General features: G+C 34.0%; 1 protein-coding gene across 7 annotated transcripts; it reads right to left on the bottom strand.

Moving 5' to 3' along the window:
- Positions 1-19,442: 19,442 nt before the first annotated feature.
- Pfrx (6-phosphofructo-2-kinase/fructose-2,6-biphosphatase) lies at positions 19,443-119,256 on the bottom strand. Of its 7 annotated transcripts, none has more exons than XM_076513590.1 (14): positions 119,159-119,256; positions 61,338-61,463; positions 60,442-60,538; positions 59,408-59,471; positions 54,282-54,416; positions 53,475-53,658; positions 49,765-49,838; positions 49,311-49,382; positions 48,716-48,862; positions 41,984-42,088; positions 40,188-40,229; positions 33,579-33,666; positions 30,429-30,556; positions 19,443-20,718 (listed from the first exon to the last, which is right to left on the bottom strand). In XM_076513590.1, the coding sequence occupies exons 1-14, from the start codon at positions 119,205-119,207 to the stop codon at positions 20,665-20,667; spliced, it is 1,365 nt and encodes a 454-aa protein (XP_076369705.1). In that variant the 5' UTR covers positions 119,208-119,256; the 3' UTR covers positions 19,443-20,664. The 7 variants fall into 7 exon arrangements, with proteins under 7 accessions (XP_076369705.1, XP_076369704.1, XP_076369707.1 ...); XM_076513589.1 differs by lacking the exon at positions 119,159-119,256 and adding an exon at positions 118,628-118,923; XM_076513592.1 differs by lacking the exon at positions 119,159-119,256 and adding an exon at positions 96,982-97,154.
- Positions 119,257-124,023: the final 4,767 nt, after the last annotated feature.

Below are 124,023 nucleotides of genomic sequence, written 5' to 3'. Positions count from 1 at the left end.
TACAAGTGGGTTTTCTCGTTATCACGAAAACAACAAAAAGGTTAAATATAAAAGTTTGTTTCAAATAACAAGAAAGTTTACAATAGAGAATGTCAAACATAACACTCTTTTCTCCACACAGGGTTATGCCATACAGGTTATGTTAGGTTAGGTCAGAACAGGATAAGTTGTTTCAAAACAAGTTTAAGTTAGGTGAGGTCACAACATGACAAGTTACGTCAGATCAGAACAGGTTATGTTACGTTAGATCAAAATGGGTTAAGTTAGGTTAGGATAAAACAATATAAGTTGCATTAGGTCAGAACAGGTTGCATTAGGTTAAGTCAGGACAGTTTACGTTGGACTTTATCAGGACATGTTACGTTAAGGATGGTCAGAAAAGGTTAAGTTAGGTCAGGAGGGGTTAAAGTTAGGTTAATATAGGACAGATTAGTTCAGTTTTTGTTTATTGTTATGTTTCAAAGGTTCACTGACCTCATTCTACTGACGACACTTCCCTCTATCTTTCCTCACAAACATATTTTACTCTGCAGTGACTTAGCGGTAAGAGTTAATAACGCTAAATACTGGGTTTTAATACCTCTGATTATTGTATAGCTTTGTGCTTAACAATGAAACAAACAAAATACAAATATATTCACCAGTGGAGAAGCGGTAAACTCAGGGATTTTTGACGTTAAAATCCAGAATCGATTTTCTGTGGTGAGCAGATATATTTCGTACATTTTCGCTAAAACAAACAGACGTATCAATATATATCAAACTAGCGCATAGCTAATCAAAAAAAGCAGAGCAAACAGTACTTACAGCGGTAAGTCTACGGACATACAACTCTAAAATCAGAGATTTGATTCCCCTCGATGGACTCAGCAGATAGCCCACTGTGGCTTTACTATAAGAAAAAAAAACACACACACGCAAGTAGTACCACCCCCACTCCATACTGTACTTTAACCTCAAATTTCATAAAATAAATTTTATGAAATCAAGATTGGCCAATAGAAAGGCAGAAAAGTACTGTTCAGAGAGTTAAACATTGGTATATTTTTTATGAGCAAATCAAAATTAAGATCATTCATGAAGTGACGTCATGGCGTATTCACAGAATAATTATTTGTTGATTTCTTAATTTACAGTCTCTATTAGTTTAAGAGGTTTGTTTTTTATTAACAAAGATGTAACATAAAATGTCTTAATTCAGAATTTATTTAAGTTTAAAACTAAATCAATATTTTTACTTTCATGATAAGTTTTATGAACTTACTTTAGGCTAGGTGACCTCACACTTTGACTTTAGGCTTAGTACACTAACGCTCATAACATTTATAAGGTTTCACGGAATCTCTATCTATTGCGAGAACTCAAGCTTGGCGTTACAAGACACACACTCGCTTTTTATATAGGTTAGATTTTTTCTTATATAGAAACAATAACTTTCTTATATGAAATGCGCCCAACTTTAGTAAAATGTAAAGGTCTCTGATACTCACAAAAGAAATGTTACAAATGTGTGTTAATCATATGAATCATATTTATACAAGTTATTTAATACAAAAACGATTCCTTCGTGAACGCCGTTTTTATTAATATAAAGTATGGTTATAATTAATTATATTTGTCATTAAAACATTAGTACTTGGACTTGAACGCCCATATCTGGTCTTATTTCTTTATTAGTATATTCCAAATGCTATTCTATTTCACCAAATATTTTACCAAACTAAAGTATATTTCGCTTTTCGGTCCGGCATGGCCAGATGGTTAGGGTACTCGACGCGTAATATGAGGGGCGGGAGCTCGAGTCCCCCTCACACCAAACATGCTCGCCCTTTTAGCCGTGGAAGCTTTATAATATGTTTCTTTGTTTTTTTAATTTCGTGCAAAGCTACACGAGGGCTATCTGCGCTAGTCATCCCTAATTCAGCAGTGTGAAGGCAGCTAGTCATCAACACCCACTGCCAACTCTTGAGCTACTCTTTTACCAATGAATAGTGTGGTTGACCGTCACATTATAACGCCCCCGGGCCTGAAATGGTGAACATGTTTGGTTAGATGGAGATTTGAACTCGCGGCGTTATAATATTACGGTCAATCCTCTTAGTATAGATTTTGTACTGTTCTGTATCACACTCAGTAAGCGTTCTTTCTGAAACCGGTTTTTCTCCGTATATTCTTATTCTTGTAAAAGACTGTGTACTGTTATCAGTAATGCTGCTACAGTTTGTTTAGTGACTCTTTTTATGGCTCAAGATAATTAGTTACTATGAATTCTACTGCCTTGTTTGTCTTCTCGTTACCAAAAAGTTTTCACTCATCTTAGAGACAAATCTAATAACACCCACTGTAATGAGTGTGTGTTACAACTTAACTATCCTACAGGAAAATAATGTGTTTATTTTTGTTAAATGTTCAACAGATGGCGGACACATTTTAAAATATTGGAGTACGTTCGAAACCCATAGATATGCCCTTGATAATAAGGCCTATCTGCAATATCTGTCTCTAAATTTGAGCTAATAGACTAGAGAGGAGGGAGGCATTCTCTCGCCAACTACCGGAGTGCTGTAATCGGAATGAGTTATGACTGTCACTTCTATAACGCATCCACGGAACAACAGTGTGGAGCGAGATTGTGCGAACGTAGGACTCGAATCTTAAACTCTCCGATTACAAGCCTATCACGACAACGAATAGGCAGCCTCCACGTCTTATTTGTTAATGTGTTGACGTGCCTCTTACTTGTTTGGTTTTTTGTCAACAAAGTAGGTTATTTTAAGATGTACGATTAACAGTAAAACTCCCTCCAACACCTATTGGGTAAGGTTCAGTCATTTTTATGTAATCTAAATATCAACCCCACCATTTATGTATGTCAAAATTCTGGATGTATGATAACATAAGATTTGTTACACATTGTCTCCACAATCTCACAACAACACTCTTAGTGGTGTTTATGACAGATTATTTGTACATTACGTCTGTTTTTCGCCTCCACAATTTCACCACAACACTGTTAGTGGGGTTTATGACAGATTATTTGTACGTTACGTCTGTTTTTTGTCTCCACAATCTCACCACAACACTGTTAGTGGGGTTTCTGACAGATTATTTGTACATTACGTCTGTTTTTCGTCTCCACAATCTCACCACAACACTGTTAGTGAGGTTTATGACAGATTATTTGTACATTACATCTGTTTTTCATCTCCACAATCTCACCACAACACTGTTAGTGAGGTTTATAACAGATTATTTGTACATTACGTCTGTTTTTCGTCTCCACAATCTCACCACAACATGGTTAGTGGGGTTTATGAGAGGTTATTTGTACGTTACGTCTGTTTTTTGTCTCCACAATCTCACCACAACACTGTTAGTGGGGTTTATGACAAATTATTTGTACATTACGTCTGTTTTTCGTCTCCGCAATCTCACAACAACACTGTTAGTGAGGTTTATGACAGATTATTTGTACATTACGTCTGTTTTTCGTCACCACAATCTCACCACAACACTGTTAGTGAGGTTTATGACAGATTATTTGTACATTACATCTGTTTTTCATCTCCACAATCTCACCACAACACTGTTAGTGAGGTTTATAACAGATTATTTGTACATTACGTCTCTTTTTCATCTCCACAATCTCACCACAACACTGTTAGTGAGGTTTATAACAGATTATTTGTACATTACATCTGTTTTTCATCTCCACAATCTCACCACAACACTGTTAGTGAGGTTTATAACAGATTATTTGTACATTACGTCTGTTTTTCGTCTCCACAATCTCACCACAACATGGTTAGTGGGGTTTATGAGAGGTTATTTGTACGTTACGTCTGTTTTTTGTCTCCACAATCTCACCACAACACTGTTAGTGGGGTTTATGACAAATTATTTGTACATTACGTCTGTTTTTCGTCTCCGCAATCTCACCACAACACTGTTAGTGAGGTTTATGACAAATTATTTGTACGTTACGTCTGTCTTTTGTCTCTACTATCTGACCACCAGATCAGAATTGTTAAGAACACTGCCACCCACCTCCTGGGTTGAACATGGTTCAGACCATTGTGATAATTTTTGTAACAGCCAATGATTTTTGTCTATGATGGGGTGATAGTTCCTCTATTCACATAAGAAATTAATTATATTTGATGGTTAGCTTAGAAAAAAATATAGATATGCTATCTATCCTATCTCAGCAGTTTCAATTGATGCTACAGCAGACAGAGGATGCAAGAGACAGAACGTAAATGTTATAATATCACCAATGAGGAGGAGAGATGAAAAAGAAAAAGAAAGTTTACCTAAACAGTAACGAAGTAACAAGTTATAAAACAAATATCTCATTAAACACAGCCAGCAGTCAATATTTACTGTAGGTGGTATGAAACTACTGGTTTATTGACGGTTTTGAATACAGCATGGTTACGTGATGATTGTATTAAGTAACTAAACTGTATTCATTGTAAGCAATGAATGGTGGTTCTATGTAGTATTATAGTGCTTTAACCAAACACGTATTTCTCCTATCAGACTATATGTACTTTATGTGCATAAATAAAGGCTGTGAAATAAAACTCTCGGACATATTTTTGTTTCATTTTCATTCTATATGTCGTTTTCCTAGTGACAATACCTTAACAGCGTTACTAATTGCTTTTAGCAATGAGCATGTGTAAAGTGTTCTATATGTATTATGTTTTCTCCAAAGCTGTCTTCCTGCTGACAGAAATAACATGGATCTGCACTTCAGCAGCTGTTATAAAATACAGTGCCTTTATGCACTGTAACATTTTTGCAGGACTGCACAAAATGTGTATCTTTTCCATTTTATGTTGTTTGTGTGGGGAATCTAAAAAATTAAATATATTCAATAATATTTCGAATGTTTAGTCTAAACTTTTTATATTATTAAAAATTAGTAAAATCGGTAATTACGACATAACAAAATAATATTTAAAGACTTTCAATATCACAATTTTGTTCAATGATACTTTTAGGCCTTTTCTTAGAAATTTTATTCAACTTCAAATAATAATAATAATTATTCACAATTTCATTGTCTAGAAGATGGTTTTTTTTCAGATTCAATTACCATAATTCATTAAATTAGACAGTTTTTACACTCGCTACTTACGGCTGTTATTGTTGTATTCCCTGTGTTTACAATTAAATATTATTTTCAGTGATATTTTAAACATGATTCCACTTGTGCTACGAAAATAACTGTGAGATGAATTAGATTAGTAAAACTATTACCATGAAAATATAGCTTTTAAATCGTAACTACTATTTGGTGTTTTCTATAACATTCTTAAATTGGAAATAAGTACATAAGAAATGTAAATCCTTTTAATTTACTAACAAACTAAAGAAGTTACTCTTCAGCAAGTCACAAGTCCTGTATTATCATAAGATTGCACACTTTAAGTAACGTAGTGCCATCTATAATTGAAAACCTACGCCTGAAAAAACAGTTTTACTTTTATAATTATTGTACTCTTATTTCATTTCATTACAATTCATTGTTGCGTACATTTTTCATAATTAATGAATTTACTTTATTATTGCTAACTGACATATTTTTATTTCATTTGGTTTGATTATTGTGTATATTTTCCTATAATTATTAATTACTGTTAATTATTGTACGCATTTGTTATTTCACTACAATTAATTATCGTGTACACTTTTTCTATCTCATTAAAATTGTGTTTTTACTTCATTACTATTAATTATTGCGTACAGTTTTTATTTTGTTATAATTACTGTGTATATTGTATATCACATATATTAATGATTTATTAGTAACATTAAATATTCCTTATATTATTATTATTAATTACTGTACATATTTTTTATTTCATTACTGTAATTTATTGTGTACGTTAGTTATTTTATTAAAATTAACTATTGAATTTATTACTTATTAATATTTTTTTATTTCATTATTAATAATTCTGTACATCTTTACACTTAATTATTGTGTATTTTATTTCGTTACTATTAATCGTGGGCTTTTTATTTTATTATTTATTTGGGTCCAACATGGCCAGAGGAGTAAGGTGCTTAACTCGAAGGTTTGAATTACTTTCTCACAATGACAATACCACTATTCGTTTGTAAAAGAGTAGCCCAAGAGTTGGCGGTGGGTTGTGATGACTAGTTGCCTTCCATCTACTTTCACTATTAAATTAGGAACAGTTGGCACAGAAAGCTCTCGTGTAGCTTTGCGCAAAATTCAAAACTAATTAATTATCTGTGTATTTTTATATCATTGTTCGTCATTTTGTACATTTTTATTTTATTATAATTATCCTGTATATTTGTCTTTATTATTATTGTCATATATTTTATTACTATTAACTATTGTACGTTTTTTCTTTTATTATTGATCATTTTTGTCTATTATTACTAATTATCGAATTTATTTTTATTACTATTAGTCATTATATTTTTACTTCATCGCTGTTCATTACTGTGTACGTTTTTTATTACGTGTGATGTTTCTGTTAAACACAACAGGTTACCTGTGTTCTGCCAACCACGGGTATTGAAACCTTGTTTCTTGCGGTATAAATCTGCAAACATACCGCACTTCCACCTGGAGCCTTTTTTGTTTCTATTAATTGCAGTATATATATTTTTATTTTATGCTTACTAGTTACGATCCAATATTTTTTATTTTATAATTAGTATATTTTTAAAACCAAGTAACAATGTAAACGAAATTACTTTAATACCAATAATTCTTTCTCGTCTATGTCGTGAAACCAACTTTCTTAAACTTGAGTTATGTTGTTTTTCTAGAGAGACATACACTACGTTAGCTAAAGTATGTGGACACTCGACCATCACGCCCACATGTGCTTGTTGAACATCTCATTACAAAATCATGGGTATTAATATGGAGTTAGTCTCCCCCCCCCCTTTGTTGCTATAACAGCCTCCACTCTTCTGGGAAGTCTTTTCACTAGATTTTGGAACTTGGCTAAGGAGATTCGCTTCTATTCAGCCACAAGAGCATCAGTGAGGTCGGGCACTGATGTCGAGCGAGAAGGCCTGGTTTGCAATTGGTGTTTCAATTCATCTCAAACGTGTTCGATGGGGTTAAGGTCAGAGCTCTGTGCAGGTCAGTCAAGTTTTTCCACATCAACATCGGCAAACCGTGTTTTTATGGACCTCGTTTTGTCCACGCTGAAACAAAAAAGGGCCTTCCCTAAGCTGTTGCAACGAAGTTGGAAGCACACAGCATTAAGATTTACCTTCAATGGAACTAAATGACTTAATTCAAACCATGAGAAATAGCCCCAGACCATTATTACTCCTCCACAAAACCTTACAGTTGGCTTTATGCATTCGGGCAGGTAGTGTTCTCTTGGCATCCACCAAACTCAGATTCGTCCGTCAGACTGACAGATAATGAAACGTGATTCATTACTCCAGAGAATGCGTTTCCACTGCTGCAGAATCCAATGGTGGTGTGCTTTACACCACTAAAGCCAAAGCTTGGCACTGTGCACGGTGATCTTAGGCTTGTGTGCAACTGTTCGGCCATGGAAACCCATTTCATAAAGCTCCCGACGAATAGTTCTTGTGCTGACGTTGCTTCCAGAGGTAGTTTGGAACTCGGTGGTGAGTGTTGCAACTGTGAACAGACGATTTCTACGCGCTTCAGCTTTCGGCAGTCCCGTTCTGTGAGCTCGTGTGGCCTACCGCTTCGTGGCTGAGCTGTTGTTGCTCCTAGATGTTTCCACTTTACAATAACAGCACTTACAGCTGACCGGGGCAGCACTAGCAAGGCAGAAATTTGATAAACTAACTTGTTGGATATGTGGCATCCTATGACAGTGTCACGTTGAAAATCACTAAACTTTTCAGTACGACCCATTCTACTGCCAATGTTTGTCTATGGAGACTGCATGGTTGTATGGTTGATTTTATGCACTTGTTAGCAATGGGTGTGGCTAAAATAGCCGAAACCCCTAATTAGAAGGGGTGTTTACATACTTTTGGCCATGTAATGTACAATTACCTGGATATGTGGGCAGATTTTGTTCATAAACCTATTTCTTCGTAGATTTTAGCTTTCACAAAACGCCGTACGTTGCTTACTACGACTTCTTGCAAGTCTAAATTGTGCTGGGGTCCAAATTTGATCTGCATTATTTTCCAATGCCAATAAGTACTACAGATATTCCTGATCAGAACACGTCGTTTAAAACTATGATTCTGGGCTGTATCAACTGCGTTCTAAATTCTCAAAATTATCAGTGAACCACTCGAGAACATTATTTGTTTGTTACATACTCTTCCCAAGTGACCACTTTTTGCTGGCATAACCCATAATTACGTAAGGTTAAATAAAATCAAATTTTACTTCTGGTACATGTTATTCCATCACGACTGTATGTCAGCTATGATTGTTTTGTGACTTGTTAGTTCGCAGTCATAAAATTATTTTTATATAATGTTCTTAACCATCTCTGTAATAAAATAAATTAACAATAACATATAACACAATTATTTTATAGTGAGTAAATAATAACAGTATATAACCAAACGATCTTACAGTCAGTTAACAACATGCATCAGAATTAATTTAGAATGAGTTAAACACATCTCGAAGTTCAATTGTTCCGAGTATTCAATAAACGTGACTACCATGGATAAACTGCTCCCCCAAAATGTGCGTTACCCTCTGCACCCGAGAATACGTAATGATAAAGCATGTTCATTTCTTAAATACCTAGGTACGAGTACCGGTAAGATGTAGACTGTAATCCTCTCACTTTCTTTTCTAGCCCCACCAGGTGCCGCTCCTGACGAAAATTTTAACCTCTTATCTGCATACTTTTGTCAACAACTGTTTAAGCCATCTATTCTCACAGAAGTGTCTGTAACTTTCACTCTTTAAATGTCACTTTGCTTCTCTCGTGTCTCCGTTTTGAAGTCAAGTACGTGATAGTAATTACTAATAGATAGAGCTTGGATTGCTAAGAACTATTACAGGTTAACGTTCGTGAAAACGTGTAATTAGTTTATCTACTCATTCAAAAACAACTGAAGCTGTTGACTGAAATAAAATATAGTTTATGTACCACTTCTATTTTTCAGTTTGGTTCTATTAAAGTTTGGATGTATTCGACGAATGATAGCTCTAGGTATAGAACGTTGTAACAGTTATCTTTCCTTAATTAACTGATAATTCAAGTGTGGGTTATATCATTCAAGTAAGGGTTATATCAAATACCCAAGTTCTACTAACCTGACACTTTTCTAACTTAAGTTTCATTCTTCCCACAATGCCTTTTGTGTGTGAGTGGTTAAGCTGTCTCTATTTTATTAAGGTTATAAAGAGGGGATATCAGTCGTTGTAATGGTGGATATCCTACATAATTATTTATATCTAATCATTGTTCACTAACATGTACTTTTTATTACTAATAAATATTAAGATTGTAAACATGTTGTTCTGTTGGCAACAGTTTCTAGACAGTAGTAAGTTTACGAGTATACAAAGCCAAAAGCAGGGGTTCGATTTCCTCGGTGGACACTTAAGATAACCTGATGTGGCTTTGAAGACTCACTCGCTCACTGTTGGCAACAAATTGACCAGTACACCAAACCATGTCTACAAACTTGACATTCAGAGAACTAAATCCTCAACTTACAACTTCAACACAATAAGTGAAAATCAGAACAAAATGTGCAAGAAAATGTTGATATTTTCAGGGTTAAGGTTAACTAGTGAAGAAGGTTATATACAACTAAAGACAGAAACATGAACAGTGTTAAAGGGAACTTCTACCAATTTGTTTCCAACAACACCCAACCCTTCAAAGCAAACTTTAATACTATATATATTTGGCTGGGAAAAAACCTGAAACACAATACTTTAATCGTGATGGTAGACATGAAACACTAATCATAATGCTTTAATTATAATGGTAGACATGAAACACTAATCATAATGCTTTAATTATAATGGTAGACATGAAACACTAATCACAATAGTTTGATCGTGATGGTAGACACGAAATAGTAATCACAATAGTTTGATCGTGATGGTAGACACGAAATAGCAATCACAATACTTTAATCGTAATGACAGACATGAAACGCTAATCACAATACTTTAATCGTAATGGTAAACATGAAACAGTAATCACAATACCTTTATCGATGGTAGACATGAAACACTAATCACAATACTTTAATCGTAATGACAGACATGAAACGCTAATCACAATACTTTAATCGTAATGACAGACATGAAACGCTAATCACAATACTTTAATCGTAATGGTAGACATGAAACAGTAATCACAATACCTTTATCGTGATGGTAGACATGAAACACTAATCACAATACTTTAATCGTAATGGTAGACATGAAACAGTAATCACAATAGTTTAATCGTGATGGTAGACATGAAACACTAATCACAATACTTTAATCCTAATGGTAGACATGAAACAGTAATCACAATACTTTAATCATAATGGTAGACATGAAACACTAATCACAATATTTTAATCGTAATGGTAGACATGAAACACTAATCACAATACTTTAATCCTCATGGTAGACATGAAACACTAATCACAATACTTTAATCATGATGGTAGACATGAAACACTAATCACAATACTTTAATCGTGATGGTAGACATGAAACACTAATCACAATACTTTAATCGTGATGGTAGACATGAAACACTAATCACAATACTTTAATCGTGATGGTAGACATAAAACACCAACCACAATACTTTAATCGTAATGACAGACATGAAACACTAATCACAATATTTTAATCGTAATGGTAGACATGAAACACTAATCACAATATTTTAATCGTAATGGTAGACATGAAACACTAATCACAATACTTTAATCCTAATGACAGACATGAAACACTAATCACAATACTGTATTATGCTTCCAGCCTGCTATAAAAGAAGCCACAACGGAAGATGCTATCAATGTCAACATCATGAAAGCCTCCAAAAACATCAGAGTGAATAGCTTTGTTAAAACAGCAGTACAGAAGTATTAACAACATGACTAAATGGTGTATAAAAAGCAGTACAGAAGTATTAACAGGATGACTAAATGATGTGTAAAAAGCAGTACAGAAGTATTAACAGGGTGACTAAATGGTGTATAAAAAGACTAAATGGTGTATAAAAAGCAGTACAGAAGTATTAACAGGATGACTAAATGGTGTATAAAAAGCAGTACAGAAGTATTAACAGGGTGACTAAATTGTGTATAAAAAGCAGTACAGAAGTATTAACAGGGTGACTAAATGGTGTATAAAAAGCAGTACAGAAGTATTAACAGGGTGACTAAATGGTGTATAAAAAGCAGTACAGAAGTATTAACAGGATGACTAAATGGTGTATAAAAAGTAGTACATAAATATTAACAGGACTTGTGTTCAGTATTTCTACAGATACAACCTAAAATCCTATTTGCCCAACTACTAGCAACAGCATGCTGCTTGGATGGCTTCAAGAGACTGATCAACTATTATACCAAGAACATTTCCTTCATGAGGTTATTCCTCCCAAATTATACTTAAATATTTTTGGCTTTAAACAGAGATCATAAATAAAGTGTCTGCTTAAAATGAACTGATATGAAAAAGTACAGAAAACTTAAAAACAAAACATAATTCAGACTTTGTGTGTTTTGTTCAAAACATTTACATGTTAAGAAAAAAATTACAGATTTTATTACTTGTTTTCTTTCTAGGCTCAAAATAAAAACTTACATCAGAATTAAATGTTTTAAATAATGTCTTAGAACAAGAAAGATCTCAAAATGCAAAGAAATTAACGTCACTTGTTTTACAATTATTCAACTGTTTAATGTCACTTGTTTTACAATTATTCAGCTGTTTAATGTCACTTGTTTTACAGTTATTCAGCTGTTTAATGTCACTTGTTTTACAGTTACTCAATTGTTTAATGTCACTTGTTTTACAGTTATTCATCTGTTTAATGTCACTTGTTTTACAGTTATTCAGCTGTTTAATGTCACTTGTTTTACAGTTATTCAGCTGTTTAATGTGGCATGTCTTACAGTTACTTAGCTGTTTAATGTTGCTTGCTTTACAGTCACTCAGCTATTTAATGCTGATTGTTTTAGTTATTCAGCTGTTTAATGTCACTTGTTTTACAGTTACTCAGTTGTTTAATGTTACTTGTTTTACAGTTATTCAGCTGTTTAATATCACTTGTTTTACAGTTATTCAGCTGTTTAATGTCACTTGTTTTACAGTTACTCACTTGTTTAATGTTACTTGTTTTACAGTTACTCAGTTGTTTAATGTCACTTGTTTTACAGTTACTCAGTTGTTTAATGTCACTTGTTTTACAGTTACTCAGTTGTTTAATGTCACTTGTTTTACAGTTACTCAGCTGTTTAATGTCACTTGTTTTACAATTATTCAACTGTTTAATGTGGCATGTCTTACAGTTACTTAGCTGTTTAATGTGGCATGTCTTACAGTTACTTAGCTGTTTAATGTTGCTTGCTTTACAGTTACTCAGCTGTTTAATGTCACTTGTTTTACAGTTAGTCAGCTGTTTAATGTTACTTGTTTTACAGTTAGTCAGCTGTTTAATGTCACTTGTTTTACAGTTACTCAGCTGTTTAATGTCACTTGTTTTACAGTTAGTCAGTTGTTTTATGTCACTTGTTTTACAGTTATTCAGCTGTTTAATGTCACTTGTTTCACAGTTATTCAGCTGTTTAATGTCACTTGTTTTACAATTATTCAGCTGTTTAATGTCACTTGTTTTACAGTTACTCAGCTGTTTAATGTCACTTGTTTTACAGTTATTCAGCTGTATAACGTCCCTGAGGTTAAATACTTCAAAGAATCTAATTTTACAAATCTTTGCTACTGACAATTCTCAACTCTTTATTAAAAATTAGCTGTATGAATGTGATGTCTGCTGGTAAAACACTAAGAAACACACTTCTTTCAAGGAAGAGTTGTCTCCACAATAAACATTACAACCTAAATGTACTGATTATATAACTACAACTATCAAATGTTAGGCTAATGAACATTAACTAATTAACTATACAGTTCATAAACACATCTAGTGTTTCTTTTATTAAGTTTTGTTTCCTCTCATTAATGTTGAACAAACTTTCAATTTGTTTTCTAAACTATTTCTAAATATATTTCATATCATTATTTACTCTTGAAATCTGATGTTTTGTTGTTACTATTTTTATTCTAAGCTCCATTTCTAAGTATACTTTGTATAACTATTTATTCTTAACATTTAGTTTTATTGTTGTTTTTTGTCTAATTAATTTTACAGAAAGATCTTTTCATTAACAACCAATGTACAAATTTTGTTAAAATCTAAAACAGAAAATTCAACATGTTCATTGGTATGAGTGAGTACTTATTACAGTTTGTTTTCTCAGAGAAAACACCTATTAATTTATGTAATAACATGAGGTTCATTCCCTCACAAAAAACAATGCACGTTTTCTTATCACAATAAATCCTTTATTCTACACAGATATCACTGTATATATGTATTAAATTTAATTTCTCAAAACTGTCTTTCTCTGGTATATATTTTTCATCTATGGTTCAAAATGTTACTAAACATTTTATTACATACATCACTAATATAGAGTCCAAGAAAATGTCACTCCCACGTCTAATTCTATAATTCTTTTCTTTAGTAGAAATACTAAGTACAATAACTTCACTTCTTACTTAAAATAACACATACATCTGTATTGTTGGTTAATTTTAAATACAAAACATAAAACTGTAAACCATCATTCACCAGCTATTAAACAAAATCTTTGATGATTAAAAACTATCAACATTATACTGACGGAGATAAAAATGTTGGCAGTTCATTCAAGATTAATAAATACTTTAGAAAGACTCTGCTAATGATTTAATCTACAGAAAATTCATGTTCATTTAAAGCTTTACCTACATTATTTAGAGCTCAAAATCTTAAAAACCTACAAGCATCTTTTATAATTGATCAGTCGGTAGAGTCTACTGGTATATTATCTTACAACTAACAACACACTATTGTTAAAAGACCTATTCACACATGTTAACAAGCATTAGATTGATTTTGAATGTTAACAAACATTCAGAAACATGTTAGATATAGGATAATCAGAGCATTAGATACAGGACAATCAAAACATCAGACTGATGTTGGATGTCAACAAACATGTTAGATACAGAACAATCACAACATTAGATATTGGACAATCAGAACATTAGACTGATGTTGGATATTAACAAACATTCAGAAACATGTTAGATATAGGAAAATCAGAACATTAGACTGATGTTGGATGTTAACAAACATTCAAAAACGTGTTAGATACAGGTCAACCAGAACATTAGACTGATGTTGGATGTTAACAAACATTCAGAAACATGTTAGATATAGGATAATCAGAGCATTAGATACAGGACAATCAAAACATCAGACTGATGTTGGATGTTAACAAACATGTTAGATACAGAACAATCACAACATTAAATATTGGACAATCAGAACATTAGATTGATGCTGGATGTTAAATGTTCAGAAATTTGTTAGATATAGGACAATCAGAGCATTAGATACAAGACAATCAGAACATTAGATTGATTTTAAATGTTAACAAACATTCAGAAACATGTTAGATACAGGACAGTCAGAATATTAGATTGATGCTGGATGTTAAATGTTCAGAAATTTGTTAGACACAGGACAATCAAAAGCTCACTAAACAGAATTCTATATTTTCAACAGCATATCTGATCCTTGCCAAACCAGTTGTAAAGTAACTCTGTAATATAAATTTTGAACCAACAAATAACAATCTTGCTAGTAAAGCTTGAATAAACCCTGTTTTAAAATCCAGAGGAGGGAACTTAACCAGAAAAAATGAAACCAATCTTGCTGCCAATCATGACTGTTCACAATCATCATGAGAAAACCCTTTAACAGCAATCATAACTCCCTATATCAACCATGGAAGGTTGCAAGGGTAACCATGATGATTTGCACAGACAACCAAGACACATTACACAGTCCTATTGGCAAATGATTAAAATATTCTTTCAAATTAACTGAGAAAACCCACAAGAGTGACTGTGTAGGATTAAAATCAGCTTTTACGTCATCTGAGAAAGACTAGAACAGCAACCATAAATTATAAGAATGGCCCATGTCTGAGAAAGACTAGAACAGCAACCATAAATGATAAGAATGACCCATGTTGGGCAAAAAATAAAAAGTACTAGTTTTGTTCCACTTTCAGAAAGAAGTCATTTTATATTACCAGTTTCATATATTAAGAGCAATGATTTATCAACTAATAAAACTTAATATAGTTCTTGTTCTATCAACTCAGGAAAATAATTTTATAATATTAACCACAACCAATTAAAATCTGCCTTATTCTGTCAACCATGATAAAATGTAAAGTTTTGTTTATTTTTAATAAGAAAGCTCAAGAACACTATTTGTTTACTGTTTCTTTAATCTTTTAACTGTGGCAATTCAGTCCAGATGACTGACAGCACACACACAGCTGCTTTACAAACCAATTTCATTTGTCAGTTGCAGCTTAATTAACAACATAACACTTACATCTAATGCAGGATCTAAATTCTACTTCTTACTAAAATAAACCCAGGTTATATATTTAAATAAATTTCAAAAATGATCACAAGTATTATTATCTCTAAATAGAGTTTACGTATTCATTCAAATATCACAGAGTCAGTAACTAATATTATAAATGTGATGTCTAACCAGCTTCAAGTCCAAGATCACAGTCAGTAACTAATATTATAGATGTGATGTCTGACTAGCTTCAAGTCAAAGATCACAGTCAGTAATTAATATTATGGATGTGATGTCTGACTAGCTTCAAGTCAAAGATCACAGTCAGTAATTAATATTATGGATGTGATGTCTGACTAGCTTCAAGTCAAAGTTTATAGAGTCAATAACTAATATTACACATATGATTTCTGTCCATTGTTTCCTAGAGCAATTACTTTTAAAACAAAAAAAGTTATTTATTTGGAAAAGAGAAATGCAAAAATCAAGTAGACTAATTCTTGTAAGAAACACACAGCAGTGGAACATCCAAACCACCTCAGTGTGTTAATGATTTGTAAGCAGATTATAAGATGGGATTATTCTTAAAAAGGCATATATACAACAGTTCATTCATTTTGTCAACATACAAAACAAGTCTGCCTAAACTTTACAATATATCCATACACATAGTTCTCAACTTAAAAAATGACAACCAACTTTGTCACAACTATGAGAAACAAAACAAATATAACAAGGTATTATCATGTCACTGAATGTCAAGCAGTTTACATTAAATATAACAAGGTGTTATCATGTTACTGAATGTCAAGCAGTTTACATTAAATATAACAAGGTGTTATCATGTCACTGAATGTCAAGCAGTTTACATTAAATATAACAATGTATTATCATGTCACTGAATGTCAAGCAGTTTACATTAAATATAACAAGGTATTATCATGTCACTGAATGTCAAGCAGTTTACATTAAATATAACAAGGTGTTATCATGTCACTGAATGTCAAGCAGTTTGCATTAAATATAACAAGGTATTATCATGTCACTGAATGTCAAGCAGTTTGCATTGACTCATATTTGAATTTAAAAAGAAAACATCATTTTAAATATAAACACAAAATGTTACCACTTCAACTAAAATACATTTTAACAGTTAAATACATTATATAAAAGAATCAATGTTGAACACAGGTCTGTACCCGACAGTCATTCCTCTGAAAACAACATGGGAATGTAGAGATTTAAAAATATGTAACATTTAACATACATCACAGAATTCAGACTAAACATTGTACTGAAAAACATTTAACATACATCATAGAATTCAGACTAAACATTGTACTGAAAAACATTTAACATACATCATAGAATTCAGACTAAACATTGTACTGAAAAAACATTTAACATACATTATAGAATTCAGGCTAAACATTGTACTGAAAAAACATTTAACATACATCATAGAATTCAGACTAAACATTGTACTGAAAAACATTTAACATACATCATAGAATTCAGACTAAACATTGTACTGAAAAACATTTAACATACATCATAGAATTCAGACTAAACATTGTACTGAAAAAACATTTAACATACATTATAGAATTCAGGCTAAACATTGTACTGAAAAACATTTAACATACATCATAGAATTCAGACTAAACATTGTACTGAAAAACATTTAACATACATCATAGAATTCAGACTAAACATTGTACTGAAAAAACATTTAACATACATCATAGAATTCAGACTAAACATTGTACTGAAAAACATTTAACATACATCATAGAATTCAGACTAAACATTGTACTGAAAAAACATTTAACATACATCATAGAATTCAGACTAAACATTGTACTGAAAAACATTTAACATACATCATAGAATTCAGGCTAAACATTGTACTGAAAAAACATTTAACATACATCATAGAATTCAGGCTAAACATTGTACTGAAAAAACATTTAACATACATCACAGAATTAAGACTAAACATTGTACTGAAAAACATTTAACATACATCATAGAATTCAGGCTAAACATTGTACTGAAAAACATTTAACATACATTATAGAATTCAGGCTAAACATTGTACTGAAAAAACATTTAACATACATCACAGAATTAAGACTAAACATTGTACTGAAAAAACATTTAACATACATTATAGAATTCAGGCTAAACATTGTTCTGAAAAAACATTTAACATACATTATAGAATTCAGGCTAAACATTGTACTGAAAAAACATTTAACATACATCATAGAATTGAGGCTAAACATTGTACTGAAAAAACATTTAACATACATCACAGAATTCAGGCTAAACATTGTACTGAAAAAACATTTAACATACATTATAGAATTCAGGCTAAACATTGTACTGAAAAAACATTTAACATACATCATAGAATTCAGGCTAAACATTGTACTGAAAAAACATCTAACATACACTATAGAATTGAGGCTAAACATTGTACTGAAAAAACATTTAACATGCATCACAGAATTCAGGCTAAACATTGTACTGAAAAAACATTTAACATACATTATAGAATTCAGGCTAAACATTGTACTGAAAAAACATTTAACATACATCATAGAACTCAGGCTAAACATTGTACTGAAAAAACATCTAACATACACTATAGAATTGAGGCTAAACATTGTACTGAAAAAACATTTAACATGCATCACAGAATTCAGGCTAAACATTGTACTGAAAAAACATTTAACATACATCATAGAATTCAGGCTAAACATTGTACTGAAAAAACATTTAACATACATTATAGAATTCAGGCTAAACATTGTACTGAAAAAACATTTAACATACACTATAGAATTCAGGCTATTGAAAAAACATTTAACATACACTATAGAATTCAGGCTAAAGATTGTACTGAAAAAACATCTAACATACACTATAGAATTCAGACTAAACATTGTACTGAAAAAACATCTAACATACACTATAGAATTCAGACTAAACATTGTACTGAAAAAACATTTAACATACATCATAGAATTCAGACTAAACATTGTACTGAAAAAACATTTAACATACATCATAGAATTCAGACTAAACATTGTACTGAAAAACATTTAACATACATCATAGAATTCAGGCTAAACATTGTACTGAAAAAACATTTAACATACATCACAGAATTAAGACTAAACATTGTACTGAAAAACATTTAACATACATCATAGAATTCAGGCTAAACATTGTACTGAAAAAACATTTAACATACATCATAGAATTCAGGCTAAACATTGTACTGAAAAAACATCTAACATACACTATAGAATTCAGGCTAAACATTGTACTGAAAAAACATCTAATATACATCATAGAATTCAGGCTAAACATTGCACTGAAAAAACACCTAATATACATCATAGAATTCAGGCTAAACATTGTACTGGCTCAAAAACTAAAAACATTTCTGATAAACCTGCATACATAAAGCTAGTTGGATTTAAGAAATATCCAGGCATTTGTGTCTATACTGTCCACAGAAGTTTGTTCCTAACAAATCAACAGCATTCTGCAACAAGGTCATGGAATAATTAATAATAAGACCTTAATTGTTCTAGTTCCTTTGGAACCTTACAAATGATGATGTATCAACCAATAACTGTCTGATGATTATTTAATATATTACAAACCCCAATGAAGTATTATTCTAACACAAGCAACTACTAAGTGAGAAACTAAGTTTCATCAAAATTTAGGCTTAACCACAATTATTTTATCCAACTAATAAAAAAGTTCAATGCCAAATTTTCCATTTCAAATAGTTTTATTACATTCTTAAGTAAAGAATTACATAAATATGTAAAGCCTTTATTACCTATTTAATCAGACAAAATATTAAAAATCACCCTTTTGAGATATGTGTGGGTCTTTACATGACATCAATGTTACCCACCAGTTGATTTTATTCTCCTATAGAGAACTACAAGTGGAATACAACTTGCAACAAAGTCTTTATTGTGGCAATGATTACTTGTAAGGTTTTGAAGACTTGTTAATAAATATCCTTGCCTCAGAGAAATGCACATCTATACCAACTCAAAACCAAATACATTCACAACCCTGAAATAAAACAGAAATGTCTTATACACATTTAGTATCAAACTTATAGCTAAACCAAAACAAAACTAAATGCATTCACAACCATGGGATAAAACAGAAACATCTTACACGTGTTTCAGACTCATAACTGAAACAAAAAAAGCTACTACATTCAAAAATTAAAACAGTAGTCTTAAAGATAAATTAAATGGTATCACTACAATGATTAACTACACATTTCAATGTTCTTTAAGCATCATATGCATTCAATATTTTGTGAGAATAATAATCAGTCTCTATGATCCTAAAAATATCAGAAAAAACATAAAGAACGTACTTTTGTGAACAAACTGAACAACAAGCACATCTTCTTGGTTTGTTTTCAATCAAAATAAATAATTTGTTCTCACAACATATGAATGTTCATCTCTGGCAATTCTAAACTTTAAAAATTCTTGCTGAAACTCTAAACAAGTACAAACTAAATGTTTCCTCAGTAAGGTTTTTATAACAATGTAAAATTCTGACTGCCAGAACTAACAAAATATGTCGATAATAAGAAATTTTCATAAACTGCAGTTTATCGTTCCTACCTGTTTATGAATCCGTAGGGATAAATTTCTGAAAAACTAATGAAACAAAAAGTTTGATAATGCCCAATCTTTCTTAAGCAATGACTGAAGTTCTGTGAACTCCACACAAACTAAAGATCTCATCTCTTAATCAACAAAATCATCCAACTATTTAAGGATAATAAATTTGTCAAAAGATTATTAACTCTCTGTTCTTAATGGGGAGTAACAAACATGTGCATATACGATCAAATAAATTCATAATGTGCAAAAAAATCTACAATTTCTGAAAGGAATAGTACAGAACAAAATTTAAAATATTCTATGTGGCCATGTACATAAATCTGCATCACATTGCCTCTTCATTGTATTAAGAGATTACCACCCTTCCACTTCTTGTCTAATGTTCCAGGAATCTGTGAATTGAAGAAGAAATATAAAGAAATCGTGAGATCTTCTGTCCTTGGTTCGAAAAGTTCTTCTTTTTAATCAGGTCTAACATCGTCTATTACTAACAGTCACTCATTGAAAAACTAGCACAGATAACATCTGAATGTGGTCATTTTACTCTCATGGACAAAGCTTATTTGTTCTGTCCAACCCACACCAAGTGCTTCAAGAATGTGTACATTTATAAACGTGGAATGCAATTCTTACTAAAACATGGGAAATCCTTAACACTTATACTAGGGAAAATTGTTGCTCTCAAATTATTAAAAGCCCACAGCATAAATCTATTAGACTGGAATGAATAGACTGAGAATCATTTTCAACTTGTGTTTATTACTGGAAAAAAATATTTCATTAACAAATTTTTTATCCTGACCACAAAGTTATGATAACAAAACAGAACATAGAAAATTTCATGAACACTTTTTATTATTAAAATTACCAAAACTGAGAAATATTACTCGTGTCGTGAATGTACCTTTTATAAACATGTTTTCAGGAAAGGGGTCATCTTCTCTATATTCGTATACTTTCAAATTAATCTCAGATTTAAATACTTCATGTGAAACAAAGTAATAATGACTGAATTATCACCAGTCGTGGTTTGTTCCATAAATATTTATTTCAGAGGAATGATTTTTTCAACCACAAATCCAATCCAAATATTCCATAGGAATAATCAGTACAATTATTTTAACAAATTAAAAGTCTGCATTTGTGTGTCTGTATATAACTAGAAAACTATTGGATTAATTTCCATAAAACCTGGCATCCAGAAGAGTGATATACAGGGTGTTGCTGTTTAAATCTAGCTGTACATCATCAAACCCCCATGCATTGAGCAGATACATCAGCTAGTACATCAATAAATACAAATGTCTGAAGCTAAAAACCAGTTTGTTTCATTTAAAATAAACAGTGAATACAATGAATACAACACATGCTCTACTGTTATCCAATACAATTTAAGAATGAAAATATATCATCATGTACAAAAAAAAAAAATTCCAACTATGAATCTGAAATGCATACACACAGACACTATCTCACACAAACACAACTCTGAAATAACAGTTTCACAGAGAAACATCCAACTACGGTTGGCTGTTGTTTAACCAACAGAACTTCATGCTTTGAAAAATCTGAAAACCACACAGTTTGACTGGCTCTACAGGTTGACAGAACAAAACTATTTTTTGTCATAAATACATAGAGAAAAAGTTATTGTACAATGACATTAAATAATTAAAAAAGAAATGAGAAAAACCAAGTACTCCTACTACAATATACCACCTTCTAATACCTTCCAAAATCAGATAGCTCACATGATTCAAGTACTCCTACTGCATTATACCACCTTCTAATACCTTCCAAAATCAGATAGCTCACAAGATTCAACTACTCCTACTACAATATACCACCTTCTAATACCTTCCAAAATCAGATAGCTCACATGATTCAAGTACTCCTACTGCAATATACCACCTTCTAACACCTTCCAAAATCAGATAGCTCACATGATTCAAGTACTCCTACTGCATTATACCACCTTCTAATACCTTCCAAAATCAGATAGCTCACAAGATTCAACTACTCCTACTACAATATACCACCTTCTAATACCTTCCAAAATCAGATAACTCACATGATTCAAGTACTCCTACTGCAATATACCACCTTCTAATACCTTCCAAAATCAGATAGCTCACATGATTCAAGTACTCCTACTGCAATATACCACCTTCTAACACCTTCCAAAATCAGATAGCTCACATGATTCAAGTACTCCTACTGCAATATACCACCTTCTAATACCTTCCAAAATCAGATAGCTCACATGACTCAAGTACTCCTACTACAATATACCACCTTCTAATACCTTCCAAAATCAGATAGCTCACATGATTCAAGTACTCCTACTACAATATACCACCTTCTAATACCTTCCAAAATCAGATAGCTCACATGATTCAAGTACTCCTACTACAATATACCACATTCTAATACCTTCCAAAATCAGATAGCTCACATGATTCAAGTACTCCTACTGCAATTTACCACCTTCTAATACCTTCCAAAATCAGATAGCTCACATGACTCAAGTACTCTTACTACAATACACCACCTTCTAATACCTTCCAAAATCAGATAGCTCACATGATTCAAGTACTTCTACTACAATATACCACCTTCTAATACCTTCCAAAATCAGATAGCTCACATGATTCAAGTACTCTTACTACAATATACCACCTTCTAATACCTTCCAAAATCAGATAACTCACATGATTCAAGTACTCCTACTGCAATATACCACCTTCTAATACCTTCCAAAATCAGATAGCTCACATGATTCAAGTACTTCTACTACAATATACCACCTTCTAATACCTTCCAAAATCAGATAACTCACATGATTCAAGTACTCCTACTACAATATACCACCTTCTAATACCTTCCAAAATCAGATAGCTCACATGATTCAAGTACTCCTACTGCAATATACCACCTTCTAATACCTTCCAAAATCAGATAGCTCACATGATTCAAGTACTCCTACTACAATATACCACCTTCTAATACCTTCCAAAATCAGATAGCTCACATGATTCAAGTACTCCTACTACAATATACCACCTTCTAATACCTTCCCAAATCAGATAGCTCACATGATTCAAGTACTCCTACTACAATATACCACCTTCTAATACCTTCCAAAATCAGATAGCTCACATGATTCAACTACTCCTACTACAATATACCACCTTCTAATACCTTCCAAAATCAGATAGCTCACATGATTCAAGTACTTCTACTACAATATACCACCTTCTAATACCTTCCAAAATCAGATAGCTCACATGATTCAAGTACTCCTACTACAATATACCACCTTCTAATACCTTCCAAAATCAGATAACTCACATGATTCAAGTACTCCTACTGCAATATACCACCTTCTAATACCTTCCAAAATCAGATAGCTCACAAGATTCAACTACTCCTACTACAATATACCACCTTCTAATACCTTCCAAAATCAGATAGCTCACATGATTCAAGTACTTCTACTACAATATACCACCTTCTAATACCTTCCCAAATCAGATAGCTCACATGATTCAAGTACTCTTACTACAATATACCACCTTCTAATACCTTCCAAAATCAGATAGCTCACATGATTCAAGTACTCTTACTACAATATACCACCTTCTAATACCTTCCAAAATCAGATAACTCACATGATTCAAGTACTCCTACTACAATATACCACCTTCTAATACCTTCCAAAATCAGATAACTCACATGATTCAAGTACTCCTACTACAATATACCACCTTCTAATACCTTCCAAAATCAGATAGCTCACATGATTCAAGTACTCTTACTACAATATATCACCTTCTAATACCTTCCAAAATCAGATAGCTAACATCATTCAAGTACTTCTACTGCAATATACCACCTTCTAATACCTTCCAAAATCAGATAACTCACATGATTCAAGTACTCCTACTACAATATACCACCTTCTAATACCTTCCAAAATCAGATAACTCACATGATTCAAGTACTCCTACTACAATATACCACCTTCTAATACCTTCCAAAATCAGATAGCTCACATGATTTAAGTACTCCTACTGCAATATACCACCTTCTAATACCTTTCAAAATCAGATAGCTCACATGATTCAAGTACTTCTACTACAATATACCACCTTCTAATACCTTTCAAAATCAGATAGCTCACATGATTCAAGTACTTCTACTACAATATACCACCTTCTAATACCTTCCAAAATCAGATAACTCACATGATTCAAGTACTTCTACTACAATATACCACCTTCTAATACCTTCCAAAATCAGATAACTCACATGATTCAAGTACTCCTACTACAATATACCACCTTCTAATACCTTCCAAAATCAGATAGCTCACATGATTCAAGTACTCCTACCACCTTCTAATATATACCACCTTCTAATACCTTCCAAAATCAGATAGCTCACATGATTCAAGTACTCCTACTACAATATACCACCTTCTAATACCTTCCAAAATCAGATAGCTCACATGATTCAAGTACTCCTACTGCAATATACCACCTTCTAATACCTTCCAAAATCAGATAGCTCACATGATTCAAGTACTCCTACTGCAATATACCACCTTCTAATACCTTCCAAAATCAGATAGCTCACATGATTCAAGTACTCCTACTACAATATACCACCTTCTAATACCTTCCAAAATCAGATAGCTCACATGATTCAAGTACTCCTACTACAATATACCACCTTCTAATACCTTCCAAAATCAGATAGCTCACATGATTCAAGTACTCTTACTACAATATACCACCTTCTAATACCTTCCAAAATCAGATAGCTCACATGATTCAAGTACTCCTACTACAATATACCACCTTCTAATACCTTCCAAAATCAGATAGCTCACATGATTCAAGTACTCCTACTGCAATATACCACCTTCTAATACCTTCCAAAATCAGATAGCTCACATGATTCAAGTACTCCTACTGCAATATACCACCTTCTAATACCTTCCAAAATCAGATAGCTCACATGATTCAAGTACTCCTACTACAATATACCACCTTCTAATACCTTCCAAAATCAGATAGCTCACATGATTCAAGTACTCCTACTACAATATACCACCTTCTAATACCTTCCAAAATCAGATAGCTCACATGATTCAAGTACTCCTACTACAATATACCACCTTCTAATACCTTCCAAAATCAGATAGCTCACATGATTCAAGTACTCCTACTACAATATACCACCTTCTAATACCTTCCAAAATCAGATAGCTCACATGATTCAAGTACTCCTACTACAATATACCACCTTCTAATACCTTCCAAAATCAGATAGCTCACATGATTCAAGTACTCCTACTACAATATACCACCTTCTAATACCTTCCAAAATCAGATAGCTCACATGATTCAAGTACTCCTACTACAATATACCACCTTCTAATACCTTCCAAAATCAGATAGCTCACATGATTCAAGTACTCCTACTACAATATACCACCTTCTAATACCTTCCAAAATCAGATAGCTCACATGATTCAAGTACTCCTACTACAATATACCACCTTCTAATACCTTCCAAAATCAGATAGCTCACATGATTCAAGTACTCCTACTACAATATACCACCTTCTAATACCTTCCAAAATCAGATAGCTCACATGATTCAAGTACTCCTACTGCAATATACCACCTTCTAATACCTTCCAAAATCAGATAGCTCACATGATTCAAGTACTCCTACTGCAATATACCACCTTCTAATACCTTCCAAAATCAGATAGCTCACATGATTCAAGTACTCTTACTACAATATACCACCTTCTAATACCTTCCAAAATCAGATAGCTCACATGATTCAAGTACTCTTACTACAATATACCACCTTCTAATACCTTCCAAAATCAGATAGCTCACATGATTCAAGTACTTCTACTGCTAATACAAAATCAGATATACCACCTTCTAATACCTTCCAAAATCAGATAGCTCACATGATTCAAGTACTCCTACTACAATATACCACCTTCTAATACCTTCCAAAATCAGATAACTCACATGATTCAAGTACTCCTACTACAATATACCACCTTCTAATACCTTCCAAAATCAGATAGCTCACATGATTCAAGTACTCTTACTACAATATACCACCTTCTAATACCTTCCAAAATCAGATAGCTCACATGATTCAAGTACTTCTACTGCAATATACCACCTTCTAATACCTTCCAAAATCAGATAGCTCACATGATTCAAGTACTCTTACTACAATATACCACCTTCTAATACCTTCCAAAATCAGATAGCTCACATGATTCAAGTATCAATTTAATCTAATTTCAGTTGCCTGAAATTTCTTAACGGGTTTATTTTACATTTCAAAAACTGCAAAGCATCACAGAGAGACAGTAGCAAGCAAAATAATTGAATCAATTTGTATAATGGTTCCATTATTATAACTCTGCAAATGTAGGTAATTATATTACAAATCAAGTTAACTTTATTACAACTCACTCCAAGTATGTATACAAAACAGTCTTTCAAAATGTACTACATTTCTTTGAAAACTTTCAGTTGTAAATTACTAAGATTGTTGTGTAAAATAAACTAAACCAATAAATAGCCTAAAAACATTTGACCCCATTTTTTCTTTTCTATAAAAATTGCCTATTTTGATATGGCAGGATTCAAACCCTCTAACTTCCTAAATCACTAAACCTGAAAGTCTCAGTTTCTCTTCTTTGTTACTATGGTCATAATGTCACTGAACCCTTGAGCTATTCTATTAACCCAAACACAAATGATCCCCCAAAAAGTAATGAAGGGGTGTTATGTTCACATATCAGTTTCACTTCTCCAGGAAAATTCTAAACACATAAAACAATGTGTAACAAACAACATTTCTATTATTAAATAAATACTTTTTACAGTATCACTTGTCAGGAAATATAAAAGGTGTGTTACAACAGTGTTCTACATTTTAAAAATATACCAAAATGTCCCTATGAACACAAATATTTAACAAATTAGATAAAAAAAAAAGTTTTATTCAATCAATTATTAAGTGCCTACTGTAAAGAAAGGAAACAATGGTAAGTTTATGGCAACTACTGTTCTGGTTAGCAGCCCTAAATAACCATACAATTAATTCTGTTTTAAATTACTAGATATTACATTTATTTTTGTATTTCTGTACGTTTCACTTCGTACTGCCGTACTGTTGTCAAATGTGTTTTTACTTTCAAGAAATGGTATTTAATTTGCCATTCAACAGGAACCAGCCCATCTCTACTTAACAATGAGTATACTTCAAATACTGATGATGTGGCAACACCTTACTCACTGCCCACGTGGGAAATGAAAAAAAATAAGTCCACTGGTGAATAGTCCAACACATAGACTTAGTGGAAATTGGGGATGTAGCATTCCTTTCAGTTACCACATGGAAAATGAACAAAAGTAAGTCCACTGGTGAATAGTCCAACACATAGACTTAGCAGAAATCGAGGATGTAGCATTTCTCTCAGTTACCACATTGAAAATGAACAAAAGTAAGTCCACTGGTGAATAGTCCAACACACAAGACTTAGTGGAAATCGAGGATGTAGCATTCGTTTCAGTTACCACATGGAAAATAAACAAAAGTAAGTCCACTGGCGAATAGTCCAACACATAGACTTAGTGGAAATTGGGGATGTAGCATTCCTTTCAGTTACCACATGGAAAATGGGCAAAAGTAAGTCCACTGGTGAATAGTCCAACACATAGACTTAGTGAAAATCGACAATGTTGCATTTCTTTCAGTTACAACATGGAAAATGAACAAAAGTAAGTCCACTGGTGAATAGTCCAACACATAGACTTAGCTGAAATTGAGAATGTAGCAATTGTTTCAGTTACCACATGGACAATGAACAAAATTAAGTCCACTGGTAAATAGTCCAACACACAGACTTAGCAGAAATTGAGAATGTAGCAATTGTTTCAGTTACCACATGGACAATGAACAAAATTAAGTCCACTGGTAAATAGTCCAACACACAGACTTAGCAGAAATCGAGGATGTAGCATTCCTTTCAGTTACCACATGGAAAATGGACAAAAGTAAGTCCACTGGTGAATAGTCCAACACACAGATTTAGCAGAAATCGAGGATGTAGCATTCCTTTCAGCTACTAACCTAGAGTGCAATAACAACCAGTGCATGCTACTTTATATAATTTATATGCTCTCCAATCTTTATTTGCCATCTTAGTTCATTTGTCACTAGTATGTATTAGTAATGCCCATGTAAGTTTATATTCATTACTAAATCTGTTCAAGTTGTGTCTATAACCTCAAATACTCCACATTTAAACCTATTCAGGTTACATCTACAACCTTGAATACTCTACATTTAAACCTATTCAGGTTACATCTACAACCTTGAATACTCTACATTTAAACCTATTCAGGTTACATATATAACCTTCAATACTCCACTTTTTTATTGTTTCAGTTTATTTTTCAACTTTTTAATTTCTTTTTCTTCAAATTTTACTTGAAATATATATTTTATATATTTTTCATATAATTTTCTGTGCTCTACAGTTTCTTTATTTTGGTGATATTGTAACCTTGAGCTTGTGAGAGAACACTGTTCACAATTTTATACCAATACATTTTTTAGTTTCTGAAAGCAGTTTTAAAAAAGTCCAATTTAATTTTTAATTTTGAAACTACCAAATGTTTTATATAACATTTATATAAAATATTATTTTACCAGAATATCTTTGTGTACTTATTACTTAATGAGCTGAAGTTGGGCTTGGATTGAGCCGCAAGAACCCTCCACAAACAAGAACCCTCCGCTTATTATTGAAAAACACAAACTTTGAATTTTATTAGTCTGTTATGATATTAGAACTTATGATGAAGTTATTCAGTAATCAGTTAATAATTTTATAAGTTTCCTGACTGATAGCTTTAGAGTAAAATAAGTTGTTTCCTTTCGTTTACATAAAAAATACATTCAAGTGTCATATTTTATGATACATATAAGAAACATTCAAGAGAAAAAAACATGTTCAAGTTTTTACTTTGCCTTTATTGTTATCCACTGTGTGTTAAGAAAGATTCTGCTATTGGTCAATAATAAGAAACACAGTGTCCAACAATACTAGAGCCATACAGCAAATCTCCAACACACATCCTAGAAATTCATGTAGCAACAAGAATACCTGCATGATATGCAGGTATTAATGTTTGAACAAAGTCAAACTATTTAATATTTTTAACATAGTAGGTTCTAAAATGAGAGATTACAAAACTTTAAGTTAGAACAAATGACTGTGAAATGCAAAAACTTTTGTTATGCACTTTCTAAATTATTTAAAACACACAATAATAAATCAAGAAAAACCTCAGGATTCTAAAAAGCAAAACAAAAATAACTTCTTTATTTCTCAGCTATATAAGTTTCTGTAAGTTTATCTCTTAATTGAATGATCACATGTACGAAAGTAACAAATGTAATAATACGTGAACTACGACAAATCTGCTATGTCAACTCAGTCTTTGATCTATTACTCGGGTTCATCAGACTGGCTGGGGTATGACAGAAATAGTAATGGTTGAGACACTGTTTACATCAACAATCAGTTGAACAGCAAAAAGTCCTCTCAGTTAAACTTTGACTAAAATCCTAAATACAGAATGTAGCTATAATTATACAAATGGTCTGCCTTAGTGGTGAGCTATGCCTATTTTATGAGACCAACACTGCAGAACTAAAACTCATGGTTGACAGAACTGTGGCAAAACCGTACTTTTACAATGAAGAATTAATTATATTTATTTTTAATCTGGATCAAAAACTAACTTAAGTAAACAGAGTTTAGAGAGTTTGTTTCTTGTACAGAAATTTATTATAAAGTTAACTGTAACCTGGAATTTTAACAAAACAAAGTTTTGGCTTGATTAGCATGCAAAAACCAGGCACGTTCTCCCCTGTCCACAGAAAGTGGACATTTTCAGATAACCAGGCAACAACTTGGAATTGGTAAAAACACACGACCAGTAAAAATGAGAAAAAAAAAAAAAGACAACCTTCAACTCACCAGTGGTTTGTCACGATGAGTGTCAACAGCATCTACTGGCAGCTTATAAAGGTTCATTTCACAACCGTAAGCCACGGGGGTTAGCTTCAGAACAGTATGCAAGGGTACTCGAAGGTAAGGGAGATCCTCTACAGGGGAATAAGTGACACAATTTAACATTTTTCACATCAGGTGGATGTATTCACCAACTAAGAACTACACAGATGAGTCCTCTGTCTTTTGGATGGAGAAGTCGGGGTCATCACAAGTAAGCAAAGATTAAACTGACATTTAACATACATATAAAACAATTGAATACGTCAAACAAATTACACAATATTCATAAGCCTAACATTATATTAATATCACATAATTAACTCAAAGGTACAATATTTACATTAAAACATTACGACTTAGAGAAAAGTGATACATTAAACAATTATTCTATAAGAAATGTGTGTGTATGAAACTTACTACACTGTTGAACTATTTCTACAGTGCTCTGGCTTCCAAAACAAGTACATTAAAACCAGGTTTAGTTCTACTGTTATGAAATTTACTTTCAATTTGCTACATGTAATACATTATTATTCATAATCTTAACATCTAGCCAACTGTGTACATCACATGACAACAGTATTAAAAGAGGTTTAGAATTTTACTAAATATAAAAGAATGAACTTGATAAAAATCATGTAAAGCTTCATAAACACTAAAAGTTTAACTAATGGGTTTCAAAACTCGAATTTTGTGAGAAATTTGTACTCCTTGAATGGACTATGATGTATATACACTCAAACCACAGAATTACTTCAGGAAATCAGAGATTATATAATTTCACAGTAAGTTCATTGGCACAGCTTTTCATTATTTTAACCTGTATATAGCAAAAACTTTGAACAGTTTACAGTTCTAATAATAAGTTAGTCTAATGTCTCATAATTCCTGTTCACATACAGGTCATCAGGTGTAAAACTCCCTGTGACATTCAAGGGTTCAGTTTAGATCATTAGCAAGCTGAAACAGGAATTTCTAAATTTGAAAGATAGTTGAGTAGTAATTAGACTGACTGGTTGCCAGAGAGAAAATTAAAACACTTGAAATGTATTGTATCACGTGAATATAAAAACAACAAACTAATATAAACATACACTAATATTTGTTAGATTCACCACTTCACACACACAAACATACTGAAGCTTTAAAGCAACCAACATAAATTTGTGATAGTTGTTTACTAGAGCAAAAAATATGGATTAAATCACAAGCATTATTTTTGTCCTGCACTTTAACATTTTCTAACCAAATTTCAATTTGCACCTGATCATAAGAAATAGCTATGGAGAACTCAGTAAATTATACATATCTAGTTCTACATATTACTAAATTGTAATAAAGATAGAGAAACAAATTAACAATTTATTACCTTAAAGAAAAAGAGTCGAAATATAAAACAATTTAACAGAATGTAAAGATTCAGTCATACAAATAAGATACACTTTAAACATTTCACTAAGAACAAGTAAAATTCTAACATTAGTTAGGACTATGATATTTCAAATATATTTTATGATTACCACTGAAATATTAAAGACAAACCAATTACTTTCTCACATCATCTAACTGTAAATATGTCACCAAATTAACATTCATGTTTTCAGTCTCACAATAAAACTCTGGAAATTTAACAAAACTAAACAAAGACAGCAACACCAAAACGATTACATAACTTATTACACAGAAACTATTTAATAAGTTAGTACTAACTTCACTTCATTACTCCCACAGAGAGAAAAGACCAAATCAGATGTAATCAGTGACAGTAGGGAAAGAACATAAAAATAAACCTAAATATTTCACCTAAGAGGGAAAAATCCATTAATACTATAATAACTAAACAGTAAAACCATAAAAAGACATACAAAACTCAATGACTGTTCTGAACAAAGGAAATTAAAGTTTTTCTATGGACTTGCAAGAAATATTTGGACAGTAAATATTATCAGATAATTTTATCCGCAGGAGTTATTGTGGCCTTGACAGACACAAATTATTTCCCAAGACGATGATTGTGCTTTCATTAAAACTTCCATTTGTTGTTTCAAGAAAAGAAACAAGAAAACTGTAGGAAAACCAACTACATTCACTTAAATATTAACGTAACACTTCTAAAGCTTGGCTAACAGACCAGAGTGATCCGTTATCTAAAAGGTCACTAACTACTAGCTCTTCTTACATAATTAATAATTTTACTTTTCCTACCTATGCAGTTTTCTACTATTAATTTTTCCTTAAAAATAAACTTCGATTTTCTAATATTAAAGTAACAAAGTTTATTAAAACAAGTGTATTACCACGACGTGACACATGATTTGAACAAGAAAGTGAGTTTTACTCCTTCCATGGTTTTAATATGGGGTGTACAAAACACCTATGTAATCTTTAAACTCCAAGTTTTTACTCTGTATCCTTGACAGTTAAACCTGCATTTATGAACTTAGATTCATTTCATAATTTTTTAGATACTTTGTACATTACAGGAACTTGCCACAATCAATATTTTACACCAATGGCATTTGACCTTCTAAACATAGGCCTAACTGAATGAAGGGCACTTGACTAGTCACCTCCTAGACAAATATGAAATTACAATATTAGGTGATCGTCTACGGCTTCTATGGGTACTAGAGTCTCTTCAACTTCACACCCAGAAGCAGTGAACGTTAACTTGATGATGTAGTGAAGAGGCACCTTGATGTACGGGATTTCTTTCACTTGGATCAAACACAAACACCATAAATTTTATTGGAATTAAGAAAAAACATTAATAAATCCTTTAAAGTGAAATCAAGCACATAAATGAATACAATATAACAAAATATGTTTTTACATATATATTTCTCTACAAGTGGGTTTTCTTGACATCACTAATTAAAATATGTTTTATGTTCCTCACCAAAAAACACTGTATATGTATTAAACATCAGAAACATTTAAATTTTAAAAAAACTTATGTTTCAAAATATGTTTTCTGATTGAATGTTTCTTACAATAGTTTGTCTTTAAAACAACTACCTTTCATTTTATAAGTGCTTGATACACAGTCTGTGATTAACAGTCCTCATAAATAATTCTGATACATCAAAATAAAAATGGAAACACCAATCCTACCTGAATTTTTATCCATGAAATATGCCAAAAGACACCGCAACACAGCTTGGTGAGCTACAACGAGAACATTCTCCTGTCGTTCAAGTTCCTAAAACACAAGAAAATAAAGTGCTAATATATTTAAAGATTTATTTAAAACCAGAGTTTGAAAAACATAAAAATTAACAACTTTTCAAAAATATAATATCATACAATAATGATCACTCATAGTGCATTAATTTAAAACATTTTTATATTGTACTAACATACTATTCAAAATAATTAGAGAATAACTGGCATATATAACATTTTGGGTTCAACAAAGTAAAAACCAACTTGTATATTATGCAGTGTCAGGCACATCTTACTTCTTCTAATGACTATGTTTTACACAGAATGGAGTGAATTATATCAAAATGATTTTGACATAAAAACATGAGCAACATTTCAGGGGTAGTGTGAAACTATTAAAACCTTATGACTTTTATGAAGTGTACCTCAGCACTTTCCTGCATAATATTCAAGCACTGAGATCATAAAAATGTCTTCATACTAAAGATGTTAATATTTTCCTTACTGAAAATGTACTTCAAATAGGAATTTACCCCCTTTCACAAAATTAACTATTATAATTCAGTGCTGCCCCCTATATCCAATTTTTTTGCCATAAGCTTTATTTATACTCCTCCAAATCTTCTTCACAGTAATTTCTGACCAACATCTAAGTGACCACCTAAGGACAAGAAAAGTAATTACCATTATTGTATTTGTTTAACATTACCAATTCTCTTATAAAATATCTTTTTGCAAGTTTTGTCTAACCAATGAATACGTGTGGGGCTGAAGAGAAACAACAGTTCCTGATTGCCCTGGTTTGCCTCATAGGTTTTTTTTCCCTCGAGGTTTAAAAGCCAAAACTACTACCATGTTAATTTGGTGAATATATACTCCTCCATTCTGAAATTGAAAGATTCCAATGTGTCTCTCGTACAAATCACCATGTGTTCTTTCTCATAGAACAGAAACATGACATGCTCACATAACACAATTGACTCCCTCTATAATCCTGTATTAAACCATCACTTTTAAATTTAGCAAAAGAAGTAAGCAACAGATTAAAGGTGAGAAGGAAGTGTGAGAAATACCTATCAGAAATGCATTTTTATTATAAATAAATTCTAACTTCCAATACAGTACATACCACCTGTCACAAAATTAGCTATAATCCAACATTGAAATGAGAGGGTCAGATCTAGTGATGGGAACCGTACAGCTTCTGAACCAGGTATACTCTTTGCTACACTATGAAATGTAGAGAAAAGATATGTAATAAAAGGAGAGAAGATATCAAAGTGGGAGAGAACAGAGTCAAGATTGTTTTACAAACCATATAAAATAAACATTGCTCAATCACATAAATACAAAAGTGGTTAAAACAACAGATGTGCTTCTCAGATGTAGAGTATAACGGATCATATTTCATAAGCCAAGTACAACCAAAATCCATTTCACTGGATACTAACAACCACCAGAGGAAGGATGCTAACTATGCTATCTTTGCCTCCAACCCAAGACAATGGGGGTTGAAGATCATTCCATCTTCCAGGTATTATCACTGAAATATCTCCTTCTGCTTTACACATGTAGTCTGTGGGTCTGGGACATGCATAGTTATGAAGGAAAATGTTCCACGGTTATTTTCCTACAAGTTTTATTGTGGAACATCTCATCTCAGTGGTGAGAACTGCAAAGCCATGAAATATACACCACAATACCTGGTCAGACAACACTCACCACAGAGCAGGATCTATGCAATGATGAGTGAAGAGAAGGCCAATGAATATAAGTTGAAGTACAAAGAGAAACCTACAGGTCAGTGTCACACCAAAGTGTGAAGTATGGCCACAGGTAAAAGACAAAAATCTGATGAAGATGTTGGTTGGTTGATTTGGTGTTTTATGGCACAAATTAGCTAGGCCTATCTGCACCAAACATCTGGTAAAAAGTTAAAATTAAAGTAAATTTAGTAAAATTCATAAGAAGAAATTAAGGTAAAACAAAACAAAGTTTTAAAAATATAAATAGCATAAAACCAATGTTTACATCTAGTCTACAGCAGTAAGAGAAAACTACAGTAATACAAGTTGTAAAGAACTTTCTGTAGCATAATTGTAATTATCATAACTCGCCAGGAATACTAACAGGTAAGTACAAAAACCACTATCAGTCACCTGAAGTTGGCCTTTCCAGTCCTGGTTCTGAGTTATTAGATGTTATGGCCATTTTCAAAAAGTAAAATAACAAAAGTTTTCAAAGACTTATAGCAAAATTTTAATATCTCATCAAAATGACTAACAGGTAGTTCAAACAGCAGCATTAGTCACCTGAAGTTGGCCTTTCCAGTCCTGATTTCAAGTTATTTGATGTTACGGCCATTTTCTAATTTCAAATTGAACTAGATAGACTTTGATTCTTAAAAGAGAATCACATTAAAAAAAAGTCTAATGTATAAATTAAAAAAAACTTAAATAGCATTAAAAATATTAATGGTCATTAAACAACTAAAAACATTTCCAAGGTGGACACAGTGTCACCATCATCAGTAACACTGAGATCTTGGGACACCGTCATTGAGAGTCATAATGATGGCAATAAAGTAAAATGTGGCTTATTGTAACCTGAGTGTTACACAGATTACACACTGGTGCATCAGTTCCAGATACAAGAATATGGTGTGTTAAAAAAACTGTGACCAATGTATAGTCTAGTTAAAACAACTTCCTCTTTATGATCCTTACAGAAGCAAGATGACCAAAGTCCAAAAAAGGTTTTATTTGGAAAAGTTTGTTTTCACGTTGCTCACTCCAAGCTGACTACCAGCTGACACGGAGCCAAGCCTTGAATAAAGGACCATAGTTCATGTATGGGACAGGCACAGCAGTGATAGTGCCAGAGTAGATAGACTTAGCTGTAGTGTCGGTGAGCTGGTTCCCATGAATACCAATGTGGCCCGTTATCCAGAAAAACTGGATAGAAGTAGATGTTAAAGACAAATGGGGCAGTTGGTTTCGAATATTGGCAAGAACAGAGTGTGAACCAATGTGAAGCGATTCCAGGGCCAGTAGAGAACCAGTAGCGAGTCAGTATAAATAGTGCAGTTCGAGTATTGCTTAGCTTCTATGTGATCCAGGGCAAGAGAAATGGCGTACAGTTCAGCAGTGAACATAGAAGCTGTAGAGGGGATTCTGCGCGCAACCACCGAACCACAACAAACCATGGCAGAGCCTACACAGTCACCTGATTTCAAACCATCTGTATAAACAGGAATGGAAGGATGGTTTGAAAGGTGTTCAGCAAATAATAGACAGTATTACCATTTGGGAGTGTCTGGTTTTCTCAGATGACTTATAGATAGGTCACAATTAGGGACTGTAATAAGCCATGGAGGGATGAGTTGACCAGTGGATACAACAATGTTATCCAAGGACAGAACTAATTCATCCAACTGTGCCTGAATACAAAGGCCAAAAAGAGCAATGGCAGATCATCTGTTCTGAAAAAGTATGGCCCACACAGGAAGGAAAACACAAAACAGAGAGAGGGAGTTGTTCAGTTGAGGGACTCCAAGTTCCTGTAGAAAAGAACGGAAAAGAGTCTAACCCATATGAACTTGGAATCTCCTGTCCATTAAATTTTTTTTAATAAATATGGGCAAATGGCCACATAACTCATGTATATAGAGGTCTCAAAAAATGCCCCACCTCCATGTTCCATCATAAGCCTTCTCAATGTCAAAGAATAATGATACAAGATGTTGTCATTTGAGAAAGGAATCTCTGACTGATGTTTCAAGTCGAATCAGGTGGTCCACAGTGAAGCACTCTCTTCAGAACCCACACTGGGTGGGCCAGAGGAACTTGTTTGATCAAAGGAACCAAACAAGACAAGCATTAACCATCCTCTCTAAGGTCTTACAGACTGATGTACTGCCAGACAGATGAAGGGCCAGTTTGAGTTCTACTACTGTAAAGGGATGATTATAGTCATAGAGACAATCAGCTCAAAAGAAAAGAGGTGATTGCTGTGCCCGAGTCTTGATGGCTAAGAAGATGGAGGAAGAAGCACAAGTGCTAGATATCTGGCAAAAGCTTTCACCTAGAGTATCAGCAATGCTCCAGATATCAGCTACTTCCTGACCATCAAAGAGCAAGATCGAAAGGGGGGCAGAATTATTTTGCCCACTGACCTTTCAAATCTTGTCCCACATGACTTTGGAACTAGTGGTAGAAGATATGCTGGTTGTGAACTTAATCCAAGGTTCCATCTGGGTTTGATGTTTTACCCACCAAGCATATGCATGGGTCTGCTGGAAAGCAATGCAGTGCGAGAGTGTGGGATACCTACAAAAAGTATCCCAAGCTCATTTTTGAGCCTTTTGTCCCATGTGGCAAGAAGGATTCCACCAGGGATGAGGATATCATGGAAAATGTGTTGAAGTTTTAGGAATACACTGACCAGCTGCTTGAATAATACAGTAAGCTACAGCTGCCACACAGTCGTCTATTGATTGCTTACAGACGATAGCAGGATCAAGTTCTGTGAGAGCAGTGAAAGAGAGCCAGTTTGTGTGATCCAGCTTCCACCGGGGTACATGGGTCAGGTGACAGTGACAACGGCCAGTCTCTTTCAAAATTATAGGAAAATGACTACTGCCTCGCGGATTACTGTCAACCTTCCATGAAAAATTGGAGAATAATGAAAGGGAGCAAACTGAGAGATCAATAGCAGTAAAGGACTGACTAGGTGCGTGAAAATAAGAAAAAGAACCGGTACTGAAAAGAGAAAGGTTGTGATCAGTGAGCATAAGCTCTATGAAGAGATCCCTCCCCATCAATATCAGCACTTCCCCAGAGGGGATGATGTCCATTAAAGTCCCCAAGGATTAAAATGGGAGAGAGCAATTGTTCAATGAGAGCATCAAGGTCTGATTGATCATATGTCTCTCTAGGCAACAGGTAAAGAACCAAAAGTGATGGTACGACCCAAGGAAACAAGAATGGCTACAGCTTCCAAGGGTGTGTTGAATGGCAAAGACAGGGTGGGCATATGCTGATCAACCAACAATGCTACCCCTCAATGCACTCGTCCATCACACAGCCCGTCACTTCTGTTTAAAGAAAACTGCCAAAAGGTGACTGTGTTGGCAGGTTTCAGAAATGTTTCCTGTGGGGAAAGACAAACAAGATGGTAGGAAGCAATCACTGCTTTGATGTCACCCAGATTAGAAAGTAAACCTCAACAGTTCCATTGTATCAGGGTAGCCCTTTTTATTTATGTGTAGGCGAATTGGATGGAGAACCCTTCTGTTTACGACCACCTTATTCGGAGGAGGTCTACTGACCTCCATGGATCCTGCCCTGAGTCGATTGGGCAGGTCTTTGTTGTTGGAAGGGGATTCCAGTAACTGAGGATGCAAACGAATGATTGTTTTGCATCTTGGGATAGGAGAAAAAGATGTATCTGAAGAAATGCCTGTATTTGGAAACAAAGGATGTGGATCTTGGGGTTTGTTGGAATGTATGGGAAGAACAGAGATGGGTGTAGAAGTTGATTCATCAACTTTTTTAACCATGGAGGTCATAAGGCTTTTCATTTGTTTAGAAAACGATTCTCTTGGAGGCACAGAGAGATCTGTCTGCACTCCCACTGTACAAATTTTGTAAAAACTGTTTAAAATTTAAATCAATATAAATCTACAAAAACAGAATGAGATCAAGTTCATAATTATAAATGGTTTTTTAGTTTTTGTAGACACGAATGTATAATACTAATTAAAATAAATGTTGAACTTGTACACCTTACAGGGTGTATAAAGTAACTGTGCTGATTTTGGTGCACTTGCAATATCAGCACCTTTCTAACCCCCCTAACCCCATTAGTATATTTTCAAACAAAAATTTTTCAATAACAAATCTGTTTTTTGTTAGAGGAAATTCTTATATCATTGTTAAAAATCTAAAATATACAAATTTATGTCATGAGATACATTCAGTTACACTATGTAACACAAATTTTGTTCCTGGATAGTATGTGTTATTTTTTTAATTACTTATGTTGTAAACATACAGAAAATGGCCATTATTCCCTTCAAACTTTGCTTTTGTGGCCTGGATAAAGAAATCAACCTATTTTCTATGTAAAAACAGGCAAATCTGCACATTTCCACTTACACAAGGTCTCAATAAAACAACATATGAATCAAGATTTACATGTATTTATACTAAAGTTATACAAAAATGTTTAGAAGTGAGTGTTTTTTTGAGATTTGTAAATGTAATGTAAATCACTTTCATGTATCAGTCCCCAAATATAGTCTCCCATCATGTTTTCGTTATACACTCCCAGGTCACAAAAGCAAAGTTTGATGAGAAAAATAGGTCTCTTCCATTTACTTTAAGCATAAGCAATTGGGAAATAACACTTTCTGCCCACGAACAAGAAAAAGTAAATTTTGTTACATAGTTTTATTTATGTCATGAGATACAATCAATAATTTCAATAAATCACAACACATAAGCTGTTAATTCAGATACCTGTTGAGGATTTCAGAAGTTTCAAAAGAAAGCTTACCATAATAACTGGCTCAAGTCTGGCGACCAAATCTTCATACGACTGTGAGAAAATAAATTTGTAATGATCAAACCTTTTCAGAGTAACACAAACTAAATGTGTCCATTGTAAAATGTAGGTTTATATCTTTAATACATAAAAACAAACACTTATTGTCACAGTAAACTGGAAAGATACAATGAAAATGAAATTGTAGTTATTCAACATATTGAATTAAAGGATAATAAATCATGTAGGAGTCAACACATTGAACTAAAGGATAATAACTCATGTAGCAGTCAACATATTGAACTAAAGGATAATAATAAATGTAGCAGTCAACATATTGAACTAAATGATAATAACTCATGTAGCAGTCAACACATTGAACTGAAGGATAATAACTCATGTAGCAGTCAACATATTGAACTAAATGATAATAACTCATGTAGCAGTCAACACATTGAACTGAAGGATAATAACTCATGTAGCAGTCAACACATTGAACTGAAGGATAATAACTCATGTAGCAGTCAACACATTGAACTGAAGGATAATAACTCATGTAGCAGTCAACACATTCAACTAGAGGATAATAACTCATGTAGGAGTCAACATATTGAATTAAAGGATAATAACTCATTTTGCAGACAAGATATTGAACTGAAGGATAATAACTCATGTTGGAGTCAACATATTGAACTAAAGGATAATAACTCGTGTCGGAGTCAACATATTGAACTAAAGGATAATAACAAATGTAGCAGTCGACATATTGAACTAAAGGATAATAACAAATGTAGTAGTCGACATATTGAACTAAAGGATAATAACAAATGTAGCAGTCGACATATTGAACTAAAGGATAATAACTCATGTGGCAGTCAACACATTGAATTAAAGGATAATAACTCATGTAGGAGTCAACACATTGAATTAAAGGATAATAACTCATGTAGGAGTCAACATATTGAATTAAAGGATAATAACTCATGCAGGAGTCAACACATTGAACTAAAGGATAATAACTCTCATTTTGCAGACAACATATTGAACTGAAGGATAATAACTCATGTTGGAGTCAACATATTGAACTAAAGGATAATAACTCATGTAGCAGTCAACATATTGAACTAAAGGATAACTCATGTAGGAGTCAACATATTGAACTAAAGGATAATAACTCTCATTTTGCAGGCAATATATTGAACTGAAGGATAATAACAAATGTAGCAGTCAACATATTGAACTAAAGGATAATAACTCATGTAGCAAAGTACATACATTACAAAGCATGTACTTTATACAAACAAAATTAGAATTCAGTAACTTGTAACCATTAATTCAAATACACTGTACTTCTGAACTAAAAACCTGTGACATGGTGCAAATATTTGCACATACAATGATATAACAAAGAGTATATCACCAGCATTATGTCTAAATCGACTTAAGTCCTTTTTTTTTTTTACTGACTTTGGTGTTACACAGAAATGTCCTAGGAATTTATGGCTCCACAAGCTATCAAAATTATGTATCTCTTAACCATAAATGGGAATCTCTCATGTTTTCTAAACTTTGTACTTCACATAGTCTACTTTTCATAGTTTCAAAACCATGCACCTTGGAACATGTAAAAATAGACATTAGAACATATACAATTTTGATACAGAGAGGGATGAAATATCAACTGAACATAATGCATATAATTCTAGTAATAAACTTAAGGATACTTCAGGATACTTAATGATACTTTAGGACAATACTTAAGGAAACTTAGTGATACTTACTTGAGGATGATACTACAGAATACTTACTTCACCTCTGGGATAACGATAATTAAACTTGTTCTGGTCACGTGCAGCAAATTCTTCAGGAAATTTCTCTTGAATTTCCTCGTAAGTCATTTCTTCACAGATTCCCTTCAAAATTATTAAACACATAGCAGTTTTACAACCTAGATTTACAAAATATATATGTTTGTACTTTTGTATTGAAAAATCTAAAATAAAGCTTTACTCATACACAAAAACGAATAAGTGATTTTTTTTCTTTAAGTTCAATCAATTGCATGAATTTTTTAAGCTGTAAAAATATCCAACAAAATTTCAGTAAATAATAATATTAATACTAATATTAGCTATTTATCAATTTCTCACTTTAAATTTTCACAAAATGTTTTTATTTCTAAATGCCTAATGGAAATAATTGACTCTTGACTTTATCATAACTCACCTGTAGATGTAACTCAGAAGACACCTAACCTGTACAGATCAAAATATACAAAATGGATATTTGTGAATCCACCTCTAGCAAAACGAGGAAAATCAAGGGAAAATGAAACAATCTCGATGAATAAAAAGTCAAAACAATCACCACAAAGTCAGTCACACAACACTTCCAGACCTGAGAAGCCTAAACAAATTATGAGACTACAATCAATTGCAGAGGTGAGTAACAGATGGCAAAAGAATTGTAAAGATGGATGTATCTCCTTCCCCAGTTGCCAGAGACTTAGAAAAAAATGATCTATCAGGATATAGCAGGAGTGAAGGAGAAAGAGAAAGTCCTACAAACATGCCAACAATACCAACTTATGACATCAACATGTCAGCAGCCAAAAAATATAATTCCACCAGAAGGAAGAAAACCAAGGCAAACAAACATGCAAGGAGAATATATGACCTACCTATTCCATCAAGTAATAAAACAATAAATCTTACAGCCTGAACCAGAAAATCAGGAAGAATACATGGCTTACCTATCCCATCAAGTAATAAAACAATAAATCTTAAAGCCTGAACCAGAAAATCAGGAAGAATACATGACCTACCTATCCCATCAAGTAATAAAACAATAAATCTTACAGCCTGAACCAGGAAATCAGGAAGAATACATGACCTACCTATCCCATCAAGTAATAAAACAATAAATCTTACAGCCTGAACCAGAACATCAGGAAGAATACATGACCTACCTATACCATCAAGTAATAAAACAATAAATCTTACAGCCTGAACCAGAAAATCTGGAAGAATACATGACCTACCTATCCCATCAAGTAATAAAACAATAAATCTTACAGACTGAACCAGAAAATCTGGAAGAATACATGACCTACCTATCCCATCAAGTAATAAAACAATAAATCTTACAGACTGAACCAGAAAATCTGGAAGAATACATGACCTACCTATCCCATCAAGTAATAAAACAATAAATCTTACAGCCTGAAACAGAAAATCAGGAAGAATACATGACCTACCTATCCCATCAAGTAATAAAACAATAAAACTTACAGCCTAAACCAGGAAATCAGGAAGAATACACGACCTACCTATCCCATCAAGTAATAAAACAACAAATCTTACAGCCTGAACCAGGAAATCAGGAAGAATACATGACCTACCTATCCCATCAAGTACTAAAACAATAAATCTTACAGCCTGAACCAGAACATCAGGAAGAATACATGACCTACCTATCCCATCAAGTAATAAAACAATAAATCTTACAGCCTGAACCAGAAAATCTGGAAGAATACATGACCTACCTATCCCATCAAGTAATAAAACAATAAATCTTAAAGCCTGAACCAGAAAATCTGGAAGGAGAAACTGAATGATCCCCCCACTAACAACAAGGTAGGAGTAGATTCAAAGGGGACAAGGAAAAGCTCCACAAGCTCACAAATCCAAATGATTATTAGAAGACAAGAAACCAAATTAGACTTGTGAGTAAAGAAAAGTGTCAGAAAATATCCCCAGGATCAACAACAAAAAATAAAAAATTCTAAAGCCCTAAATGAACACATGTGAATGTTTCCATCTCTCAGCAGATAAAAACATTGACAACAGCAACTGAAATACTCCCTAGATTGTAGAGAGACACTAGATAACAAAGGAAGAGTACGAGAGGTCATATTAACTGCCTTGCTGACAACAGTAATATGGGAATCTATATCCAAAAGTATTGCACAACAGTTATATGGGAATCTATATCCAAAAGTATTGCACAACAGTAATGTGGGAATCTATACTAAAAATATTGCACAACAGTAATGTGGGAATCTATACTAAAAATATTGCACAACAGTAATGTGGGAATCTATACTAAAAATATTGCACAACAGTAATGTGGGAATCTATACTAAAAATATTGCACAACAGTAATGTGGGAATCTATACTAAAAATATTGCACAACAGTAATGTGGGAATCTATACTAAAATATTGCACAACAGTAATGTGGGAATCTATACTAAAAATATTGCACAACAGTAATGTGGGAATCTATACTAAAAATATTGCACAACAGTAATGTGGGAATCTATACTAAAAATATTGCACAACAGTAATGTGGGAATCTATACTAAAAATATTGCACAACAGTAATGTAATGTAATGTGGGAATCTATACTAAAAATATTGCACAACAGTAATGTGGGAATCTATATTAAAAATATTGCACAACAGTAATGTGGGAATCTATATTAAAAATATTGCACAACAGTATTGTGGGAATCTATACTCAAAAATATTGCACAACAGTAATGTGGGAATCTATACTAAAAATATTGCACAACAGTAATGTGGGAATCTATACTAAAAATATTGCACAACAGTAATGTGGGAATCTATACTAAAAATATTGCACAACAGTAATGTGGTAATCTATACTAAAAATATTGCACAACAGTAATGTGGGAATCTATACTAAAAATATTGCACAACAGTAATGTGGGAATCTATACTAAAAATATTGCACAACAGTAATGTGGGAATCTATACTAAAAATATTGCACAACAGTAATGTGGGAATCTATACTACAAATATTGCACAACAGTAATGTGGGAATCTATACTACAAATATTGCACAACAGTAATGTGGGAATCTATACTAAAAATATTGCACAACAGTAATGTGGGAATCTATACTAAAAATATTGCACAACAGTAATGTGGGAATCTATACTAAAAATATTGCACAACAGTAATGTGGGAATCTATACTAAAAATATTGCACAACAGTAATGTGGGAATCTATACTAAAAATATTGCACAACAGTAATGTGGGAATCTATACTAAAAATATTGCACAACAGTAATGTGGGAATCTATACTAAAAATATTGCACAACAGTAATGTGGGAATCTATACTAAAAATATTGCACAACAGTAATGTGGGAATCTATACTAAAAATATTGCACAACAGTAATGTGGGAATCTATACTAAAAATATTGCACAACAGTAATGTGGGAATCTATACTAAAAATATTGCACAACAGTAATGTGGGAATCTATACTAAAAATATTGCACAACAGTAATGTGGGAATCTATACTAAAAATATTGCACAACAGTAATGTGGGAATCTATACTAAAAATATTGCACAACAGTAATGTGGGAATCTATACTAAAAATATTGCACAACAGTAATGTGGGAATCTATACTAAAAATATTGCACAACAGTAATGTGGGAATCTATACTAAAAATATTGCACAACAGTAATGTGGGAATCTATACTAAAAATATTGCACAACAGTAATGTGGGAATCTATACTAAAAATATTGCACAACAGTAATGTGGGAATCTATACTAAAAATATTGCACAACAGTAATGTGGGAATCTATACTAAAAATATTGCACAACAGTAATGTGGGAATCTATACTAAAAATATTGCACAACAGTAATGTGGGAATCTATACTAAAAATATTGCACAACAGTAATGTGGGAATCTATACTAAAAATATTGCACAACAGTAATGTGGGAATCTATACTAAAAATATTGCACAACAGTAATGTGGGAATCTATACTAAAAATATTGCACAACAGTAATGTGGGAATCTATACTAAAAATATTGCACAACAGTAATGTGGGAATCTATACTAAAAATATTGCACAACAGTAATGTGGGAATCTATACTAAAAATATTGCACAACAGTAATGTGGGAATCTATACTAAAAATATTGCACAACAGTAATGTGGGAATCTATACTAAAAATATTGCACAACAGTAATGTGGGAATCTATACTAAAAATATTGCACAACAGTAATGTGGGAATCTATACTAAAAATATTGCACAACAGTAATGTGGGAATCTATACTAAAAATATTGCACAACAGTAATGTGGGAATCTATACTAAAAATATTGCACAACAGTAATGTGGGAATCTATACTAAAAATATTGCACAACAGTAATGTGGGAATCTATACTAAAAATATTGCACAACAGTAATGTGGGAATCTATACTAAAAATATTGCACAACAGTAATGTGGGAATCTATACTAAAAATATTGCACAACAGTAATGTGGGAATCTATACTAAAAATATTGCACAACAGTAATGTGGGAATCTATACTAAAAATATTGCACAACAGTAATGTGGGAATCTATACTAAAAATATTGCACAACAGTAATGTGGGAATCTATACTAAAAATATTGCACAACAGTAATGTGGGAATCTATACTAAAAATATTGCACAACAGTAATGTGGGAATCTATACTAAAATATTGCACAACAGTAATGTGGGAATCTATACTAAAAATATTGCACAACAGTAATGTGGGAATCTATACTAAAAATATTGCACAACAGTAATGTGGGAATCTATACTAAAAATATTGCACAACAGTAATGTGGGAATCTATACTAAAAATATTGCACAACAGTAATGTGGGAATCTATACTAAAAATATTGCACAACAGTAATGTGGGAATCTATACTAAAAATATTGCACAACAGTAATGTGGGAATCTATACTAAAAATATTGCACAACAGTAATGTGGGAATCTATACTAAAAATATTGCACAACAGTAATGTGGGAATCTATACTAAAAATATTGCACAACAGTAATGTGGGAATCTATACTAAAAATATTGCACAACAGTAATGTGGGAATCTATACTAAAAATATTGCACAACAGTAATGTGGGAATCTATACTAAAAATATTGCACAACAGTAATGTGGGAATCTATACTAAAAATATTGCACAACAGTAATGTGGGAATCTATACCCAAAAATATTGCACAACAGTAATGTGGGAATCTATACCCAAAAATATTGCACAACAGTAATGTGGGAATCTATACCCAAAAATATTGCACAACAGTAATGTGGGAATCTATACCCAAAAATATTGCACAACAGTAATGTGGGAATCTATACTAAAAATATTGCACAACAGTAATGTGGGAATCTATACTAAAAATATTGCACAAGAGTAATATGGGAATCTATACTAAAAATATTGCACAACAGTAATGTGGGAATCTATACTAAAAATATTGCACAACAGTAATGTGGGAATCTATACTAAAATATTGCACAACAGTAATGTGGGAATCTATACTAAAAATATTGCACAACAGTAATGTGGGAATCTATACTAAAAATATTGCACAACAGTAATGTGGGAATCTATACTAAAAATATTGCACAACAGTAATATGGGAATCTATACTAAAAATATTGCACAACAGTAATGTGGGAATCTATACTAAAAATATTGCACAACAGTAATGTGGGAATCTATACTACAAATATTGCACAACAGTAATATGGGAATCTATACTAAAAATATTGCACAACAGTAATATGGGAATCTATACTAAAAATATTGCACAACAGTAATGTGGGAATCTATACTAAAAATATTGCACAACAGTAATGTGGGAATCTATACTACAAATATTGCACAACAGTAATATGGGAATCTATACTAAAAATATTGCACAACAGTAATGTGGGAATCTGTACTAAAAATATTGCACAACAGTAATATGGGAATCTATACTACAAATATTGCACAACAGTAATATGGGAATCTATACTAAAAATATTGCACAACAGTAATGTGGGAATCTATACTACAAATATTGCACAACAGTAATATAGGAATCTATACTACAAATATTGCACAACAGTAATGTGGGAACAGAATGTGTAGTATAGGAATCTATACTACAAATATTGCTTCTGTTTTGTTTGTTTTTTAAATTGTATCATACTGAAGTCCACAATGTGATGCAAAAATCACAACTCACAATGAGGTGACATAACATTTCATCTTTGTCAAGAAAAGTGATTTCATTATTTCAGTGAAGTGCTTATAAAACAGTAGCAGGATAGAGGGAGCAGTGAAGAGGGTGAAGAAATTTGCAAATTAGATATTGATAAAGACATTTAAGTGGTGTATAAAAGACTGGAGAATGCAACACAAAGGCTTAGAGAGGCAAGCCCAATGTCAAAGAATAGCTATATTGTCAGAGAATGGTCTGCTTTGGTACTACCTCAATCATAAAGTTTATGGGAACACTACCTTAACTTCACTTTCCAAAGTTTTAGAATTAGTGATTAGTTTAAAGCTTATAAAAATGTAACTGTATTCCTTAACCTGTGAAGAACTATATTCATCAATTTCCTTCTTCAGTATAAAATAACACAGTTCCATGCGAGTGAACTAAAGAAATAAAACCTTCAAATAAAACTTATATATTAAATAGGCCACAGCAACTTACAGCATCTATTTCATTCAGTGCCTTCCAGCGTTCTTGTGGAGCTTCTATTCCTGAGGCTGTTTGAATTGTTCTACGAAGCTGGCTCGTCCACACTCGGAAACGTGGAATTTTCTGTTCTGCTATAAATTTGGCAAGTGCTCGTGAATACTGTGGGAAATTTGATTTAAAAAATATGAATTAGTGAATTATATCTTGTAGTTACCTATAATACCTGTATCCATTTTAATCTTTAGTAAACTCTACCTGTTCTAACATCAGTATAATGTAAAATAATGCTATAACAACAAGTAATACCAAGACTTAAAGCGTGATACTACTATTTTTTGGAGGGCTACCATAATGGTAATAAAATAATTTTCAGTAATATACACTACATAAGGCAAGCATATTACATTCATTACATTTCACATGAGATAACAATAGTATTAATCCTTCATTTTCACAAAATATAATAAATAAACAAATGTTCATTTCTCAATAATTCATAACTTATATATAGAATGTAGAATTGGAAACACTACGGCATTTTTTAAAAACCAATTTAATGTGTCAGTCTCAACCAATGATACGTTTTTGTCACATTTAAAATCATTACCTCCCATCCTCTTTCAGACAGTTCAGCATCACCACCAATACGACCTTGAAGGTTGAATTTACTTTCTCCATGCTAAGGGGTAAAGATAAAAAAAAAAAGGTTTTACCTTAATCTTGCTTAAACGTATTGAATAATTAAAATAAAAAATATATAAAACCAGCTTTTTATTTTGTTGTTTCACAAAATTTTGATAAGTAACCATGAAACATTTCAAAATAGTACTAATATAATTTCATTACAAGTTTATCCTAGTGTTACAGTTACCCTTGAAAGTTACTATATAAAGATTGATTCCAGCCTTATTATTAAGCCTTACTAATAACTATTTATTAATAGCAACCAATCTAATACTGCACGTTTTTAAACTAAAAAATATAAACGACTAAGGACAACTTAAACACAACTTTTTATCACACTACTCTATTACAACACTGACATCCCACACAAAACTTACTCTGGTTAGGTAGATTGAACGGGGGGTGATGTGAATATTCATCAGATAATATACTATTCTGCTCTGTATGTGTCCTGGAGCAAAAAAAGGCACAAAAAAACAGTAAGTAAACTAATGAACATTACTATCACTTGTAAATGTAATTATTCAACTTCCATCCTTGAAGACACAAGATTTTTAATAACAAACAACAATATAACTGAACATAGCATCTCTCCAACATACCTCCTATAAGTTTAACAATAAATATTTCATACCCTTTCCTTTTCTATCATCCAGACACAGTTGTACAACAAATGGGATGATTATTAATCCATTACTAATTTGTTAATTTTATTGAATAATCATCTTATGAACACCAGACGATAAACATGATTTTAACAAATGAATACCAAATGATAAACATGATTTTAACAAATGAATACCAAATGATAAACATGATTTTAACAAATGAATACCAGATGATAAACATGATTTTAACAAATGAATACCAGATGATAAACATGATTTTAAAAAATGAATACCAAATGATAAACGTGATTTTAACAAATGAATACCAAATGATAAATGTGATTTTAACAAATGAATACCAAATGATAAACATGATTTTAACAAATGGATATTGTAGCAGATCTGAATTTCATTTCAATATGTAAAAACCTGCTGTTATGATACTGGATAGAGTCCAAACCACTCACCAGCTACTACACAGGATGTCATTATTGGTCAACTTAAAAAATTGGAGGAATTTGCTACATCATTGGTGATGTGATACAAATAACCAAAAATGTGTTGTCTAATCATTAGCTGTACAGTTATATTAATGACATTTCACGAACTTAACATAGAAGATTCTTACAAAGAAAACCAGAAACTGCCATAAGGGAACACTGTTTCATGGGCTATGCTTTTCATAAACACACCTTTAATTACGTGTTTAAAAAGCATTTAAAAGATATGGTTTGAATATCCACATCATACAGAACTGCAGTAAAAAAAAAATGAAGGATGTAGCCTTCAATAATAATCCATGTAAATAAAAAAGTGTAGTTTGCTAAGATAAATCATGCATACATAACACTATCTATTAAATGAAATACAGTGTTATGTCACACACATGGGGGAATCAAGTCATCCAATACATGATTGTTTTAAACAACACGTTCCTGAAATTGCCAGCTGTGATAACAAAGAAGGAACTGCTGAACATAACTTTAGTGACATACAGAATGAACGACTCGTCTAAAACTATTATTATACTGACACAAGTTACTTTATTTTCATTCTATCCATTACATTTGATTTTGTGACCAGTGACTATAAATTATTTAACAATAATTTTCATACACTTCACAATGCACTGTTATATTGTATTGTAATAACCTTATCTTCCCTTAGTTGCTATAACTCAAAATCACTTTATAATCAATGCTCAGAGACCTTGAAACAATGAAAGTCAAAACGTTTGATACTTAGTTTTACCTTTATGTCTGTGAACCAGAACTATAAGTAGTGCGTGTGTGTTTGATACTTAGTTTTACCTTTATGTCTGTGAACCAGAACTACCTGTGTAGTGTGTGTGTGTTTGATACTTAGTTTTACCTTCATGTCTATGTAGTGTGCGTGTGTGTGTTTAATACTTAGTTTTACTTTCATGTCTATGTAGAGAGCGTGTGTGTTTGATACTTAGTTTTACCTTCATGTCTGTGAACCAGAACTACGTGTCTTTGATACTTAGTTTTCATGTCTTCAGAACTACGTGTCTATGTTTTATCTTCATGTCTAGAACTACCTGTGTGGTATGTGTGTGTTTGATACTTAGTTTTACCTTCATGTCTATGTAGTGTGCGTGTGTGTGTGTTTGATACTTAGTTTTACCTTTATGTCTGCGAATCAAAACTACCTGTGTAGTGTGTGTGTTTGATACTTAGTTTTACCTGTGTAGTGTGTGTGTTTGATACTGTGAACCAGAACTACCTGTGTAGTGTGTTGTTTGATACTTAGTTTTACCTTTATGTCTGTGAACCAAACTACTTAGTTTTACTTTCATGTCTATGTAGTGAGCGTGTGTGTTTGATACTTAGTTTTACCTTTATGTCTGTGAACCAGAACTACCTGTGTCGTGTGTGTGTTTGATACTTAGTTTTACCTTCATGTCTGTGAACCAGAACTACGTGTCTTTGATACTTAGTTTTATCTTCATGTCTATGAACTAGAACTACCTGTGTAGTATGTGTGTGTTTGATACTTAGTTTTACCTTCATGTCTATGTAGTGTGCGTGTGTGTGTGTGTACTTAGTTTTACCTTTATGTCTGCGAATTAGTTTTACCTTTATGTTAACTTTATGTCTGCAAACCAAAACTACCTGTGTAGTGTGTATGTGTTTGATACTTAGTTTTACTTTCATGTCTATGTAGTGTGCATGTGTGTTTGATACTTAGTTTTACCTTGATGTCTCTGTAGTGTGCATGCGTGTGTTTGATACTTAGTTTTACCTTCATGTCTGTGAACCAGAACTACGTGTGTCTTTGATACTTAGTTTTACCTTCATGTCTGTGAACCAGAACTATCTTCATGTCTATGAACTAGAACTACCTGTGTAGTGTGTGTGTGTTTTGATACTTAGTTTTAACTTTATGTCTGCAAACCAGAACTACCTGTGTAGAACTGTGTATGTGTGTGTTTGATACTTAGTTTTACCTTCATGTCTATGAACCAGAACATGTGTGTTTGATACTTAGTTTTACTTTCATGTCTATGTAGTGTGCATGTGTGTTTGATACTTAGTTTTACCTTGATGTCTCTGTAGTGTGCATGTGTGTGTTTGATACTTAGTTTTACCTTCATGTCTATGAACTAGAACTACCTGTGTAGTGTGTGTGTGTGTTTGATACTTAGTTTTACTCAAACTATGTCTAGTGTGTGTGTTTGACACTTAGTTTTAACTTTATGTCTGCAAACCAGAACTACCTGTGTGTGTTTGATACTTAGTTTTACCTTTATGTCTGTGAACCAGAACTACCTGTGTAGTGTGTGTGTTTGATACTTAGTTTTACCTTCATGTCTGTGAACCAGAACTACGTGTCTTTGATACTTAGTTTTATCTTCATGTCTATGAACTAGAACTACCTGTGTAGTATGTGTGTGTTTGATACTTAGTTTTACCTTCATGTCTATGTAGTGTGCGTGTGTGTGTGTTTGATACTTAGTTTTACCTTTATGTCTGCGAATCAAATCTACCTGTGTAGTGTGTGTGTTTAATACTTAGTTTTACCTTTATGTCTATGAACCAGAACTACCTATGTAGTGTGTGTGTTTGATACTTAGTTTTACCTTTATGTCTGTGAACCAGAACTACCTGTGTAGTGTGTGTGTTTGATACTTAGTTTTACCTTTATGCCTGCAAACCAGAACTACCTGTGTAGTGTGCATATGTGTGTTTGATACTTAGTTTTACTTTCATGTCTATGTAGTGTGCATGTGTGTTTGATACTTAGTTTTACCTTCATGTCTGTGAACCAGAACTACATGTGTCTTTGATACTTAGTTTTATCTTCATGTCTATGAACTAGAACTACCTGTGTAGTATGTGTGTGTTTGATACTTAGTTTTACACCTTCATGTCTATGTAGTGTGCGTGTGTGTGTTTGATACTTATTTTACCTTCATGTCTATGTAGTGTGCGTGTGTGTTTGATACTTAGTTTTACCTTCATGTCTGTGAACCAGAACCTTGGCCCCAGTATTGAATATCTTCATGAAAGATAAGTGTTGTTCTTCGATTTCATCCAAACTTTCATAGGTCTCCTTGTAATGTTCAATTCTCTTCATGAAATCCTTCAGTGCTTCATCTTTGTTCATACCTGTATAATCTGGACTGTGAACTTTGACCTCCTGTATCAGCAGTAAAAGAACAAACTCTCATTTTCTCAATTTATTACTAACAAGAAGCTCAGTAATACAAAATTATAAAAAAAGGAAATAAAAGTTCATTGTGAGGTATACATCTTTAAGTAACACACACTAAACCTAACTCACCTCACTTCAACCTTACAAACACTTCTTGGTCAATAGTATCCAAGTCATACAATACACTTTTACCTAAAGATTGAAATTATAATAATTTATATAGCATCAAAACAGGGTTCTTCAGAAAAATATTCCTTCAAGAGATATTAGATACACAATAAACCAGTTAAGTTTGTTACATGTACTGTTATTTGAAACATCCCATTGTCATTATTTTGTGTCTCATTGTAAAAAATAATATTTACAAGTCACAAAACTTATTTAGACAATTTATTACAAGGTCCACTTGAACTAAGTTTAGTAGTAAGAAATGCTGCATAAAGCTTTTCTTCCAATCAGTCTTCAAGTTAACAGTTTAAGGTACACAAGTTTTATGTTTTAATAAAGTGAATGTGATAGGAATAGGAAAGCCTACACTGCTTAAAAATAAACATTTTAATGCAAGCTGATTAGTTCTCACTTCACATGTAAATTCTTCAAATGCTTACCATAACATTAGCTTCAACAATACTTGGATCATCACATATAGATTCAACAAAAAACAACTTGAAGCCAAACTTCTCACAAACAATATGTTGTATAAGTCGTCGTCGTTCGAATGACGTATTAGTGGCATCATACACCTAACAAGCACAAATGTATAAAACAAACTCATAAATGTAAGTTTAAATAGACTTTAAAAAATCATAATCTTACTATTACATTACCGAGTAAGATATAAAAAAAAACAGTAATCACATACCAGTAAATTATTTGTATCTCACATCCATATTAAACACTCTTGTCTGTTAGTAATATAAGGACTCTTCATAAAGAGTTGTCATTTATAGAATTCATTGCCCTAATTCAGTTCATATGAAAATCAAATAAAAGTATTATTATTGGTCAAAGAGTTCACTGTTCAGATACAAACTACATCTACACAGAGACAACAGTTTTATTACAGATCAAATAATTCACTGTCCTGATACAGCTTATGTCAACACAGAGAGATAACAGTTTTATTACTGGTAAACACATTCACTGTCCTGATACAGACTATGTTAGCACAGAGACAGTGGTTTTATTACTGGTCAACACATTCACTTTCCTGATACAAACTATGTTAGCACAGATACAGTGGTTTTATTATTGGTTAACACATTCACTGTCCTGATACAGACTACATCAACACAGAGACAGTGGTTTTATTATTGGTCAACACATTCACTGTCCTGATACAGACTACATCAACACAGAAACAGTTGTTTTATCATTGGTCAACACATTCACTGTCCTGATACAGACTACATCAACACAGAAACAGTTGTTTTATTATTGGTCAACACATTCACTGTCCTGATACAGACTACATCAACACAGAAACAGTTGTTTTATTATTGGCCAACACATTCACTGTCCTGATACAGACTACATCAACACAGAAACAGTTGTTTTATCATTGGTCAACACATTCACTGTCCTGATACAGACTACATCAACACAGAAACAGTTGTTTTATTATTGGTCAACACATTCACTGTCCTGATACAGACTACATCAACACAGAAACATTTGTTTTATTATTGGTCAACACATTCACTGTCCTGATACAGACTACATCAACACAAACAGTTGTTTTATTATTGGTCAACACATTCACTGTCCTGATACAGACTACATCAACACAGAAACAGTTGTTTTATTATTGGCCAACACATTCACTGTCCTGATACAGACTACATCAACACAGAAACAGTTGTTTTATCATTGGTCAACACATTCACTGTCCTGATACAGACTACATCAACACAGAAACAGTTGTTTTATTATTGGTCAACACATTCACTGTCCTGATACAGACTACATCAACACAGAAACATTTGTTTTATTATTGGTCAACACATTCACTGTCCTGATACAGACTACATCAACACAAACAGTTGTTTTATTATTGGTCAACACATTCACTGTCCTGATACAGACTACATCAACACAGAAACAGTGATTTTATTATTGGTCAACACATTCACTTTCCTGATACAATGTTAGCACAGAAACAGTTGTTTTATCATTGGTCAACACAGAAACAGTTGATTTTATTATTGATCAACACATTTTTGTCCTGATACAGACTTTGTTTTATTATTGGTTGTTTTATTATTGGTCACACATTCACTGTCCTGATACAGACTACATCAACACAGAAACAGTTGTTTTATTATTGGTCAACACATTCACTGTCCTGATACAGACTACATCAACACAGAAACATTTGTTTTATTATTGGTCAACACATTCACTGTCCTGATACAGACTACATCAACACAGAAACATTTGTTTTATTATTGGTCAACACATTCACTGTCCTGATACAGACTACATCAACACAGAAACAGTTGTTTTATTATTGGTCAACACATTCACTGTCCTGATACAGACTACATCAACACAGAAACATTTGTTTTATTATTGGTCAACACATTCACTGTCCTGATACAGACTACATCAACACAGAAACAGTTGTTTTATTATTGGCCAACACATTCACTGTCCTGATACAGACTACATCAACACAGAAACAGTTGTTTTATTATTGGCCAACACATTCACTGTCCTGATACAGACTACATCAACACAGAAACAGTTGTTTTATCATTGGTCAACACATTCACTGTCCTGATACAGACTACATCAACACAGAAACAGTTGTTTTATTATTGGTCAACACATTCACTGTCCTGATACAGACTACATCAACACAGAAACATTTGTTTTATTATTGGTCAACACATTCACTGTCCTGATACAGACTACATCAACACAAACAGTTGTTTTATTATTGGTCAACACATTCACTGTCCTGATACAGACTACATCAACACAGAAACAGTTGTTTTATTATTGGCCAACACATTCACTGTCCTGATACAGACTACATCAACACAGAAACAGTTGTTTTATCATTGGTCAACACATTCACTGTCCTGATACAGACTACATCAACACAAACAGTTGTTTTATTATTGGTCAACACATTCACTGTCCTGATACAGACTACATCAACACAGAAACAGTGATTTTATTATTGGTCAACACATTCACTTTCCTGATACAATGTTAGCACAGAAACAGTTGTTTTATCATTGGTCAACACAGAAACAGTGATTTTATTATTGATCAACACATTCACTTTCCTGATACAATGTTAGCACAGAAACAGTTGTTTTATCATTGGTCAACACATTCACTGTCCTGATACAGACTACATCAACACAGAAACATTTGTTTTATTATTGGTCAACACATTCACTGTCCTGATACAGACTACATCAACACAGAAACAGTTGTTTTATTATTGGTCAACACATTCACTGTCCTGATACAGACTACATCAACACAGAAACAGTTGTTTTATTATTGGTCAACACATTCACTGTCCTGATACAGACTACATCAACACAGAAACATTTGTTTTATTATTGGTCAACACATTCACTGTCCTGATACAGACTACATCAACACAGAAACAGTTGTTTTATTATTGGCCAACACATTCACTGTCCTGATACAGACTACATCAACACAAACAGTTGTTTTATTATTGGTCAACACATTCACTGTCCTGATACAGACTACATCAACACAGAAACAGTGATTTTATTATTGGTCAACACATTCACTTTCCTGATACAATGTTAGCACAGAAACAGTTGTTTTATCATTGGTCAACACAGAAACAGTGATTTTATTATTGGTCAACACATTCACTTTCCTGATACAATGTTAGCACAGAAACAGTTGTTTTATCATTGGTCAACACATTCACTGTCCTGATACAGACTACATCAACACAGAAACAGTTGTTTTATTATTGGTCAACACATTCACTGTCCTGATACAGACTACATCAACACAGAAACAGTTGTTTTATTATTGGCCAACACATTCACTGTCCTGATACAGACTACATCAACACAGAAACAGTGATTTTATTATTGGTCAACACATTCACTGTCCTGATACAGACTACATCAACACAGAAACATTTGTTTTATTATTGATCAACACATTCACTGTCCTGATACAGACTACATCAACACAAACAGTTGTTTTATTATTGGTCAACACATTCACTGTCCTGATACAGACTACATCAACACAGAAACAGTGATTTTATTATTGGGCAACACATTCGCTGTCCTGATAGAGACTATGTTAGCACAGATACAGTGGTTTTATTATTGGTTAACACATTCACTGTCCTGATACAGACTACATCAACACAGAGACAGTGGTTTTATTATTAGTCAACACATTCACTGTCCCGATACAGACTACATCAACACAGAAACAGTTGTTTTATCATTGGTCAACACATTCACTGTCCTGATACAGACTACATCAACACAGAAACAGTTGTTTTATTATTGGTCAACAGATTCACTGTCCTGATACAGACTACATCAACACAGAAACAGTTGTTTTATTATTGGCCAACACATTCACTGTCCTGATACAGACTACATCAACACAGAAACAGTTGTTTTATTATTGGTCAACACATTCACTGTCCTGATACAGACTACATCATCACAGAAACATTTGTTTTATTATTGGTCAACACATTCACTGTCCTGATACAGACTACATCAACACAAACAGTTGTTTTATTATTGGTCAACACATTCACTGTCCTGATACAGACTACATCAACACAGAAACAGTGATTTTATTATTGGTCAACACATTCACTTTCCTGATACAATGTTAGCACAGAAACAGTTGCTTTATCATTGGTCAACACATTCACTGTCCTGATACAGACTACATCAACACAGAAACAGTTGTTTTATTATTGGTCAACACATTCACTGTCCTGATACAGACTACATCAACACAGAAACAGTTGTTTTATTATTGGCCAACACATTCACTGTCCTGATACAGACTACATCAACACAGAAACAGTGATTTTATTATTGGTTAACACATTCACTGTCCTGATACAGACTACATCAACACAGAAACATTTGTTTTATTATTGATAAACACATTCACTGTCCTGATACAGACTACATCAACACAAACAGTTGTTTTATTATTGGTCAACACATTCACTGTCCTGATACAGACTACATCAACACAGAAACAGTGATTTTATTATTGGTCAACACATTCACTGTCCTGATACAGACTACATCAACACAGAAACATTTGTTTTATTATTGGTCAACACATTTACTGTCCTGATACAGACTACATCAACACAAACAGTTGTTTTATTATTGGTCAACACATTCACTGTCCTGATACAAACTACATCAACACAGAAACAGTGATTTTATTATTGGTCAACACATTCACTGTCCTGTTACAATATACATTGTAGACCATTTGTGTAAAATACAGAATTAGGAAATATTACATAAGTATTTTCTGACTGTCTATACAAACAAATTATTCCTCTGTATGTTATGTTTCTACAGTTACCATCCATTCAACCAAATTATATTGATTACATGAGCAATTGCAACCCTTTGAGGGATATGAGAATCTCTAGTGAAAAATAAAATATTTTAAAAGGTGAAAACATCGACAGTACGATGAGATGTAGAATATAACTTGTACTTACTGCTACTTCACCGTTATCTTCTAACCATTTACACATGTCTTCAAGAGCATCCATTGCACATTTACTAAGGAGTAAAGATGTAATTCAACATTAGAGTCCACAACAGGCACAAGTCAAGATGCTAGTGTTCTATAAGGTACATTATTATCTTAAAGTAAATGTTAATAATACTTTATAATATTTATAAAGAGTTCTAGTGCAGGTCCTTTAGTTGAAATAATTATGACTAAACACATTTTCACAGGAAAAGTATCATAAGCAAATCTGTTATAATAACTAGTTTTTGTCTGCCCTTAAATTAAGCATGCAACTTACTACCTAATGAACTCACTATTCATTTCAACTGATGTAAACAACATTATTAGACATTTCATATAACATATTAAAAACTCAAAGTTTCTTTTAAAATGGTATAAAGTTGTAGAAAAGCATTATATGACAGTTTTATGTACACTACAGATAAGTATTAACTAAAGTAAAAATTGTGCACAAACTATAGTGTTATCTCTTCTATCAAATATAACTTGTACTTAATAAAGACTTCACTAATGTTAGGCCTAAGACAAGTTTAAACTTGTAGATTCTGGTGTCTGTAATAAGAATTGTTTTTCTATTATTCAAGAAATCCTGTATTTAAAGAAGTACTGTTACAATAAGATACTAATATAACCAAAAATGTTTTCCTGGTCACTGCTGCTTATTAATTATTACTACTGAAAACTCAAAAAAAAATTTTAAAGGTGAATTTCTATCTCTTTAACTCAGTGTATGCATAAGAAGAGATGTATCTTTGTTTCAGTAGAAGCAGACTGTATTACGGCTCTAAAAACTTTAGTAGTAGATCTTCTGTAACAAAACTACATATTTATAATATCAGTTTTTAGGTGGATTTCACTGTTATCTTTCTTCACTCCTACAACTCAAAATCATATGGATGGCCTTATAACAATAAGGAAACTTGTCTGAAATTAATTATTAAAAATTACAGGCAGGCTAAAAACATTAATTGTGTTTCTTAATAATTTCTTACTTACTTGCGTATAGCCATGGCTTCTTTATTATCAGGTCGAAAAAAATCATGGTTTCTGTAAGCCTCTGTAGCTTGTCTTCGATACTCTCCAACATTAAACACTAAAATATGTCAATCAAGTTATTAAACTTAACTTCTTGTCAGACCAAACTACCTTCCTATAATGAAACTAAATACCAGTCTAACAATGAACATAACTAATAAGATATATTTTCATAATTTTAATGTTTAAAATGCAATGTTTCATCATTTGGGTGCCCTCGTCATTAACAATACTCCTTACCCTAAATCCAGCGATATCTCATGAAGTCCTATCAGTTTAGAAGCAACATTAAACACTCAAGAAGAAACTAGATCAAGCTATACAATCTGATTTATTTTTGCTAGAATAAACAAATCAGAAATTGAGAAGTTTTGCATTATCACTTTACTCACACTTCAGTTTTGTATATATAGCAGTAAACTCACAACTAACTTTTACTTCTAAACACAAAACCTTATGGTAAATATTTGACAGGTTTGAAGCTTTAAAGAGAAATAAAATATGACATTCTGTAGGACTGTAAGTTACTGTGACAAATGCTATATAAAATATTTTGATGTCAAGAACAAGACATGAAACTACAACTATAAAAAAAAATTTCTGAATCAATCATAAACAGACTCCACTTTCTCTACTCAATTAACTGTGTAGAAAAATTTACTCGTTTGAATACTTTAAACAACAACAATTTAACGAATAATGTGCAAAAAATAAAATATATTTTTCTCTACAAGTGGGTTTTCTCGACATCACTGAAAATATATATAGTTTAATAGAACAAGGAAAGGTTAGCTAAATAGTTTCACAGAAAGAATCAACAGTTACAAGATGTACTATTATTAAATAACTTTATTTACCTCTGGTATGAATACCTATCCAATTCAAATAACGAGTCAGTTTTCTGGCCATGTACGTCTTACCCCTAGCTGGCAGACCCACCATAGCTATCACGTGGGGAAGATTGACATAATTGGTCCTGTCCCCTAGATATGAGAAGCAAAAAATAAATAAAAACACCATGCACTAAGAAATATCTTCTATAATCTTGAAAAAGTAGATGTTTGTATTAAAAAACATTTACATTTATAATTAAACAGAACACTATGATTTCACTGACACAAGTTCTCTTATACTAGTTTACCAGTAGTTGTTTGTATTAAAAAACATTTACATTTATAATTAAACAGAACACTATGATTTCACTGACACAAGTTCTCTTATACTAGTTTACCAGTAGTTGTTTGTATTAAAAAACATTTACATTTATAATTAAACAGAACACTATGATTTCACTGACACAAGTTCTCTTATACTAGTTTACCAGTAGTTGTTTGTATTAAAAAACATTTACATTTATAATTAAACAGAACACTATGATTTCACTGACACAAGTTCTCTTATACTAGTTTACCAGTAGTTGTTTGTATTAAAAACATTTACATTTATAATTAAACAGAACACTATGATTTCACTGACACAAGTTCTCTTATACTAGTTTACCAGTAGTTGTTTGTATTAAAAAACATTTACATTTATAATTAAACAGAACACTATGATTTCACTGACACAAGTTCTCTTATACTAGTTTACCAGTAGTTGTTTGTATTAAAAAACATTTACATTTATAATTAAACAGAACACTATGATTTCACTGACACAAGTTCTCTTATACTAGTTTACCAGTAGTTGTTTGTATTAAAAAACATTTACATTTATAATTAAACAGAACACTATGATTTCACTGACACAAGTTCTCTTATACTAGTTTACCAGTAGTTGTTTGTACACCCAAAGACAGTTTGTTAGAGAACATGAACCATCATCAACTGATCAGATCATATAAAGTAATGACTATAATTCTGTGGTACCCATAGTACATGTAAAGTTTACTGAGGAGCATGAACCTTTGTTGGCTGATGAAAAACAAAACTACAGTTCTAAGATAGACAGAATATATCTCTAGCTTTTTGTTCTTCACTTAAATGATTTTTAAAAAGTTAGAATACAAACACATTTAACACTATTCAAGGCATAAAGTTTACTGTCTCCACAGATATTACTGAAATAATTTAAACTGGATTTGAGATAAATAAAAATGATAACTAGTACAGATTGTGTGATTAGACAGAACTAGTCCATCTTAAATGTTTTCAGATAGGTAGGTAGATATTTCATGTTTATTGGCACAAATCTACTAGGCTACCTGTGCCAAACAAGATGTAGTATACTATAACGGTATATGGAAAGTAAGGTAGAAATATGTAATATTAAAACACACCAGGAAGACTGAAGCATTAAGTTCAACTTGCTGTCAGTCACCTGAAGTTGGCTTTTTCAGTCCTAGGTTCAGATCAAAATAAAAATTAAAATTGTAAAAGAAATCATGCTAAAACAGTATATAGTCCAAAAAAGACCTTAAATTAAGTTAAAAAGACCAATGGCTCTTAAAAATGTAAAAACATGAGTGAGGTGGCCAGTTATCACCCATGACCTGTGACCAATGTCACAACGTCTTCCCTTCAATCTTTACAGAAACAAGATGGACAAAGAGCTAATGAAGGCTTGGCTTGAAAAAAATTAATATTTCACTACTCACTCCAGGTCAACTACCAACTGGTTTACAGTTTGGATTTGATAACTGGACCACAGTCCATGTACGAAACAGGAACGGTGTTGAAAGACCCAGAGCAGATGAACTTTGCCGTTCTGTCAGCTAGTTCATTTCCATAAATACCAACATGACCAGGCATCCAAAACAAACTGGCTCAGTTTGTTTTAGATATTAATAAGAATAGGATGGCATCTAACATGGAATGATGTCAGGGCTAATAGACAGCTGAGTAAATCAGTATAGATCATACAGTTCGTATATTGCATAGTTTTAATATAATTCAATGCAAGAGAAATGGTATACAATTCAGCAATGAACACAGAAACTGTAGAGGGGATTATGTGTGTTACAATCAAACTGTAACAAACCATGGCAGAGCCTACAGAGTCACCTAAACCATCTGTATATATGGGAATGGATGGATCGTTTGAAAGATGTTCAGCAAATAAAGAGTGATATTTCCAATAAGGAGTACTGGCCTTCCTCAGATGACTCAAAGATAGGCTACAGTTGAGGATAGTAATTAGCCATGTTGGAAGAGGTCAATCTGTTGATACTGCTGTGCTATTCAAAGATAGATCCAATTTTTCTGATTGTGTCTGAATACGAAGGCTAAAAGGAACAATGGCAGATTTTCTATTATAAAAAAGCGTGACCCACTGAGAATGGAAAACACAACCCCAAGTAGGATGCTGTTGTAAAGAGCAAATTTTGGAAGCATACATAAGAGACAGTTGCAAATGGCAAATATACAGAAGAGGTTCATGGGACTCCACATACAAATTTTGGACTGAAGAAGTATGAAAGGCCCCAGTGCAAAGCCGAAGCCCCTGATGGTAGATAGAATCCAACATTTTCAGTGCTGAGGTTCTGGCAGAACCATAAACCATAGATCCATAGTCAAGTTTGGATCAGATAAGGGCACAATAAACTTTAAGCGTGGAGTATCAATCAGCTTCCCAAGAGGTGGAAGAGAGGACATGGAGGATGCTCTTACACATTTGACATGAAGTTGCTTGATATGGGAAATAAAGTTTAGTTTACAGTCAAATATAAGACCTAAGAACTTTGCCTCAGGGAGAACAGGAAGTACAACTTATCAATACAAAGTTCTGGATCTGGATGAATACCCTGTTGGCAGCAGAAATGTACACAAACAGTTTTAGGGAGAGAAAGTTGAAAACCATTTGCTGTGGTTCACTTAAATATATGACTGATTGCAGTTTGTAGCTGCAGCTCAATAAACCTCATGTTTGATGACTGACACAATATGTGAAAGTCATCAACAAAAAGACCATTTGCAATAGCAGGGGGTAGCTGTTCACTGATGGCATTAATCTTTATAATGAAAAGTGTGACATTCAGAACACAGCCTTGAGGGACTCCAAATTCCTGTGGGAAAAAACGGGAAAGTATTGAGCCACATAGACCTGGAATCAGCAGTTTATTAAAAAATGATTAATAAAAAGTGGCAAATTGCAACACAATCTGTATGAGTGAAGGTCTCACAAGATGCCATATCTCCATGTTGCATCATAAGCTTTCTCTAAATCAAAAAAAAAGAAACATGTTGCTTCAAAAAGGCTTCTCTGACTGGTCTATCATGAAGCGTTGTCTCCAGAACCCACACTGAGTGGGTGAGAGACTCTGACTGGTCTATCATGAAGCGTTGTCTCCAGAACCCACACTGAGTGGGTGAGAGACTCTGACTGGTCTATCATGAAGCGTTGTCTCCAGAACCCACAATGAGTGGGTGAGAGACTCTGACTGGTCTATCATGAAGCGTTGTCTCCAGAACCCACAATGAATGGGTGAGAGACTCTGACTGGTCTATCATGGAGCGTTGTCTCCAGAACCCACAATGAGTGGGTGAGAGACTCTGACTGGTCTATCATGGAGCGTTGTCTCCAGAACCCACAATGAGTGGGTGAGAGACTCTGACTGGTCTATCATGAAGCGTTGTCTCCAGAACCCACACTGAGTGGGTGAGAGAAGGTTGTTTGAATCAAAGAACCAAACAATACGAGCATTAATCATCCTCTTTAAAGTCTTACTGAGACAACTCAGCAATTGGATGATAATTCAAAGAAATCTTTGGATCCTTCCCAGGTTTAAGAACAGGGAGTACAATAGCTTGGCACCAGGCATCAGGAGAGACATTCTCCTGCCATATCCAGTTAAATACAGCCAAGAGAACAGTAAGAAAGGAAAGAGAAAGGTGGCATAGCATCTCATAATATACATCATCAGGTCCAACTGATGTATTGCCAGACCAACGAAGTGCAAGTTTGAGTTCCACCAATGTAAGAGGGCAATTGTAGTCATAGGGATGATAAGTCAAAAAGGAAAGAGGCAGTTGTTAAACTTGTGTTTTAATAGCTAAGAAAGGAGATGAGTTTGAAGAGCTAGATACATGAAAGAAACATTCACCAAAAGTATTGGTAATGCTCTGAGCATCAGCAATTTCATGGTTATTGAATATTAAGATAGAGAGGGGGACAGAAGTATACCATCCACTCACCTTCCGGATGTTGTCCCATATGACTTTTGAACTGATGGTTAATGAAATGCTGGAGGTGTATTTAATCCAAGATTCCTTCTCACTTTGATGCCTAACTTGCCAAGCCTGTGCATAGGCTTGCTGAAATGCAGTGTGGTTTGAAAGCATGGTACATCTACAAAATTCATCCCAAGCATGTTTCTGAGTTTTTTATGTTATATAACAAACAGAATTCCACCAAGGGTGGGGATGTTGTGGGAAAGATGTTGAGGTTTTGGGGATGCACTGAGCAGCTGTTTGGACAATACAGTTAGTTACTGCTGCTACACAATCATCTATTGAAGATTTACATAAGATGGCAGGATAAAGTTCTGAGAGAGCAGTGAAAGAGGACCAGTTGGCCTGGTACAACTTCTACCAAAGCACATAGGTCAGGTGGCAGTGACCACAGCCAATCTCTCCTAATATGATTGGAAAATGATCACTACCCCATGGATTGATGTAAACAACCTCCCAAGAAAAGCAAGTGAAAAGCAAAGGAGAGCAGATAGAAAGATCTGTAGCAGTAAATGACTGACTGGATCCATGAAAATAAGTGAAAGAGCCAGTATTGAAGAGAGACAGGTTGTGATTCAGGAGCATGTGCTCTATAGCATGACCCCTCACATCAATACTAGAACCACCCCAGAGGGGATTATGCCCATTAAGATACTCCAAAATTAAAAAAGGGGTGGCAGTTGCTCAATGAGGGCATCAAGGTCTGTTGGATGATAATTTTTTCCAGGGGTACGGTACAGAGAGCAAACAGTGATGGTACAACCCAAGGAGATATGGATGGCTACAACCTCCAAGAACGTATTAAATGACAAGGGCCAGGTTGGCACATGTTAATCAACCAACAATGCTACTCCCCCATGTCCTTGTCCTGCACATGACCTGTCATTTCAATGTAAGGAGTATTGTCGAATTGTGACTGTAATAAAAATGTTTCCTGTAAAGAAAGACATTTGGGTTGATAAAAGTAAATCAAATCCTTGATGTCATCCACATTTGATTGAAAACCTCGACAGTTCCATTGGATCAGTGTGGCCATTTTTATTTACTTTGGAGGAGAGTATGGCAAGAAGACCTTCTGCTTGTGACCAGGCTTTTTTTCTTTACTGGATATGGGTCAGTCACTCTCTAGTGATCCTGCTCTAGATCGAATAGGCAGGTTGATGTTTGTAAACATTCTAGTGATTAAGGACGTGAACGAATGGTTTAATTTTTTGGGTGTCAAGAGAGGAAGACCCTATGGAAACACCTGGGCTTGAACAAGGTGAAGTTGGGCAATGACTGAAAGATGTGGTAGGGACAGAGACAGAAGTAGATACTGATTCGTTAAGTTTGTTGATTTTGGAGGGTGCTAGATTAAGATGAGCTGTTAAGGATTCTGTATAAGGCACAGAAAGGTCTGTCTGGGCTCCTACTGTACTAGTGGAACAGCATAAGTCCAAGATGGAATTCAGAATAGTAATTTCCCGAGCCTCTGGGTAAGTAACATTATGAACTGTCTTTAGACATTGAACTTCTTTCTCTTCTACCCATTCAGGGCAAAAAGTAAAATAAGAAGGATGTGGTTCCAGAAAATAAATCATTTTCACAATATAAAACATGAACTTGTCTACAGATATCAGTCAACAGAAGATCAGTTTTATCAGATTTCTTTGGTTTTATGAAAATAATTTTTTTGTCACTTACGTTGTCCTACAGAATTTTAAATCAGCTATTGAAATAAATATATAACCTTCACTTTGGTTTTCTAATCTAATACTTTTATAATGGCAAAATATGGAACTTTTAAGACAGGCTCGTCTCTTTTAGCATTTTAACATTAAAGTGAAATACTTTTTTAATTCTCAGATAAACCAAGATGATAATTTATTGTTAGTATGTTACTTTTGAGTTAGATTCTAATTATGAAATTTATCTTGTTTAACCACACCAATAACGCTACGTAACACAATTTACTTCAAGACATCTATTGTAAATATGCGCAGCAAACCTGTATAACGTGTATTTTCAAAACCTTTAAGAAATTTCAGTAAATCACGAGAGAGTCACAAGGTTTCTCCTGTTATCATCTAGTGGTACAATAATGAACCAGAATAATTCAAATAATTACCACTTGCAACATTTTAATCAATAGTATCATCGTATTCTTATGATCACTTGATACTGTGTGTCGAAATGTTCCAGTTATTAAAATTATGAGCTTCCTTAGTGTAAAGGTGCGGTAATTTTACTTTTAATTAATTAATGTTTATTAGATTCCTAATTAAACAATAATGAACCAGAAACCACAAACTTGATCGTCACTGAAACGCCCCTGGTGGAGACCTTACGAACTTCAATCAATGCCCACATTAACATACAATTTATTTCTGTAGAAATTTAAAAAGGCTCCACGCTCAATACTGTTTTTAGTTAATAGTTTCCTTTTTAATAAATTCCATTTGTTACTACGGCAGATAAGTGACATTTACATAAACAATTACATCGAAAAGCTTACCGTGACGTAAATGATTGCATTGTTATAAGTTTCGCAAACATCCTATCTTGTTTTCTCTAACAGCACCCTTAGTGACTTCTATTAAAACTGTGGTTCCTGTCATACCATAAGAGTTTGAACTAGGCTTAGGATGATATAAGACCTTATTCCACCAAATCACAATATACAATAATAAAATCGCGTTGTAGAAATTATCACGATTTGTCGCGAAAAAAAAGTACGTTTACTTTAGCATTTTTTGTAGGATGTCATTAATAAGTCATACTTATTTAGTTTTTATAAATAATATATATCAACAATCGGGAACGTCACATGGATGCAACTTGAAGGGGCACAAGAGCAGTTGCATAATCTTTTGGGGTTTGTATCAGTTTTTAATTTTAGGGGCATTACACGTAATTAAAATGTTCAACCATCTTCATTTAACAACTTGTCAGCCATTCGGCCGTGTTTTCCATCCTCCGTATGGTAACTACTGTTTACGAACTAACAACTTACATGGCGTAAATTTAGGAAACTGCTCTTAAGTTTTGATGACTAACTGATTTGACAATTTAAAGTCATCTTTAATTTTCTAACTGCAAAAAACCTAACTCCACTTAAAACTGTTGCCACCCTACTGAGACATGACATGATCAGGTGGTTAGGGCGCGGGTTCGAATCATCCCAACTAAACATGCTCGCTCTTTCAGCCGTGAAGGCGTTATTATATGATGCTCAATGCCACTATTCGTTGGTAAAAGAGTATCCCAAGAATTGGCGGTGAATGGTGATGACAAGCTGCCTTCCCTCCAGTCTTACACTACTAAATTAGGAACGGCTAACGCAGATAACCCGCGTGTAGCTTTGCTCGAAATTCACAAAACAATATCCCTATAGAAATGTGGTTGCCCCCTCCACCAAAAAAAAAAACAACAAAAACACCACGTGCGTGCAGGAATTAGTTGACAGAAATGACGGCGGGCGATAAAGACGTTTCAGGGAACCACCACCTGCTAGAATCAATTTATACCATTTTACAAAAACTTGCCAGACACCTCTGTTCGCTCTCTACTATTAAACCGATAAACAAACACTACACAGAAATCCTTTAATTTAACTTCGTTGTTTTGTTAAATAATATAACAACTATTTTCTTCACTTAAAACTATTAACATGTTGACGACAATGATATTGTATCCAACTAACTGAATATCACTGACTACTTTATTTGTACACTTCTACCACAAGTTTAAACAAGATGTCTGGGATATTTCCCGATCGTCCTCTAGTATTTTAATACTTTTTACGAACTCGTGTAAAGGCGTGTGTTTGTGTGTTTTTCGTATAGCAAAGCCACAAAGGGCAATCTGCTCATCCCACCGAGGGGAATCGAATCCCTGATTTTAGCGTTGTAAATCCGAAGACATACCGCTGTACTAACGGGGGGCCGTGTAATAGTACCTCTCGCATCAAGGCACATCTACCGTTTGTTTCAAGGTACAAACATTTATTTATGAAACGCTTGTTATTCATATGATTTAGAGTTTCCACAAGTAAAATGACATCTGGTTTCAATGCGGTACTTGTAGTCCACAATTAAAAATTCGATTGTGATATTCTAAATTCTATCCAAAAATATATTCCATAAATAAATTACTTTCTCCATACATACACTACTGTAAAAATACTGGCAAAGAAAATAAAAACCACAGGAACTAATGTTTAAATACTGGCCAACAGAATCAATAATACAGGAACTACTGTCTATAAATACTGCCCAACAGAAGCAACAACACAGGAACTACTGTCTATAAATACTGCCCAACAGAATCGATAACACAGGAACTACTGTCTATTAATACTGCCCAACACAATCGATAACGCAGGAACTACTGTCTAAAAATACTGCCCAAAAGAATCGATAACGCAGGAACTACTGTCTATAAATACTGCCCAACAGAATCGATAACACAGGAACTACTGTCTATAAATACTGCCCAACAGAATCGATAACACAAGAACTATTGTCTATAAATACTGCCCAATATAATCAATAACACAGGAACTACTGTCTATTAATACTGCCCAATAGAATCAATAACACAAGAACTACTGTCTATGAATACTGCCCAACAGAATCAATAACACAAGAACTACTGTCTATAAATACTGCCCAATAGAATCAATAACACAGAAACTACTGTCTATAAATACTGGCCAATAGAATCAATAACACAGAAACTACTGTCTATAAATACTTCCCAACAGAATCAATAACATAGGAACTACTGTCTATAAATAATGCCCAATAGAATCAATAACACAGGAACTACTGTCTATTAATACTGCCCAGCAGAATCAATAACACAGGAACTACAGTCTATTAATACTGCCCAACAGAATCAATAACACAGGAACTACTGTCTATAAATACTGCCCAACAGAATCAATAACACAGGAACTACTGTCTATTAATACTGCCCAACAGAATCAATAACGCAGGAACTAGTGTCTAAAAATACTGCCCAAAAGAATCGATAACGCAGGAACTAGTGTCTAAAAATACTGCCCAAAAGAATCGATAAAGCAGGAACTACTGTCTATAAATACTGCCCAACAGAATCGATAACACAGGAACTACTGTCTATAAATACTGCCCAACAGAATCGATAACACAGGAACTACTGTCTATAAATACTGCCCAACAGAATCGATAACACAGCAACTACTGTCTATAAATACTGCCCAACAGAATCGATAACACAGGAACTATTGTCTATAAATACTGCCCAACAGAATCAATAACACAGGAACTACTGTATATTAACACTGGCCAACAGAATTAATAACACAGGAACTACTGTCTATAAATACTGGCCAATAGAATCAATAACACAGGAACTACTGTCTATTAATACTGTCCAATAGAATAAATAACACATGAACTACTGTCTATAAATACTGGCCGACAGAGTCAATAACACAGGAACTACTCTCTATAAATACTGTCCAACAGAATCAATAACACAGGAACTACTGTCTATAAATACTGCCCAACAGAATCAATAACACAGGAACTACTGTCTATAAATACTGCCCAATATAATCAATAACACAGGAACTACTGTCTATTAATACTGCCCAATAGAATCAATAACACAGGAACTACTGTCTATAAATACTGCCCAACAGAATCAATAACACAGGAACTACTGTCTATAAATACTGGCCAATAGAATCAATAACACAGAAACTACTGTCTATAAATACTGCCCAACAGAATCAATAACATAGGAACTACTGTCTATAAATACTGCCCAATCGAGAATCAATAACACAGGAACTACTGTCTATTAATACTGCCCAAAAGAATCAATAACACAGGAACTACAGTCTATTAATACTGCCCAACAGAATCAATAACACAGGAACTACTGTCTATAAATACTGCCCAACAGAATCGATAACACAGGAACTACTGTCTATAAATACTGCCCAACAGAATCGATAACACAGGAACTACTGTCTATAAATACTGCCCAACAGAATCGATAACACAGGAACTACTGTCTATAAATACTGCCCAACAGAATCGATAACACAAGAACTATTGTCTATAAATACTGCCCAACAGAATCAATAACACAGGAACTACTGTATATTAACACTGGCCAACAGAATTAATAACACAGGAACTACTGTCTATAAATACTGGCCAATAGAATCAATAACACAGGAACTACTGTCTATTAATACTGTCCAACAGAATTAATAACACAGGAACTACTGTCTATAAATACTGCCCAGCAGAATCAATAACACAGGAACTACAGTCTATTAATACTGCCCAACAGAATCAATAACACAGGAACTACTGTCTATAAATACTGCCCAACAGAATCAATAACACAGGAACTACTGTCTATTAATACTGCCCAACAGAATCAATAACGCAGGAACTAGTGTCTAAAAATACTGCCTAAAAGAATCAATAACGCAGGAACTAGTGTCTAAAAATACTGCCCAAAAGAATCGATAACGCAGGAACTACTGTCTATAAATACTGCCCAACAGAATCGATAACACAGGAACTATTGTCTATAAATACTGCCCAACAGAATCGATAACACAGGAACTACTGTCTATAAATACTGCCCAACAGAATCGATAACACAGCAACTACTGTCTATAAATACTGCCCAACAGAATCGATAACACAAGAACTATTGTCTATAAATACTGCCCAACAGAATCAATAACACAGGAACTACTGTATATTAACACTGGCCAACAGAATTAATAACACAGGAACTACTGTCTATAAATACTGGCCAATAGAATCAATAACACAGGAACTACTGTCTATTAATACTGTCCAATAGAATAAATAACACATGAACTACTGTATATTAACACTGGCCAACAGAATCAATAACATAGGAACTACTGTCTATAAATAATGCCCAATAGAATCAATAACACAGGAACTACTGTCTATTAATACTGCCCAGAAGAATCAATAACACAGGAACTACAGTCTATTAATACTGCCCAACAGAATCAATAACACAGGAACTACTGTCTATTAATACTGCCCAATAGAATCAATAACACAGGAACTACTGTCTATAAATACTGCCCAACAGAATCAATAACACAGGAACTACTGTCTATAAATACTGCCCAACTTAATCAATAACACAGGAACTACTGTCTATTAATACTGCCCAATATAATCAATAACACAGGAACTACTGTCTATTAATACTGCCCAACAGAATCAATAACACAGGAACTACTGTCTATAAATACTGCCCAACAGAATCAATAACGCAGGAACTACTGTCTATAAATACTGCCCAACTGAATCAATAACACAGGAACTACTGTCTATTAATACTGCCCAATATAATCAATAACACAGGAACTACTGTCTATTAATACTGCCCAGCAGAATCAATAACACAGGAACTACTGTCTATAAATACTGCCCAACTGAATCAATAACACAGGAACTACTGTCTATAAATACTGGCCAATATAATCAATAACACAGGAACTACTGTCTATAAATACTGGCCAACAGAATCAATAACACAGGAACTACTGTCTATAAATACTGCCCAACAGAATCAATAACACAGGAACTACTGTCTATAAATACTGCCCAACAGAATCAATAACACAGGAACTACTGTCTATTAACACTGTCCAATAGAATAAATAACACATGAACTACTGTCTATAAATACTGGCCGACAGAATCAATAACACAGGAACTACTCTCTATAAATACTGTCCAACAGAATCAATAACACAGGAACTACTGTCTATAAATACTGCCCAACTGAATCAATAACACAGGAACTACTGTCTATTAATACTGCCCAATATAATCAATAACACAGGAACTACTGTCTATTAATACTGCCAAATAGAATCAATAACACAATAACTACTGTCTATAAATACTGCCCAACAGAATCAATAACACAAGAACTACTGTCTATAAATACTGGCCAATAGAATCAATAACACATAAACTACTGTCTATAAATACTGCCCAACAGAATCAATAACACAGGAACTACTGTCTATAAATACTGCCCAACAGAATCAATAACACAGGAACTACTGTCTATTAATACTGCCCAGCAGAATCAATAACACAGGAACTACAGTCTATTAATACTGCCCAACATAATCACTAACACAGGAACTACTGTCTATAAATACTGCCCAACAGAATCAATAACACAGGAACTACTGTCTATTAATACTGCCCAGCAGAATCAATAACACAGGAACTACAGTCTATTAATACTGCCCAACATAATCACTAACACAGGAACTACTGTCTATAAATACTGCCCAACAGAATCAATAACACAGGAACTACTGTTTAAGTACTGGCTAACAGAATCAATACCACAGGAACTACAGTTTAGAAATATTGACCAACAGAATCAATACCACAAAAACTTCTGTTCACAAATACTGACTAACAGAATCAATACCAGAAAAACTTCTGTTTATAAATACTGACCAACAAAATCATTACCACAAAAACTGCTGTTTATACATACTGACCAACAGAATCAATACCACAAAAACTGCTGTTTTTACATACTGACCAAAAGAATCAATACCACAAAACCTACTGTTTAAATACTGGCCAACAGAATCAATACCACAAAAACTGCAGTTTACATATACTGACCAAGAGAATCAATACCACAGGAACTACAGTTTACAAATACTGACCAAAAGAATCAATACCACAATAACTACTGTTTACAAATGCTGACTGACAGAATCAATACCACAAAAACTACTGTTTATAAATACTGACCAACAGAATCAATACCACAAAAACTGCTGTTTACAAATATAGACCAACAGAATCAATACCACAATAACTACTGTTTACAAATGCTGACTAACAGAATCAATACCACAAAAACTACTGTTTATAAATACTGACCAACAGAATCAATACCACAAAAACTGCTGTTAATAAATACTGACCAACAGAATCAATACCACAAAAACTGCTGTTCATAAATACTGACCAACAGAATTAATACCACAAAAACTGCTGTTTATAAATACTGTCTAACAGAATTAATACCACAAAAACTGCTGTTTATAAATACTGTCTAACAGAATTAACACCACAAAAACTACAGTTTGCAAATACTGACCAACAGAATTAATACCACAGGAACTACTGTTTAAATAATGGCCAACAGAATCAATACCACTGTGAAATCTCAAGGTGTTTCACTCGCTCTAATCTTATAAGAAATCGATTATTGTCTGAAACTTAAGAACTACACACACCACTCTAGTAACCCTAAGAAATATCACATCACGACAACACGCATTATTCAAACTTTTTCCATCAGTGTGGAGCGATTTTTCAAGCACTCCCTTCCTGTTCTGTTTCTTTGTATTTAACTAATAAATCTACATAACTGTTAAATAATTAAAATTAATATTTAACAACAAATTCTATATTATATGCTTAATAAATGTCTGAATGCCCAATTACCTTTAAAAAATTGCCAAGGAAAATTTCAAGTTTCAATATATTTCCATTTTCTTCAGTGTGCAGTTAGCTGGTTTCTTATTGCAACCTTCATTCATGATTTCATTAAATTTTATTACTAAATAATACTAACACAATATCTCTCTTTATATAACAGCAACAGAATAACGCTAACAAACTACATGATTTACAAAACTTAAAATCTGTAAGGCTGACCTTTACTCAAACTTGACCTTTAATTGAAAATTTAAAATACTCACCTCTTGCTCGCGCATCCTCTTTCATCAGTGGATGGGAATTCACAATTTTCCAATCCACATACATAGTTGTAGTTTTTAATAATTACGTCAGGTTAATACACTAAGTAAGTTATTATTACCAGATTTCCGATATGTTAAGCCTGCTACAGAAGAAAGTGGTTGATGAGATAGGCCTCCAAAAAATAGAATCTGGGTAGGCCTGAATATTCAGTGTGTAGGAGATTTTAACGACGGTCGTACGTATATCTGCAAATTGTCGAATCAAGTATGTAAGGTTTATTAAACGGTTAGGACTTTAAGACCAAATGCTCAGCGAAAGAAACCCAATTAACCTACGTAAAAGTCATTTTCGCTCAATACCAGCGAATCGACTTGCACGAAGGAGATAAGCTTTAAACCTCTGCTGACTAAAGACAGAAAGAGGTTAAACTGCTACTGTCACAACTCGTGGAATAAAACCTAGTGGATACGGTATACACGAGTGTACAAGTTTTAACAAAATTAACTCTCGTTTTTGTTGTGCTTAACGTCCTGTTTATTACAACAGAAAACCACCTCCATGACACGCCTTTCGATCAGCCAATCATAGAACAACGCAGAAGCAACAACGATGACGTAAGAAATCGAGCAGAGCAGAATTTACACAAAGCTGCATTCTGCTCCAGCTGTTATACATCTGCTAAACTAGATTACAGAGTGTAGTGCGAGAAGTCTCTTCTCGTAACAGCATATTTCTCGATTGCAAGCTATGTTACAGGCTCTAATATACGTGTACTTTCCCAGTTCAGCTAATACAAAAAAACTATTACTTAAAGCTCAATATAATACGTGCTGTACTGCTTCCAAAAACTTTAAAATGAGCACATACAATTTTATTTTACTAGTACGTGACAAACGAACTTATTCATAGAAATAAACCAAGAGGAAAATCCTATCATTAATCAAGAATCGAGACAAATGACAAGCTATAAGAATTATTTATGTCATTATTGTGTGAAGACGAAAAACCTATCCAATCAAGATAAAAACCACTTCCACACTGACCTAGACACAAGTCCTGTAACATGTCAGCGTCTGTAAAACTGGACATATAACTGTTAAAAAGATATACCCACTTACATAGTGACCAAGATACACGTCATATAGTGTTAATATCTGTAAAACCGAGATATAACTATGTAACCTACACTACCTGTACAACTGAACATATAACTATCAAAAATATACACCCACTTACATAGTGACCAAGACACGAGTCATATAGTGTGTTAATATCTGTAAAACTGAACATATAACTATGTAACTTATTAGTATCTGTACAACTATAAAACCTCACATATAAAGATGTTACTAGATGCACATACAATAGAATAAAGAAATGAGAATTTAAAAGATAAATTACTCTAATTATCGTTGAGTTTATTTCCCGTTTTCTAGATGTTGTCTTGAGCAAAAGCTTTTTGTTCAGCCTGTCTGTCATCGACAAACTACCGCTAAACAGATAATAAGCGAGAATGTAATGAGATATAAACACAAGATTAAAAAAAAACAAACACAAGTTAACGTCAAAAAGTTTGTTAAAAAAACTTGACCATTTTAACAGGTTAAAAGAAAAACAGTTTTAAAATTTTATAAAAAAAAATGAAACACCCATTAATACAAAGAGGAGTAACACTACATAAAGAAAACGTTTTGTTTTTTTATTTACTGTTTGGTGTGTTTGAGGGATCGTGTCATAGGGCGATTACTTTAAAATAGTTAATGGAACAACCAGTTCTATTACAATGTCAAACTACAGGTTACGTAATTTAAATGCAACATTAAACATTTTCGTGTGTTCAGTGAGTATATACCTGATATCTCCTGTGTTTGATCTCAGTTGCCACAAATAATATAACACGTTAAACATTTGGATGTACTGGTAAAACTGATTAACAGAATAAAGTGACTTAAGGCCTTTGACTGTTGCCCTATAATAAATGTAAGGGCAAGTGTATGTTATATAATATAACACGTTAAACATTTGGATGTACTGGTAAAACTGATTAACAGAATAAAGTGACTTAAGGCCTTTGACTGTTGCCCTATAATAAATGTAAGGGCAAGTGTATGTTTAAGTTTCATGTGACACGTGTTTATTATTTGGAAACTGGCTACAGCCAAGTACATTTTTTAAATTTTTGTGTTTATAAGGAATTAGAAGTTTACTAATGAGCACGTGTTTAATAGTACTGTCGTGTTTCGACATCAAAGCTGTCCAGCCATATACAAATGATATGTGTCCTAAATGGTGAAATCTTAAGTGTAAAAGGAATGTTTTTATAATCAGTTTACGATGTATGTTGAAATGGGGTTGTTTTTATAACTACTGGTAAGATTGAAGCTAGGGAATCTGTGAAAACTTGGAAAAAATATTTGTTGTGTGTATGTGGATTATGTTTATTACTGGTATGCTAGTCATGTTACAAACAAGGAGCACCTACATACAGTTGTTGTTATAATTCTGGTCGATACTGAAGAGACTAAGTCATCTGGCGAGTTGTTATTTCAGGTTGTTTCTCTAGGGTGACTGGAGTGACAGTACAAGTAGCTATGTATGTTCATCAGTTTGTAACAACCAGATATAGTGAGATAGCCACCATCAATTATTGTAATACCCAGATGTAGTGAGATAGCCACCATCAATTATTGTAATACCCAGATGTAGTGAGATAGCCACCATCAATTATTGTAATACCCAGACGTAGTGAGATAGCCACCATCAATTATTGTAATACCCAGACGTAGTGAGATAGCCACCATCAATTACTGTAATACCCAGATGTAGTGAGATAACCACCATCAATTATTGTAATACCCAGATTTAGTGAGATAGCCACCATCAATTATTGTAATACCCAGATGTAGTGAGATAGCCACCAATTATTGTAACACCCAGATGTAGTGAGATAACCACCATCAATTATTGTAATACCCAAATGTAGTGAAATAGCCACCATCAATTATTGTAACACCCAGATGTAGTGACATAGCAACCATCAATTATTGTAATACCCAGATGTAGTGAGATAGCCACCATCAAATACTTAAGTCGAAAAATAAAAAGGTTTGTTATGAATTGGAAGACGTGTTTTGAAGTGAAAGGTCCGAAGAAAAATAAGTCAACTTCATCGCTAGTGTGTGCAGTCAAAATCAACAGTAATAAACAACTGGAAGGTCGTCTGTATAGTATCAAAGCACACTTCTTGTTTGTTTGTAGTGAAGCTATACAATTGACTATCTACTACATGCCCACAATGAACACACAAACACTATTTCAGCGTTACAAGCCTGATGACCTGATTATGTGCGTCGAGAGGACATGATGCACCCAATTTTGAACATTACCAACAAGAAAATTACCAGAGGAATAACACATTGTTTCCACATTTACACACGTCAATCATTTATAGACTGTTGTCAAAAGAAATTTTGATGTCAGTGACATCACTATTAAACTGTGTGTGTGTGGTTCTGTCAGTGGCACCACTATTAAACTGTGTGTGTGTGTGGTTCTGTCAGTGACATCACTATTAAACTGTGTGTGTGTGTGGTTCTGTCAGTAGCACCACTATTAAACTGTGTGTGTGTGGTTCTGTCAGTAGCACCACTATTAAACTGTGTGTGTGTGGTTCTGTCAGTAGCAGCACTATTAAACTGTATGTGTGTGGTTCTATCAGTAGCACCACTATTAAACTGTGTGTGTGTGTGGTTCTGTCAGTGGCATTACTATTAAACTGTGTGTGTGTGGTTCTATCAGTAGCAGCACTATTAAACTGTGTGTGTGTGTGGTTCTATCAGTAGCACCACTATTAAACTGTGTGTGTGTGTGGTTCTATCAGTAGCACCACTATTAAACTGTGTGTGTGTGTGGTTCTGTCAGTGGCACCACTATTAAACTGTGTGTGTGTGGTTCTATCAGTAGCAGCACTATTAAACTGTATGTGTGTGGTTCTATCAGTAGCACCACTATTAAACTGTGTGTGTGTGTGGTTCTGTCAGTGGCATTACTATTAAACTGTGTGTGTGTGTGGTTCTATCAGTAGCAGCACTATTAAACTGTGTGTGTGTGGTTCTGTCACTGGCATCACTATTAAACTGTATGTGTGTGTGGTTCTGTCAGTGACATCACTAATAAACTGTATGTGTGTGGTTCTGTCAGTGACATCACTATTAAACTGTGTGTGTGTGTGGTTCTGTCAGTAGCACCACTATTAAACTGTGTGTGTGTGGTTCTGTCAGTAGCACCACTATTAAACTGTGTGTGTGTGGTTCTGTCAGAGGCATCACTATTAAACTGTGTGTGTGTGGTTCTATCAGTAGCACCACTATTAAACTGTGTGTGTGTGGTTCTGTCAGTGGCATTACTATTAAACTGTGTGTGTGTGGTTCTATCAGTAGCACCACTATTAAACTGTGTGTGTGTGGTTCTGTCAGAGGCATCACTATTAAACTGTGTGTGTGTGGTTCTATCAGTAGCACCACTATTAAACTGTGTGTATGTGGTTCTATCAGTAGCACCACTATTAAACTGTGTGTGTGTGGTTCTGTCAGTGACATCACTATTAAACTGTGTGTGTGTGTGGTTCTGTCAGTAGCACCACTATTAAACTGTGTGTGTGTGGTTCTGTCAGTAGCACCACTATTAAACTGTGTGTGTGTGGTTCTGTCAGTAGCACCACTATTAAACTGTGTGTGTGTGGTTCTGTCAGAGGCATCACTATTAAACTGTGTGTGTGTGGTTCTATCAGTAGCACCACTATTAAACTGTGTGTGTGTGGTTCTATCAGTAGCACCACTATTAAACTGTGTGTGTGTGGTTCTGTCAGTGGCATTACTATTAAACTGTGTGTGTGTGGTTCTATCAGTAGCACCACTATTAAACTGTGTGTGTGTGGTTCTGTCAGAGGCATCACTATTAAACTGTGTGTGTGTGGTTCTATCAGTAGCACCACTATTAAACTGTGTGTGTGTGGTTCTATCAGTAGCACCACTATTAAACTGTGTGTGTGTGGTTCTGTCAGTGACATCACTATTAAACTGTGTGTGTGTGTGGTTCTGTCAGTAGCACCACTATTAAACTGTATGTGTGTGGTTCTGTCAGTAGCACCACTATTAAACTGTGTGTGTGTGTGGTTCTGTCAGAGGCATCACTATTAAACTGTGTGTGTGTGGTTCTATCAGTAGCACCACTATTAAACTGTGTGTGTGTGGTTCTGTCAGTGGCACCACTATTAAACTGTGTGTGTGTGGTTCTATCAGTAGCACCACTATTAAACTGTGTGTGTGTGGTTCTATCAGTGGCACCACTATTAAACTGTGTGTGTGTGTGGTTCTGTCAGTGGCACCACTATTAAACTGTGCGAGTGTGGTTCCGTCAGTGGCACCACTATTAAACTGTGCGAGTGTGGTTCCGTCAGTGGCACCACTATTAAACTGTATGTGTGTGGTTTTGCCAATGACAACATCACAAGTAAAATGTGTGTGTATGGTTTTGCCAATGACAACATCACTTGTAAACTGTGTGTGTGTGGTTTTGTCAATGGCAGTGAAGTTATGCACCTAAATAATAAGCATGTAAAACTATAATAAATTATTTTTATTCCTTACTAAAACTGTAATCTGTAAAAATGATAAAATTCATATGAATTATGTTAGAATGAAAATTTCATGCCATTACAGTTGTTGTATTCTACCCATCATAAAAAGCTTTGTAGTGAATGAAAGGCTTAGCTGGCACTGGATATAACAGATACAAGAGTGGTTGACATTATTAAATAGTGAAGAAGCTTTGTAGTGAGCGAAAGGCTTAGCTGACACTGGATATAACAGATACAAGAGTGGTTGACATTATTAAATAGTGAAGAAGCTTTGTAGTGAGCGAAAGGCTTAGCTGGCACTGGATACGACAGATATAAGAGTGGTTGACATTATTAAATAGTAAAGAAGCTTTGTAGTGAATGAAAGGCTTAGCTGACACTGGATATAACAGAATAAATAATGGTTGACATTATTAAATAGTGAAGAAGCTTTGTAGTGAACGAAAGGCTTAGCTGACACTGGATATAACAGAATAAATAATGGTTGACATTATTAAATAGTAAAGAAGCTTTGTAGTGAATGAAAGGCTTAGCTGACACTGGATATAACAGAATAAATAATGGTTGACATTATTAAATAGTGAAGAAGCTTTGTAGTGAACGAAAGGCTTAGCTGACACTGGATATAACAGAATAAATAATGGTTGACATTATTAAATAGTAAAGAAGCTTTGTAGTGAGCGAAAGGCTTAGCTGACACTGGATATAACAGAATAAATAATGGTTGACATTATTAAATAGTGAAGAAGCTTTGTAGTGAATGAAAGGCTTAGCTGGCACTGGATATAACAGAATAAAGAGTGGTTGACATTATTAAATAGTGAAGAAGCTTTGTAGTGAATGAAAGGCTTAGCTGGCACTGGATATGACAGATATAAGAGTGGTTGGGGTGACATTATTAAGTATTTCCTTTAACATTACTACAATATTTGTGGTGTGCTTTACATACGATCACCGACTGCAGTGGAAAGTACAGAACGTAGACAACTTTTACTGCCCAAAATAAAAATACTTTTTGAGAGATTTCTATTTCTATATTGTAAACACCTTTATTAGAGCAACATGTAACCACGTCGCCCTTTGACCTTTCGATCTGCACTACAAACTTCAAGGCATCTGGCTGACGTTCTATGCATCAACAGAGCGCACGAGATTTTCGAGAATCTGTGTTAAAAATAAAAAGCGTCAGATATTTTTAGCCACAGGTGACTCGCACCATCAAAGGGCAAGTCTCAAACGCACCTAACTACTTTAACCAAAACAAACGGTTCGAGTTTGAAGCATATTTGAAACAGCTGCTTTCACCAAGCGCAACATGAATTTTGAGGGCAAGTGATCAAAAAACTGTTCCACTTGTTTGTTTGACTCAACCAAACGATGTGACTATAATTACGGGCTGTAATAAAACTGATAGTCGACTTATTCTTGCACAACGCACGACTTCGGATTTTTTGTTGTTAATTATCGTTGAAGGAGAAACCTAAATACAGCCCAAATAACGTTATATAACTGAGAATGTTGGGGAGTTCGTGGTACGCGTCCCTTTGCCACGATAATATACTCCCCTGGTTGTAATATTCTACAAATAGCCGTGTGAAAACAAATTTAAAACCAAACCTAATACAATATTTTAATTAGTTCACAATATATATCTCAAAATACATACGGGGGGGATATATATATTGGAGAATAACCAGACAAGTTCTAAATGTGAGACTCTGGGTAAGGATACACAATAATATTGTAAATTTATCAAACGAGGGTACGTCTACAACTATGTCAGTAATGAGGCCAACAGGTACGTTGTGTCTGCAGGCCTGATAACCTGGTGTTTTTTGAAATATTACACATTTAAACAAGTTTGACAGTATTCTAGTTTATAAAAGCACGTGTACAATGGTTTTGAAAGCTTAATATGACACTAGAACAATACTATAGTCAGCGTTAAAGTTTCGGCCTTAGTTTCCTGAAACGACGAATCCAGGATCAATATAAAATAAAAATGTACCTTTCTCTTAAGTGATACACATCTTAAACTGGTTCTCAAACAAGGCGAGAAAAATCCATATTCATATTTATTTTACAAGTTACTGTCTTTTATGAAGATGGTTGATTGGTTGGTTGGTTGTTTAGCGTTTATTGGCGCAAAGCAACTAAGCTATCTGCGTCAAACAACCGATAAAAATTGAAATAAAATTATTAAAATTCGTAAAAAGGAATAATGTTAAAACAAAACAAAATCCAATTTTCGAATTAAAATTATATAGAGTTAAATGCCCAATGGCCCTTAAAATGTTTAAAACATCTGTGAGGTGGACAGTATCATTCATCATCATCAATGACACTGTCCAATGTCAAGGGTGAACCCACGTTACAAACATGTCTAAAATTGTGCCGTCGCTCACTGTCGTAACGACGGTACAACAGTGAAATGTGGGTTATTGTGACGTGAGTGTCACACAGACCACACATTGGTGTATCTGTCCCAACGATGAGTTAAAAACTGTGACTAGTGCGAAGCCTAGCGAGAACAACTTCCTCTTTCCGATCCTTATGGAACCGAAGCCTAGTGAGAACAACTTCCTCTTTCCGATCCTTATGGAACCGAAGCCAAGTGAGAACAACTTCCTCTTTCCGATCCTTATGGAACCGAAGCCTAGCGAGAAAACTTCCTCTTTCCGATCCTTATGGAACCGAAGCCTAGTGAGAACAACTTCCTCTTTCCGATCCTTATGGAACCGAAGCCTACAAAAACAACTTCCTCTTTCCGATCCTTATGGAACCGAAGCCAAGTGAGAACAACTTCCTCTTTCCGATCCTTATGGAACCGAAGCCAAGTGAGAACAACTTCCTCTTTCCGATCCTTATGGAACCGAAGCCAAGTGAGAACAACTTCCTCTTTCCGATCCTTATGGAACCGAAGCCTACAAAAACAACTTCCTCTTTCCGATCCTTATGGAAGCGAAGCCTACAAAAACAACTTCCTCTTTCCGATCCTTATGGAACCGAAGCCAAGTGAGAACAACTTCCTCTTTCCGATCCTTATGGAACCGAAGCCTACAAAAACAACTTCCTCTTTCCGATCCTTATGGAAGCGAAGCCTACAAAAACAACTTCCTCTTTCCGATCCTTATGGAAGCGAAGCCTACAAAAACAACTTCCTCTTTCCGATCCTTATGGAAGAAGACGCCCAAAAGAACGATAGAAGGTTTGATCTGGAAAAGCTTGTAATCATGTTGTTTACTCATGTCAGTTGCCAACTGAGGGAGAACCAAGCCTTGAATACAGGACCGCAGTCCATGTATGGAACAGGCACGGCAGAGATAGTGCCAGAGAAGACAGACTTAGCTGTGGTGACAGCGAGCTCATTTCCACGAGTACCGACATGGACCGGTATCCAGAAAAGCTGGACAGAAGTAGATGATAAAGATAATTGGGCCAGTCGGTTTTGAAATCAACGAATACAAGGTGAGAACTAATATGAAGCGATTCCAGGGCCAGTAGAGAACTAAGTGAACCAGTATAAATAGTACAGTTTGTGTACTGCATAACTTCTGCGTGATCCAGGTCAAGAGAAATGGTGTACAAATGAATATATAAATTGTAGAGGGGGTTCTGTGTGCAACCACTGAACAGCGACAGACCATGGCAGAGCCCACAGAGTCACCTGATTCCAAACCATCTGTATAAACGGAAATGAAAGGATGGTTCAAAAGATGTTCGACAAATAGAAGACGATACTTCCAAATGGGAATATCCACACACCTTCAGATGACTCATAGAAAGATCACACATAGAGGGGGGAAGGGGGGAGTAATTAACCATGGTGAAATGGACTGATCAGTGGATACAGCTATGTTATCCAAGAACAGACCCAATTCATCCAACTGTGCCTGGATACAAAGGCCAAAAGGGACAATGGCACCTTGTCTATTCTGAAAAAGCATGGCCCACTGAGGAAGGAAAACACAACCCCAGGTGGGATGCTGTGGTAAAAATTGAAGTTTTGAAGTATATAGTAAAGACAGCTGCAAACAGCAGAGGTGTAAAGGAGTTCACAAAGTTTCACCCCTTAATGTCTGCAGGCTCACCGCTAAAAACAAGGTTTCGATACCCTTGGCAAGAAGAGCACAGATAAATCTTGTGTAGCTTTGTGCTTAATTCCAAACAAACAAACACGAAGTTTTTTGCAATATAATAATAATAATAATAATGAGTAAAGAGAGACAATACAAAGTTAATTTACAGACATTCACAGTCTCTAAACACAAAGTTTTTATCTAATCTATAACATTAATAAATGTGATAAAACACTAATACATCCTTTTACAGACATTCAGTCTCTAAACATGAAGTGTTTATCTAACCTATAACAATAATAAATGTGGTAAAACACTAATACATCCTTTTACACATTTCAGTGTTTCTTACTGTTAACTAATGATTTTACTGACATTATCAGTTTTTCTTCATTCAACACAAAATGGTTGTGTTTCAAATTAAAATGTTTGGTTTGGTTTGAATTTCTCGCCAATCTACACGAGGGCTATCTGTGCTAGCCATCCCCAATTTTGCAGTGTAAGACTAGAGAGAAGGCAGCTAGTTGTCACTACCAACTGCCAAATTTGGACTACTGTTTTACCACTGAATAGTGGGATTGACTGTAGAATTATAATGCCCCCATGGCTGAAAGGGCGAGCATGTTTAGTGTGATGGAGATGTGAACTTGCAACTCTCAGATTGCAAATTGAATGCCTTAACCACCTGGCCATGCTGGGCCCAAATCAAAGTGACATATAAGTGAAACCTAAATCTTTTACTATAAAACTGAACTGATTTATTCTAGACTGCTACATATTGACGAGTTGCTCATCAGATGTAAATGGGTATTTTTTAAAAACAGGGGGCTGAAGTCCACACAAAAATTCAGTTCAAAGAACCTTTTTACTTAATATTTAGATACATACCTACCAATTAACTACACAGGCATTAAAATAGACATAACACTTAAAACTTTGCTATTCATGACAATGAGGGCTTGGGTTAACTGTTTCATCAACATGTTTCCACAGATGAAAAGGCCTGGGTTAACTTTTACTCTGCCACTTTCATAAATTTATATATGAAAAGAGTTGAGTACGTTTCATTAAAATTATTTTGTATCTGTATTTCAGGACATCATTTGACAACTACAGATGATGCATTACTGCAGTGGAACAGCATGTATCAGAACTACATTTTGAAATTAGTTGGGAACATGTGAGTAGCGTGATTCTACTACAAAGTGATCACTTTTGGAAAAGGGTATGTAACTGTCAGGCTATAAAGATGAATTCAGATCTGGGATTTAGAATTTCAAGATGAGGATATCCCTTGCACGTTATAACACTGAGAAATAAGAGAGTATAGATCATCTTGGGTTTCAAGAACCATATAAAATGAGACCTGCAACGAGTCTTATATAAGTTGTACATATGAAAATCAACAAATATAAAAGTCAGTAGCAAAAGCTCTTTGTATGCTCCAAGCAACAGTATGACTATAAACCAGAAGAATCTCCTTCTGGAAAATTACACATTCCACTCCACAACATATCAGTATCTGAGTCACATATCTCTAATAGCTATGTCCACTGAATCCAAGAGGGAAATATATGTCAATATAACATAGATACTTTTACAAATTAGTATGAGTGAGGATTTCACTCCTGCATGTACATTTTGGAATATTGGAGACGTACATAGCTGGAAGTAGGGCATTCTCCGCTTAGATCTTTGTCTAATCTTAAAGTGTGATATAAGATAGTTATTGTTGCTCTCATCCATTAGAAGCTGTCCAGCCTGTTAAATGAACGTTTATTTCACTTGTTTAATTGTGTTTGTTTTCCTTTACTATCCAAGATTGAAAATATTCTTTGCAATATACCTGCACAATATGCATTATTGCAGATAATTTAAAATTATCTTTCAAACATTCAAATGTCACACTCGTACAGGAGTAGCTAGAAATCCTATGAATATAAATAAAAGATGGCATCTGTCACTTTTAATATTATAAATTAAATTGAAAGTAAAACAGCACAGACAAAGATTAGCATCATGTTAGCCATGGCATCAGGTGACCAAAGAGATCGGTCTTGTTGTGAAAAAATAGTGTTGGAAGTAATATAAACATCTTTGGATTCCTTAAACACTATTAATGCCTCCACAACAATACACCATGAGATTTAACACATGAAATACTACAACACCTCTAAACAAGTACTTATTATAAACCTTATCTGTGCTGGTGTTTAGACAGCTCATCAAAAACAGGTATCCACAGCATAATCACCATTTGGACTTTCTACCTAACCAGCTGGTTCAGATTCACAACATAATAATTCAATGGTTCAGTTATCCCTGATGTTGATATATCATGACTCATGCTTCAGGAAGGCAGTCAAGAATATACTAAATGTTGTTATGTTTCTGTTCAACAGACAAAAAATAGGAAGCTTCAGTTTTGGGTAATCAACAGAAGTGACTTCAAAAACATATACAGCCTGGAGTAGTTATAGTGTAAATATTCACCTTAACAGCAAAGAAGACACATACAGCCTGGAGTAGTTATAGTGTAAATATTCACCTTTACGACTAAGAAGACACATACAGCCTGGAGTAATTATAGTGCAAATATTCACCTTTACAACTAAGAAGACATGTACAGCTTGGAGTAATTATAGTGCAAATATTCACCTTTACGACTAAGAAGACATGTACAGCTTGGAGTAATTATAGTGTAAATATTCACCTTAACAGCAAAAAAGACAGATACAGCCTGGAGTAGAGTGGAAATATTTACCTTTATGACTAAGAAGATATGTACAGCTTGGAGTAAAATGGAAATATTCACCTTAACAAATACAAAGACACGTACAGCCTGGAGTAGAGTGGAAATATTCACCTTAACAACAAAGAAGACATGTACAGCCTGGAGTAGAATGAAAATATTCACTTTAATACGTTGGCAAAGATGGCTTCTTGTAAAACGAAAAAATTATACAAACATTACTGAAGAATGTAACAATGTTTAGTAGATGTTTGAACAACTGCTAATGACAAAGATATTACTGTCAAGAAGACATTATCAGAATGATAACATTACTGTCAAGAAGACATCATCAGAATGATAACATAGCTGTCAAGAAGACATCATCAGAATGATAACATTACTGTCAAGAAGACATCATCAGAATGATAACATAACTGTCAAGAAGACATCATCAGAATGATAACATAACTGTCAAAAAGACATCATCAGAATGATAACATAACTGTCAAGAAGACATCATCAGAATGATAACATAGCTGTCAAAAAGACATCATCAGAATGATAACATAGCTGTCAAAAAGACATCATCAGAATGATAACATAGCTGTCAAGAAGACATCATCAGAATGATAACATTACTGTCAAGAAGACATCATCAGAATGATAACATAACTGTCAAGAAGACATCATCAGAATGATAACATAACTGTCAAAAAGACATCATCAGAATGATAACATAACTGTCAAGAAGACATCATCAGAATGATAACATAACTGTCAAGAAGACATCATGAGAATGATAACATAGCTGTCAAGAAGACATCATCAGAATGATAACATAACTGTCAAAAAGATATCATCAGAATGATAACATAACTGTCAAGAAGACATCATCAGAATGACAACATAACTGTCAAAAAGACATCATCAGAATGATAACATAACTGTCAAGAAGACATCATCAGAATGACAACATAACTGTCAAGAAGACATCATCAGAATGACAACATAACTGTCAAGAAGACATCATCAGAATGACAACATAACTGTCAAGAAGACATCATCAGAATGATAACATAACTGTCAAGAAGACATCATCAGAATGATAACATAACTGTCAAGAAGACATCATCAGAATGATAACATAACTGTCAAGAAGACATCATCAGAATGATAACATAGCTGTCAAGAAGTTGATTGATTGATTTAGTGTTTTATGGCAGAAAGCAGCGATGCTATCTGCGCCAGACATTCGGTAAAAATGTAAAAAAATAAAATAAATGTAGTAATAGACATAAATGGAAATGGTAAAACAAAAAAGTATAAAACCAATGTTGACACCTAGTCTACAATGTTAAGATAGAAGGCAGAGTATAAGAAGTTGTAAGATATTTACTCTAGCAAAAAGGTAATGATCATAACCCGCCAGGAGAACTAACAGGTAAGTTCAAGAACCACCGTCAGTCACCTGAAGTTGGTCTTTCCAGTCCTGGTTCTGGGTTATGTGTCATAGCAACCAGTATCAAAATGTAAAAGAATAGAAGTTTTAAAAGATACATAGCAAAATTATAACAATGAGTAACCAAATGTCCAGTAAAAAGATAAAGTCAAGTAAATGGAGTAAAATTTGTAAAAGTAAATGAAGGTAAAAACAAAACAGCAATTAAAACAGAAAATGGTGTAAAAACCAATGGTGATATCCAGTCTTCAAAGTTGTAAAATATTTACTCTAGCAAAATGGTAATGATCATAACCCGCCAGGAAGACTAACAGGTAAGTTCAAGAACCACCGTCAGTCACCTGAAGTTGGCCTTTCCAGTCCTGGTTTCGGGTTATGTGTCATAGCAGCTATTATCAAAATGTAGAAGAATAAAAGTTTTAAAAGACACTCCACAAAATCAAAATAATGAGTAGCCAAATGTCCAGTAAAAAGATAAAAGTCAAGTAAATGGAGTAAAATTTGTAAAAGTAATTGAAGATAAAAGCAAAACGGCAATTAAAACAGAAAATGGCGTAAAAACCAATGTTGACATCCAGTCAACAAAGTTGTAAAGGACTACCTGTAGCAGAATGGTAATGATCATAACCCGCTAGGAAGACTAACAGGTAAGTATAAAAACCACCGTCAGTCACCTGAAGTTGGTCTTTCCAGTCCTGGTTCCGGGTTATGAGTCAATATGGCCAGTACTAAAAAGTAAAGTAGTAAAAGTGTGAAATGAGATGCAGCAAAAGTATAATAACAACTCGCCAGGATGACTAACGAGTAGTTCAAACGGACAGTTCAAACAGTAGCGTTAGTCACCTGAAGTTGGCCTTTCCAGTCCTGGTGTCGAGTTATTTAATGTTCTGGCCATTGTCCAATGTCAAATTGAATGAGAGAGATTAAAACTGTAAAAAAGGAACCACAATTAAAAAGGTGTAATGAATTAATATGCAACACTTAAATGAGATTAAAAAGATTAATGGCCATTAAAAAATTAAAAACATTATCAAGGTGGACAGAGTCACCATCACCAATAACTCTGTCTAATGTTACAGACTGACCCTGGGAAAAAATATGTTTAAAATATTGCCGTCATTGAAAATTGTAACGATGGCAAGAAAGTAAAACGTGGCTGATAGTGATTTGAGTGTTACACAAGCTACACATTGGTGCATCAGTTCCTTCAAACTACCGTCCAATTGCTTTGACGAGCTGTCTCTGTAAGACATTAGAAAGGATGGTTAATGCTCGTCTTGGTGCATCAGATAAAAGAAAATGATGAGTTAAAAAACTGTGACCAATGCGTAGCCTAGTGAGAACAACTTCCTCCTTCCGAACTTTACGGAAGCTAGATGGCCAATGTCCAATTTTGGGTTTGATTTGAAAAAGTTTGTTGTCGCATTGCTCACTCCAAGTGGACTGCCAGCTGGCACGGAGCCGAGCCTTGAAGACAACACCATAGTCAATGTTCGGAATAGGCATAGGAGTGATGGTGCTGAAGCAGACATATTTAGCTGCCATGTCTGCAAGCTCGTTCCCGCGAATACCAACATGGCCTGGTATCCAGAAAAACTGGATTGAAGTAGCTGCTAATGAGAAATGGGCCAGTCGGTTTCGAATATCAGCGAGAATAGGATGTGAGCTAACGAGTAGCGATTCCAAGGCAAGTATAGAACTAAGCGAATCAGTGTAAATAGTGCAGTTGGAGTACTGCTCAGCTGCAATATGATCCAGGGCAAGATTTATGGCATACAGTTCAGCAGTGAACACAGAAGCTGTAGAAGGGATTCTGCACACAACTACTGACCCATAGCAAACCATAGCAGAGCCCACTGAATTACCTGATTTGGAACCATCTGTATAAATGGGAACTGAATGATTGTTTGAAAGATATTCATTGAATAAAAGACAGTACTTCCAATCTGGAGTATCTGCCTTTTTTAGGTGACTGAAAGAAAGGTCACATTTGAGGGCTGTAATAAGCCATGGTGGGATGGGCTGACCTGTGGAATCTGCAATGTTATCCAAGGACAGACCCAATTCATCCAATTGCGCCCGGATGTGAAGGCCAAACGGAGCAATGACAGATCGTCTGTTCTGAAAAAGTACTGCCCACCAAGGAAGGAAAACACATTTCCAGGTGGGATGCTTTGGTAAGGAATGAAGTTTCAAAGTATATTGTAAAGATAGTTGCAAACGGCGAAGGTGTAGAGAAGGTTCATGAGATTCAATGTATATACTTTGAACTGGAGAGGTACGGAAAGCCCCAGTGCAGAGTCGAAGTCCTTGGTGATGAATGGGGTCCAGCATCTTTAAGGCCGAGGGTCTGGCAGAGCCATAGACCATTGATCCATAATCAAGTTTCGATCTAATAAGAGCACGATATACCTTTAACATTGAACAGCGATCTGCCCCCCAACTGGTAGAAGAGAGAACACGGAGGATGTTCAGTGCTCTTGTGCATTTGACCAAGCTGCTTTAAGTGTGGTATAAAGGTCAGTTTACGATCAAAGATAAGCCCCAAGAACTTGGTCTCGGGACCACTGGCAGCAAAACTTCACCGATATGAAGTTCAGGATCAGGGTGAATACCCCGTCGACGGCAAAAGTGCATGCATACAGTTTTGGAGAGAAAGAAATTAAAGCCGTTCGCCAGAGTCCACTTCCGTACACAATTGAGGGCAGTTTGTAGTTGCCACTCAATATATCTCATGTTTAACGACTGACATGAGATGTGAAAGTCGTCGACATACAGTCCATTCGCAACAGTGAGAGGGAGTTGTTCAGTGATGGCATTTATCTTTATACTGAAGAGTGTAACACTCAATACACAGCCTTGAGGGACTCCAAGTTCCTGTACAAAAGAACGGGAAAGTGTCGAACCCACACAAACTTAGAATCTCCTGTCCATTAAAAATTTTTTAATAAACATGGGTAGATGGCCACGTAACCCATATGTATGGAGGTCTCACAAAACACCATACCTCCATGTTGTGTCGTAAGCCTTCTCTATGTCAAAGAATATTGATACAAGATGTTGGCGGTTGAGAAAGGCTTCTCTGATAGATGTTTCAAAACGAATTAGGTGGTCTGGGGTGGAGTGCTTTAGACGGAACCCACACTGGGTGGGTGAGAGGCGGTTGTTTGATTCAAGGAACCAAACAAGACGAGCATTAACCATCCTTTCTAATGTCTTACAGAGACAGCTCGTCAAAGCAATTGGACGGTAGTTTGAAGGAATTTGGGGATCTTTCCCTGGCTTAGAGAAAGGTAAAATAATAGCCTGGCACCAGGCATCAGGAAAAACATTCTCCTGCCAGATCCGGTTGAAAACAATCAGAATGACATCAAGAGAAGCAGGAGATAGATGGTGTAGCATGTCATAATGAATATCATCAGGTCCAACAGACGTACTGGCAGACCGATGAAGGGCCATTTTTAGTTCCACCAGGGTAAAGGGACAATTATAGTCAAAGAAACAGTCAGTTCGAAAGGAAAGAGGTGAATGCTCTGCCCGAGTCTTGATGGCCAGGAAGGTGGAGGAACAAGCAGAAGTGCTAGATACCCAGCAAAAGCTTTCACCTAGAGTGTTAGCGATGTTCCCAACAGTAGTCACCTCCTGACCATCAGAGAGTAAGATCGAGAGGGGGACAGAATTGTAGTGCCCATTAACCTTTCAAATCCTGTCCCATATGATCTTGGAACTGGTGGGAGAAGATATGCTAGTTGTGAACTTAATCCAAGATTCCTTCTGGCTTTGACATCTTACCCACCTAGCATGTGCACGGGCCCGTTGGAAAGCAACCCGGTTTGAAAGTGTGGGATATCTACGAAAAAAATCCCAGGCCCGCTTTTGAGCCTTCCGTGCTAAGTGGCAAGCAGGATTCCACCACGGACGAGGTGGAAAACATGTCGAGGTTTTAGGAATACACTGAGCAACTGCATGTGTAATACAGTCAGTTACCGCTGCTACACAGTCGTCTATTGATGGCTGATTTACGATGGCAGGATCAAGTTCTGCGAGAGCAGTGAAAGTGGACCAGTCTGCCTGATCCAGCTTCCACCGAGGCACGCGGGTTGGGTGGCATTGACCACGGCCAGTCTCTCTCAAAAGGATCGGAAAATGATCACTGCCTAGTGGATTATTGTCAACCCTCCATGAAAAATGGGAGAATAATGAAGGGGAGCAAACTGAGAGATCAATAGTGGTAAAGGACTGACAAGGTGCATGAAAGTAAGTGGAAGAACCAGTATAGAAAAGAGAAAGATTGTGATCAGAGAGCATCCGCTCTACAGATCGGCCCCTCCCATCAATAATAGCACTTCCCCAGAGGGGATGATGTCCATTAAAATCCCCTAGGATAAGAAATGGAGATGGCAACTGTTCAACGAGAGCATCAAGATCTGATTGATCATATGTCTCTCCAGGGGACAGGTACAGAGAACAAACAGTGATGGTATGACCCAAGGAAACACGGATGGCTACAGCCTCCAAGGGTGTGTTGAGTGACAAAGACAGGGTGGGCACGTGTTGATCAACCAACAGTGCCACCCCTTCATGTACTCGACCATCACACAACCTGTCATTTCTGTACAGAGAAAACTGCCGAATGGAGACAGTATCAGCAGTTTTGAGAAATGTTTCTTGTAAAGAAAGACAAACAGGATGGTAGGAAGCAATCAGCGTTTGGATATCATCCAGATTAGAACGTAAACCTCGACAGTTCCATTGTATCAAGGTGGCCATTTTTAAAAACGGGTAGGTGAAGTGGCTGGAGAACCCTTCGGTTTATGACTACGTCTTTTTTCTTTACTGTCTTTAGTCGGAGGAGGTCTATCAACCTCCATGGATCCTGCTCTGGGTCGGGTGGGGAGGTTTTTGTTATTGGAAGGGGAATCCAGTGACTGAGGACGCGAATGAATAATTGTTTTGTCTCTTGTGGTGGGAGAAAAAGATGTATCAAAAGAAATGCCTGTATTTGAAACTGAAGGACGTGGATCTTGAGGTTTGTTGGAAGGTATGGGAGGAACATAAAGTAAAAGTAAAAGTCGATTCATCAACCTTTTTAACCACGGAGGTCAAAAGGCTTTTCATTTGTTTTGAAAACGATTCTCTTGGAGGCACAGAGAGATCTGTCTGCACTCCCACTGTAGTTGTGGAATGAAGTGCAGCAGCATATGTCCGAGATGGAGTTGTGGACAGCAATTTCCGAGCCTCAGGATAACTAATGTTATGTGTCGTTTTCAAACGCTGCACCTCTTTTTCCTCCAACCATTTTGGGCAAGAATGAAACTAAGAGGGGTGAGAACCATTGCAGTTTACACTATGTGGGTTCATGTCACAGTCATAGGCATCGTGGTCCTTGCCTCCACAACCAGCACATGTCAGGGAACCACGACAAGATGTCTTTTAGTGGCCAAATCTCTGACATTGGAAACATCGAAGAGGGTTTGGTATGTATGGCCGAACCCTGCAAATGAAATAACCTGCCTTTATGGTGGCAGGTGCACGTGGTGAAGTAAATGTTAAAACGAGGGTATTTGTTGGCAGTGTAACTCCATCTTTGAGAGTGGAGATGCGCCTCACTGCAGAAACTCCTTGAGTGGAGAGACCAGCGAGAATCTCTGACTCTGGAACGTTCTTCAAATCCCTTTCAACAATAACTCCTCATGAAGAATTCAAGGTAGCATGGGGTGTAACCTCAATAGGTATATCCCCAATTGCCTTTGAATTCAAGAGGAGTTCACTGTGTTGGGATGTGGATGTTTCAACCAATATGTCACCAGATCGAAGTTTCTTTACTGACTTTGGAGAGCCAGCAAGTCCCTCTAGTCCCTTTTGAATAAAAAAAGGGGACATTTGCCCCAAAGGTTTTTCCGAAAGAGAATGTAATATAAGAAAATGAGGTACGTGTGTTACTGATGTTGAAGTTTGCTGTTCTGAGTATTCAAGACGTGGTCGCTTACCCATTGACTCTTTTTTTACAATTTTATTTAAACTTTTTGGAGGATCCATAGGAAAAAGAAAAAATTTCGGTACCCACTAACCCCACCCACCATGGAGCCCTACAAGGGGACGCACTACAAAGTCATGCAAGAACAATGCAGCAACGCCAGGGTTTCGTGAGCACTATACCCAAACACCAGCATCGGGCACAATGTCCACAACACCCGTTGAGAACTTCCAACACTGGTACTTGGTTGACTCTAGCCAAGTGGACCAGCCGATTGACCCAAGGGGGCCACCCAAAGGCCGCCCGTCTACAGGATGTCGAGGCCAAATTAGTGTGTTAGGGTTGGACCCCTCAACCACCAGGATCCTCTCCTCCCCTTCACGGGTCGCCACGCACGGCAAACACGTGGACGGATGTTTAGATCCCAGAGAAGGTAACCAGACAGAACAGAACCTTCCCTGGGAGGTCCCCTCACCACGTACAGAAATCCACACCGAGGGGAGCTGTCAAGAAGATATCATCAGAATGATAACATAACTGTCAAGAAGACATCATCAGAATGATAACATAACTGTCAAGAAAACATCATCACAATGATAAACCACACAGAAAACAGGAGTATGAACTAAGTTGAACAGATAATTAAATATCCAGTCAAAGTGTTAAAACACTTCTGTTACACTAATGTCCTGCCTGGGAAATGAATATTTATAACTTCCCTCTCAAATTATATAAAAGCAGGTGGCTCTTGTGGAATCAACGGTAATATACGTCAGCGCTGGATAAAACGAATTAAACCCACAGAAATTACGGAAAGGTTGAAGTGAAAACAAAACCAATTTAACTGTAGAATGTGAGTCGATTTCTTGGTAAGCCTGAGTCCTTTCTTGATCTGTTATAAAAGCTAACGTAAACATTGAAAAAGCTCAAAACAATACATGATTGTTATAAAAACAAGTTAACTGCGTATGTTATTTTTTAATTTCTAATATTTTACAGTGAGCAAACTGAAAATACCAAAAATAATAATTCATTTTTATTAATATTTTAGACCTATTAGTTCTTCAATATTCACCGTTTAAACCGTAAAAACGCAGGTAGTTTGTTACGAGTACGTAAAAAATTTCTTTCCATATAAATGTATTAAAATCAAAATATCCAAGTCCATAGTCAAACAATCCTACAAAAACGAAGCAAATATTGTCCACTAACACCTGCTGGATCGAATGTAAATATTTCACGAAAAATTTTTGTGCTAATACGACCCACCTCCGATACCCCCTCATAAGATGTTTTGTTTCACGACTTAACCTTAACTGTTTGTTTTGAATTTCGCGCAAAGCTACTCGAAGGCTATCTGCGCTAGCCGTCCCTAATTTAGCAGTGCAAGACTAGAGGAAAGGCAGCTTGTCATCACCACCCACCGCCAATTCTTGGGCTACTCTTTTACCAACGAATAGTGGGATTGACCGTTACATTATAACGCCCCCACGGCTCAAAGGGCGAGCATGTTTGGTGCGACCGGGATTCGAACCCGCGACCCTCAGATTTAACCTTAACTAAAAAGGCACTCAAAGAGTAAAACCTTCACCAGATAACGTTTTTTTTTTATGTCTATGCATGGAACAACCTAAAATATAAAACAAACACTTCCTCACCGTCAAAAAAGTAGGTCTTGGTTCCAAGATATTCTGTCTCACTCCATGTGTGCTGGCGCAGATAGACTAGTTGCTCTGCGCCATAAAACACCAAGCCTACCAACAATGTGTGCTCAAATTTTGCCCGTTCTTCAAAGCACCTGTGTGCTGCTAACAATCTAATCAAAAACACTTTAAATGTGAAAAACGTGCGAGTAAACAAAACAAACTAAGTGACTAAACGTGTGACATACAGGAATAAAATTAACACTGGCGGCCAAACTGGTAACTACACTTACAGCATTGATAATAACATCACAGAAAATATTCATTTATTATTTAGCCAGGCGATGCTTTTGTTTAACTTGAGGCAAGATGGTGGTAAAACAAAATACGCGGCTTAACCAACTAATGAATGAATAGTTGACGTAAAATTATGATCAGTTCTATAAGTGTAGCTTCCAGTTTGACGGAAATTTTTGATTTCATTCCTTTAATTTTTACACAATTATTTTTAGCCGGACCTTTTTTTAACACCTAAGGTGTTTTTTTTATTAGATATTATGGCTTTTTGTCCACACACACCAACAAACCACAGCATATAAGAAACTGACACTCAATGGTAACCAACGTCAACTTTAGGGTTACAACCCTATTATTCTGAACAGTCCTTTACTTTAAAAAAACGACCAGATTCTTTAAAATATACGCCGATAGTTTTCCCTTAAAAAAAACAAAAAAAAACTTCCTTTATAATAACGCCATGGAATATAGGTTATCAGTTTCTTGTCATCACCCTATGCAATCGATACAGCTGTATCAAGCATCATTATTTGTGCTAATTGCTTAAGTTAACACAACATGATGCGAAACGCTCTTTAATTAGGAGAATTTCGTACCATTTCATAAATTTGCGCTAAAGAGTTGGCAATGAATAATCCATAATAACTGTCCACCTATATGATTATTTTTAAAACTTGAGCAAGAAACTATTAAATTTGTTTGCTTGGCCTCATCAATAGTTATGTATCTGCATGTCCTTTCACCTCTAAGTTTTCCTGCTTTGAATCAGCCATCTTTAATTCGACTGACAAAAAACAAGTGTCTTAATATAACGAATGTTTTACCTTAAAGGTACATTGACTAATAGTTAATTAATTGGTCGTTGAGGAACACTCTATTTGTTTTTATGTTGATCAAAATTGAATGAAACTTATTTAGTTTACACTAATCATACACAGCAATGAAAACAATAACCCTGCCGTTAGGTGACGGTAAATAGGAAAGTCACCCAGAAAGCTACGAAGTATGCGTTAAAAACAAGAAAAAGGCAGGTCTGGTGAAAAATTTGGAAATGCAAAATGACAGAAACTCTGATTGTACATAAAGTAAACCGGAAAAAAAATTAGGCAGAGAATTTAATACACTCTACACACTTAAAAATAATAAACAGCACCATCCTTTCAAAACAAAAAACAATTATAATTGTGTTATAACCCTTAAAGCACCCAAACAAACTTAGCCTAGTTAACAGAGTGGGTCACAGTGTTACGAGATCAGTCACCCAGTTCCTGTCCCTTAGTGACAAAGTGAAATATATCTTTGAAATTACACACACACACACATACATAAAGACATGTGGTAGTGTGTCGTGCAGCCAAAACAACCTGCAGGGTATTAACAGGCGTGACTAACCACCCTCTGTATCTCGCACTGTGGTAATTCAGACTGTGACATATTTTCAGTGGTTGTGTTATACAGGCGTGACTAACCACCCTCTGTATCTCGCACTGTGGTAATTCAGACTGTGACATATTTTCAGTGGTTGTGTTATACAGGCGTGACTAACCACCCTCTGTATCTCGCACTGTGGTAATTCAGACTGTGACATATTTTCAGTAATTGTGTTATACAGGCGTGACTAACCACCCTCTGTATCTCGCACTGTGGTAATTCAGACTGTGACATATTTTCAGTAATTGTGTTATACAGGCGTGACTAACCACCCTCTGTATCTCGCACTGTGGTAATTCAGACTGTGACATATTTTCAGTGGTTGTGTTATACAGGCGTGACTAACCACCCTCTGTATCTCGCACTGTGGTAATTCAGACTGTGACATATTTTCAGTGGTTGTGTTATACAGGCGTGACTAACCACCCTCTGTATCTCGCACTGTGGTAATTCAGACTGTGACATATTTTCAGTGGTTGTGTTATACAGGCGTGACTAACCACCCTCTGTATCTCGCACTGTGGTAAATTCCATCAAGAAATATTTGAAATATAAAAAGATACGGAATTGTTATTTGACAGAAAAACATACTTAACTTTTACGTATTTCTTTCAACTCTGGTACACCGATAGATATTTAGAAACTACAATTGGACGTCAAATTTGACCTAAATTATTGCCACAAGTGCGAAGTTATTCAACAAAAACCGCTCAATTTTGACGAAAATTTTCGCGCACGCCCACGCAAAAAGTCGCGTGAGCCGTTAGTCTAACATTTTTACAACAGCTTAACCTAGTAATAAAAGTAAACCGTTTTAAGTCATTCAAGCTAAGTTAGAGCAACAAAAGTGTAAGGTTGAATGGAACAAATAAATGTGGGCCATAAGTTTCGATGTTGTATTATTTTAGTTTTATTTAATTTTAGTAGTACACACTGGAGCGTAAACAGCATTTTAATATGAGGGATAACTGACACAATTTCGTTTTCAGAGCCGAGTATGATCAACCTTGCGTGGCGGAGGATTACTGTGTGTTCCTCTAGTTCAATTTTTACATCGTACACCTCCGCCACGCAAGGTTGATCATACTCGGCTCTGCAAACGAAACCGTGTCCATAATTATCAAGATGTCCACCATGTCTCATCAAAATCATTCTTGACTTCGTTATAAACCAAAAATAGTGTGAGAAATCAGTCTTCAAGTTAAAAACAGATAGTTGGTTTTATTTTCGTGACCTAAGCCCTCCGAAACCTAATCACTTCTAAGCTGGGTCACAGTACAAATGTATACAAAGTTATGTGTATATTCTTTCAATTATTTGTAGTAACATCAATTGTATGAAACTTCATGTTACTCGCACAAAATATGAAAAAAAATGCAAGTAAATTCCTAAAGAAAAACTTTATTTTGTTAAAATAAACTATTTTACAATAGTCACTAGCGCCACGAAGTGAACAGTTTCTTAATCAACTAGTAAGCCAAATTATTAGATATATCAGTTCACTTAGCTGATTAAAAGTTGTGTAAGTAAATATCCCCATCAGCTATCACAAAAACCCGTCTAATTTAGCATTGTAAAGGCTCTAAACCTAGAAGGTACCAATATAATACACGTAATGTTTTATATCACAAGAAAACTATTGATATGAGAAACGGCTGACAACACTTAACTATGCTCTGACGTTTCAAACTAATTATTCTACCATCGGCAAATTGAAAACAAGATGTGTAAAAACACAGACGACACAATAAGAATACTATACGGAACTAATTTAAAAAACAGCGAGAATTATAAAACATTTGAATTTTAATTTCCAATCAAAACATTACTTTTAATATAAAACGAACAATACTTAAGATAATAGTTATACGTAAAACCATACAAAATGTTAATATATCAACGGAAAGCCGTGATTCAAAGCATACAGTTTAATATTTGTCAAAGTATAAATTATAAAAGTTACAGGTAAATGTACCTAGCTTACTCAGATAAAAATGGTATAACACAATTAGTAGATTTCTTTGAAAGGCTTAAGGTGTGCCAACTTTACTGTTACCACAACTAAAATAAAACAATTTTTCGTCCTATCACTTGACACTGTCCAAGTTCTAAGCACGTTTTAAGTACACATAACAATAACGGATTTGGTCGTTAAATGTCTTAACATCGGACGTCACAGACAAAAGTTTAAAAAATCATTTTTGTAAAATTACTATATTTTCATAAAACTTTGAAATTTTTCTTTATTCAAAATTATTGGGTGTATTATTCTTAACTGAAAGGCTTCGTTATATATGCTACCTGATTTTCAGCTCAAGCCGTTTCTACCGAACGAGGACCAATTACGTCACCATTTTTTTATTTTTCAATAAAATTCAACCAAGTTCAATATATATATATATATAATATGTAATATCAAAGAACGTACCAAAATAATAACAACACTTATTTTCAAGTAGTTCGACATAAAGAGTCTTTATTTGTAGTAAACAAAGCGTACCGGAAAACAACATTTAATGGCTATTTTAATTGTATTTCTAACTATCCGTTTCAAGTTAAGACAATACTATTACTACTTCACTTAAATCCGTTTTAATTCGTGAACAATGTCGCTTTGCGGAAAAATTATAACAATACGTATCCTGTCACGTGACAATAACTAGTGCGGTTTGTTGACAGACGTTGACTAATCTCTTTAAATACTGATGTTTTGTTCAAACGTTCCAAGAAAGCCTAATATTTAATCAGCTGCCACGTTGCTAACTGTTCAATCGTAATGTTACAAAAAACAGAAATATGTTTGTACACGACGCTTAAGGATTTAAAACTAAACAAAATGAAATATAAAAATTACACTTCATCCAGATGGAACCCCTACTATAAACTGATACTAAATAACCGTAAAGTGTTCTTACAAGTTTTAAAAACGAATGACATGTCCGTTTCATTCTAAGATCTGTCAAACATTATCATTGTATCATTTGAACCTGCTTATTTTACGTTAGAACACTAATACCATACAGCTTAGAAACAGACGAAAGTTAAATACACGTTAGATAATCAATACCATACAGCTTAGAAACAGACGTAAGTTAAATACACTGAATGTCTCGAACACATAAAAAGTATGTATCACAATGGGGTGATAAAAGGTTTGGGAATATGAAATCTAACGACCCCTTCCCCCGAGAGATGAGAGTTCCAATTCTCAGACAATATGTGTGTGTGTGTGTGTATACCGGTTAGAATCAAAAGTGAAATTCTCAAACATTTAGAGGTACTAAAATATCCGTATGAACATAAAAAACCATAAAGCACCTCAAATACGTGCCGGTACTAGAACCGCCTCAAAAAAATTCCGACACTCAAGTGAAAATACAACCCTCGTAGATCATTATATAAGCCAAAAATTCTGTGCTGACTCATACTTCAATATTTCATATTCGTTCCACATAGTCACACCTACATATACAGCTGGTTTTGTATATGGTGTGGATTAACCATAAAATTTACATTAGATTCTTTAAAACCGAGACACGTGAAGGATATTCTAACAAAATACGCCTTCGGAAGGCATGAGAAACGCCGTTCTCTTCCACAACAGACAGGTCCCGTTAATTCCAGTGTGCCTAAACAACCCATCACATAATACCTAATTTTACGTTATTGTAATTATCAATAAGAAAGAAATTACAGGAGAATATAATTTATATCATCTACAGATTTGTAACAATACTGTCATAAGTGTTATTTAGTTTTTACACATATCAGTTCTTCATTACTAAATACCAGTTGCATTAGTGTTATTTAGTTTTTACACATATCAGTTCTTCATTACTAAATACCAGTCACATAAGTGTTATTTAGTTTTTACACATATCAGTTCTTCATTACTAAATACCAGTTATATAAGTGTTATTTAGTTTTTACACATATCAGTTCTTCATTACTAAATACCAGTCACATAAGTGTTATTTAGTTTTTACACATATCAGTTCTTCATTACTAAATACCAGTCACATAAGTGTTATTTAGTTTTTACACATATCAGTTCTTCATTACTAAATACCAGTTGCATAAGTGTTATTTAGTTTTTACACATATCAGTTCTTCATTACTAAATACCAGTCACATAAGTGTTATTTAGTTTTTACACATATCAGTTCTTCATTACTAAATACCAGTCACATAAGTGTTATTTAGTTTTTACACATATCAGTTCTTCATTACTAAATACCAGTCACATAAGTGTTATTTAGTTTTTACACATATCAGTTCTTCATTACTAAATACCAGTCACATAAGTGTTATTTAGTTTTTACACATATCAGTTCTTCATTACTAAATACCAGTCACATAAGTGTTATTTAGTTTTTTACACGTCAGTTCTTCATTACTAAATACCAGTCACATAAGTGTTATTTAGTTTTTACACATGTCAGTTCTTCATTACTAAATACCAGTCACATAAGTGTTATTTAGTTTTTACACATATCAGTTCTTCATTACTAAATACCAGTCACATAAGTGTTATTTAGTTTTTTACACATATCAGTTCTTCATTACTAAATACCAGTCACATAAGTGTTATTTAGTTTTTTACACATATCAGTTCTTCATTACTAAATACCAGTCACATAAGTGTTATTTAGTTTTTACACATATCAGTTCTTCATTACTAAATACCAGTCACATAAGTGTTATTTAGTTTTTACACATATCAGTTCTTCATTACTAAATACCAGTCACATAAGTGTTATTTAGTTTTTACACATATCAGTTCTTCATTACTAAATACCAGTCACATAAGTGTTATTTAGTTTTTACACATATCAGTTCTTCATTACTAAATACCAGTCACATGTGTTATTTAGTTTTTACACATATCAGTTCTTCATTACTAAATACCAGTTGCATAAGTGTTATTTATTTTTACACATATCAGTTCTTCATTACTAAATACCAGTCACATAAGTGTTATTTAGTTTTTACACATATCAGTTCTTCATTACTAAATACCAGTTGCATAAGTGTTATTTAGTTTTTACACATATCAGTTCTTCATTACTAAATACCAGTCACATAAGTGTTTAGTTTTTACACATATCAGTTCTTCATTACTAAATACCAGTTATATATAATTTCGTTCCAGTAAAAATAATATTCAATTTTATTTCTAGGGTACAGGTTTTTTGAGCTAAACTAGTCTACGCCTGTTATTGTAACAAGAATTCACTTCCGACAATGTATTTGAATTATCAGTGTATAATGTAGAAGAAAAAGTCGAAACAAAAACGCTACCATTCAACAAATTGCATCTATAAATAAAACTACATCTAATCTTATGTCTATTACAGCTTGCGATGACGTACGTTAGTATCATGATATCGCTTACAAAAGCACCATCTGTCGGGCATGTTAAAACTTACCTAGAGACGTTGAAATTCACGTTACACAATGATTGAATATCATGCTATATTATCAGTTTAAAAACGAAGTTGGTGATTGTTAGATCTACGTTTATCTTTCCATGAACTAAAGATCTGAGTCACAAAACATATTTTACATAGACATACCAAAACCTTTTTTAATGACAAACAAACCACTAAACTTACATCTCAACTCCACAAAACAATTTAATATTAAAATGTATATTACTTAAGTAGATTGATGCACATTAAAAAACGAGCTTTTTAATTTTGTAATTCATACGACGCACTTTTAATTTTCTCAAATAAGCAAAAATGTTAACAGTAAACTAGTGTAATGGTTTTTATATTTTGTTTATTCATTTTCAAATTATACAAGTTGTCTTTATAATCGCACGCTGATAAGCCTAAGTTCAGTGTTGTTCACGGAATAAAATAACAATAGTAGTTTCGGGTGTCACTTGTTCAAAAAGAAAAATATCCACAAATAAAATCACATTTCATTTCCCATATTATGAAGTCTGCAGCATAGGTACAACTGAGTATTCAACCAGTTTTTATAGAAATTTGTGTGTGCTTAAGGTATAGCATAGTCACAACACTTATGAAGTTAGAAATTTGTGTGTGCTTAAGGTATAGCATAGTCACAACACTTATGAAGTTGCCATAGCTATAACCTCGAAAATACCACAAAACCATTTCGGAATAATATACATGTAAAAACGGCTGGTATGGATAGAGAAAACTCTATGTAGTGGAGCGAACAACGTTTCGATCTTCTTTGGTCATCGTCAGGTTCACAAAGAATGAAAGAGGTAACTAACCGATATCTGACCACAAGTTTGAAGGCGGTTGTGTAATTGAATGTAGGAATTAATATAGGTATAAAAGTGTTCCTTTGTATTGGTTTCTTGATGGCTTGAGTTGTTGTACAAGTAAGGCTTCTTTAATTTTGCGTTTATTTATTCATTTAGTATTTGGGTGTTTTCTATGGTTATGTTGCATTTATATGCTTTCCACTCAATTACACAACCGCCTTTAAACATGTGATCAGTTACCTCTTTCTTTGTAAACCTGACGATGACCGAAGAAGATCGAAACGTTGTTCACTTCACTACATAGTGCTTTCTCTATCCATACCAGCCGTTTTTACATACATATTTTTCTCTACAAGTGGGTTTTCTCGTCATCACGGATCATAACCAGAATAATTCAGTTATATTTTGCTTACCTCCGATTGCTACACTTCGTACATCAACTGTAATGCAACAGAGGGCACTAAATTTCTAGAGTTAATCGAACAAGCCGGTAATGGAAGTGGGGCGGACCAGTTATACTTTTTCAATAACTAAAATAAGTAAACGTATTTATAAAATAAACTTAAACTGCATAAATAATAAATTTATATTTGAATGACGTAAAAATATACATTTCTTTATGTGAAGAGACGACGTCAACTCGGTAATTTATCAGTTGTACCTTTATGACAGATATGCTAATTGGTTTATATAAAGTTAAATATGTTATAAACAAATTAATTACATAAGATTAAGCCTATATACGAATATGTAATTCAAGGACCGGAAACCGGTATTGATAATGACTTGACGTCACAGCACAAAATATTTTTATCACTGCAGTGCAGCGAACATTTTCCTGTACCTTTTTTTTACTTGAAAGTGAATTCAATGTTACGACGGTTTTTCTTTGCATGTTTTTCCCAGTAAATAAGAGAAGAAAGTAGAGTCAATGTCAAACAAGCGTACATGTTGCTTATATCTGGAATTATGATGAGTCAGTGTTGCCAACCATCCGTAAACGTTCAGTCATAAAAAAAATCACACTTCACCACGACCTTTAAAAAACTTTTAATAATCTCGGTAAATAAGGTCACTGTAAGTCACTGCTAAAAACAGACAAAACTAGCAACTTTGACACAAGTAAAAGTTTGTTAAACATAGTCCCGGATTTGGTTTACAAATATGAACACCTTAAAATAAACACAACTATTTAACTTGTTAAACTTAAATAATTAATACACTGTAACAAACTCTAATTAAATAATTAATACACTATAACAAATTCTAATTAAATAATCAATACACTATAACAAATTCTAATTAAATAATCAATACACTATAACAAATTCTAATTAAATAATCAATACACTATAACAAACTCTAATTAAATAATTAATACACTGTAACAAACTCTAATTAAATAATTAATACACTATAACAAACTCTAATTAAATAATCAATACACTATAACAAACTACTCAATAATCAATACACTATAACAAACTCTAATTAAATAATCAATACACTATAACACACTCTAAATAATCAATACACTGTACAAAACTCTAACTCAATAATCAATACACTACAACAAACTCTATTTAAATAATCAATATACTGTAACAAACCCTAATTAAATAATTAATATACAGCATCAAACACTAACTCAATAGTTAATGTAGTGTAAGAAACACCTGTTCTACTCATACATGATACGGCTGTTGATAACAGTGTCCTGTAACAACAGTTCACAAGAATGTTGATAACAGTGTCCTGTAACGACAGTTCACAAGAATGTTGATAACAGTGTCCTGTAACAACAGTTCACAAGAATGTTGATAACAGTGACCTGTAACAACAGTTCACAAGAATGTTGATAACAGTGTCCTGTAACGGCTGTTCACAAAAATGTTGATAACAGTGTCCTGTAAGAACAGTTCACAAGAATGTTGATAACAGTGTCCTGTAAGAACAGTTCACAAGAATGTTGATAACAGTGTCCTGTAAGAACAGTTCACAAGAATGTTGATAACAGTGTCCTGTAAGAACAGTTCACAAGAATGTTGATAACAGTGTCCTGTAAGAACAGTTCACAAGAATGTTGATAACAGCATCCTGTAACGACAGTTCACAAGAATGTTGATAACAGTGTCCTGTAACAACAGTTCACAAGAATGTTGATAACAGTGTCCTGTAACAACAGTTCGCAAGAATGTTGATAACAGTGTCCTGTAACAACAGTTCGCAAGAATGTTGATAACAGTGTCCTGTAACAACAGTTCACAAGAATGTTGATAACAGTGTCCTGTAACAACAGTTCGCAAGAATGTTGATAACAGTGTCCTGTAACAACAGTTCACAAGAATGTTGATAACAGTGTCCTGTGAGAACAGTTCACAAGAATGTTGATAACAGTGTCCTGTGAGAACAGTTCACAAGAATGTTGATAACAGTGTCCTGTAACAACAGTTCACAAGAATGTTGATAAGTGTCCTGTAAGAACAGTTCACAAGAATGTTGATAAGTGTCCTGTAAGAACAGTTCACAAGAATGTTGATAACAGTGTCCTGTAAGAACAGTTCACAAGAATGTTGATAACAGTGTCCTGTAACAACAGTTCACAAGAATGTTGATAACAGTGTCCTGTAACAACGGTTCATAAGAATGTTGCTAACAGTGTCCTGTAACAACGGTTCACAAGAATGTTGATAACAGTGTCCTGTAACGGCTGTTCACAAAAATGTTGATAACAGTGTCCTGTAACGACGGTTCACAAGAATGTTGATAACAGTGTCCTGTAAGAACAGTTCACAAGAATGTTGATAACAGTGTCCTGTAAGAACAGTTCACAAGAATGTTGATAACAGTGTCCTGTAAGAACAGTTCACAAGAATGTTGATAACAGTGTCCTGTAACAACAGTTCACAAGAATGTTGATAAGTGTCCTGTAAGAACAGTTCACAAGAATGTTGATAACAGTGTCCTGTAAGAACAGTTCACAAGAATGTTGATAACAGTGTCCTGTAACAACAGTTCACAAGAATGTTGATAACAGTGTCCTGTAACAACAGTTCACAAGAATGTTGATAACAGTGTCCTGTAACAACGGTTCACAAGAATGTTGATAACAGTGTCCTGTAACAACGGTTCACAAGAATGTCGATAACAGTGTCCTGTAACAACGGTTCACAAGAATGTCGATAACAGTGTCCTGTAACAACGGTTCACAAGAATGTTGATAACAGTGTCCTGTAACGACAGTTCACAAGAATGTTGATAACAGTGTCCTGTAACGACAGTTCACAAGAATGTTGATAACAGTGTCCTGTAATGACAGTTCACAAGAATGTTGATAACAGTGTCCTGTAACAACGGTTCACAAGAATGTCGATAACAGTGTCCTGTAACAACGGTTCACAAGAATGTTGATAACAGTGTCCTGTAACGACAGTTCACAAGAATGTTGATAACAGTGTCCTGTAATGACAGTTCAGTTAACACCTTGACACTGTGACCTCTCTTATGTTTTAATAAAATTGAGCAACAGAATTATGTATAAAATTTGATATATAATACAGTCTCTTGACCTCTGGCTCAAGCCGACAGTTTAGTAAGTCAAGTCCTTTCTAAGTAGTAACATCATTCTCAAGTAATATCAGCTCTTTTTAAACATCTTCAGAAGCTCTTAAAAGAATTCAGGTAATAATAAATTACAGGCAATGTTGTCTGTTAACACACGTTATTTTGGATGGTTTTGAACACTGCTTTTGTTTGTTTTTTGAATTTTGCACAAAGCTACTCGAGGGCTATCTGCACGAACATTGCTTTTACTGTGTGTTTTACACTGTGACCATTGTTTTATCGATCAAACTCAGTCACAGAATTTAAAATTACTTTGTAATAAATATCTTATTGAATATCCTGTTATCTGCAGATCTATCCTACACGTTCAACACCTTATCAGCCCTGCAAGAACCAAATCAAACCAGCTGTTGGTTCTCTACACCAAAAACAAGTGTAACTGTTGAAATCTTTGTTGAATAATCATATTTTGCAACACTTTAAAATCTCTCACTGAAATACAGCTCTGTGAAAAACTGTTAGAACAAAGTCAAAAATTAGATTCCAGGCTACTTTCAAAGAACAATGAAAGGTAAATCAGAGGTGAAATATCAAAATTTTATAAATATTCATATTTAGTACAACAGAAACTCAGTGGAAGTGTTTGAGTTCACTAAACAGTTAAAATTTTTTGTGTCCCCCTTTTGATTCCTCAAGTTTTGATCTATCAAATCTCAGACCTGCTCAATTTGGTTAAGATCAGGACTTTATCGGATCATTGCACCATTTGAATGACTCCAGCAGCCTCTTTCTTAGCTACGTAATTGCTACATAGGTTGGATGAATATTTGGGGTTATTATCTTTTTGACAGTACAATCCTTTATCAGTAATATACATACCATTGGTATGCCATGACATACCAGCATCTGATGGTAGTTGAGCTGGTTCATTATTCCATCTATTTTGCAAATATCTCCTGTTGCCTCAGAATAAAAACATCCCCAAACCATCACACTGTCTCCCCCATGATTCATGGTAGGTGCTATGCACTGAGGTAAGTATCTTTCACCTTTCTTTTGTAGAATCTACAACCTACCCTTTAAACCAAACATTTCAAACTTGGACTCACCAACAGTCCAGTTTTGTACTTTTTACTAAATTTGTCTTTTGACAATATTTGTAGACTGAAGTAAAGGTTTTTTTTAACTATTACACATGAAATATTCCGTTCTTGTTGAGTCTTCTTAATATTGGACACTTTTCTGTCATTTGGTAGATGCTAGTTTATCTCATGCTTCAGATCAGTGACAGTATTTCTTCTGTCCTGAAGGCTGTATAAACATAGATATTTAACATCAATATAACTGAGTTTAGGTGTTCTACCTCTTCCTTTATTATTTTCAGATTTACCTGTCACATTCTCACGATCTGGGTTGTACTTGACAGTTTGGGGAACATTTCAACCAAAATAACAACATAATGTAGCAGGTATTTAGGTTTAAAGTTTATTTCATACCTCAAAGGTGAATGAAATTTTACTAAGGCAGACAGAAACGTCTGGTCCTCTTCACCCCACTGTGTAATTAAACATTAAAAGGCACTAGACTTTGAGTTTTAATTTTTGCCATGACTGAATGGTGGTATTATTTTGGTTAAGATCATTATGGGATGTTGGGAAAAGCTGTGAGGAATCAAAAGATGTCCAGTGGATGGTTATTTGGCTGCTAGTGAAAAATGGAATGTTATAGTGGGAAGCAGGGAGACCAAACATGCCCACACCTGTTTCAAATTAAAGCTATCTTGATCTATTAGAAAGACTTAGAGTTTGAGTTTTGACAACTATAGTTTTTAGGTATATATTAAGCACATTAAATGTAAAGTTAAGATGTACCTTTACAGGGCTAAAATCAATGGATCCTAATTTGAATACAAAAGCATCATGAAAAGTTGTTATGTGAACTCTGCTCTATTAGCAATTCTCTACACATTTTGGACCATGACATGAAAACAAAACTTAATATATAATGTTAAACACGGTTTTTATCAAGGTTTAATTATGGAGTACTATTAAAGTTATTTCGTATGTCACTACCATATGTTAGCTTCTTTCTATACAGTTAAAACACTGCATGGTGTACCATGACAGTTATTTCAAACCCTAAATTCATTCAAACAGAATCCTTACAACACACCCTAGGTACAAGTATATAGTAATTCTAAACAATAAGTGTTCTCACTCTGGCTTATTCAGTTATCAACAAAAACCAGTAAAGAATTATCATAGTGTTAACATTTTGTTATGGTGTGGAAGGTTTAACTCTTATACAACAGACTGAATCACAAGATATTCTTTACCAATACTTTAAACAGTACTGTGTATTTGATGACCCCTTGTCAAGGGTTTCAGGTAGAATTCTACAGATATGCACATCTAAAGATCACACATGAAACTAGTTGTATTCAAGAACTCAGTATGAACCATTACTCTCCTTACTTGTCATTTTCTATAATATCAGCTTTGGTTAAAAAGTATTCTGTCATGTTAGTTGAACTGAATTTCTTTATTTTCTTTTGCACTTAAATTGTATTTTAATTAAATGTTTCAAGTGTGATATTTGTCACCACTTAAATAAAGTGGCACAACAAATCAGTCTCACTGTTATATACCACACTGAAAGTCTAGCCCTTATGCTCCTGATTCAGGAAAAGCACTTTTCATCCTGACTTTTGTAGGACGTATCTACACACGTGTGCATAACATGTTTGGTTACAATTTCAGTATATTATAAACACTTTCAGAATCTGACCAGATACTAAGCTACTCTGAATTCTTGTGAATCAAAATATCTTATCATAGTGATGGCCTTTTTAAAAAAAATTAATTTTTATTTCATATTGTTCATTATATACATACATTAGCCACAAATTTCCAGTCACACATACAAAACCAATGATAAAACACTGAACTTATTAAGTTTAAATTCATACTAACTGAAACAATACCAAATTTAGATGGAAATTAGTTTTGGCATTTCATGCCCTCTTCAGTCTAATGTCAGACTGAAGAGGACGTGAAAATTTGAAACTAGTTCCCATTTTAACTTCATAAATGTAAATTCAAACCTCACTATACACTGTATTGTGTGCTTACCTATTTTTATTCTGTTTATTGTCTATCTCTATCAGAACACTAATTTCAACTCCATTTTGAAACCTTCTAACAAATGTGATAAAAATTTGACTTGAATTACAGCCTTTAGTTCAGGAACCAAAAACTCACTGAGATTAAAATAAATTTAGTATTAACTAAACACACTGACACTGTTAAACTAAGATGTAACACAGAACAAAAACTACTGTTAAATTAAGATGTAACAGAACAAAAACTACTGTTGAACTGAGATGTAACACACAACAAAAACTACTGTTGAACTGAGATGTAACACACAACAAAAACTACTGTTGAACTGAGATGTAACACACAACAAAAACTACTGTTAAACTGAGATGTAACACAGAACAAAAACTACTGTTAAACTGAGATGTAACACAGAACAAAAACTACTGTTAAACTGAGATGTAACATAGAATAAAAACCAATTAAACTGAGATGTAACACAGAACAAAAACTATTGTTGAACTGAAATGTAACACAAAACAAAAACTAGTTAAACTGAGATGTAACACAGAACAAAAACTACTGTTAACCTGAGATGTAACACAGAACAAAAACTACTGTTAAAATGAGATGTAACACAGAACAAAAACAACTGTTAAACTGAGATGCAATATAGAACAAAAACCAATTAAACTGAGATATAACACAGAACAAAAACTATTGTTGAACTGAGATGTAACACAAAACAAAAACTACTGTTAAACTGAGATGTAACACAAAACAAAAACTACTGTTAAACTGAGATTAACATAGAACAAAAACTACTGTTAAACTGAGATTAACATAGAACAAAAACTACTGTTAAACTGAGATTAACACAGAACAAAAACTACTGTTAAACTAAGGTGTAACACAGAACCAAAACTACTGTTGAACTAAGGTGTAACACAGAACCAAAACTACTGTTGAACTAAGGTGTAACACAGAACAAAAACTACTGTTAAATTAAGGTGTAACACAGAACAAAAACTACTGTTAAATTAAGGTGTAACCCAGAACAAAAACTACTGTTAAACTAAGGTGTAACACAGAACCAAAACTACTGTTGAACTAAGGTGTAACACAGAACAAAAACTACTGTTAAATTAAGGTGTAACCCAGAACAAAAACTACTGTTAAATTAAGGTGTAACACAGAACCAAAACTACTGTTGAACTAAGGTGTAACACAGAACAAAAACTACTGTTGAACTAAGGTGTAACACAGAACAAAAACTACTGTTAAATTAAGGTGTAACACACAACAAAAACTACTGTTGAACTGAGATGTAACACACAACAAAAACTACTGTTGAACTGAGATGTAACACACAACAAAAACTACTGTTGAACTGAGATGTAACACACAACAAAAACTACTGTTGAACTGAGATGTAACACAGAACAAAAACTACTGTTAAACTGAGATGTAACACAGAACAAAAACTACTGTTAAACTGAGATGCACAGAACAAAAACTACTGTTAAACTGAGATGTAACACAGAACAAAAACTACTGTTAAACTAAGGTGTAACACAGAACCAAAACTACTGTTGAACTAAGGTGTAACACAGAACAAAAACTACTGTTAAATTAAGGTGTAACACAGAACAAAAACTACTGTTAAATTAAGGTGTAACACAGAACAAAAACTACTGTTAAATTAAGGTGTAACCCAGAACAAAAACTACTGTTAAATTAAGGTGTAACACAGAACCAAAACTACTGTTGAACTAAGGTGTAACACAGAACCAAAACTACTGTTGAACTAAGGTGTAACACAGAACCAAAACTACTGTTGAACTAAGGTGTAACAGAACAAAAACTACTGTTAAACTAAGATGTAACACAGAACAAAAACTACTGTTGAACTGAGATGTAACACACAACAAAAACTACTGTTGAACTGAGATGTAACACACAACAAAAACTACTGTTGAACTGAGATGTAACACAGAACAAAAACTACTGTTAAACTGAGATGTAACACAGAACAAAAACTACTGTTAAACTGAGATGTAACACAGAACAAAAACTACTGTTAAACTGAGATGTAACATAGAATAAAAACCAATTAAACTGAGATGTAACACAGAACAAAAACTATTGTTGAACTGAAATGTAACACAAAACAAAAACTAGTTAAACTGAGATGTAACACAGAACAAAAACTACTGTTAACCTGAGATGTAACACAGAACAAAAACAACTGTTAAACTGAGATGCAATATAGAACAAAAACCAATTAAACTGAGATATAACACAGAACAAAAACTATTGTTGAACTGAGATGTAACACAAAACAAAAACTACTGTTAAACTGAGATGTAACACAAAACAAAAACTACTGTTAAACTGAGATTAACATAGAACAAAAACTACTGTTAAACTGAGATTAACATAGAACAAAAACTACTGTTAAACTGAGATGTAACACAGAACAAAAACTACTGTTAAACTAAGGTGTAACACAGAACCAAAACTACTGTTGAACTAAGGTGTAACACAGAACAAAAACTACTGTTGAACTAAGGTGTAACACAGAACAAAAACTACTGTTAAATTAAGGTGTAACACAGAACAAAAACTACTGTTAAACTAAAGTGTACTGTAGGGTACCTACAACAAATACTACTGTTAAACTAAAGTGTACTGTAGGGTACCTACAACAAAACTACTGTTAAACTAAAGTGTGTGTAGGGTACCTGTAAACTAAGGGTACCTACAACAAATACTACTGTTAAACTAAAGTGTACTGTAGGGTACCTACAACAAAAACTACTGTTAAACTAAGGTGTACTGTAGGGTACCTACAACAAATACTACTGTTAAACTAAAGTGTACTGTAGGGTACCTACAACAAAAACTACTGTTAAACTAAGGTGTACTGTAGGGTACCTACAACAAATACTACTGTTAAACTAAAGTGTACTGTAGGGTACCTACAACAAAAACTACTTTTAAACCCATCACATACCTGTCCTACCCACCATGCTGAAGGATGAAGTTTATGAGACTTTCTACTGTTTCTAACAACTAAAATAACTCAATAACTCCAAATGGTAAGAAATGACTGATATTAAAAATGATAATTTAATAAATGCAACCAAAATATAATACTCTGAGAGAAAAACATTTTCAACCATGACTAGACATTGTAAAATAGAAGTTGTGACAACATACTAGACACAAAATGAAACTTTGGAGCATAGTTTCCTCCACAGATTCATTTATGAAGTTAATCTGTATTCACTACAAAAGAGCTGAAATCAAGATTCTAATACAATTAAGATGAAAAAACAGTTCATACCCACATGCATGCTACGTGATCAGCATACGCTTAGCTAAGTGATGTGAAACTAGTATTACCCAGCATTAAAGAACATATACTGTACTAGATTAGTGAAGAATTCATGCAGTAAAGTATATCATTTTACAAATTATCATATAAAACATCAGATCAAAGCAGCTATTGATGACAAAAAAGTTCTAGTACCTTCTTATAACATTCAACAAATGGACATACTGACATAAACACAAAACTAATCAGTTTATAATGTTTAACTCCACTTGAAATATTTTGACTTGTTACAACTAACTCCAAAGGCCAAGTGCCTGGGATTAGTTACCTGGAACCTCGAGCACTTCAGATGTTCTAAACTCAAACTCAACAGAAACTTAAAACAAGAGTGATACTTCACTTTGTGAAACACATTTAACTGAACACAAGAGTGACACTTCATTTTGTGAAACATTTAATGGAACACGAGAGTGATACTTCACTTTGTGAAACACAACATTTAACTGAACACAAGAGTGACACTTCACTTTGTGAAACACATTTAACTGAACACAAGAGTGATACTTCACTTTGTGAAACACATTTAACTGAACACAAGAGTGATACTTCACTTTGTGAAACACATTTAACTGAACACAAGAGTGATACTTCACTTTGTGAAACACATTTAACTGAACACAAGAGTGACACTTCACTTTGTGAAACACATTTAACTGAACACAAGAGTGACACTTCACTTTGTGAAACACATTTAACTGAACACGAGAGTGACACTTCACTTTGTGAAACACATTTAACTGAACACGAGAGTGACACTTCACTTTGTGAAACACATTTAATTGAACACGAGAGTGATACTTCGCTTTGTGAAACACAATTAATTGAACACAAGAGTGACACTTCACTTTGTGAAACACAACACTTCTCATAACACACGTGAACTGTATAACTTGTATGATTATGTTTACAGTAAATGTTCATAACATTCTTCAAACAAAGATAATAAATAAAAATAAACCTCACTTAAAAGCAATGGAAGATCGATTCTTATTTGCCATATTCTGTCTCTTTGGTCAGGTGGGTTTTTCTGTAGTGAAAAACAGATAAAATCTCTGTGTGTGTGCATATGTATTAGTCATAATATCCATGAAAAGTTTAGTTGCCAAATGCTGTAAATCCTAATTTTCCACTTTCACAAAGAATGCTATATACATATGAATTAAAGGGTGAGTTATTTGCTAAATATATATATATATATAACCAATAATATTACACGGAATCCTAAATAAACCTGACTTTTCAAATTTCACAGAACATTTCATTCCATAAACTCATTCAGTCAAAATGCTGCCCATCTACCAATACAATTCCACGAATAACTCAAACCTCTTCATGTTATGGTTCTAAAGTTATCCAATACAATTCCACGGATAATTCAAACATCTTCATGTCATGGTTCTAAAGTTATCCAATACAATTCCACGAATAACTCAAACATCTTTATGTCATGGTTCTAAAGTTATCCAACACAATTCCACGGATAACTCAAACATCTTCATGTTATGGTTCTAAAGTTATCCAACACAATTCCACCGATAACTCAAATATCTTCATGTTATGATTCTAAAGTTATCCAACACAATTCCACGGATAACTCAAACCTTTTCATGTTGTGGTTCTAAAGTTATTCAACACAATTCCACGGATAACTCAAACATCTTCATGTTATGATTCTAAAGTTATCCAACACAATTCCACGGATAACTCAAACCTTTGTATGTTATGGTTCTAAAGTTATCCAACACAATTCCACCGATAACTCAAACATCTTCATGTTATGATTCTAAAGTTATCCAACACAATTCCACGGATAACTCAAACATCTTCATGTTATGATTCTAAAGTTATCCAACACAATTCCACGGATAACTCATACCTTTTCATGTTATGGTTCTAAAGTTATCCAACACAATTCCACGGATAACTCAAACATCTTCATGTTATGATTCTAAAGTTATCCAACACAATTCCACGGATAACTCAAACCTTTGTATGTTATGGTTCTAAAGTTATCCAACACAATTCCACCGATAACTCAAACATCTTCATGTTATGGTTCTAAAGTTATCCAACACAATTCCACCGATAACTCAAACATCTTCATGTTATGGTTCTAAAGTTATCCAATAAGCACTATTAATCTTCATTATAAAACAGCATTAATATAAACCAAACATAATACAAAAATATTAAAAAATAAACATTAATTTTCCATTACCAGTTCTTGTTGTCATCATTAAAACTTGTAACAGATAACATCTCTCCCCACAGCACCCAAATATATTAGAGATATTTCATCGATCAGACAAGATCCCTAAAGGAGAAATGAACCACCCTAAATTTATACAATGTAAATCTCCCAACCTCGACCCATTAATAGGATGTAAGAAAAGTCTAAACTATTCTCACAGTAGAAACAGACCACCCTATATTTCTACAAGAGATAAAGCTTGGAAATCTTTAACTCTACTTTAATATTAAGAATCTTCTCTGATAGACAGAATATCCCCAATATACTTGAGTGTTGTGGACACTGAGATAACATAAGTTTAATGATAACAACAAGGACTGGTAATGTTTTATATGTTCATGTAACTTGTGTTAACAATTAGTCATTATGATTTCACAACACAGCATGTAAATACCCCAAACAAGAACTGATAAAGCAATCATAGTTTACATTCATGCTGTTAAACTAAAATGGTTTTGGACATATATATATAGAAAACAGTTTAAAGTTTCAGTAATTTGTATTATGTTATATATTCTTTGTAGAGTTGCCATCAATCCTTACTAAGATTGTCCCATAGACAAACCCAATGTAATAGTATTATTGCTTTAATTTATCTTTACATTTCTGTGCTACCCTACACAGTTCAAAACTTTCAGGAACAGAATTGACTCCCCAGAAATCTACCATGGAAGAGATTATAAATAACTTTTGGTTTTGGTCACTTTATTACAAGCATGTTTTAAACCCAGGGTGAAGCCTACTGGAGTAATTAACTAATTAAGAAGTCATCTATTCTCTTGATGATTTCTTATATAACAGATACTTTCCCAACCTAAATACTTAAACCCATTAGGAAACAAAGGAATCATTGCAAAACATATCCCATAATGCTTCAAGTGAGCATTATCCTTCTAATGTGCATCTTTAAAATTCTATTACTGAATAAGCTCACTTGGTAAATAAATTATTCCATGATAATATCAGTTATAACATGAACAAACTTATAAGAATATAATCAAAAATCTTTTAAAATTACATACAAATAATAAAAGGTACTTTTAATGTTATGGATTACAAGAAACTTAAGATTAACTAGTCTTTTTTTACAAATGCCCAAAAAAATGTTTTTTATTTTATTAGATTAGGGAGTTATTTCTACATATAATATGGTAAAAATATAAATATGCATTTAGGCTCTACTAAGTCGGTGTGTGATAGTCTATCTATAAAGTGTATACTAGTAAATTACTAACTTCTTAAACTACGTAAAATACTCAACACGTATTTCATTTGTCCAAAGTTAATGTTTATACAACTCATGAAACCGGGTTAAACTGATAAAAGTTAAAAACCTCCCACATAGTTGATAAACAATATCGAAAAAAACTAACTGTTGGTGCAAAGTGGAGAAAATCCACGGGTAGTTCTCTGTATTTGTAGTTCCATGTCCTTCAGCTTAATATAACTTTTATACAAGCCTCAATTTAATCACAATGTTGTATTTGATATAACAAAATCAGCTCGACAATCGAGACTCACTAACTGATAGCTATAGTTTCCTTATTTCAAAATTTATGATATAAACCAGATATTAAATATATATATGTTAATAGTAATATTCAGTGATCACTAATGATTCAGATTACTCTTAAACTGGATCTCTGTTTAAGTTTCTTAAACTGAAACCGAAAAGAATGCGCATGTTATTTTTAAATTTAAGCACGTGCTCGTCTTACGTTATATCCAAGTTACATCATCACATTCACTTCATTGTGCTATAGTACAACACTCTAGCTCTACAAGAGAAATGGACCAACGCCAGTAAAAAAATCTATTTACAGTACTTTATTCTTTAAAACACTTGGGATGACTTCCGCTGTATAGTTTTGTGTAATATATCTTAAATACACATTAAATCTTACCTCTAATTGGGAAAGGCTTGGTGCCGTTAATACAATGTGCTACAAACATTCTCAAAACCACTTAATTCACGCTCCTAATGACATCATTGAAAAGTTAAAGGGGACCATTTACAAATTTTAAAGAGTTATTCAGTTGTGTATTTATATATAGACACACACACACATTGAATAGCTTTTAAAAAATGAAACATGTATATTTTAAAGTACAGTTTTGGAAAACAACGTAAAGTTTTATATTTTATGGCATATCAAAACAAAGAGGAATGAGCCGCAACAATAGCCTTAGTAACAAATTTTGGGAACATGAAAAAACTGAGAAACGCTTTATATTGAAATAAATACTGAGTAATTAAACATTTTAAGATAAGGTATAAATGCCGAAATCTTGCGAAACATTGGAAACTAATAAAATGATTTTTTGTGATAAAATTTGCGTTAACTAAACATGTTTTTCCACATTCTACTTAATATGCTTATTTCAAATTCAAAATCGTAGTGATTTAAAACTATCATTTCAGATCCATCTTTTGTCCATATAGTACATTGTCCATGATGTTCAATACCAGAAGGTACCATTTGGCCTAGGAGGTGAGAGACTAAAAACTCTCTTTGAAGTCATATATTTGCTAAACTTTAAAAGTTGCAATTTAAATGCCGAAAACTAACGAAGCATTCAAAACTGACAAGCCTCAAAGTTGTGAAAAGAACAACGATAAAAACGGTGTTTCATGTTTCACTTACAATCTGTTCATTTTGGATTCAAAATCAGAGGTAGATACGAAATGTTACTTTTATACGCCTCAGTGTTTGTTTGTTTTTGAATTTCAAAGCCACTCAAGGTCTATCTGCGCCAGCCGTCCCTAATTCAGCAGTGTAAGACTAGAGAGAAAGCAGCTAGTCATTACCATTTATCCCTAACTCATGGGCTACTCTTTTACCAATGAATAGTGGGATTGTTTATATGCAAAACGACGTTGTTCGCTCTTCTATGTAAAATATTTTCTCAACCCAAACGAGTCGTTTTTGCATATAAATTTCTCAATAAGTGGGTTTCTCGACATCACTGAATAGTGGGATTGACCGTCACATTATAACGCCCCCACGGATGAAAGGGCGAGCATGTTTGGTGCGACGGGGATTCGAACCCGCGACCTTCAGATTACGAGTCAAGCACCCTAACTACCTGGCCATGCTGGGCCTTTCTGTAACTTATTTTTGAATTTAAAAAAAAGAGAAAAATTATAAAAGTTCATGGAGCTGTCTTCCAAACTGAAGATTTTATTTAGTAATATATTATTTCTATGTTATGAGAAATATGCTAAAGATTTCTTTTCTTTTTATTGTACAAAATGAGAAATTTTCTATATTATGAGAAATATGCTAAAGATTTCTTTTCTTTTTATTGTACAAAATGAGAAATTTCTTGTCCACTAACATTTTTTTTGCACTTTAATATCTTGACGGACGCGTTGGTATCCACTAGTTTATCTTGTACTAAAAAAAATCTGAGTCAGTTACAAATTGAGTTATATAAGAGGTAGAATGAAGTTCGACAAATCGCCAGAGAAGAAACAGTCGTCTTTCGTCAAACCTAAACGTGAAACAGAATGCTATTTAATAAATAATGTTTCAAGCAATTGACCATTTTAGGCCTAACCATCTCCTTAATATTTAGGTGTGACGTAAACATTGATGTTTAGGTCTACCAAAGGCAATTGCTTGAAAACTTACCGATTGCCTAACCTCACCTCTCGTCTCATTTTTTACTAGTCATAAATTATCATGGGTTATACCCTTTTGATAGTATTTCTGTACTTTTTTTTACAAAAGGTGTCACTGGAATCTCTTTAGACTTGTACTTAGGGTTTTCTAGCCACATCGACCGTGGGAGATCAGGCCATATTTTAACACATTCAGATATTTTTTGTTTAATACAGACTTATCTGCTAGGAAAGAACAGTGACCATTCTTCCATCCCCTTACACACATCCACAGATTGTGTTTGTACTCATCAAAACAGTTTCGTCTAAAATTAAGTGATTTTGTTCAAGGTAATTCTAGTAATCTTTCCAGCAACACTTTTTCTTTTGTACATAAAAAAATAAAGAGTGGTTAAACAAGGAGTTAATGTTGACCCCACTGAAATCTATTTATTACCAAATACCATTTTCTTAAATGCTCTAATTAATATTTTTTTACACTCTTAAGATATTTTGAAAAACTAAACCACATCTTAACTGTAAAGGTATAGTACTGTTGAAGTGTTAGGGCAAAATCAAAAATTAGATTCCAGGCTACTTTCAAAGAACAATGAAAGGCAAATCTGGGGCGGAACATCAAAATTTTATTAATATTCATATTTAGTACAACAGAAACTCAGTGGAAGTGTTTGAGTTCACTAAACAGTTAATATTTTTTGTGTCCCCCTTTTGATTCCTCAAGTTTTGATCTATCAAATCTCAGACCTGCTCAATTTGGTTAAGATCAGGCCTCTACTGCGTCATTGCACCATTTGAATGACTCCAGCAGCCTCTTTCTTAGCTACGTAATTGCTACATAGGTTGGATGAATATTTGGGGTTATTATCTTTTTGACAGTACAATCCTTTATCAGTAATATACATACCATTGGTATGCCATGACATACCAGCATCTGATGGTAGTTGAGCTTATCCATTATTCCATCTATTTTGCAAATATCTTCTGTTGGCTCAAAAGAAAAAACACCCCCAAATCATCACACAGTCTTCTCCATGATTCATGGTAAATGCTCTGTGTTAAGGTAAGAATATTTCACCTTTCTTTTGCAGAATGTACATTCTACCCTTTAAACCAAACATTTCAAACTTGGACTCACCAACAGTCCAGTTTTGTACTTTTTACTAAATTTGTCTTTTGACAATATTTGTAGACTGAAGTAAAGGTATTTTTAACTATTACACATGAAATATTCCGTTCTTGTTGAGTCTTCTTAATATTGGACACTTTCCTATCATTTGGTAGATGCTAGTTTATCTCCTGCTTCAGATCAGTGACAGTCTTTTTTCTGTCCTGAAGGCTGTATAAACATAGATACTTAACATCAATATAACTGAGTTTAGGTGTTCTACCTCTTCCTTTAGTATTTTCAGATTTACCTGTTGTATTTTCACAATCTGGGTTGTACTTGACAGTGTTTGAGGAACATTTCAAGTTTACAGTAATTTGTCCAACCAGCATCACATAAAGCCTTTAATGTGAACTCTCTGCTCTACCAACAATTCTTTACACTTTCTCAGCTGTGTCATGATAACAAGATTTAATATATAATGTTAAACATTGTATTTATTAAGTTTTATTTGTGGAGTACTATTCAAGTTATTTCTTCTATTATATACCACTACCATATGCTAGCTTCTTTCTACATAGTCAAAACACTATATAACAGTTGTTTCAAAACCTAAATTTAATCAGTATGTTTATTCAAACAGAACCCTTACAACATGCCCTAGGTACAAGTATATGGTAATTCTAAACAATGATAAGTATTCTAACTCTGGCTTATTCAGTTATCAACAAGAACCAGTAAAGAATTATCATGGTGTTAACATTTTGTTATGGTATAGAAGGTTTAAGAACATTAAATGGAAAGAATGATATAATATTATCTTGTTCTAATGGTTTTACACAGTAATTTACACTTCCTGCCAAACCAGTTTTTAGAGATTTTATCTTGTAATTATAAGAAATAAGTGTGCTTGTGGTAGAAGTTACTCTGTCCTCACACATTTAAAGAACACAGGTGGGAGTCATGTATGAGATACAAACATTCTGGGCAACACTCCAATTTTCTGTGTGTTCTTCATGTTCACAGTAAGTTGTACACCATCATATGACTGAACATTGAGTTTGTTGTAAATTGGTGACTATCAACATAAAAATATTATAATCATTATTTTACCGGATAATGTTTATTATACATTCTAACACAAAGGCCAACAGAGGGGTTGTGCCCTCTAGTAATGCAATGTATAAATCATATTATTATTATTTGTTATAATAACACTATGTAACACAAATTTTGTTCCTGGGTAGTATGTGTTATTTCTTAATTGCTTATGTTGTAAAAGTACAGAAAATGGCCATTTTTCCCTTCAAACTTTGCTTTTATGACCTGGATAATGAAATTTAGAAATTAACCTATTTTCTGTGTAAAAACAGGCAAATTTGCATATTTTCATTTACGTAAGGTCTGAATAACACAACATATGAATCAAGATTTACATGTATTTATACTAAAGTTATACAAAAATGTTTAGAAGTGAGTAGTTTTTCTAGATTTGCGACTGTAACGTAAATCACTTTCACATATCAGACGACAAATACAGTCTTGACATTTGACTTTGTTAAACCAAGATCTCTGATCAAGTCATTGAGGTCTCTTTGGTTGGGGTAGTATGGGTTTCTCTCACCAGCTGCACCTCTGAAATTGTAACCTGTATCTTCAACGTCTACCTCCTCTTCTGAGGATGGCTGCTTTCTTTCTGGCAGAGTGAGTACAGAGGACTCAGGGCAGTGTGGCACTGGGGTGATGGATGATGGAAGGTCTGGATACATGATAGCAGATGTATTCTTGCCAGCCTGATGATTGGAAGGTTCCACCATACAGAAGTAGCTATTGCTTGAGTGGTCAGTGGGTTCACGCCAGCTAGTGAACTTCATAGCTCTCTTTTCCTCTCTGTACCATCCTGCAAAAGATCAAAATAAAATTGTTATTATGAAGAATAATAATAGTTCATCCACAACTAATGTGTGAAAGGTTCATGCAAAATATTTCATGTGATGTTTCTTCTATACTACTGGAAATTTAAAAATACAAATAAATTG

This window comes from Tachypleus tridentatus, chromosome 7, assembly GCF_004210375.1.
Source record: "Tachypleus tridentatus isolate NWPU-2018 chromosome 7, ASM421037v1, whole genome shotgun sequence".
Lineage (NCBI taxonomy): Eukaryota > Metazoa > Arthropoda > Merostomata > Xiphosura > Limulidae > Tachypleus > Tachypleus tridentatus.
Note: the sequence above shows the minus strand (reverse complement) of the source record. Positions and strands in the feature narration are given on the sequence as shown.

Bases quoted from the DNA above. Each gene is read 5' to 3' on its own strand.
- Pfrx (XM_076513588.1), bottom strand. From the start codon at position 75,499: ATGTATGTGGATTGGAAAATTGTGAATTCCCATCCACTGATGAAAGAG. The intron at 53,659-54,281 runs GTAAGCATTTGA...CTGCTGATACAG, and splicing joins TTGTTGAAGCTAATGTTATG to GAGGTCAAAGTTCACAGTCC. The intron at 30,557-33,578 runs GTAGGATTGGTG...ATTCCCCTGTAG, and splicing joins TTTCATGGATAAAAATTCAG to AGGATCTCCCTTACCTTCGA.